Raw genomic sequence first — 117891 nt, 5'->3', positions numbered from 1 at the left:
CCCTCTGGTGAACCGTTCAAGGTAATATAACCTGTCACTGTCACTGTCAGTTTTGTCATGAATTGTATGGTCAAAGGCTCTTATAAATGGTATGAACTCAAGTGGATCACCACTAAAGATGGGAATGTCTCTTTGAGTGACAGTCTATGTTGTTTGACTAACATCTCAGTGATATCATTTTGTTTCAACATGACTTCACATAGATTTATTGGAATAATACTGGCATCAGCTTGGTGTAAGTCATCTTCTTGTGACCATTTACCTTTGACTGCCCATCATGTTCACCGTGTACCTTTGGCTCTTGGAAGCTGAACTGTTTAGCAGCTGATTCACACTGTTCCACATCATTTTTACAGCTCTCATATTCACAGTCCTCTAACACTTTTATTTTGCCTGTAGAAGCAGCAATAGCTGTCTCAATCTCAAGCTGTTCTCTCCTTGCCTTTAACTTACATTCTTCAATGTCCAAGGATGCGGCTCGTGCGAGCAGAGCGCGCTGCTCTGCTTCCTCTTTCTACCGTACAGTTGATACCGTGGAAACTCTGGACGACCTCGATGAACGGCTACTAACTGAGCTTCTTCCAACGCTGGTACCTGATTTCTTTGCAGTTGGTCTAGCAGTCACTGACACGCTGTCATCTGGGCTCACGTCATCTTGATGCTGGTGTCTTCCTACGATGATCCATTTTTCAACTTCAGTCATAAACGCACTGAACTGCTCCTTTTTTTTTGATTGAACCAGAGCATCTGGTCCACATTCCTTTCATCTTCTGGCAACAGCGACAGTGCATCATCATTTGCCCATAAGAATTCTTCATGTAGCTTTGAAAGTTACTTAAATGTTCATCAGCAATGTCAAGGCGTTCATTCTCTTTCATTAGTCCGCTAATTTTATTTATTTTCAAAGTTAATTGTGACAGCTTGGACTTTCTTGCGTTTATGTGCCTGCCAAGCTGTTCTTCCAAACCTCTTTCGGTGTACTTTTGTGCCCTCTTGTGGCCAGTCCCGCTACTCCAGCTTTGTGCCCTGGGCTCTCTGCTCCTTTTACACAACTTCTTATTCAACAAGTATTCATGAAACAAATGGTCTATGACACAAAGCTGAGGCTTTCGTAGTGAACGTCATCTTTCTTAAGACCACAACACTGTCACTGACTTATTTGTAAGAAGTTGAGTACTGCAATTGTTAAATTTTGGCACGACTTGTAGCTTGGCAGCATATCATAGTCCAAAACTTTATCCATGGAAGCTTATTTCTTCTCTTCTTAGATTCTTCATGCACACAGCTCTGTACACTTAACTGACTTGCTGTATCGAACTCTGTACGATGCAGAGCCGAGCGAGACGACCTTTTGAGGCTTTTCAAAATAAAAGATTGAATAACTAGAAATGACGCCAACAAAGACATTTGTCTCATGTGGACACAGAGGCAGGTGTAACAGTGAAGTGTCGTGAGGTGGAGGAGTTGAAATACCTGTGGTCAACAATCCAAGATAATGGACAGTGCACAAGACAGGTGAGTGCAGAATGAGAAGAGAGTGCAGGCAGGGTGGAGTAGGCTGGAGACGAGTGTCAGGGGTGATTTGTGACAGAAGAATAGCAGCAAGAGAGAAAGTAGTTTACAAGGTGGTAGTGATACCTGCTGCCATGTATGGTTTACAGACGGTGATACTGAGAAAAGAACTGAAGGCGGAGCTGAAGATGAGATAAGATTTTTACTAGGAGTGACCATAATGGACAGGATTGGAAATGAGAACATCAGAGCTCAGGTTGAGCAGTCTGGAAACAAAGTCAGAGACGGGGATTGTGGATGTACTGGACAAAGGATGTTGACTGTGAAGCTGCCAGGGAAGAAAATCAGAATCAGAATCAGAATCAGAATGCTTTATTGATCCCTAGGGGAAATTATTTTGGTTACAGGGCTCCAGTATAAACAGTAACAAAGACAGACAATACACTAAGTAAGAAATAGACACAATATATACAATATATACATGCATATATATATATATACATATAAGTCACTTATTGATAAATAGCTGAATAAGAAAGAAGAGCGTGTGCAAAAAGGGTGTAGCTATTGCAGTATACAGTGTGTTAAGTGGATGAGCCGTACAGAGAGATGGCCACAGGCAGGAATGATTTCCTGTGTCGTTCAGTGGTGCTTTTTGGTCATCTCAGTCTCTCACTGAACGTGCTCCTGTGACCGACCAGCATGTCATGGAGTGGGTGGGAGGTATAATCCAACATTGTCTTTATTTTGGACAACATCCGCCTCTCAGACACCACCTTAAGGAAGTCCAGCTCCATTCCCACAACATTACTGGCCTTACGGATCAGTTTATTGAGTCTGTTGGCATCTGCGACCCTCAGCCTGCTCCCCCAGCATGCAACGGCATAGAGGATCGCACTGGCCACAACAGACTCGTAGAAAATCCTTAGCATTGTCTGGCAGATGTTGAAGGACCTCAGTCGCCTCAAAAAATAGAGATGACTCTGGCCCTTCCTGTAAAGTGCTGTGGTGTTTTTAGCCCAGTTCAGTTTATTGTCAATGTATACTCCGAGGTATTTATGGTTCTCCACAATGTCAATATTGAACCCCTGGATTGAAACAGGGGTCAAGTGTTTCCTGGTCTTCCTGAAGTCCACGATCAATTCCTTGGTCTTTGCTACGTTGAGCTGAAGATGATTCTGCTCACACCACATGACAAAGGAGTCGACCACAGCCCGGTACTCTGTCTCATCATCCCTGCTGATGCATCCAACCACTGCAGAGTCATCAGAAAACTTCTGAAGATGGCAGGTCTCTGTGCAGTGGCTGAAGTCTGTGGTGTAGAGGGTGAAGAGGAAGGGGGAGAGGATGACAGCAAAACAAAGACAGCAAAGATTCATGGATGTGGAGAAGAGCTGGTGTGACAAAGGAAAATGCCTGGTTGAAATGCAGGCAGAGCAGCTGCTGTGAAATCAGCCAACAGAAGAAGAAGAAGATGTACGTATGTGGCAATGAAGCCTATCAGTAAGACCCGCTCCCAGCTGATGAGACAAATCATTCAGAAAATGGGTTTATTCATAATACAGCAGGATTTTGGTTTCTTACATCACATACAGATGTCTCCATGCATTCAGCATTGAAACATGGTCTTCAACATTTTTTTAAATCTACTTGTGTAACTATAACGATACAGAATGAATCATCAGAATCATTTTTTTCTCTGCACTGATTGTTTCACAGATACAGTCTACATCAAAGTTTCTTTAAACCCTAAAGAGAACTGAAGAAATCTACCACCAAATATGAATCAAGTATACGGGCAAAAATCAAAAGAAGACATTATACGACGAAATCTTTGCCTTACCATAGTGAGCTGTGGTGCGAAACCTGCCGTTAGAGGGCATAAAGGAATAAATCATTCTTTACTGGTAAATATGAAACCAAACCCGGTGAGAGGAAATCAATGGGAATATAAGGCCACAAAAACCAAAGGATCTAACTCATGGTTACGGCAGATGCTGGATACGTGCTGATAAGTTGGTAGGGCGGATGCACAGCGTGTTGCACTATGACTGGTGTATGAGTGGCAGCAGTACCCATGTATGGCACAAAGGAATCGTTTCATTGACAGAAATCTGCAGATTCTGCTGGTATCAGTGGCGACGCCGCAATCCCATCTGCTGTTCGGAAAGTTGGTGGTTTGTGAATTTCTGCAAACTACAACATCAACGTACAGTTTAAAGTTCAGTTTAAAGAAGCAAATCGCGTGTGTCTAACTACATCATTCCGCTTGTACTTACCTCTAGATACAGTTGTTGTGGCAAGGTTTACAGTTGCCCCCGCTTGTCTGGATATTTAAAGATGGTTCCCTCCTGCCTCCCTAACACCCTCAGGACACATGGAGACACAGTGTGGGCCATCCTTCAGGCTGGCACAAGCTAGACATTTATTTGCTCCCTGCAGACAAAAAAAGGGATGAATAAAAGCAGAAAGGTTTTTGCAAGAGTTGAAGGTGAGTGGTATTATGGTGTACAGCCATTTTTTGTAAGGCCGCTAGGTGGCAGCAGAAGCCCTATGCCAGTTCTTTTCTTCTTCTTTTTTTCCTTCTAGAAGTTTTAAGTCAAACATACCGGGCCTGTGCACGTCTCCTTCCCTTCCTGGACCTTACACTCAGGGTGACAGGGCAGACACTCCCCTGACTTAGTAGCAAACTCCCTCTGCTTCCTGCAATCAAGGCATAAACCCAGTTTCTATTCAAGTTCAAAGACTTACAGCAGACATTAGTCACATCTTAGGGCCAATGCTCAGGATTTTCCTTAACAATGTATAGACCTATACACAGTAATCCCTCTTAGTCTTCACTTATAACCAATGTTCCCTCTAATTTTTCATGTGTCTGAGCGAACACACAGACTCCCTGAGCGATCCCTTGGACCACTGTGAGCAACAGCAGACGTGTGCACTGTGGTCACGCCAGCATCGAATCCATCCAAGTTACATGGTTTATTAAAATAATCAAATTACAGCATTTACATTTATGTTAGACTACTTTTAATTAACTACTTTAGCCCACTTACAATGAAAATGTAAAAATAATCTAGCCATAGGCCTGTGTAGTATGTTAACACTATTGGAAGTAAAAAATAACTTGAACTCCAATTTTGAAAACAAACTTTATTTCTTTTTTTTTTCTTTTTTTTTTATAAAGCTCTGACTTGTATTATGAGTATGAGTCTGTGGTCTGAGAGAGAGTCCTGTAACTCTCTGTCTGCAAAATACACCATATAATGACCAATGTTGGGCAATTAATTATATAGTTACTTCTTCAAAAAAGTAACTGAGTTATGCAAACAAGTTTTTTGCAGCTGTTTACCTAAAAATGCAGCCAGGGCGTTTTTTAAAAATAAACATTTCAAACTATTTACAGAACAATCAGGTGTTCTGCATCAAATTTGATGCCACACAAATTAAATTTCTGTCCACTATGAGATAAAGGAGAACAACAGCCTGATACCTGCAGGCCTGACAACAGGAGATGTATCACTCCTGTAACACCTGTAACATTCAGCAGTCGCTTCATTGTTCTGACACACACAAACCAAAACTATTGACTACACTACACACTAACTACACAAGATTTGCGCTAAACGTCGCAAACCTCTCACATCTCAAAACACCACCGTCACTCCTAAAACTTCCCACCTCCCTAAACAACTAAATGCCATGTTGCAATATCATTTTTTGATTGGTCGACACGGTACATTTTCCACCAATAGGAAAGGGTGGGGTGTTTTGGGGGTGTTTTGGCTCACAAGCGGAGAGTGCTTTTGAGCGGTTTCCTTATAAAACGCCGTTTTTACCGTTTCTTCCCGCAGTAAACATAAACAACGATAGTATTCAGGAAGAAAACCAAAAATTGCATATATTTTTATCATAACTCTGGTTTTACATGGCCTATCAACACAATTTAAAAACTGGTATAAAGTCCACACTTTTTCCGTCAATTGTTCCGTCTGCCCTGCTAACATCTCTTGGTCATACGTTGTCATTAAGTGGCTTCACTCGACATCAGCCACACTGCTTTGCTAGCTAAAACACCGGTGTCGGCACATAAGGACGCTGTCATAGCCTGTCGATGACGTTGATTGGCTGCGTATATACGAATGTGAATCGCATTATTGGCTGGACTATGGGATAAGGTGGCATCGTTCTAATCCCATACGGGAGCAGCCAGTCACTTACTGACTAACACGGCAAAACAGAATTGTTAAAGTTTTAATTTTAATTTCAATTCAGGTTAGATTTTTTTTTTTGTGCGCAATGCAGATTTTCTGTGCGCAGAGACCGTGCCAGCAGTGCGCAATTGCGCACGCGCGCAGTTTAGAGGGAACATTGCTCATAACCCACTAGAAGTGGGCGGCAATGCATTTGATTCAGTTACTCGATTTGTCTCCCCTGCTGATCTGTGCACAGAGAGCACGGTGGATACGATTAAGCATGTACTTTATCTGTATTTGCATATAATCCAGCAATGTGGCACTTCGAACAGGGTGCGCGTATTTGTGCTTTAAAATGTAAATTCTTTTTGAAACTATCAGAAAATATAAATTCTCTAAATCACTGCTTGTTTCTTTAACACCACTCCTTCTTGTCATTCACTCTCTAACAACCTGCATACATGTTACACCGTTAAAGCTTTATATTAATAAGCGCTTTATACGTCATTTTGTGAATACTGACCCAGTTAAGAACATGCAGTCTGGTACACAGGTTCCTCCCCTGCTGTATTTCTTACAGCTGACACACTGGTCTGGGCCCGGACCCCAGCAGCCATCAGAGGAGCACAGCGGGTGACACACATGATTTTCTTTAACTAAGGACGCAACCAAAACAGAAACGATGTTATGAGCACAGCCATTGTTCACAATCACGTCTTGCAAGTTTTAAATGGTCCGCCCCCACTCACCACATTCATCCTTCTTTTGGTTGTTGGTGATGGCTAAGAGCTTTGAATGTTTCTGTGGACGGGAGCCTAAGAGCCGTGTCCAGTTGACAGTATCATGATAGCAGAGATTCTTGTTTCCTTTAATGTACACGGCACCATTATTTATGTTTTGCAGCGAGCGCAACCCCAGCGAGGTCAGAGAATTGATCTTAACCACCAGGAGTGCATAGCTCCTGTAGAACAGCAGGAAGTAAATAAAGGTCAGAAAGTGGATGAAAATGTTCCAATTTTGTTTAAAATACCACAAAATCAAAGTGAACATTGAAAGCCATATTTCTTTTAGGTTTAGCAATTTTCAAGAACATGATATCAGACATTATTTTTTAAGGTTTACAAACACAATTAAGCATGCACTTTAGCCGTATTTGCATAAATCCAGCAGTGTGGCACTTTGTGTTTCTTGTTGTTCTTCCTGATCACATTTAATGATGTAATATAATCTTTCACAGTGTGTTTTCTTCAAGAGGTTTATCACCATCTATTCATTTTGATACCTTTTAGACACAATATGAATTCAGTGATTAAGTGTCTGAATGTCATGTTTTTCAAATTGCATAACCCGTGTACTTACAAAGACAAACAGCCAACAAACATATTCGTGTTTAATATTCAGTATTTCCATGCACCATGTAGTATGGTGCATGGAAATACTACAACAAAACTGATACTGCGGTATCAATTTTGTAGAATCTACTTTGGTAAATTCTTTAGTTATATGTGAACTCATTAAAGCTGAGAAGGCTGAACAGGTTTGTTTTTAATGCTTTAGTGCTTTTGGTTTCAGACGGGATTTAAACCCAGGTAAAAGTACTCTGATATACCCCATCTTGCTTTCCTTTCATTTACTGAAGCTTGAGACCAGCCTGAAAAGCTTTTTCTTTGTCAAATTGATGTCAAAACCATGCTGCCTCTCCCAGCTTTAAAAAGTTGTGCCCACGGCCAGCTTAACCAAACAACCCCAGTGCTGAATTATCCCTGAAAAAATCATAGTGAAAAATACCAACACCACTGATTCGGACAGAACATTCGTAGGCTCTAAGAGGAGATAGAGAGATGTGAGCATGTGAAATCTTTACTGTACCTTTTACTAATCACTCCTCTAAACAGGATAACAAGATAGGATAACAATTAGAAATAACAAAGAAAATAAAAAACAAAATTACATTTATATTCCAGCAAATACTCTGTCTGCATAACAATGCAGAAAAGACAAAAGCAAAAAAGCAGTTTCTCACTTGTAACGTTTTCTTCCCCGAATTGTTTGGAGGTTGGAGAAGACTGACAGGTCAGACATGCTTGCAGGCCACGACTGGATATTGAGGAAGTCTGAAAACAGAGAGATTGTTTTTCAGAAGCCTCAACCAGACTGCAAATGGCATTAAATAACATAAAGAGATCAAAGCAATTTAAGTGACAGTCTAAAAAAAAGAAGCACAACTCTCTCCACACACACACATACACACACCTGTAATCTCCTCCACCGTGTTGAAGATTTTCAGTTTTTCTGGATCAAGGGGTGGTACGCTGTTGAAGGGATCACTGAGCAAAAATGAAATAAATAAGTAAAAGGAAAAACCATGTTGCAAAAACGTCAAATATTACAATTTAAATCTTTGCTGCGTTTTATGAAAGAAAGATTTTTTTTACCCTTCTATTCCCGTCACCAGGAAGTTAAGACTTCCCTGGATCTTAGTGCAGTTTATGAAACTTTCTATGTTGCGAGCATCGACCGTTTCCCTGTTTGAATCAGTCCAGCTTGTGCCATGGCAAACTGGGAAAAAACCCCAAAAGATAAGAAGGAAACAGTTAATAACAGTAAAGCTGTAAGGTATCTGTAGAGAGCTTGAACTAGTAGTAGTTCGATCTGCATGAAATACCTTTAGGGCAGAGGCCTTTGCAGGGCTCACATGTTTTCACACCATTTTTCTCCACTTCCATTTTATTAGATGGGCAGTTGCTCACACATGAACTGCCATCCACCACAAAGTTTTCTACTAAAAAAACAGAGAACACATAAGAATAAATTCATAAATGATTGTCAGCGACTGCGTTAAGCCTTCAGTAAACACTGTGAAGAAAGCTGAACAGCTCAGTTATAACAATGATTAAAAATATATAAAAACAGCACTCTTATAGGAAGAAACTATGTATAAACTCTGAGTTTATGTGAATATTGTCATGTGTGGGACTCACTGGGGCATTGGGTCACACAAATAGAGCCGTACTGGTACTTGGCATTGGGGTTGGGCTCCATTCTGTATGTAAGCTTGTTGTAGATCACAGTCTGTGGGCACTGAGGCACGCAGGAGCCCGAGTTGTTGAAGTTCCTGCAGGCCTGCAAAATGCAATTTATAACAGAGGAACATTTTATTTTTACATCTGCGTTTTCTGTACTGCAACATGTGAAAATATGTTATCATTAAAGCCTGTGGAAGGTTTGGACTCACAAAGCAGTCTGTATCCTTGGGCCCAGTGCAACCTCCAGCACACTCAACGTGGCAGCACTCGCTCGGGTTTCTACCAAAGCAGCGGCCACTACACTGAGGGGCGCACACGCTCTTTGTCACTGTAAGAGAGTCGAGGCTTGTAAAAATCTGGCGTGAAACTAAAACTGTACCGTAGATGCATATTAAACTTTTAACTTTGAAGTTACGTATATTATTAACAATGTGCAATAAAAGATGTAAATGAACAACTCTGGCAGCAGCCATGACTCATGTGTGAGACATCTCAAAGGCATCACAAGGTAACCAGTGCTTGGAAAATAAAGACATTAAAGATAAAGGTGTTTGATATCACTCACAGATCTGGCATGTGTCATTTCCTGGGCCCCAGCATGGCACGTCTCCACAGGCATTGTGACAAGGCTCTGAGATAAAAACTTTATTAGTTTCTGCATTTTAACGCAAAATCAGAACAAAAGTCTTAAATTAAAGGAAAAGTTCAGATTTTGTTATTGTTTTTAATCCAAAGTTCAGCAGAAGCAAAAAATGAAACCTCACAAGTTACAAGATGCAACTTGCAGCACTGAAAAATGAAGCCTGCAGTTCCTCTAATGGCCAGTTGAGGGTGAATCCAAGTGCGAGTTAACCCCAATAAGACGTTCATATTAAAATGTTTCGCCAGCGTAAACATGTTTACAGGCTTAAACAAAAGGTGGTTTCTGTCTTTAGAACTAATTTGGCCTTTTGTGCTTTTTTTTAAATGACTCACATGTTTAAATTGTTTTAAGGCTTTGAAGTTTGAGATCAGGGGCTTCTAGACCACCATGTGCCTGCTAGGTGTCACCTTTAGGGTTTTTTTGGGGTGGTTTCTGTGTGGTTAATTGCATCAATTTGTGGAGTGAAATTCTGCTATTTTATTTGTATGTTAGTACAATTAGCAAGTATTTGTGTCTGGGTGATGCAATGCATTAGTCTATGGATGCACATTAACATTGAGCTTGCTAGTATTGGCTTAAGATTCCAACCTGTGGGCTCAAACTGATTCACTTCTGGCTCCCAAAAACAAGATGCAGATATATCTATGTGTGTAGTTACAACCCTGTGCACTCACTTTCAGGCCCATTGTCCTTTATCATAATTTGGGCTGTTTCATCCTTCACTATGTCCAGCCAGTTCACCTGCGGGGCGTAGCTCAGATACTTATTCTGGATGATCTTCACTCCTCCCCTGAAGATCTCTGTAGAAGGTACACATAGGTGTAAATGGGGCAGTACAATTAGGAAAGCAAGCCTGAACAGGCCTGTGACTCATCCTATCAAACTCTGCCATTCTCTGTTTACTACACAGCAAACGTATCATGTGCTGGAGCTCATGTTACACTGGCAGTTGAGCGGTTGAACACATGGTACATTCCAGGGACTTCACATCACTCCTGCACACACAACCACACACGGGCACAAACACACACACGGGCACAAACACACACACTGCTGCGTTTCAACAACCGGTATTCTAAAGGTGTGGCTCAACTGTGTAGGTGCGGGAGCTCCAACAGTAAGAGTACCACATCCAACTTGACCTCTTATCTGCTCCAATCCAGCCTCCCACATGTTAAACACACTCTATACATCAATGAGTGACTCTCTGTGTACCTGTGAGGTGAGTCAGGCCCAGTTCTTGAAGGCCATGCTCTCCATCCCTCTGATAGTTGGCCATGACAGCCAAGGCATACTGGTCCTCATACAGTGTGCTGCCTCTGATGATGCGCAGGTGGTCCAGTGGGAGGCGGCTGAACTCATTGACAGCAAAAAGGATGTACCCTGTCACCTCCTTGATAGACTGCGAGGCAAAAAAAAAGAACAAGGAAGAGAAAAATGTAGTTTGTCAATTCTTCTGGTCAATCAAATTGTTATCAGGGTCACAAATCAGCAGGGGCGTGTTTGCTTACTGAGTTAGTCACTGTGACTCCAGTGGCATGACTAGCACAATAGGAGTGGGGGCATAAATGAGCTCATTCTGGATTTGAGACAAAATCCATTACAGAGAGCGATCAAACACAACATGTTTTGACTTTCTGTGTTCTCCTGGGTGAATGAAAATGGTTGATTCACATCCTTACTCGTCTTGTCAGTGACACATTTGTAGTGAAAGGAATAACGGTAATCTAACTCTCTCTTGGCTTGTTGTTCGTAATGTTTGCAACCTCACCTCCAGAAAGCTCAAGTCTCTGGTGTGGTCCATCATGGTGATCTCGAGGTTGCCCATCACAATGTCGCAGTTATTGTACCTCGTCTTCATCAAGTTGTACTGGATCTCTGAATTTCCAGTCGTGCTCAGAAAGTTCTTGGTGCCATCACAAACGGTCACTGCGAAAAGCAAAGGTTGTTAGATTTTTAAAAAAGTGAATTCATTAATCATCTGATTTTTAAAAGGCTATCCACGTCAGTATACAGCAGGTCATTTTCCACAACCTTCAGCACACTGCGTTACCTAGTTTATCATGTTCAGTTTCAACAGTTTAATTGATGAACTAAAAATAATTTCCATTCACGTTAGCAATGCAGAGAGATGTTCTGTCAATTAAAGAAACATATTTAGAAATGTGGCTGTTTGTGTGGCTGTGGAGTCTTAAAATAATCCCAAAAAACTGACTTATGAAACAGTAGTGCCAGCGCTGCGTGCCACTACCTTCAGATAGACCAAACTGGCTCCTATCAGAAAAGAAAGTGGAGGCCTTCAGTTTGACAAACAGACACCACACAGCTACTTGGTTACTTGGATATCTATATCTATGCATCTGTTCACATTTTTCTGGCTTGATTTTAAAAGATCAACTTGCAAGTTTAAGAGCCGTTTTTAAACTATAAAAAGCCCCCACAGAAAGTAGGGGTTTTTGATAAGGGTGACATGGGCAGTTGCCCAGGGCGGCATCGTGGTGGGGGCAGCATCACGGGCATTGGCAAAAAAAAAACAAAAACAAAAAAAAAGGAAAAAAAAGAAAAGAAAAGACAAAAAAACATCATGCCAGCACATTTTGGGGATGTCATAGGCACCGATCGGTTTTCTATCACCCATTTGCTGGGAGTAAGGGCGCCCTCCGTTTGCGAGGTGCGCCTGCTGCTTGCGGCACAGGGAGGAGAGGGCGGGGCGACGGGGGATTCTCTGGCTGGCTGGAGCGGCATCTAATAACCAACTCGCAAAATAAAACAAAATAAAAACAAACCAACAAACACGAAAACACCAGACTTTATGATACAGACTTATAATTTGCAAGTGAGCGCGAAAGCCCTCGGTGCGCCTGGTTGCTGCTGTGCTGAAGTCAAAGTAAACTTTATTGTCATCTCCGCTTTATACAGTCCAGTATATAGAGAGACGAGACGACGAGGCCCCAGTTACAGCAGTGCAAGTAAACAAACAATAAATATAAGAAGATTAAGAAAATAAATATACACTTTCGGACTAGGGGTAAAGGGATCAATAACAATTTAAAATTTATAATTTACAGTTTGATGATTTAAAGTCTCACACAACCTGTCGACAGGGGAGGGGGCCGGTTGCTTCCAAATAGAGCACATTTCATTCATAATGTTGTAATGTCCAACCCCATTATGTATTCATGATTTGAATCCTGGGTTGTGTGAAATCCCAGAAATAAACCCTTGACAAAGCAAATCTGTGAACTAAGGTGTAGGTCTATAGGTTATGTTGTGGTGAACCTTGGGTTAGGGGATGGGTGTTCATACTGGAGTGCAAAATTAATACCAATGGAAGATGGACAAGAAAAGTTCAAAGCCATCAGGTGCTCAGTTTAGAAAAAAGAGAAAAGAAGAGGAGGAGAAACGAGCAAAAGATACAGGTAAGCAGATGTGTCATTGGATAACAGCAGGTCATCCTGAAACAATCAGAATCAGAATCAGAACACTTTATTAATCCCTAAGGAAATTATGTGGGTTACAGCTGGTCCAAGAAGAAATTGTAAAAATAGTAACAGTAACAGACTAAACTCCAAACAATAATTATGTTACAGATTTTACACATTTAAGAAATCGCACTAATAAATACAGATCACTCAGTTATAAATATCAAGGATTAACAGCGGTGATTATAAATAAATATCAAAAAAATTGACAAGAACATTACAGAGTAGAAAAGAGCGTGTATAAAAAGGGTGTAACTACTGCAGGGTTCACAGTGTATTAGATGGAGGAGTTGTACAGGGAGATGGCCATGGGCAGGATTGATTTCATGTCGTTCAGTGGTGCTTTTTGGTAAACTCAGTCTCTCACTGAGCGTGCTCCTGTGAGTAGCCAGGACGTCATGGAATGGGTGGGAGGTATTATCCGTATCTTGGACAACATCTGCCTCTCAGACACCACCCTAATGGAGTCCAGCTCCATCCCCACAACATTACTGGCCTTGTGGATCAGTTTATTTAGTCTGTTGGCATCTGTGACCCTCAACCTGGTGCCCCAGCATGCAACAGCATAGAGGATAGCACTGGCCACAACAGGGATACAACAAGATAACATTAATTAGTAGGGATAGTGAAAACTTCTGTTTACGTTTGTGAGCCACTTGGCTTTGATAGTAAACAGTAGACACTGATGTAGCTTACTGAATCTTTTGGACTGTGTTCAGCACAATATTAATTAGTTAGCATCAATTGTTGATTTGCCCTATTCTCATTGTATTATGAATTATGATGGCTGTTTGTTAGTCGTTTGCTGGGTTTTTTTTTTGGGGGCAGAGGGAGCTCCAAAAAGCCTAGGACCGCCACTGTATTCATCGTCCCTCTCCCAGGGTGATGATAAAAACAAACGTGTGTGAATATGTGTGTGCGGGTGTTTATGCCCACCTCCTTGAGTCTGAGCGCAGCAGAGCTGGAGTACACACGGCAGCAGGATGGAGAGCAACTGCTGCACCTTCTTCACAAGGACCGTCATTCTTATTCAAATCTTCAGGCTGGCCTCGAATCAAACAAACATCACCATCGTATTTATAGAGAAGAAATGTGTCCTTGTATCGTCCCAAATCCCCTCGTTGCTGTCGTTTTCTTAATCCTCTGCTTCACCTTGTTCTAGTCCTCACGAACAGAAGGAGTGCATCCAATTAGAAAAAACAAAACCAAACAAAACCTGTTTGTGTTTTCTCTACATTTGTAACAACGTTATGAGTTGACCGCTCGGGTTTGTGTGGAGAAGAGTCACTACATCGCGGTGATTGGAGCGCACCGCGGAGCCAATCAGTAGCGGGAGCGGCTGTTTTCCTCTGGCACTGATTTTTGTGGGCGGGAGCCAAACGTGCAACACACAATAGCATAAAAGAAAGCCAGCAGAAACATCGAAAACAACTTGAAAAATGCGTTCACACCTTTGCTCCTATGTCCAGTTGGAAACCGTGTTAAAAACGCGTGTTGCCTTCACAAAACAGTTCCCCTCTCTGTAAGTGAGGCCGATTGATCCACAGTTCTGTTGTCTACAGTTCAGTAATAATAATATTGGTGTGAATTAAATGACAATAAAATAGTAACAAAAGTATGCCACAATAGTAACATAAAGAGTAAGATATTATATCAGTAAAAACAACACCTTCCAGCTCTTATGTGGGAGGATGACATTGCAAAGCTGTGCCATGCATTTCTGCCATGTGAGTGCATTAAAAACTGCTGTTTGCATGGCTGCACTGGTTCTGGGCCATTTTCTTCCTGCTGTTTGTCAATATGTGATGAATATTTCATGAAGACAACGTTTTTTGTTGATCGTGTGTGCATGTATCTGCTGTTATCATAATTTGTGAAATGATTAAATGTAGTTAGACTTTGAGTGAGTAAATCCCCCAACATTATTCAGGCAAACAAGTCTGTGTTGTTGTTTTTATCATTCGTTAAATCATCATGTAAAATTCAGCCCTCATTTATCTGTCTTGTTTTCCTGCGCGTGTAAATAGCTTTATTATTACAGTCAGCGCATGCAAGTCACTCCCTCCCATTATTGTCCTTTGCTGCAGAAAACAACAACAAACGCTTAGATTGATCTCTTCAGTTTTCTCTGCTTCTTTGCATGTTCCACATATGATCTGATGGCATGTTTCTTACATCTGCTTTCTTGATAACAGGACTTTGACCTCCTCAAAGTCTGAAAATGTACGATTGCTTTTTTTATTGCTGCATCATATCATTGCTCCTGCATGATTTTACAGTTGTACTTGGGACTGCTGGCAATGTTTGTTAATTGCTTGTATAACAAAGGCAGTTCTTGAATAGTTTGGGTACAGGGGAGTAAGTCGAACTGCATGTTTAAACCAGACTAATGTGAGGTTTTGTAAGAAAAACATATCTGTTGTCATCTTGTTTATCTTCATGCAAACACCTTCTGCCAGTTACAGTGGACGAGCGAGCTGAACAGCTCTGTGGAAACTGGCTCTGCCTGAACCTCCAGTTAATCTCACGCACACACGTAACTTCAGTGGAAAACAAAGACTGACACACAAACTTTCACTGATTGCATAAATCTGATTGATGTAAGTTTGCTTTTTCTTTATATGTATAACCTCTCTCTCCCCCCCCTGCCTAAAGGTAAGAAGGAAACTCAAAAACAAATGGTTAATGTTTTACCAATGACAGGAATCATTATCAAAAGCATTTCTTTCCTTTTTGAGCCACGATCGCCCCCAATCGTGGCTCAAGAGTTGGGAGTTCGCCTTGTAATCGGAAGGTTGCCGGTTCGAGCTCCGGCTTGGACAGTCTCTCGGTCGTTGTGTCCTTGGGCAAGACACTTCACCCGTTGCCTACTGGTGGTGGTCAGAGGGCCCGGTGGCACCAGTGTTCGGCAGCCTCGCCTCTGTCAGTGCGCCCCAGGGTGGCTGTGGCTACAATGTAGCTTGCCATCACCAGTGTGTGAATGTGTGTGTGAATGGGTGGATGACTGGATATGTAAAGCGCTATATAAATACAGGCCATTTACCATTTTACCATTTCTCCTCACAGAAGCTGCCGGCTTAGGAACAGAAGTTCAGAGAAACATTAAAAGACTTTAAGATCTTTAATGGAACCTGATGCTCAATTTAACACTCTGCTCTCAGGCTGTTTTACCAAAGAAAAACCTCACAGAAAACCGTTGAAGCGTAACTGAAGTATGTTGGTGCTTCAGGGTAAAGCTGAGAGTAGTGAAAGTAAATGGACTCGTTTTGCACCTGATGCAAACCATGAAAAAGTGCATTAAACTGTTTCGTACACACCACTAAAAAGTTCAGCTCCTAAATATTCACTTTTTCCATATGTTGATATTTGTCTTTATCTTCCTTTTGCTAAACTGTCGAATTCAATCAAACCTGGTCTGTTAAACATTTAAATCTCTTTACTCCCTCATGTGTCATGTGAAAAAGAAAGGCTTCACAGGACTCTTCTGTAGGAAATAAGAGCAATCAGACACTCTTGATTATTGGCTAGTGTGATCACATCTTGTAAAAGCAGGAGGTTTGGCAGCAAATTCAACCCAAGGTCAGACTGTGCAATGTTCAGACAAGTCAAGTTGAGTCAGTTTATTTATAAGCACATTTAAAACCAACACAGGTTGACCAAAGTGCTGTAAACTTATACGGAATAAACTAGAGCAGGAAAATACAGAAGAATAGACGAACAAGAAATACAACAAAAAGAAAAGTGTCTAAACGCAGTCACATTTAAATGGTCTCCTCTTGTGCTTTACTCTGCTTCCTTGAGCAACCAGAAGCTGACCTTTAAGATCTATTTAGGAATATGCATAGTTAAAAGTTCAGAAAGGTAAGACTGTGCAAGGAACCCAAGAGTTACGTCTCAAACTCTACAAGACTCAGCTAGCATGTTAGATATTAAAATTCATGAAACTACAGTTAGAAACAGGCTGAGGGGTTGTTTGGAAAGGTTGCTAGGATAAAGAACATGGCAGCAGGGCTCAGGTTAGCATCAAGTTGCATCTAAATAAACCACAAGACTTCTCAAACAACACCCCTTTGAAGTGAAGATGTTTGGGCATAATACACAATGCTCTGTTTGGCAAAACCCACAGAGGATCTGCACAAACACCTCATACCAAGTGTCAAGCACAGTGGTGGAGGGGTGATGATTTGGGCTTGTTTTGCAGCCACAGGACCTGGAGACTTTGCAGTCATTGAGTCCACCATGAACTTCATGAACTCTGTGTACCAAAGTATTTTAGTCCAGTGAGGCTGTCTAACATGTAAATCACACAACAGGAGAATGATTCCAAGGACAGCAATAAATCTACAACAGAATGCCTGAAAATAAGGGAGCTGTGCATGGACTGAAAATTTTAATTTAAATAAAAAAAAAAAAGAAGAGTGGGCTGAAATTCCTCTACGACAAAACGAGACCCTGATTACAGAAAACAGCTGCAGCACACTTGACAAGCGTTAATCTAAGTAGCTCTTGCTGGCTCAAGCATGTGTATAAAGAGTAGCAATAGTCTGATTTAGAGGAAATGAACGCACTTATGACCATCGCTAGATTTCTTTTGGATAAGATTGAACTGATCTTGCTGAGTTGCCAGAGATGTCAGCTACAGCATGATGTTCAGCAGGGGTGTCTCAGAGGACAAATAAACCTTTAATTTTTTAATGAATTTGATTAATGCTTCAGGACCTCTTTCACCAAACAGATATCGCTGTGGAACAGTGTCCTCTCCTGGTTGGAGCCTGTCACAGCAAGACATTTGTCACATGTGAACACAGAGGCAGGTGTAACAGTGAAGTGTCGTGAGGTGGAGGAGTTGAAATACCTGTGGTCAACAATCCAAGATAATGGACAGTGCACAAGACAGGTGAGTGCAGAATGAGAAGAGAGTGCAGGCAGGGTGGAGTAGGCTGGAGACGAGTGTCAGGGGTGATTTGTGACAGAAGAATAGCAGCAAGAGAGAAAGTAGTTTACAAGGTGGTAGTGATACCTGTTGCCATGTACGATTTACAGACGGTGATACTGAGAAAAGAACTGAAGGCGGAGCTGAAGATGAGATAAGATTTTTACTAGGAGTGACCATAATGGACAGGATTGGAAATGAGAACATCAGAGCTCAGGTTGAGCAGTCTGGAAACAAAGTCAGAGACGGGGATTGTGGATGTACTGGACAAAGGATGTTGACTGTGAAGCTGCCAGGGAAGAAAAACAAAGACATCAGAGATTCATGGATGTGGAGAAGAGCTGGTGTGACAAAGGAAAATGCCAGGGTGAAATGGAGGCAGATGAGCTGCTGTAAAATCAGCCAACAGAAGAAGAAGAAGATGTACGTATGTGGCAATGAAGCCTATCAGTAAGACCCGCTCCCAGCTGATGAGACAGATTATTCAGAAAATGGGTTTATTCGTAATACAGCAGGATTTTGGTTTCTTACATCACATACAGATGTCTCCATGCATTCAGCATTGAAACATGGTCTTCAACATTTTTTTTTAAATCTACTTGTGTAACTATAACGGTACAGAATGAATCATCAGAATCATTTTTTTCTCTGCACTGATTGTTTCACAGACACAGTCTACATCAAAGTTTCTTTAAACCCCAAAGAGAACTGAAGAAATCTACCACCAAATATGAATCAAGTATACAGGCAAAAATCAAAAGAAGACATTATACGACGAAATCTTTGCCTTACCATAGTGAGCTGTGGTGCGAAACCTGCCGTTAGAGGGCATAAAGGAATAAATCATTCTTTACTGGTAAATATGAAACCAAACTCGGTGAGAGGAAATCAATGGGAATATAAGGCCACAAAAACCAAAGGATCTAACTCATGGTTACGACAGATGCTGGATATGTGCTGATAAGTTGGTAGGGCGGATGCACAGCGTGTTGCACTGTTACTGGTGTATGAGTGGCAGCAGTACCCATGTATGGCACAAAGGAATCGTTTCATTGACAGAAATCTGCGGATTCTGCTGGTATCAGTGGCGACGCCGCAATCCCATCTGCTGTTCGGAAAGTTGGTGGTTTGTGAATTTCTGCAAACTACAACATCAACGTACCGATCCGGTTACCCTGCTTCGTTTTGCATGACTTATGCAGATACATCACTGAAATGACGGCATGTCAGATAAACATCATTACAGCCACTTATAGATTCATCAACAATATTCACATTCAGTAATACAGAGTTATCAGTTACAGCATCGTCCCCATCCCCACCCCCACCCCCACCCCCCGATATGCAAATTCGACACAAAAATTAAAAAATTAAAAAAACTCCACATAACCGAGAGCAACCTGATGCAGTTTGAGTACTCGAATAGACAAGCAGCAGCTGTACAGGCCATCTGTGCCGAGTTAATGTGCTATATGCTGTTTTCACATCTAAAAAGACCATAAAGCTGACTAGCCGCTTTTTTTGTTGGTTTTTTTTGTCGTTGTTTTGAACAAATGTTGCCACCTACTGCACTAAAAGTGGTGATTTTTTTTTTATTTAAAAAAAAAAAAAAAAAAAGTGGTGATTTCAGATAGTTTTGTGCATCCTACTGTAAACGGCGCAAGAACACGATGAGAGGAGAAAACCTACAAATAACATCTATGCAGTTCTCTGGATGAAGAAGTACTCAACAGCGGCGACAGGATGCATGCAGGTGAGGCAACTGAGAAAGAGTGTTGTGCGTTTTAAAATATTTAAAAAGGGTGGCTTCGATGCTTCGGGTTGCCACACGGGGAGTAGAAACACGGCACAGATATCAAAAGACGTCAGAGAGCTGCTTGGGATAATACTGTCTAGGCTGCGGAGTTCAAGTACACGCTCGCACGTCAAAATGAAAAGCAAAGCAATCAAATTAGTTATTGTGACATGAATCCGCCAGATGTGACTGTTCTCAAACATGGCTCTGGAACTCTGCAGGAAAAGACGAAAAAACAACAAAAACAAGAAAATAAAACAGGACGTGGAACAGTTCCTTTCATGGACCACCGACAACGGGAAAACATACATCAACAAAGTCAGATCGGACTCAGTGCTGGAGTCCCGTGTGACTCGACACAGCACCTAGAGACTAACATACAGTACATTATATACCTAAAGACGATTGGTGGACGAGAGGTGGACGGAGGAAAAGTGAGTGCCTGCTGTGATTGCTTATTGTTAGTGTGCATATGTGTGTCTCTGTGTGTGTGTCTGTGAGTGAGTGGTTAGATACGAACATGAGAATGTGTTTTTTTATAACCACAGAAAACTAGAAGGACCAGACCAAAAATCTAAATCTGACACCCCGCCCCCCCCACCCAAGACCCAGAATCTTTTATCAATCAAAAACCTCGGTGCTCAACCCGCACCCTCATCCCTAAAAAGAAATAAAAAGTAGGTATGGGTGTGGTCGCTGGATGCTTTCTTCCAGTTTTCTTCTTACTTCTTGTTCTTGAGTTGATTGGCCAGCCAATCGAGGCCCTCGTAGAGGCCGTCGCCGCTGGTGGCGCAGGTGGCCTGGATGTACCAGTTGCGATGACGCAGAGAGTGCAAGCCCAACTTGTCTGTGATCTCCGCGGCGTTCATGGCGTTTGGTAAGTCCTGTCAAAGAGCAGAGGGGTCAGCGAGGGGAGAAAATTGTGCTTCCATCTCTGCGTGGATGAATTTCCTGCATGTTTTCTTTTGACTGGAGTATTATTATTACTACTTTGTAATACTCCAGTGTTTTCACAGGAGCTTTAGAGAGTAGTATTAGGGATAGTTATTCTCTAAGTCTTCTTCTTTCATAGGAGTATTAGAGAATAACTACTCTGTAGTAGAATCTAAGACTAGTCCTGTGAAAACACAGGAATATTAGAACTCTTTAACAGAACATAACAATAGTATTATAACATAATAATAGTAGTATTACAGAGTAACTACTCTCTAAACTGCTCTATAATATTCCTGCTTCGTTAGAGAGTAGTCTTAAGACTACTCTTTACTTTACTTTACTTTACTTTATTTATATAGCACATTTAATAACAACAAAGCGTTGGCCAAAGTGCTGTACAAAGATAAAAAATAAATAAATAAATAAATAAAAATAAATAAAGATAAAAATAAATAAACTCTCTAACATTAGAGCTTAGAAAGTAACTACTCTCTAATACTCCTGTGAAAACCTTTCTTTATAGCAGTCAATGTGATATGTCACATGATGTTAATGATAAGTCTGCACCTAAATATCACTGACCTCACTAATGTGACTAGTAACATCTGTGATTACCCATTAGTTCATGTCACAACGACTAGTTTACTACCTTTTTACTACCCTCGTAATGATTACAACTCACACTATAATTTAATGCCACCTAATTTCCAGAACTGCTTTAAAATTACACAGATAAGGAAGCTGGTATTTGGGGGTTCACCCTCTGCTATGAGCCTGCTTGCTATGTGTATGAATATACATAACACTAGAGTCTCTTGCCTGTTTATTAGCAAACACGAGAAGCACAGCATCCCTCAGCTCGTCCTCAGCCAGCATCCTCATCAGCTCCTCTCGTGCTTCGTTCACACGCTCTCTGTCATTACTGTCCACCACAAAAATTAGGCCTGCAGCGGCAAGTGTAAGAAACAAAATAAACCATTTGCATTAGAAGAAGAGAAATGTGAGCGCTTACATTGCTGTGACCCTCTGATTAACTCCGCTCACCCTGCGTGTTTTGAAAGTAGTGTCTCCAGAGAGGACGGATCTTGTCCTGCCCACCCACGTCCCACACAGTGAAGCTGATGTTCTTGTATTCCACTGTCTCCACGTTGAACCCTGAAATAAGAGGTCACACAGCGCGTGAAGCAAAACATCATATCCACCGTTGGCTGGTGCGAGTAGAAAGCTGCTTCCACATACCGATTGTTGGGATTGTGGTGACTATTTCCCCCAGTTTGAGCTTATAGAGGATCGTTGTTTTTCCAGCAGCATCAAGCCCCACCATCAAGATCCTCATCTCTTTCTTCCCTATGAGGCTCTTCAGCAAATTCCCAAAAATGTTCCCCATGATTCAGACGATGTTCCTAAACGCCAGTTTAAGTGCTGGAGGCCTTTCTGCAAAGTGTCAGTTGTCCAGCGGGGATTGATTTTTTTTTTAGGAGGGCTGAAAAGAAACAGACATTGAGAAGCAATCATGCTGGTCTTAATTATTAACATGCTGAAATAAGACAGAATGATTAACGAGCCAAACTGTCAAGTCTGTTAAATTACAATGCAGTAAATACTCTGGCTCACTCCTCCTCTCACCTCTCAAACACTAAAATGACAAAATCAAGCCAGAGAAATCTCACTTCTACATGCACGCAGCAAGACAGGTGCAGAGCTGTGTTACTCGCCCACAGTCATTATCACAGAGCGGGTGATGGAGATGCCATGACTCCAGGCTTCAGCACAATCTGTTCAGACCCTTTCTGGTGCTTTTTTCTCTCCTTCAAATGTTAGCCTGTAATGGCGCCAAGCCCTTAAAGCACATGAAAAATGTCCTATATTACAGAGCGTGGCTTGAACACATCTATAACAAAGCCATCTGGTCATAAGCAGGGACAAAAGACTAAAATTCTCCCTTTAGATTACTTTTACACCGAGTCATATCAGGCACAACAAAAAAAAATAACAAAAAAAACGTGCCCTTGGTGGGTGTAAAATCTGTACAGCATGAAGGGGAAAGGAGGGATAACCTCAGGGAAAGCAGCAAGAGGAAGTACATTTCTTTCAGGGTAGACACAGCAAGTAGAAATAGTCAAATGACAACTCAAGGGGCAAAAATAACTAAAAACACTCAACACGGGTGTGATTTCTTTTCTAAGGCTGCAAAACATGCTCTGCACACTCCACCTAAGTATTCATGTAAGGTCACACAAACCAAAGACGAACAAATCAAATGAAACTATACTGTGTACTCAAACACTGTTGAGTGTATGTTTATTTTTAATGTGGACAAGAGCTGCCCAATGCCAAGCTTTTAATATGTTTTAAGTGCAGTAATTAAACAGTCCTATGCTGGCAGCTATTCAGGAAGCGAGTAAACAGGCTCAGTAAGGTGAAATTTAAGACTAGAAAATATAAATAAATGAGGACTTCCTGCAGCCCTGTCCATGGTGCTGAACACGATCGGCACCCTGCTGCTGTTTCTGACACCAGCTCCTCTCCTCATCCAGCTACCGCAGGTTCAGACACGGCATATTTCATTAAATGGTGATCTTAGGTGGGCGCAGGGCCCCGATGTGCCGGTCTGATAGCATTCATTCAGCTGCCAGTGACTCAGGTTAGCCCGGGATGCTACGTTAGGTAACCCTTACACGGGGCTCCTGTAAAATCTCTCGTCTTTACCCAAGCTTAGTTATCGCACAAAGTCGCGCCTTTCCCCCCCAATTATCGCTTTCATAATAACTTCATTTATCAGTCTAGTTTGCTTCAATCGCGGAATCGATTAGACGTGACGGTAGCTAGCGTGCTGATCCGCCCCATTCATCCATCCGTCCGCTCATCACCTCAGCGGGCATCAGGCTGCTAGCGAGCCGTCACTCGTTGTTACCCGGACCGAGTGTCGGGGTAACAACGAGCCTAACACATCCCCCACCGGACAGACATCTGCTCCACTGTAGTTTGATCACCTGCCGGGAACTACGTGGATTTTTGTCGCGCTGATGGTGGAGCCAGTATCCTCACTTACCTTAGCTGAGCAGTCCTCTACTATCAACGTCTCACGACACTTTCCGGGAGAAACGACTCAGCAGCAAGCGGGATCTCGCGAGAGCAGGTGTCAATCCAACAATACAATACGACCAAAAGGTTGTAAAGACTGTTCTCTCTGTTTTTCTTTTCTTTTAAAAACAAAGCCAAGTTGTCTGTAAGATTATTATAGTTAACTAAAACTTCACGTAAAAGAGCAAACCGTGAATTTTGCTTAACTAAAATAATAAAAATAGAAACTAGACCGAAACACAAAAAACGGGAACTCTGTGAAAGGATGCTGAGCAAGCTACTCAACACAAATAAACGTTTAAAAAAATGTATAGGGAAGCTTTATTTCACTCTTTAGCAGATGTGTTGTCTGTGACTGAGATTCAACTCGATTCAGTAAATTCTTTAATAGGTTATCTATTCTAAACTACTGAAATCTTGCCTCTGGCAAGCCTCTAATAATTAAAAAAGCTAAAACTAACATCAAAAGCGAGCTAAATGAGGAAAGAAGTAAAGGAAGTAAAGAAGATAAAAAAAGGAAGTGAGGAGTGAAAATAGATAGATACAGACTTTATTAATGCCACACTGGGGAAATTCACTTGCTACAGCAGTACAAGGGTCAGAAAGAAAAAGTGAATAAGATATATTTTAGAAACAATAAAAACCTTGGGTCTTGAGCATTATTGGGTGGGCTGTAGACAGCCAGGGTCTTCTGTGTGTTTCTCTGTCCACCTCTGGCTCTCGGTTGGGGGAGTTTTTGCAGTCTCTCAACCTCATTTGAAGTATGTTTCATGACAAGCACTCATTGACACTCCCCTTCTCTCTCTCACACACACATACACACACACTGTAACAGCATGCTGCTTAAGGAGCTGCTCGGAGCCGCCAGTCTTTTCCAGGGGGTGAAATAAAATAGGAATCCTTATTACACATAGCATTCTTGGTCACCTTACCTCCTGCTTGGTTGAGTTGGTCAAATGAGGTCACTCATTTAAATGAGCCAGCTTATGGGAAAACAACTGTATAGATATGCAGGGCTTTTAAATCACTGGGCAATCTTTCGGATCTTTAAAATCTTAAGTCATGTAAGTAGTATGAAACACGAATGAGTCATACATATTCACACTGCACACCATGGAAAAGCAACTAGCTGTTCCATGTATGAAAAAATCTAAAAGTTGGGGTCCTTATTAGGATTAAATACAAAATTCTGACATGTCATAGCAGGAAAACTGCATTAACACCAACAGCAGTTACAGTCAATTTAGGTTTAACATTTAACAGAAAAGAGGCTTCGTCAGTGTTATTAATTACACCTGTGCTCTTCATTTTATCACCAGTGCCTCGAGGGCCTATCAGCTGCCCAGTTTCTTAGACACCCACATCACAATGTGCTGTAACACATGGGAATTTCTAAACATTTCCCACATGCCACAAAACCCACCAGCCCTAGCTCAGGGAATACTCTTTTAAAGTGGCTTAGTTCGTGGAGATCCTATTAAGCACAAATGCATTCAATGATATAAACTATGGATGTCTAATCTTAACTGAAATAACAAACCTGTTTAAAAAATTGCTGAATTAAAAAAAAAATTGATTGGGATGTTCTGTTCTTACTATTTTAGTTTACGTTGATTTTGCAAAGTACAATATGAAAACAAATCAGTTCCTGAACAGTGAAATGCAGTATGGTCTGATGAATAAAACACAAACTAAGTATAATAATAACTTCTTGTGTTTTTCTAATACTTTATTATATTTCTTTAATACATAATACATTCTATTTAACTGCACCTTTCATGACATTCATCTTACATCTAATAGAACAAGAGAAATCAGCTAATGCTTTCAATGTGAATAAGCTTGCTTAAAAAGGTTTTGAAAGAAGTTTTGACTCTGAGTTTACTGCACATATGTGAGAAGGTAGAGTTCGAAAGTTTTGTTGTAGCATAAGAGGACAACCTAGCACCTAGAGACAACAGGGAGTGGGGGAGGAGTGCAAGTCTGGAGGAGATCAGTGAAATATGCAGGGCAAAGACAAGGAAGAGCTTCAAATGTTATCATTAATATTTCATAGTTAATTTGTTGTGGTAAAGGCAGCCAGTGTGGTTGATTAAGCAGACATGTGGCATTTTCTGCTGACTTTGGGAGTTCAATGATCAGTTGAATTCAATAAATAAGTTTGCATGAATAAGTTTATAGTATATTTATGGGCCTCCACCGTTGTGTTGTTGAGACCAGAGTTCATGATGTTGGGACTGTCTGTTGCAGAACTCATGGTTCTTTTTTCATGAAGACAACTTTTTACAACAGGCTGTGTGCTGAAGGTCACTGACATTCTATAGAAAAAATTTGTGACCAATCAGACTGCTCCCTGATGGTACTACATAACACATAAAAGTATTCTTGCTTATGACACCACTGAAACTGTGAATAATCCGTTGCATTACACTAATGCGCAAGCAAAAAATTAAACATGTAATGTAGCACATGCAATTGCTTTAATGGAGCTAGAGCATTTGTAGGACAGGTTCACACAACAGTCACAATAACAAGTGCTGAGAAACCAACTTATCAAACCAGCCCAGCAGGTTCACCCAGAGACAACTAAAAGCTACAGATTTACTTCAATTATTTTGAATGAGTTAATCACCATCAGCTTCAGCATGGGTGCAACTGTAAATGAAAGAAATCCAAGTGCCACTGTGCCCGATACAATGTTACATAAAACTTCTGTTATGTGCAAAGTTATTTGGTTTTCAGGAAATGGTTGAAATTGTTTTTCAGCACTTAGTAACACTTGTGCAATACTTCCCTGCACAGATGGGGAACAAAGTAAAGCATTTGTTGCGTAACAGTAATGTGGCAAATGATCATTCTGGACTGCATAAATGAGAGAAAGTAGTTTAGCATAAATCAACCTGATTTATCAAGTAGATACGAACTGTACCACGACTCATAATGACAAATTAGAATATGTGTTTTCACCACCATTGCAGTTCACAGTCAAATAATTAGATTTTTTAAAAAGCGGCAATTAAACTGAAGAAAGTACTCTTTATCTTTGGTTTGCACAAAAATTTGTCTGGTTTTTATTTAGGTTTTCAGGGTAGCACTTTTAATTATGTACTTATTTTAAAATAGAGCTTCACTTTAAATGTTTAAATTCTTTCTGGTTTGTAAGATACACACATTTGCTTTGAGACATATACGATGGTTATGGTCTCCGGATATGACTAAGGGACACGGTGCTTCATCCCGGCAAGCGGTGTTGCAAGAATCACATAGCAAGCAAGGGTAGATGTTTGTTTTAGTTAACACCAGAGCTAAATACTATAATTAACTCCTCTGCACGAAAAACTATCCTTTGTCTAACACATGAGCATGTGGCACAAATCTGCAATCTGGGACAGTGTTCTTGCAGAGAACCTGAATTAAATGTGTATAGACTGAAGGCCATTTCTTTAAAATTTGCTTTGAGAATTGGCAGTACTTAAGGAAGAAGTAAAAATACTAATGAAATAAAACACAACAGATTTGCATTACAAATAATCAATTTGGCATGCATGACTGTGACTATATGGGGTGACACAGAGAGACTGACATACTTAAAATGTTGGATGTTTTGACTAGTTGTACCTGAATTTATATCATTTCACATTTTCTTTATGTTAAAAATGTCATTATGTTTCACAGCCCAGTACAACATTTCTGGATATTTGTCTATTCATTCATTTGTATTTTACTGCACATTATTTTCTGTCCCCTTTAAAGTTACAGTGTGTAGAATCCCACCAGTAGATGTCAGTAGACTGCAGACTGCAGTCAAATAATTTTGGTTTTCTTGCCCCTCCCAGTTCAAGTGCATGATCGTAGCTACACTAGCTGCTGTACTACAAATAACCCTGGTGACTCTATATTGCCAGCCTGCTGTTTACCTCAGCTGTCAATACGCCAGAGGAGAAGTGTCCACATCTTTTTACGCTGGAGGCTGTAAAACTTTATGAAAGAAGTTTAACATGATTGATCAGTAAAGTCAGTAAAGCTCACTTCTGTCTGATGACAGTGATACTGAGGTGAATTGTTAAGGATATGCTGAACTTTTTTTTTTTTTATCAGAAAGTGTTCCTGTTAGCTGCTGTTAGCCAGCATTAGTGAAACTTATTCTGAAATGGAGATAACATTGTTGGACTCTGAAACACCAAATAAACTCTCATACAATGTGATTATGTAATGAAACTGTTTATCAGAAAGAAAGTGTGATTCTTAGGACACTTGATTCTAGCATTTGTTGGCATAATTTTATCTTATATGCAACTATTGCTGTTGAGTGGTCGGCTCATTGTCAGCTGTCCTGGGAGGGTGGGGCTCACATGTCTAATCTGCTGACAAGCATGTTCGTACACATTTTCAGGAAATGAGGCTTGAGGAGGATGTGGAGATGAGGGAGGAGAGACACAATAAAAAAGAGATTATGAAAATACACGTGTACAAATGTTAAATAGTTATATATAGCTTGAAAGAGCAATTTATGATCTTTAAATAACAAGTAACCTATAAGATGTCTTAATACATGCTCAATCATCCACGGAAATCTGAAAAAGGTGATTCTGTTCATCTGGATGTGGCTGCCGGCAGAGTTTTCGTGGATGTTTCAGGAGTATCGGAACATTTGAGACGCATTTTTTTGTTTTCAAACCCCAAAACACGCTGCGCCAAAAATTGGTCCACCCCAAGGATCGGATCCCCCAGCAGGAGGGACAGGAGGACCCTGATGAAGGCCACAAGCCAAAACGCGTTGGTCAATTATTAAAGTTGTTCATCTTCCCCTAAGTGTTGCTGGAGTTCCTGCATTGTGAATTCTTTCATCCTCTCCATGCACCTTGGAAGTAGGTGAAGTTGTGCCAGAAGTTTTTGCAGTGCCAGGAGGACTGTCATGATTTATACATTGGGAAAACGGAACAACCTCTAGCTAAGCAGATGGCACAACACAGAAGAGCTAACTTGTCAGGCCAAGACTCCGCAGTCTATTTACAACTACAGGCCAGTGGACGTACACATCCTGGACAGGGAGGAATGCTGGTTTGAATGGGGAGTCAAGGAGGCCATTTATGTGAAATGTGCAGTCAGCTGAGACTGAAGAAGTCACTTGGATGTTGACCTAACACCTCTTCTCCCACTAAAAACACTACGTCCAGATGAACAGAATGAACTACGTACATGACCAGTCTTTAGCCACGTACATAAAACACGATTAGGCAGAACATGGATGTCCATCTTGTCCATCAAGATGGCAAAGCAACATGGCGGCTTTCACAACCCAGTGCCCGCTCCCATGTGTAATTTCAATTTGCTGGAAGACGTAATTACACACTAATCAGTGTGTATTTATGAGTACAACATTGATTTCTTTTTTATTAAATAACCTAAAAATTACTTTCTGTACCTTTAAAGCGTGGCATCTTAGAAAAAAAGAAAAAACAAACAAGACTTTCGAGAAAATTTCTATTACGATACATTATTTAACATCACTTCCGGACTAAAGCTGGGTACTACCCATCACCCTCACGTTTCCTGCAGTTTAAACCGGAGGGCAGAGGGAGACTACCATCGACGTGGCGTCTGTAGCGGAGGGGTGTTTGCTCTTCAGCACGCCGACTCTCTCCAGCATGGAGCAGCCACACAACAGTGAAGGAGGAGAGCCGTGCCGAAGTTGCGCAACACCGCCCCCCAGCGCCTCTGCAGAGTTTCCGCTTGACACCCACGGCAGCCTGATGGGATGCATGCGGAATGTTTGAGGCGGGCTCTTTTGGAAGACCCAGGTGTTGGGACGGCGTCCAGCAGCTATTAGAGCTTATCGCTACAGTATTACAACACATCAGCATTACCTGGCGCTGAGCCACTTTGGACGCAGAGGTCGACGGGCACGGCTTTCTCACTCTCTTTAGCTCTGCTGCTGAGTGGAGAAGACTCCTACACGGAAGTTGCTGTTGTCGGATGGCATCTCTTTCCCAGAAGTTCACAATGAGGACGGGAGTTTTTCTGCTCCTTCTCGCGGTCTTCACCTGTGGACTCGCGCAGGTAGAAGACGATGACGCGCCCGAGGAGCTGCAGGTGGAGACCTTGGTGAGTATTACAATGCAATAGCAGCAGCTCTAAAACAACTGCAGCCACATAGATGCATGAGTGTTAACAGCCAACTCTTCTGACCAAAGGTGAAACCCGAAACTTGCTCCATGCTTTCCAGAATAGGAGACACGCTGCAGATCCACTACACGGTGAGTCCACGGCTGCTGATGTGTATCGCTTCACTGAGATTTGCAGGGAGAAAAGCTGAGTGCGTGCGCGGTTCTTGTATATGTGGCACCGTCTGCGTGAACCATGTGGACCTGCGCGGTGTTTGTGTATTTTCGTACACACGTGAATAAAACAAAGGTTTTGCGCGAGCTGAACGGCTTTGACCGTCAGCTAATGCTTGTCTGTGTGGCTTAAATGTGGTTTTATGTGTAGATTCACTCTGATTTTATTGTGGAACGATGGGGCGGTGCAACACGTCAGCAGTAGCAGTACCAAGACCACAGCTCATAGTTTTGCCACTCAACACGAATACAGAAACTTAATGATTAATTATGTAGATTTAAAGTGGATCAAAAATATGTAAAATCGACTTTTTAATTTTAATTTTCCTATTACAACCCAGAAGTCCAAACTTAACTGCTGCAGTTCTATTTTTCATCCAGAATAATAATTAATATAAAAATTAGTTTGCTGATGCCTCACAGGGAATTCTGGGTACACATCCAGTGTGTGTGGCATTTGCATGTTCTCTCTGTGTACTCAAACTTCCTCCCACAGTCCACAGACAAACATGTTAATTAGTGCTGACCAGTGCTGATGCATAATATCCGCATGGCTGCAAGAAACTTTACATGGTCTTGACCTTGTGTTAGTTTATCAGAATCCCATTACTTCCATCTCTGAGATCACTGTCCTCTGCCAAGTGGTCTTGGGCCTCCAACACGGGTCCATGTTAAGGCAGCAGTTGGTCAAGTAGTGACTTTGAACTGGCCCCTAGGTGTGGATGTGAATGGTCATCTGTCTCTCTGTATTAGCTCTGTGATAGACTGCCGACCTATCCAAGGTGCACCCTGCCTCTCGTCCTATAACACCTGATATAGACTCATCTTGAATTAGATAAGTGGAAGAAATAGATGAATAGATAATAAAAATATAGATAATAAGAAAAAATATCATTTATATAGAACTTAAAAAAAAATCTTGTGCTTCAAAGGTGTCAACAAATTAAAACAAACATGGAAAAAGACAAATAATAAAAGCACAAAAACTAGAAACTGTAAGCATCAGTGTTATACCCATAAAATAAAACTGTATACAACAAGAATTTAGGCAATTTGAATAGAGAATAAAACATTTGCTACTATGTTACACCCTGATTACTCAGTTTAGGCACCTGTAGACGAAAAACATGTTTATTTGTTATGAATCTTTAAATTTACATGTTGTTTTGGGGCTTTTATTAATTTTGATAAAAGCTGCAGCTCTCTAGTTCACCTGGTGTTAAAACGACATTCATTAAGAGATCAATTAGACTCTGAGTGCTTTTTAATTGTTAATTAACACTTCATGATTTAGCTCTTTGTGGATTCAAGTGACACAGATGGGACAGGATTGCTTAAATGAAAATGTGTTCAAAGGTTTCTGCTGCAGGGAAATATTTAATTCTTCCATGTTAAGTAGCTTTTATCTCTTTTTCCAGCTAAGCTAACCTGGCTCCAACTTCTTATCTAATGGACCTATGGAGCTTTTATGCAATTTTCTGCCCCACTGATTGCTAATATCGTACACTCCTCTCTTATATCTGGTTCTGTTCCTTCTTCTCTTAAAACTGCAATAATAACTCCAATAATGAAAAAGAATGGTTCAGATCCCTCCAATCTAAATAATTTCAGGCCAATTTCAAATCTCCCTTTCCTAGCAAAAATTCTTGAAAAGATAGTGGCTGCACAGGTTCATCATCATCTCATTGGAAATAACTTGTACGAACAGTTTCAGTCCGGCTTCCGTTCATGTCACAGTACAGAAACAGGCCTAGTAAAAATCACCAATGATCTTCTGCTTGCAGCTGATTCTGGACTTATATCCATCCTCATTCTCCTTGACCTTACAGCAGCTTTCGATACTATCTCCCACTGCATCCTCCCTCACAGATTAGCATCTATTGGCATCAATGGTACAGTACTCGCCTGGTTTACTTCTTATCTCTCTGGCCACTCACAGTTTGTTCAATTATTCCCTCACAGATCAGTATCTACTCCAGTTAATTCCGGTGTACCCCAAGGCTCTGTCCTGGGTCCTTTACTTTTTATCATCTATCTCCTACCCCTAGGTAATATTTTTAGGAAGCATAACATCCAGTTTCACTGCTACGCAGATGACACCCAGCTCTACCTATCCTCCAAACCCACAGCTACTCTCCCACCCACATCCATTTCTGACTGTTTAAGTGAAATCAAGGTCTGGTTTACTCACAACTTTCTTAAACTTAATAGCAACAAAGCAGAATTCATTTTAATAGGCACCAGATCAAAACTGACTACAGTTCCAACCAGTCTTTCGTTATCCATTGATAACTCTGTTGTCACACCCTCCCCTCAGGTTAAGAGTCTTGGTGTCATTCTCGATAGCACTCTGTCCTTCACAGCACATATAAATAATATCACTCGGTCTTCCTACTTTCATCTCCGTAATATTAACCGTCTTCGTCCCTCACTCACACCACACAATACCGCCATACTTGTCAATGCTCTTGTCACATCTCGTCTGGATTACTGTAACTCTCTTCTCTATGGTTTACCTCATAAATCCCTCCATAAACTGCAGTTGGTTCAAAATACAGCTGCTCGTATTATTTCCAGAACTAGATCCACTGAACATATAACACCTGTTCTTAAACAGCTCCATTGGCTCCCAATTCACCTCCGTGTCAATTTCAAGATCCTGCTTCTCACTTTCAAAGCGCTTCATAACCTCGCTCCTCCATATCTATCCGATCTTCTCCATACATACTCACCCCTTCGTACACTCCGCTCTTCTTCAGCTTCCCTTCTGTCAGTTCCACCTGCTCGCCTGACTACCGTGGGACTCAGAGCCTTTAGTTGTTCTGCCCCGAGACTTTGGAATGCACTTCCACTTGCTTTACGGACCACACACTGTCTCACCACTTTTAAATCACTACTCAAAACCCATCTGTTTAGAATTGCATACACCTGATCTGTCTTAAGCCATTTTTACCTTGCTCAGTTTTTATATTTGCTTTTATACTTTTATGACTGTTTATGTCTAAATTTTATCTACCATGTTTGCTATATATACATTTTTTTTTAATGTTTTTTATGGTATTGTTTATGTGCTACTGTAAGGTGACCTTGAGGGTCTGAAAGGCGCCTATAAATAAAATGTATTATTATTATTATTATTGTTATTATTAAAAATCAAAATATTTCAAATCCTGTAATATAAATGTGTCTTACTTTGCTCATATCTGACTCATATTTGGTCATTCCTTTTACGAGTTAACATTATAGAAATTGATATATGGTGATTTTTTTGCAGAAAGTTGCATAAAAGCTTTATATATTCCTTAGATAACCAGCTGAATAAACAGGAATAAGAGCTAGTTTGTTTTTTCAGAAGTAACAAAATTTGCTTCTAACATCTGTAAGTGATGTGTTGTGGATGTGTAGAAAGCTGGAAGGCAGATTTTGTTACGTTAGCTTCCTCCTGTTTTCCCTCTAGTGCTAAAGTAATCTAACCACAGACATGCCTGGCAATCAGTCTTTTCATCTAACTCTTAGCAAGACAGTGAATTACAAAACTGTCACGACCTTCCTTTAAGGTGTAAGCGCCATGGCTTATATTCCCAGACATGGATTAAGACGAGTCCCATACGAAGAACCTTTTGCAATAGAGAAGTCAATTAGACATCTTTTTAGGTTTGGCATAGACTTAATCCACATCTGGGAAACTCACCAAATGAGTTTGTCTTCTTATTGCATCAATAACACTCAAACACACATATATACTTCAGGTTTTCCACAAATTTTGAATGACTTCTTGTATTTATCTTCAAAGCTATAAATCTGTTTTGCGGTTAAAAAGACAGTGTCTCAGACTTTTTTCACGCTTCTTTAAACTCAAACCCACCTCTGTAAAATATGCACCCACTGTACGTTTGACTCAGAAATGTAAACACAGCGGTGAAATCTCTCAGCATTTTAAAAAAAAATTTTTTTAATTGAATGTTGAATGTTTTCAGGGTAAACTGATGGATGGAAAGGTGATTGACACATCTTTATCCCGGGATCCTCTTGTTGTTGAGCTGGGGAAGAGGACAGTCATTGCTGGTAAGTTAACAAATGATGATCCTTAGGAGCAGCTCTGTCAGACTGATTAGCCTATATTTGATAATTAGTGGTGGGCGTGTTTTCTAAACTGACCGAATGTTTCTGTACAAATTTCATATAAGGTCTGGAGCAAAGCTTGGTTGGCGTCTGTGAAGGGTAAGTGAATAGCAAACCAGTTAATTCACCATGCATGCCGTCACAAATCAGAAATACCAAAGTGGATAGTTTTGAAGTGAATCTGAGGAATGCTTCATGTATGTTTCTGTTTTCTCATTCAGGCAGAAAATCAAAGCCACTATTCCCTCTCACCTCGCATATGGAAAGAAAGGTTACCCTCCAACAATTCCAGGTACTAGACTAGAAATATCCTAGAGCACATGGCAGTATGATAAATATAACACCAATATCATATTGCCATATGTATATAATATAAAGACAAATTTGGAAAATCCTATTGAAAAATCTTATGGGTGTCGAATCCAGAGAAATCTCTTCCAGGACTACAGCTTTAGGTGATCTGTTAAAAAAATGCTGAATGGGTGACAGATGAATGACAAAACAGCAAAGGCAACTGTTTCCATGACGGAGATTCAAGACGCTTTACTATAATTATGCAAGCATAACAATATGAAGACAATACTCCCTCATGTGGTGCAAAAACCTAAATAACATAAATACTCTGACAGAAATATAAATACAAAAGAAATATATAATACGGGATAGTATATATAAATATATACTATCACGTATTAAAAAGTAAAAAGTTTATACACGGTGATGACGACAAGATGACGGGTCAAACAAAGTTTGATTAAAGAATTAATGATTTACAGGAATCACATTTGTGTCCACGCTCTCTGGCACCGTCATCCAAACACCATAAAAAGAGATCATTTGTCCAGTAAAATATATGTAGATAAACAGCTGATAAATTAAAGGAAAAAAAATATAGGAGGCATCTTAGTAAGCTGCTGTGCAACCACACATCTGAATACCAGGTTTCTAAGATGTACTTGTATTACCCATCAGCCGTAATAGGCTGTCACCCTGTTGGGCGGGTAGCATGGACACTATATTTGTGAATGTCATAACTCATGAACTGACCATCGGTGGTCAGTTTCAGTGAGGTGCAGTAACTGAAGGCCTTCACTCTGGGCTTGACTTGCTGAGACAGTCTGATCATGCCCTGAGGATGAGCTGCACCCCCTGTCTAAGCCTTTCTGCTACATGTGGGAAACGATATCTTCTGATGTGTCCTGATTTGATTCTTCCAAGTTCATTTCTGAAAACATATGCATAGAAGCACTGCGTTGCGTGGAAACATTTCATTGCATTGTTTTTGTTTCTCCAGTTAACTTTTTCATGGTTTTTTTCCCTATATTTTCTGAGTCATGTAACATATAATCATAAACACGCAGATATAACCTTTAAGAGCTTAAAGTTTTGCAGAATAGTGACTGTGATGTGGATCTGTCCCAGGTAATGCTGCTCTCGAGTTCGAGGTGGAGGTGATTTCACTCTCACAGCAGACGCAGTGGCAGAGGATGGTCAACGATGTGTTGCCCCTGGTGTGTCTGGCCCTGGTGCCCACTCTGCTGGGCTTGGTAGGACTTTACCTCTACAAAAAGGCCAGTGCCCAGAAGGCTAGCAAAAAGAAGGCCAAGGATAAGAAGAGCAAGAAGAAATAAGGACAAATCACTGAACTATTTAAATAAATGTTTTTTTAATTGAACTTGTTCTTTATGTTTGTGTTGAATTGAGATGAGATGAATTTAGAGTAGGTCCTTGTTCATTGGCAGTATGCCAAGACTTTACAGGCTGGTATGTGCTGAGTGTCCTCTCAGGACAAACAGAAAATTACAGGTGAAGAACCTGAAACTGACAGTGCTTGTATCTGAACAGGCTGTTTTTAGGTGGTTAGGCTCACACTGTATTCAGATCTCAAATCAAATGTATATGTAGTCCATACAGCTCTAAACATACATACAGAAGCACTGCCCTGCATTGATCTGACAGGTGGAAATCATCATGGGGGCAATTGAAAGCAGAGAGCAGCAATTACAGTGAAATAGAAAAGTGGAGTGTGTGGGTAGGATTTTTTTTTTTATTTTTTTTTTTAAAGGAGGATATTTTAGTTATGAAGTACAAAAGCAAAGACTCACAGGTCAAATGTTAGTATCTAGTGAATATGTCCAGATACACATCATATCACCATCCCAGGTGTTGACTGTCATAATCCTGATAAATTTCCTAATAAATTTGTAAACCTACAGTTCGGTCACTGAAAAGAAAGATCACATTTACTTTACAGCAATACTAATTTGGACAACTGGTAAGCTGTAAACCAATGAGACAGCAGACTTTTAGATGTTTATTTATTACAAAAAAACCTAATTTGTTAAAAGTTATTTCACCAGAACAAGTATAAAGGGATGGTTTAGAAGCACCTGCTTCACATCCTCATGTAAGAACAGCGAGTTTAAATCACCCTTATTTAGTGTTTAGTGTTTTTTTTATTTAGGCCTTTTGTATGAAAATGTTTTAAATAGTCTCTTTTGCAAGGACCTGCTCATTTGTGTACAGAGAAAGGACAGGAAGCTTTGAAAGGTGTCCACTGAATAGGCTTATGTATAAAGAAACATTAATTAAAAGCTAAATTGTGGTGTGCCACTAAGAGATATTCTCTGCAGTACTGATCATCATCTAATAAGTCCGTAAATAAATTTGGACCATTTCTACTTTTTGAAGATAACTCACATGAAACCCCAAGAAGAAGTTGTAAAAAGAGTCATGCGGACCTCAATCAGAATACAGTCTTGGAAAATTATTCTGTGGTTTTGTGGTTATGTGGTATTATCAGCATTTCCCCTGGTTTTCTTTTGAGCACTACACTGTCCTTTAAGCACAGTGACTCATAATGTCGTGTAGCTTTATTGCAACTACACAGCCCATTTTGGTCCAGCTGAACACAGTTTCCTGGAAATGAAAGAGTTTTGTGCCAGTATAATAATACAATACAATATAATCATGATGTAATATAGTAATTTAATACAATCTTGCTGTCAGATTAAGTAAATCTCTTCAAGTACTGGTGTTATTATCCATACTGATATTTATATAGTGAACTTAAAGGCCAATTTGCTGTGAACCCCAAGTTTTATATATTCATACATGTGTATATGTAGAGATATATATATAGAGAGAGATAATGTGATTAATTAATTTGACTCTCATTTCAATAACAATTTGAACCTGTTGTTTTGTCAGACAAATCCAGTTTTTAACGGGGTTTAGTTGCAGGTGAGCTTGTGTTATGAACCGGCTAGGCCGATGACACCGCCTTTCCCGTTCCAGCATTGCCTTAACTGTTAACTCCGTTCACTCGGGAGACGCGCGGAGTTTATTCGCGTTTTGATATCCCTCCGCGAATTTAATGTTGTTGTTTTTGTTATTTTTCAGGAAAAAAAATCTATATTTTTCCTTTTGTTTCTGCCTAGTGCACAATAGCCACATTTCTTTTGCAAATATTGAAAAGTAAAGCAAGACATCAATGGACTTCGTCATTTTGTTCATAACATTTAGAGGGCGGAGCATCCGCACTACTTCTCACGGTGCAACCTCTTCCGGTCCTCTTTCCAGCTTCCCGTGCAACATGGTGAGTGTGTTTCACTGATAGCCGAATCGTGAAAACAGAATAAACCTATGTTTTAGTCGACTAGTGGCACATAATTACATTTCTTTGAGTATTTTAATCCCACGTGTAAGTCACAAAACTGAGAATTGATATTAAATGTCATCCTGGAAGATTTAAAATTAGTTTGGGCCTAATGCTAGCCGTTAGCACGCTAGCCATTTTGTGCATGTGTTCCGTGTGCTAGCAAAGGATAACGACGGTGCAGGTTTGGGCTGTAACATAGCTAACAGATGCGGCGAAAAAAAAGCCACATCACAGTGATTGACAAAGCAATCGATAAAATATAACGGTTCATGGTTTAAAATGTGTTTTTCAGTAAGCGCCAACCGTGACCTGAGTCAGTCGTAGCGTGTAATAGTGATAGATTGATACATGATTGTACATAACTCAGTAATGATTAAATGGCTCGTGATTGATAGCATTAGTTCATACGTGTGTGTGGAACTAGATTGCACGTGCATCAGTTTAATGATGCGCTTTAATTGGCGTCACACAAACGTCGAGACGTTATAGTAATTGTGAACGTCAAATAATACGCCGAGATATCATCAGTGAGCTGCTGTTTATAATTTAATACAGATTTCATTCAGAATAGACTGCCAGTTTGAAGCAACTGCTTTGTGGCCAGCGTTAATAACTGGTGTGGCTGGGTGGTGGTGAAAAGTTTTGAAACCAGTGCTGATGTGGGTTTTTAAGGGGACACCCGATATATTCTTCTGATTGTTAATTGTTTCCACCTTAACACACAGCGGAAGTTTTGAGACTGCCTAACGTCGCCCTCTGTTATAACATTTGACTCAGGTTTATTGTACTTTGTCATCGGTAACCCTGATTATTCTGTTTTTTGCAGACCAAGAAGAGGAGGAACAACGGTCGTGCTAAGAAGGGCCGTGGGCACGTGCAGCCCATCCGCTGCACCAACTGTGCCCGTTGTGTCCCCAAGGACAAGGCCATCAAGAAGTTTGTGATCAGGAATATCGTGGAGGCAGCAGCCGTGAGAGACATCTCGGAGGCCAGCGTCTTCGACTGTGAGTGTATTAACTGTACTTAATTTCATAAAACCCCCTTTTCATCTCGATGATTTGACTCATCTGTACCTTTGTCCACTCTGCAGCATATATTCTGCCCAAGCTCTATGTGAAGCTGCACTACTGTGTCAGCTGTGCCATCCACAGCAAGGTGGTGAGGAACCGCTCCTGTGAGGCCAGGAAGGACCGCACCCCACCACCCAGATTCAGGCCGGCTGTAAGTACTATTTAAACACAATTCTTACCTCCTGTTGTGTAGCTCCATTAAGTGTTTAGAATTATTTTTGTATAGCACCTTTTATTAGGTGGATAATCTCACTACTAATAACAGGAACACAGAAATATAACGTCATTATATAAGTGTATAAAAGTGGGTGGGCAAAGTTCCATCTGTTGTTACACCTGTTTAATCTAAGAATGTTTCTCTTTTACAGGCTGGTGCACCAAGAGCTCCTCCGAAGCCCATGTAAAGCAGAAATTGAAAATGCTGTAAACCTGACAAATAAATGGAGAAAAATCTTTACAAAAACATGAATGTGTGAAGCTCATTAATTGAACCATGTTTACTCGTAGGAAAGACAGACTGCTCAAATATTTTATTTGGAATAGACTTTTTTTACAGTACAAAACTAACAGTAGCTTAAGATCAAATTACGCAAATGCAAAATTACATATGATACATTTAAAAACGCTCTGCGGTTACTTAAAGCAATATCAAACTACTTAGAGAGCAGAGAAATGCAGGTCAGAAAAACTGAAAGGAACAAAGTGCAACAAGGAAAGTTTAAAAACACAAAATACCACAAAGCTGGAGTTTATTTTTGTAAGTATAGGCTTAAACTGGAGTAGAGTTTATTTGGTTGTCTTTAAGACTAAAATATAAAAGTGGCTGGGTGTCAGCTTAGGAGCAAACAGCATTGGTACCACATGCATCAGGTTTAAAAGCACATTACCTTTGTAGCACACATGAATTAATGGTGAATTTGCTCCACTAATAATGCAGAACTTGTTACTTAAATATACAAATTCTGTCAAAGAACTGAACCATTGAATAGAGTAAAACCTTTTTACTTTTAATGTTTTTGTGCAATATTTCACATAAGGTCAACAAAACTGTATACATCAAATACGTTATTTCAGTATTTTTCTTTGGCTCCTTAGTAGCATTGCCAAAGTCCTTTTGATGAATTAGTATTTAACGGATTGTTGGGGGGGGGGGAGGCTGGTTTTGGGCAGGGTCACTGAGTGGTGGGTCGAGGTATACTCAAAACATGAGCCTCTTGCACTAACACAGCATAAAGTTTCACACTGAAAATTTAAACCGTTCAGACACAAATCACATTTAAGACCTCCAGCTGAAGGCACAGCAGCAACAACCCAATTCACACAAGTCACACCAACTGGAGAAGAGTCACGTGGGCCCAAATGAGAATATACACAGTGTAAGATGATAGGAAAAGTGTCACTGCTAGCTTTGGTGTTACTGCAAATGTTTTTTAGATTTTTAGTCTTCCAAGAAACTTTCAGATTCTGTGATTTGCAAACTAACAGCAGTCCCAACTTAGTTTAACAGTCTGCTCTCAAATTAAGGCAAGATGATTAGAATATTAAAGTAACCTGATGAGAAACAAAATTTAAAATGTGTTTAGGTTGTGTTACTAGAGTGGCAACCAGATCAGCTTACTGCACTTTGACAACAAAGGACTGAAATAATAACCAAACAAATGTAGATCCACTTGTAACAATTATTCCACTATCAAATGAAACAAGCTGAACATTTATGTCATGTATTTTCAAAGATCTTCTGCAAAGAGATGAGAACATTTGAATATATCAAGGCTTTAATAACAGCGTTATTAAAAGAACAAGAACATCTTGGAGCTTTCTTGTAATTTATACTTTATGTACAAATATATTGTTTACTTAAATTTAAGTTTTCATTTTTTTTGCCACTGTAGTAGCGAAAAGTGCTTAACAGTAGGAAACAGTGGTTCTTTGGCTCAGCCTTGGGGAAATTATTTGGTGCTTATAGAGAACCACGGTACTGCTGATCTTAAAAACAGTATAAAAACAAGTACTACTGTTTTATTTCTCTTTGTAGAACAAAACATCCAGAAAGCTGTTTAACCTCCTAAGACCTGGCATCCACATATGTGGACATCACATTTTGGGTTATTTAGACCAAAATACTCAATTTTGCTCTACAAGGGCCTGATATCCACTTACGAGGACATTATACTGCTACTGTTCTATCGAAATCTTAAACGAATATCCTCATATGTGGCTCTCATTTTTCTTAGAAACAAAAATCAGGTAAAAAACAAAATCTGGTAATTCTTTGTTTTTACATTCATCAGGTGCCAATCAGCCCAAATAGCAAAGAGAAATTAAAAATGCATGCCGTGGAAGAGTTCGGGTCTTAGGAGGTTAAATATGAGTCAAGATAAAGTTCAGTATATGACAGAAATCAAAGAACCCATTCACAAACACTGACATGACCCAAAATATGCTTTTAGATCTGACTGAAGGTTTTACAGGAAGTCATATTTCTTGGGCATCGGTTATGAAAATAGGAAATACCAGTTATAACTACAAGGGAAACTACTCAATAAGACACTGTCTGAACTAAAAAAACAAACAAAAAAAAAACAACTAATGGGATCAAGTCAGCTGATGAATTTGACTAGAGTCACTGTTTTTTCCAGTCTTCTTTGCAAATTTCGGTGTATCTTTGGTAAATCTGTCACCGTGTCCCAGATTGGTCTTTGTTGTTGTTGAGGACGTGAAAAGAAACCCTAGCTACAATCAACATCAATTAAGTTTTAATTTTTGTGCACAAGTCTGCGATTTAGAAATTTCAAAGCATCCTTCTCAACAATAAACGTATTGTGCTTGTGTTAAACTAATTACTCACGGAGACTGACTACAACAACCATCTCCGCTGTTTTAACATGAAAATAAATAGAACCAAAAGCTGACACATTTCTCTTCACATTTCATTTCCACACAAATGACCAAGACAGGATTTTTTTTTCCTTTTCTTTTTTCTTTTTATATAAATCCCAAGCGATATGAAAAACTCCCATTTCATTCTATTGTAACACAAGTGACTGGTTTGAAATGTCCTAACAGGAAAAAAATGTAAATAAAAGTCTTTGTTTCTAACCCATGAGGACGGTAGTGAAGTGCTACTGCTTTACTGCACACCCATGTCATAGCAGCATGTTTCAAAAGCCATGCACATTTCATCATCATCATTGCTCAGGCATCATAATTGATCTTTGCTGATAAAACTGTCGGGGGTGGTGGGGGGAGCCAGACTTCTGTTAGACAGATTAAAAAGCTACAGTCAAACTACAAGCCAGAAATGATTTTATATCTCACATCCTTCAGTCTGGTCAGAAACATGTAGAAAGGCACAGGACAATGACGCAACACCAAAATCATGTTTAAATACAGCATAAGCAGATTTGTTGATTATTATTGTTGGTTTGCAGTATGAGGGAGTTTTTGTACTGGGAGAAAACAAACAACTTAACCTCCTTCAGTAATCTCTCAAGTTGTGGCAGTGATGCTCGAATCCCGTTCCTAGTGAGAAAAACATTCCACCTGTTTTTTCTCACATTTTCAGAGAAATGTGCAGGTCTTTAATGTATCTATAAAATAGTTTAATATAATCATTGTATTCTGGCAGGTATCAGTGCAACAAAAGCAATCATAGAAAAGGAAAACAATTCACACACTTCAACACAGCATTCACTCACAGAAATAAAGGCCTTCATTTTCCATTTTACGTGTTGAATTTACTTTCAAAAACAAACACACAATCTCACAGCTTTCCACACACACACACACACACACACACACACACTCCATTCCCACTGAAACCAAAGTGCATTTCTATTCCAATGACAACCCATCAAACATTAAAGTCTAGATGACTTGGACTTGGTTTTTAAGTTTGGTCTGCACTTTACTTTGCATTATAAAAACTTGTACAGAATCAACCTCGGGCTAGGAAAAAACCTGGCCGAACCTAAAGTCTGTTTGAGAATCATTTAATTGGAAAAAGTGCTTTTTAGAAGGTGTCAAAAAATTCTGTAGGGACTGCAAGCCTACAAACTTTATATTTAGCATTTTCTTTCATCTCTGCTAAAGTGCCCAAGGGGTCAAAGGTTTCAGCAACAAAAGTCAGATTTGTCTACAATAATGTGTGCAGCAGAGCTGAAATTCTGAATTTTGGAGCAAGGCACATCTGTGGATGAAAAAGTGTTGGCTCTTCATCTACTTTAATAATTTAATATAGATTTGTTGTTAAAAGTGGACTGAAAGCAATAATGAGCACTACTCTAATTCTTTAAACATATACATGAGCTTTCCACTAATGCTAACTGTGTTGGTGTCGTTAGGAACATCAGTTTCACACCATCACAGATGCCTTTCACTCTTGTGCAGACCAAACTCAACCAGATCCCATTTTCAGTGTTAAAAAACAACAACAACAACAACAACAACAAAAAACCCTCTAAGGGCAGCAGGCTGTCCTTTTATCCTCAGTCAAAGATGTGCTCTCCACGGACAATGTGCGAAGAAAATTCATAGCGATCCTGGCTGCGATGGCCACAGATGTTGCACTCAAAAGGCTGCCGAAAACCATGGCAGCCCATGTGGATTGTAAACATAACATGGTCCAGGAAAAGCACACGGCAGTGCTCGCAGCGGAAAGAACGCACAGCTCGCCCCTCCCCGTCTACAACCCGAAAAGTCTCCCTGGAGGTAGAAGAGGGTGCCGTAGGTGAGCTCGGTGTTGGAGCATGTGTAGGAGGAGGGAGAGCAGAATGGCCTCCATCCTCTCTTTTCACCTCCTGGTCTTTGGCATGACTGGGGCTGTGTCGGCCCCGACTCCTGTGGTGTGTGATGGGTGGAGGTGCTGGGTTATGGTTGTTAGAGTGGAGGAGGTGATGGCCGTTGTTACTGTGCAAAGTCGGAGTCGGAGCACAGCTGTTGCAAGGCTCATCTGCCATGCTTTCTGTGTCTGTAGAATCCTGGCAGCCATTGCTAGGAGAAGGGGCGTGATTTCGACCCGGAGGCAGGTCTTCGTGACCCTCTGCTGCCTCCCTGCTCCCAACACCCACAGCTCCCAGGCCAGCTCCTGCCCCTGTGCAATCTAACCTTGGCCCAAGGGGAACAGGAGCATGACTGGAGCTGTGAATCGGCCTGAGTTCTGATAAACATGAAGAGTGACTGGTGGGAAGGTGTAAGGGTCTGAGCGTGTCTGATACCCCTCCTCTTCCAGTACCTGCAACACCTACATATTCTCCTCCCAGACCAGTAAAGTGCGGGGCATCAAGGTCCACTGGGTGCATGTCTCCATCTTTATCCAAACTAGCAGTGAGCTCGTAAGGTGTATCTGCAAGGTTGAGGCGTATGTGCTTCTGACCTGCAACACAGAATGACGTGACTTTATAATACAGTACAATGACAGTCAGCATTTTGGATACATTCTCTATTTTACGATGATGCTGGTTATTTTCCTAATTTTACAAAATGCTCAAAACTTAGTTGTTTTTTTGCGTTTCTTTTTTCAGTTAGATTACTATACTGAAAGCAGCTTTCAGACCTTTCCTAACCAAATAACTACTGTGTCAGAAGCTACTTCAATATCTAAAATTATAGCGGCTGGTAATATAAGCACAACAAAAGATTTCTGTCTTACTTCATGCTGTATTCCAATTCAAGTAATGATTATTGCTTTCTGAGTTTCCTGAAACCGTCCACACTGAGACCAAATGCTCACCTACAAATTTTTGTGGCGTGGATCTCTTGCGTTTGGTGATGCTGTTGGCGAGCCGATCGATAAATGCCATCTTGTCTGAGGATGGCTGCAGTAGAGGATCTGGTATAAACTCTAGCTCTCTCATTTCCTCTCCTGTACAGAGTATAAACAGACTATTATTACTGTTATTTTAGGATTTTCTATTTGTGTTTCCCTAAATTCCGGTTTGGATAAAGTGGGTTCTAAGCGTTAACTTGCTAAGCTGGCAAACTACATGTCTACATTAGATGCTACTACACTCCTTTTAGGAGGCTGGTATTTCTTTAACACCATACTGTGCAAGTTAAATCTATGAACACATACCTGAATTTGGTGCACTGGTCGGCTGCTGTGAATCCAGACTCTGTAAGTAGCTATGACAGCGCTCACGGTGCTCCTCCAGAGTGCTTTGCTGCTTGTAACTACGGCCACAATAGCTGCACTTATATGGCTTCCCAACAGTTGGAGAAGACACTGGTAAGACAAGTGGAAATACAGCATTTTCACTGTTATTGTACACTACAATGGAAAAAAAAAACTGAAGCAAAAAACACACAAACACCTATCGGGCTTGAATCTGTCCTACCTGCATGAGTGCGAAGATGGCCAGTAAGTGCATCCCGTCTTCGACAGGCATAGCTGCAGAAGGGACATTTAAAGGGCTTCTCCCCTGAGTGCAGCTTGATGTGGCGGAGTAGGTTTCCCTTTTGAGTGAAGGACGCGCCACACTGATTACACTGAAATGGTCGCTCACCTGTAGAAAACTTAAACTTGTTAACTCAACCTCTTGAGCATAATTTCTATTTCAAAATATTTGAGTCAGTTGCAACTATACCTCAACAAACGTTTTTTTTTAAGTCAATATAGTACATCAATTGTATAAAATGCTGATTTTCTATAAAATTCCAAGATGTTTTTTTTTTTCTCATCTGACCTAGTTTCATTAATAACAAGCAAAGATATTGTCTCTATATTTATCCAAACTCAACTGACTGATCACCTGTGTGGCTGCGTTTGTGCACCATAAGCACATTAGGCCCAATGCAGATCATTCCACAGATGTCACACTTGAGCTTTCCATTTGGCAGTCTGGTGGCTCCACTTGGCATGGTTTCAGAATTGGTGAGCTCTCTATAGCTTGTGACAGCCTCAGAACCTTGCTCTGGACCTCCTTCCTCTACCCGTTCTCCTCGCTCATCTTCAGTACTGCGACCTGGATCTTCATCACTATACAGCTCCACTTTAATGGAGTTGGCTACAGAAGTACAAGCGCATTTGTGTTATACAGCAAAACAATAATCGGAAATGCACCAACAAGCCTACTTCAGACTGGCTAAAAAATAAAAAAAGATTTTTGGAGTGGCCTAGTCAGTATCCGGACTTAAATCAGATTGAGATGCTTTGGCATGAGCTTAAACAGGTCAATTATGTTTGAAAACCCCACAGTGTTTTCAAAACAATTTGAAAACAATTCTGCAAAGATGTGTGAGCCAAAATTCCTCCACAGCAATGTGAAAGACTCACTGCTAGTTATCGCAAATGCTTGATTGCAGTTCTAGCTGATCTAGTTGCCAAGAGTTGCACAACCAGTTTAGTGGGCACTTACTTTTTCCACACAGGGCCAAAAAATAGAGCTCTGGAAAGCCCTATTCCCTTAATTAATGAAATCATCATTTTGTATTGTATTTTGTTTGGTGATCTGAAACATGTAAGTGGGAAATCATGGGATGTAGTTCGCAATGCTGTAAAATACTTTTCCCAACACTGTAGGGCGAGCAGTGCTGCTCCAGTAAGTTAATTTAAAATTCCATCCATCCATTCGCTTCCGCTTATCCTTTTCAGGGTCGCGGGGGGCGCTGGAGCCTATCCCAGCTGTCATAGGGCGAGAGGCGGGGTACACCCTGGACAGGTCGCCAGTCTGTCGCAGGGCCAACACACAGGGACAGACAATCATTTACACTCACATTCACTCGCACATTCACACCTAGTGACAATTTCGATTATCCAATTAACCTATCCCCACAAGCTGCATGTCTTTGGACGGTGGGAGGAAGCCGGAGTGCCCGGAGGGAACCCACGCAAACACGGGGAGAACATGCAAACTCCACACAGAAAGACCCTGGCCTGATGGTGGAATTGAACTCAGGACCTTCTTGCTGTGCGGCAACAGTGCTAACCACCGTGCCACCGTGCTGCCTAATTTAAAATTCATATCATTAATGTATAAACATAATCTGATTATGACAAGAAGATTATAAAAATATTTATCTACATTAGAAAATATGACAAATTTGACAATCACACTGAGAGAATAAAAAGCTTCATATAGATGGAACTAATAAAGATGCTGTAAGTTCTCACTGACCACTGAGGGAGCGACTAGGAGAGTTTTCCTTGCTGTTTGGAGTGCTCACTGTTGGACCTCCAAGAGCTCCAGAAAACTCTCTTTCCAATGAAGAGTCTCCACTACCTGCTGCCAAAAACAGAACCAAAATAAGATATATCATAAAAAAAAAAAAAAAAAAAAAAAACATGCCTAATTTAGAAGGTAAGTATATATGGGTGACTAAATAAATCAGAGCTGCACCTGATATGTAAGACCGTCCATTGCAGTCATCAACATCCATACTAGTTCAGACTGAATACTGAAATGACATTTGTGACAAACATAAATTCTCTTTCACGCACACAAACCTAACCATTTGTCTACAATCGCTTAATTCTTTAGCAGAAAACATGAATTATCGCAGGTTGAGGTCGGAACGTGACATTTTCTGAACTCAAGTAATTGTGGCGTGACTTAGTAAACAGCACGTTAGATTACACCCCTTTCAATTAACAAAAGGATAAAAAACTAAAAAGAAAATTAAATGTTAGCGTTTAACTAAGAAGTACTACCATGAATTTGTTCTTGCCGTGCAAGAACGGCCATTCATTTATAACAATAACAATTTAAAAAATAAAATAAAATCCGTGTCTGTTGCTATCAATAAGATTAATCGTGCAAGAAAAATAATTAACTAGCAGCTAATCTCAGCATCGAGTCTAACCTTACCAACCCCAGATAACACTCCCTAACAATTGGGGTGAGCCATGACAACGCTGCTAAAGTGACTTAAAGTTGCGCTAATCTAACATGAGAAAGATTAAATCGGAAATTGAGAAAATAAACGACAAAAAACGGTGCAAACGTTTACATAACGGTGGCGTTGAGGTAACCTAAGTTTACGGCCTTGGCGGCTAACGTTAGCCTACTGCATGTGATGGAAATTACCGTTGGCCAAGTTAGCTAAACTTAACACTTTAACGTTACGGCGGTGTGCCATCACCGACAGCTTCCTAGAAAGCACGGAGCAAAGTTAGAATTAAGTAACATGCGCGGCGATGCGAGTAGATAGCGCTGACTTGTGACAATAATTAACTAGGGCTGACTTGGACACTCCTCGGCGTCGTGTTTAACGCTAGCATAACAAACCAACGCTAGCCTAACGAGCTAGCCACTGCTGCCAGTGTTTCCTAGACGGTTGCTATGGCACCCACAGCCAGCCACAATGCTACAGCTAGCCCGCTAGCAGTTGGCCTGCTCCCCTAGCAGCTTTAAAGCCGACTTGTATAAAACAACACCACAGAAGCAGTAGTTTTAAAGCTGCCCAGTTGTCCAGTAACTATTAAATTACCTTTCCCTGTAAGGGCCGTTTCAGTGAGGTTATTCCGTATTTTCATCTGCTTGATTATGACAGCAGCATCTCCCGGCAGGGTTTACCTCCAGCTTCAAATCATTTCCGGGTTACATCTCCAACGTAGCAACAGCTACCCGTTACTCAGAGCTCTGGTTAATTACACAACCATCACCCGGCTCATAAAGCAAGCGTGCAAATTAATTTGTAATATTTATAAAAATATTTTCAACACAACAACTTTTTGTTACAAATAGCCCAAGATTTCTTTGTTAAACTTTATTTTTGTTATTTACCTGTAAGAAAAGATGCGATCAAAAAAGATAGATAGATAGATAGATAGATAGATAGATAGATAGATAGATAGATAGATAGATAGATAGATAGATAGATAGATAGATAGATAGATACTAGCAGTGCTTTATCACAAATCACAAATTAGGCTAACTATTGCCTACTAAAGAAATTGGTTCACTATAGTCATGTGAAAAAGAAAGTCTTTACATGACTCTGCAGTGCTGTGTAAAAAACTAAGCACTAAGCACACCCCATCATTCGATAGCTTTCATAGCCATCTACAGCGTTGTTTCAGTTCATTGAGCTTTGCAGGCGTTCATTTATGCACAGCTCTCTTAATGTCTGCTGCTGCATTTCAATAAAGTTGGACTTTGGACTTTGACTAGGTCATTCAAGAGGCATAGCTGCAATTTGAGTCTTTTCTTTTTCAACCATTCAGTTTGCTGCTGTGCTTGAGATCGTTGATCTGCTGAATGATCCAGCTTTGGTCAAGGTTTAGCTGTCGGACAGATGGCCTCACATTTGACTCTAGAATACTTTGTTATACAGAGGAGGTTAATGGTTGATTCAGTGACTGCAAGGTGCACAGGTCCTGTGGCTGCAAAATAAACCCAAATCAACACCCCTCCACCACTGTGCTTTACAGTTGGTATGAGGTGTTTGTGCTGAAATGTTGTGTTTGGTTTTCTCCAGCTGTGGTATTTTGCATTCAGAATCAGAATACTTTATTAATCCCCGAGGAAATTATGTGGCCACAGTTGCTCCAAGACAGTAAGATCAGTAATTAACTAACTAAACTAAATTAAATAATATAATATTTATATATTATATATATTTATAAGTTACAAAATAAAACAAAATAGCTCTAATAGGTATGATTAGCTCTAATTATAAATATCCCAGTATATGACACAAACTAAATATATGTGGTTGACACTGAGGGGTCCCTCTTATCATACTGTAACATTATGGCCAAACATTTCCACTTTGGTATCATCTGTCTAAAATAACTTTTTTTCCAGTAGCCTCGTGGTTTCTTCAGAAGTAACTTTGCAAACCTAAGCCGTGCTGCTTTATTCTTTTAAGAGAGAAGAGGGTTTCTCATGCCAACCCTTTAAAAACAAGTCATACTTGTTCAGTCATTTTCTAATCCTACTGTCATGAACTTTATCATTTAACATGCTAACTGAGGAATATGGAGTCCAAGATGTGAGTCTTAGGTTTTGTGGGGGTTTTTTTGCATTTTTTCTGAGCACTGCATGGTTTGACCTTGGTGTGAATTTGCTAGCACATCCACTCCTGGGAAGATTATGGCATTGTGTTAACACACACCAGATGCTAAGATCCCAAGCCTGTGGGTTCTATGCACTATGTTTACTGCTCCTAGGACTGCATTCTTCTGGAGAGAGATTTCTTCTAGTTTACAGCTCCTGATGGTTTATACCATCAATTCCCAGTCCTTGTCTATGTGTGTCGTGTCTTGTCTTAGAGAATATGTTTTTTTAAACATGATTATAACTTCAGCTGAACAGATAAACAAGTCACTCAAATAAATGTATTCCGCTGCGGCACTGTGTAACCCAGCCTAAATAAATAATTAAATACGTTTCTTTTTATTTCAGTTTTATTACATGGTTGTGGCAGTTGGCACTGGCACTAATTTTTTGTACAAAATATTTCCCAGAGTATTTTCCCGGTGGTGCTCATACAGGTTTTAAAGACCTGGGCAAAGGTTTTAGTCACTGTCCCAGCAATGAGTGATTCCTCTGCCCATCAGACTGTTTTTAAATGTGCTTTACATTAATATACAGATAACTGCACTCAGCAAGGAATCATAATACTTTTCCCACCACTGCTGTGGATCAGAGCTGGGTACTTTTATCTTCCTACCACATACTCTACTGTGTTTACAAAAAGTAAATTGTGTGGTTTTCTCCAGTGTATTTATATGATATCCTTTAGTGGTTATCTTTGAGATTCATACTTTGAATAAATACATTATAAGCTGATGAAATACATTTTGAAAAGATTAAAAAAATTAAAAGTAACTGAAATTATTTTGTGAAAAAACCAAAAGGAAATAAAACATTTAGAGGAAATGTTGTTTCAGTATTTGTTGGTTTGGTAAAATTTGTTATTACAACTTGTGTGGTGATATAAAGGCTTGTTTCTGCCACTGAAGAAAAAAACAACAAAAAGAAGTAAGTGAAAAATTTCAAGTTATTATCTCTAAATTTCACATTAGATAGACTGATCAACTTACAGAAAAAAAAAAATCAGTGGTGGAAACAATCTTCCTTATGATGACACTTTGGTGGATGTGTTTATTGAGACCTTGGATTTCTACAAGACTGAAATTGCTTTCAAAAAGTTTGCTATTTGAACGTTATACTAGTTTTCCTAAATCGTGCCTCTCACGTATTACCTCCAAACAATACTTACAAAGACTGAAACTGACTAACTAAATAAATAAATAAAAAATCTGAACATTTTCAAACAACAAAAACTGAACTCAAATGATCAAACCTGCTATGAAACTAACTGAAACTAAACTGAATTAAGAATCAAATTTTTTTTTTAAAGTTAAAAAAAAAAACAACCCTCCCTAAAAACTAATTAAATAGTACAAACCTATAACTCCCCCTCTCTCATCCCAACTTCTTGGTAACCATGTCAAATATAACAGTTAAAATAATATATAAATCAAATCAATTTCTGTTCATCCATATATGTCCCTTATATTTTTTAAACCATTTATTCAACATCAACATATTTTAAAGAACAACAATTATATTCTGCAAATTGTTTCCCACAGCGTGTGTGCAACCAACTTCCCGAAACCTACTTGGCCTGGAAAAGGAAGAGCAACATGACAAAAAGGAACTGACATGTGCTAATACCATGGCTAGACCAAAAGTCAGTACTCTTTGGCATATTTTGTATTTTCCCCAATCTTTTCTGAGTGTCATTTTAACCTGTTACCCATCAATTCTCGACTTTCACACTACATCACATTCTACAGCTGACATCTTTTGCCAAGAAAACACTAAAACTAGCACTGATATGCAACCCTGGTACCATATATATACACAACAAACATTACAAACATTTATTAAAAACATATGAAATATTATTAAACAGTCCTGAGTATGTATTTGCCACAGATATAGTAATTTCTTTTAGACTTCAGCCAGTCCAAAATTACTTACAAATCTCTCTCCACACAATCTCTTTAAAATTGCATAGCACACAACAAATAATATATCTCATAAAAAGTTTACCTTTAATTTATTGCTTATTAATTTTTTTTTAACTAAATTGTCCCCCAACTGTAGAACGACCAGTGAATCTAAAAATTCATGTCTGCACTGAAACTTGGGAAATCAACACTGCTTTATCTGACATTTCTCCGTATACTGTGCATTGAAGGTCGGTCTGGAAAAGTCTAAAAAAAAAAGTATGGTGGTCACGCACACGCTGGGACGTACAAAGAGTGACCTCTGCTGTGCAAACGGCCCGTGTCCGCTCTGACGTGTGGGCTGATTTTACGACGGTGTGCTTACACAATGACAGTTTCCGTCAGTTTGACTTGCAGATAGCAGCAACCGCGTTGAACCAGCTTTTTTTCCTCCCCCCTCCCCGTTTCCACTTTGGGCTGAAACGACAGTTACATCCTTTCAGAATACCCACCAGAATCGATGACTGTACTGGATGAAGGCAGGGGCTTAGTTTTATACGACTATAAGCTGTATTTACGGTAGCTAAACTCTGCAGTTCCAGTTTGAGGCCCAGCGGAGAACTCGAGCGGCGGCTCGAAAAAGTTTGTTGTTGTCACGTGACGCGAGACGAATGTGGCAATAAAAGTTTGCTTAGATAGTAAATATAGGTGGCGTACTACATTTTTCAAGACCTACTCAACACCGTTTTTCACTACAATGCCTCAACCAAAATACAGAAAGATCGCCGTTATAGGTTACCGGTCTGTAGGTGAGTACAGGTTTCGAGCTCTTGCACAGCTAGCTTGGGTAACAGGCTAACGTCCTGGCTTTGTTTTCCTTGTGAGCGTATCCGAAGTACAACAGTAACGCTAGCTTACCTTTGTTTCTCAGGGCTCTTTTTTTCTCTGCTACATTAACTACTAAAGCACCTTCAAGTCAACCATTGTTGCTGTACAGTTGTATCCACACGTTTCTAGATGAAAGGTGACCGGTGAAAATAAACTTAGCCGGGGATACCCTGGTGGAGTGCCAAGTGATGTGTGCTCCAAACTTATAGTTTAGCAGGTCAATCATAACGTCCAGAGTTTAAGAAACTCAATCTGCAACAAGATTAAACCTCTTATTATATTATTTAAATTAGTTTAAATTATGAAACCTCATTGTGTGACCAATGAAGCGCCATAATTTGTTGTTCATCTATATTTGTGGCCTAGTGACTTTTTGTTGACTGTTTATACAAGTGTCGGCGTCTATATTAAAAAGGAGAGTGTAAAGTGTTTCCTTTAAAAATGTGTTGTTTTAAAAAACAAAACTCTTTCTAAAGGTCCACAAATAAATCAACTACAGTTTTGACTCAGTATCGGTATAGTAATAGGTACATGTGTTTTGCAGAGAAATATCAGTATTTGTCACAGAAACTAAAAATGAAACTAAAAATAAACTAAACGTTTGCAAATAATAAAAACCAAACTGAAATGAACAAATCCACTAACTGAAAACTAAACCGAATGTAAAAAAAAAAAAAAAAAAAAACCTCATTAGAAAATAAAAAAACTAACAATTCTGGTGTGTAAAGAAATATACATGTAATTTTAAGTAATTGTTAGTAACTTTAAGATTTAAGACTTTGTACAGTACTTCCTTTAAAACTGTGTTCTTTTGAAATAGCACTTACAAACGTTTCTCTTTCTGTATGTCCATAATTAAATAATCTACAGTTCTGATTCAGAAACTGTACTATAATATGTGCATGTGTTTTACAGAGAAATATCAGTTTTTTTGTCACTGTGAAAATTTGTATCGCATCATTACTTAGATAAATTCTAATTATAAATTCATTTACATGCCTCCATAAAATTTGTATATACTCATAAAATGTTTATAGCTGAAACAAAGCATAACCCCATAGGAATGCTACATGTAAGCATTTTGTGGTAGTATAGTGGATACGTCTACAGGGGTAGGCAACTCCAGACCTCGAGTGCCGGTGTCCTGCAGGTTTTAGATGTGTTCAAATGGCTAAATTACCTCCCCAACATGTGTTGAAGTTCTCCAGAGGCCTGGTAATGAACTAATCATTTGATTCAGGTATGTTGACAAAGGGTGATATCTAAAACCTGCAGGACACTGGCACTCGAGGCCTGGAGTTGCCTATCAGAAGAACAGTCCTCCACCTTTTGCGAGCCATCCTTTGCTTTCATTACCTACCTTTAAAACATGTGAGACACCACAGGGGGACTATAATTGGTAACATTAAAATAACTATGTGAAACATTTACTGTGGCAATAAATCTTAAGTTCCTGACCAGGTTACAGAATTTGTAGGATTTGTAGTGCGTTAAAATTACTCATCTACAGTATAAAGGCTTAAAACGATCAAGAAGTCAACAACGAGCACGAGGTGTTTAAATCATGTCTCAAAATAATTGTAATTAACTTCATAATGTTTATTAATGTTTTTATTTTATTTTATTTTTTTCACGCTCAGGAAAGTCATCCCTTACAATACAGTTTGTGGAAGGGCAGTTTGTTGATTCCTATGACCCCACCATTGAAAACAGTAAGTTTTTTTGTACAGTGTTACAGCAAAGACATTTTTTCCAGTTTGATTGCATGTAGTGAATTGTAAAACTAGTTCACCTTTCTTTCCATTAACAAAGCCTTTAACAAAATGGTCAGTGTGAACGGTCAAGACTTCAATCTTCAGCTAGTTGATACAGCTGGACAAGTAAGTAGTTTATGTTAATATGTAAACTAACACTGAGCGCTTGTTTTTCAGTCGATAATTTGCCCATGTCATAACATGTGCTCAGATGTCTTATTTGCCCTTGTCTGTAGGATGAGTACTCAATTTTTCCACAATCCCACTCAATGGACATCCATGGCTATGTCCTTGTCTATTCAGTGACTTCCATGAAGAGGTGAGTTGATGATTGGGACTAATTTTGGATACACTAGCACAGGTTTCCAGACTCTTTGTACTACAACTGCCATGCTTTACGTTTCTAGAAAATCATGCCAACACTGTGACTTGACATATTTTCAGATATAGCCTCCGAGGGAAGCTGATAATACACTAATCAGAAAACACAAGTGTAGTCTTTTTTTTAATGTTATTTTTTGCAGTCATGTTATATTCTCTTTTTTCTTACTGTCATAAAGTGTTTTTCAATCAAATCCACTTTATTATAATTTTCCAGGCTGTAGTTTCTTTTTGTTTTAGGTTTTTTTTTTTTTTTTGTACAAAATGTTTATCATGATAAATTATAGATACATAGGATGTATGTTAAATCTACTGTCTGATCAGTGTCTAACATGCTGAAATATCTTTCTGTTCAGTTTTGAAGTTGTGCAGGTTCTACATGATAAACTGCTAGACATGGTTGGGAAGATTCAGTAAGTTTAGCTGGTTCTTTAAATGTCAGTATTTTCTATGTTGTCTTTTGTTTCCCTTTTCTTTTTTTTCCTTTAAGTTATGTTTAATACATTCAGGTTTTTGTCTTTTTAGGGTCCCAACTGTTCTTGTAGGGAACAAAAAAGATCTCCATATGGAAAGGTAATCCAGATTTCGGAAAGTGTAAAAATATGTCTTAGTAGAATGGTAACTGTACCATAGCAGTTCAAGTAAAAAAAAAATCGAATATTTATTTATTTATTTATTTTTGTTTTTGTTTTTTTGCTTGTTTTTTTTCCTTTCAGGGTTATCAAGCCAGAGGAGGGAAAAAAACTTGCTGATTCCTGGGGTGCTGCATTCATGGAGTCCTCTGCCAAGGAAAACGAGGTAGTGAGAAATACCTTATTGAATGCTAACTCTGAATGCTAGCCGAGTCCACATTAATTTCTGAGAACATTCACACTCTAATGGCAACATTCTTGCGATGCAGACTGCTGTGGAGGTTTTCAAGCGGATCATTTTGGAGATGGAGAAAGCTGATGGCAATGCTCCCCCAGAGGAGAAGAAGTGCATTGTGATGTGAAAGTGTATCCAACACATCAGTAAGCTAACTTACTGAAGACAGGAGGCACAACTTCACCAGCTTGCCAATCGTGACCTCACCGACACCAAGACACGGCGGTGGAACTTTTCTGCTCCATTGTGATGTTAGATTAATTTACATAGCAAAGCAACTGCTCAGACAGTTGAGAAACTGAGACAGAGAAGTTTCTAAGATAAGGATTAAACTGTGTTTTAAAGAAAGCAGCATCTTCGATGAACACCACCTTCCAATATTGAAATGTAAGCTACGTCTGGGCATAATCTTGATATTTTTTTTGTTTTGTTTTGTTTTTTTGTTGTTTTTTTTTTTGAGTTGAACAAAATCCTCGGAAAACAAAATTAGACATTCAGATTTGTTGCTTCATGTTGATTGCATCATTTTCCCCCTAATCTTTGAGAAATCACTGGCATATGCCTTATTACTCTCCAGTGATGGCTGGTTAATGGTCTTTCCGAGGACTGGTGTATTACTTCAGCTGGTCTTTTTTGGCATCGATGCAGAGTCGCAGTTCACATTGCTCTAAATGTGGTGTTAAAGTGTCATTGTTTCTTACAAATGGTGGGTTTCCTTGGATAGCCTATACTGACATTGTACATTAGATATCCCACTGTGGTTTCACAGTCCTCACTGTAATAACTTTGTCTCCTCATCTTCAGGTACCTTTCACTAATGAACTGTGGAGCTGTGTCTTTATGACAAGAGAAGTCTGTTATATATTGAAATATTTGACAACTCACATCTTAGGTTCTGATAAACAGACTGTCATTGTTTCTACATTTTAATTTCTGATTAACTGTAATAAAGATGTTATGGACAGCACTCAGAGAGATTTAGGATAGATTTGAGTAGATCTTTGCTATTTTCCACTTATGGCCTTTTTTTAAAAAAAATAAATAAATAAATAAAAATTTCATCTTAGGAATTGGTTTTTGGTATCATTGGTTATCTCTTGAGTGATGCAGTTTTGCTCTCTTAAATATCCTAAGTAGAGTTTATGCATATATGTGCATTGTCAATTATGAACATTGAGGGGTTTTTTTTAAATACTTTTTAACATTGTGTAAGGTTAAGTGGCAAAATGCCTGAGTTAGCTTAGAATTTATTATCATTATTTTTTTTGATCTGGTGGTTTTGATTTGATGGTTCCTGTGGGTTCGATAAAGCCAAGTCAGTATGGTATGCAGTCCGCTCAATTCAAACTGTGGACTTGCATGGTCGCAGTCAGATACTTGAGATCCTTAATGATGATGTGTTTTTTTGTTTTTCCACATAGAATCTGTAGCCTTATGAATACATGACAAACTGTGGAGTTTCTCCCCATAATCCCGATGATGTACCTTTAGTGGTTAATTGTAACTTTTTATCAAGTGCTGTGCTGAATGAATAGCTGCAGATTGATGATGATGGTTGAACAGAAGCTGGTGATGCTGTGTCTTGTGCCTTACTGTTGTTCAAACTCCCTCATCTGCTTCCTTTCATGACTCAAGGTGCTCTTAAAAGTATTTTTCCCCCCTTCTGTCTGTTAACTTGACACCTTGGGTGCAGGTGTTGTACACCTGAACACCAATATTTCCCTATGGGTCAATGTTGATTCAGAAATCTTGCTGTAAACAGTTTTGTATATAAATAAATCTGTTACTCATCTGATGTGTCTGATGATTTTGCCATCTTTTTGGAACTTAGCTTGTGAAATTAGTTTTATTAAATCAGCTTTTTGTACAAGGAAAAAAAAATTAATATTTTTTAAACATGTAAGTTTTTATTGCCCTTTACTACAAGATTTGAGTACTTTACCCATTCAAATTTGATGTTACTCAATAGAAAAACCATAACTGCTGACATCAGTCCATCTAGTATTATTTAACAGGCTGATGACAGTCAACAGGACAATTATATGCAGATACCAATATATTGGAGCATCCTTATATTGTGAATATTGATTATATTGGTGATATATGTGATGAAAAAATGTTGCTGTTAGCAGATGATTCAAATTGGGGGTTTTTTCGTTGTTCTATAGTGATTCCCAAAGCTACTTAAAATAAATGCATAAAAAGGGATTCTTTTTCAGTTTTGAAATCATGTTAAATATTCATATTGACATACTTTCTTTTAAAAAAAAAATCACAAATAATAATAAAGCTATGGGATTTAAGTTGTGTGTAGTTCTTTGTTTATGTGATACAGATGATGCAGATACAGTGCACAAGTCTCACCAGATAAAAGTTCAGCTATTAATGAGGAAGAACAAGTAAATCACTGTGGAAAATACTAAGAGAAGGAAGTAAGGAAATTTATTTAGTTCAGCGTAGTAAAGTTTTTTTCTTTTTTAGAAAGTTAGAGGTGTGATTTGGGTTTTCATTGTCCTGTAAAAGAGGCATATTTACATTATTTGAAAATAAATGGTACTGGTAGTTAGTACTGGCATTATATTTGAGTCAAAGCAAAATTGTATTTTTCCAAAAACTGCAATTAAGTCACAATGTTTTTGCCTTATAAAAGAGATACTGGTGGTACGGTTTCTGATAATATTCATAATGGGAGATGCTTCTACTGCTCTGCAAAACAGTTATCAGATGTAAAATATTTTACAACTCTTGTGCATTGCACAATGCAATACTATCTGTATTAACTGTATTTCCTTTCAGCTGCTGTCAGACTCTACAATGAACAACAGCAGCAGACCACATGTGTACATAGACAAGCACACAGTGGGGACTGATAAATCACAATGTGCAGTAATTTTCAACCAGTCTGTGCAATGGCCAAGACTCCATCTCCACTCATATTAACATTCAACCGCTACACAATGAAACACACACACACACACACACACACACACACATATATATATATGTGTGTGTGTGTGTGTGTGTGTGTGTGTGTGAGTGAGAGAGAGAGAGAGAGAGAGAGAGATGCTTGTGACGTGTATAGTGTACTTTCTTCTTTTATTATATAGTATTATTGTTATATGTTAGAGGTTATGCTGCTTCTAATTATTCTGCTCTGCCCAGAAAATACTGGACATGAAACTGAAAAGACTCATGCCCAGTATTTTCTCAGCCAGTTTTTTCAATATTTACCTATTTCCCATCTTCATACTGCTCAATAGTGGCTGAGTCCCACATATTACTGTATATACCTGAATATACCTTATCGATACAATATACTGAATATACCCCCTTATTAAGAAGTTGTCTGAGCAAAAAAGCACTACAAAAGATTTTCTTAAGCGTTAACTTTTTTTTGTTCAACCACACTTTATTATACATAGATGTAGCATCTGAATGCAAGAGTTCCAAGACAACAGAGTAAATGTAAATAGTTGGGGGATTTTTCAGTTTTCCTTAAAAGTAATATTCCACAGAACTCCTAAACGCTCCCTTATTTACAGAATAATAAAACAAACCACAAATTCTTTACTCCTGAGCGCTACCTGCTTCAGAGCTAAAATGACATCCCTGGAGTGAGGCAATATTACGGCAGTTACGGCAGAGACAGCACAACCATTCATGCTGATCGTTGTTAGTTAGTTAGCGGAAGACCTTCGAGGTTTGGAGAGCTGCACACGAAGCCGGCTACAGGGAGGAGAACCAGCGAATGGAACATGGAGTGTGTAAGTTAGTAGCTTGTATATACAGTGTGGTTTTACACCCGCTTTCTCACGTTTAAACCAAATGAACTTACCCGACTTTTTGAAGCATGCTAACGGTACAAGCTAGCTAGCGAGCAAATTCTTGGTGGAGTGGTTGTTGGGGCCAACCCGCTTATTATTGCGCTTAGTCAGTTGTCAGGAAAACGCATATAATTATCAGTCCCGGTACCTGTGTACAATTACCACTAAAATATAACAATACACGACATAATGACGCAGCTTAAGAGCCTTAGCGTAAATAGAAAGTCACCTCGACAGGCTCAGTAATGTCAACTGACTGACAGGCTAGGAAATACTCCGCTAACCTTTCTGTTATAGTATTTATTTTCCAAAGTTTCGTTACTTGTCAGTGTAACAGAGTCTTTTTTGACACCCAGAAATCACTAAATGATCTCACCAATTACAGCGGATCTTATTTGACTGCAAAGTTATACTGTTTGATGTTTAACCAGCTGCTCAAGTGCAGTCTATGGCTCGGTGTTAAAGTACAGTTACTCACGTCTCAGAGTCAAGTCATAAACAATGAAACCGTTCACATTTTCGTGGTTTTCATCACTCCTCTGGAAACGGCGGACCTGTCAGTGACACTTCCAGTGAATACATGTTTATCAGAGGCCTCCTTGGGCTGTACTTCTCACGGGCTAAACTTTTTTTCCGACAGCCACGATAAGGTTCTTTAAAACAAAAATAAACTTCAGATCTGCCTTTGCCGTGCATGTCAAAAACATCCACTCCCACATTGTTATCTTACCAAATATATCAGGTTGCGAAATTTTACATAAACACAACCATGTTTCTAGAAATAACCATTTCTAGAAATATCAGGTTATTTCTAGAAATGCTTTGTATGGATGTATCCCTTTTTGTGTCAAAAAAAAAAAAATGTATATATTAAAATGTACAATATAAAGTGTTGTAGTCAGTGCAATATTGGTGTGATATAATAAATAGAACGCAACCAAAAAAATATCACTTCATTTGGTGATATAAACGTTATCTTTCAGATTCCAGTAACTATTGATGATCTTGAGGGCAAGAAGGACCCAGTCATTGAAGGTAAGGGGCTTGCAATACAGTCTGTCATGCTGGGAAACAGTTATTCATAGAAAATGGTGACAGCTGAGTCTCATTTCTGTAGATCCAGAACACAATGTGTACACCAGGTTTATGAAGTCCCATCGTTGTTATGACCTTGTGCCCACCAGCTCCAAATTAGTTGTGTTTGATACATCACTTCAGGTAAAACAAAAGCCTTAAATTAAATAAATATATTTTTCATGATCTAGTATAGCTTTAATCTGTTGTGCAATTCATCCTCAGGTGAAAAAGGCATTTTTTGCTCTTGTTTCTAACGGGGTGCGTGCTGCGCCTTTATGGGATAGCAAGAAGCAGTGTTTCGTTGGTAAGAGTAACTTCCATTTGGCTCTGTTTCACTAAAAAGTAAAAAAAAAAGTTGAATAATAATGGACTCCTGTTTCTGCTCTGCAGGTATGCTAACCATCACAGACTTCATTAACATTCTTCATCGGTATTACAAATCTCCATTGGTAAGATGTAGACACGGAATAGATGTAACCAATTAAATCTCAAACTTAAACTCCATCCAAGGTTGTTTTAGTTATGTATATTTTACCTTATTTTTGGTCAAACATGCACTTTCTCTTCCTTTCTGCATTACTTGATCCCTCCATTCACTTATGGTAAATTTTCAGGTTCAGATATATGAGTTGGAAGAGCACAAAATTGAAACCTGGAGAGGTGAAAATCCTTTATTAATATGTAACATAATGTACTTGTAATATCTTAAAGGGAAAGTTCATATTTGTCTTTTCTTATTTCCAATAGAGGTGTACCTTCAAGACTCTTTCAAGCCCCTGGTTAGCATATCTCCTAATGCAAGGTAAGTAACAGAATGTGCTATGTTAAGTTTGTGAATGCTTATTTGCACTATAATATTAAACTCTGAAAAGTCCCTTTGGATGTTAGTTTGTTGACCAGAACCACTTTGCATAGATATACTATTGGGAAATTAGGAAAGGCTCTCCGTGAATCGCTACCTTATCGTGGTGGAGGGGTTTGTGTGTCCCAGGGATCCCAGGGGCTATGTTGTCTGGGGGCTTTTGCCCCCTGGTAGGGTCTCCCATGGCAAATTGGTCCTGGGTGAGGGACCAGACAAAGAGCGATTCAGAAGACCCTTATGAAGAAAACATCGAGGGAACAGTTTACCCTGCCCGGATAGGGTTACAGGGCCCCGCGCCTGGAGCCAGGCCCGGGAGGGTGCCCGAGCGGCGTCTGGTGGCCGGGCCTTAGTCCATGGGGCCCGGCCGGGCACAGCCCGAAGAGGAGACATGGGCCCATCCTCCCGCAGGCCCACCACCCGCAGGAGGTGCCATAGGGGTCGGGTGCATTGTGTGCTGGGCGGCGGCCAGGAGCAGAGGCCCTGGCGGACTGATCGCCGGCTGCCAAGACTGGCAATAGGGACATGGAATGTCACCTCTCTGGTGGGGAAGGAGCCTATGTTAGTGCGTGAGGTTGAGAGGTACCGGCTAGATATAGTCGGGCTCACCTCTACGCATGGCTTGGGCTCTGGAACCAGTCTCCTAGAGAGGGGCTGGACTCTGTCTCAGTCTGGAGTTGCCCCTGGTGAGAGGCGGCGGGCTGGGGTGGGTATTTTAATATCCCCTCGGCTTGCTGCCGGTACGTTGGGGTTTGTTCCCTGCGCCTTAGGGTCGGGGAAAGGGTCCTGACTGTCATCTGCGCTTATGCGCCGAGTGGCAGTTCAGAGTACCCAGCCTTCTTAGAGTCCCTCGGGGGGGTGCTGGAAGGTGCCCCACCGGGAGACTCTGTTGTCCTGCTGGGAGACTTCAATGCTCACGTGGGTAACAACAGCGAGACCTGGAGGGGCGTGATTGGGAGGAACGGCCTCCTGATCTGAATCCGGCGGTGTTTTGTTATTGGACTTCTGTGCAAATCACAGTTTGGCCATAACGAACACCTTGTTCGAACATAAGAGTGTCCATAAGTGCACGTGGCACCAGGACGCTCTAGGCCGCCGGTCGATGATCGATTTTGTAATCGTATCACCAGACCTGCGACCATATGTTCTGGACACTCGGGTAAAGAGAGGGGCTGAGCTGTCAACTGATCACCACCTGGTGGTGAGTTGGATCAGGTGGCGGGGGAGGACGCTGGACAGACCCGGTGCACCTAAACGCGTAGTGAGGGTGTGCTGGGAACGTCTAGCAGTGGCCCCGGTCTGCGAGATCTTCAACTCACACCTCTGGCAGAGCTTCAACAGCATTCCGAGGGAGACTGGGGACATTGAGTCCGAATGGACCATGTTCAGCGTCTCCATTGCCGAAGCTGCTGCATTGAGCTGTGGCCGCAAGGTGGTTGGTGCCTGCCGTGGTGGTAATCCCCGAACCAAATGGTGGACACCAGAGGTGAAGGGAGCCACCAAGCTGAAGAAGGAGTCCTATCGGGCTTGGTTAGCCTGTGGGACTCCGGAGGCAGCCGACAGGTATCGACAGGCCAAGCGGAATGCGGCTCGGGCAGTGGCTGAAGCAAAAACTTCGGGTGTGGGAGGAGTTCGGAGAGGCCATGGAAAAAGACTTTCGGACTGCCTCGAAGAGATTCTGGCAAACCGTCAGGCGTCTCAGGAGGGGAAAGCGGTGCTCTACCTGCACTGTGTATAGTGCTGGCGGAGCGCTACTGACGTCGACTGAGAAAATTGTCAGGCGGTGGAAGGAATACTGAGGACCTCCTTAATCCCACTGACACGCCTTCCGAGGAGGAAGCAGAGTCTGGGGATGAGGGAATGACCCGCCAATTTCCGGGCGAGGTCACTGAGGCAGTTAAACAACTCCTTGGTGGCAGAGCCCTGGTGTTGATGAGGTCCGCCCAGTTCCTGAAGGCTCTGGATGTTGTAGGGCTGTCCTGGTTGACACGCCTCTACAATGTTGCGTGGAGATCAGGGGCAGTACCCCTGGACTGGCAGACCGGGGTGGTGGTCCCCATCTTTAAGAAGGGAGACCGGAGGGTGTGTTCCAACTACAGGGGATCACACTCCTCAGCCTCCCTGGGAAAGTCTATGCCAGGGTGCTGGAAAGGAGAGTTCGTCCGTTAGTCGAACCTCGGATACAGGAGGAACAATGCGGTTTTTCGTCCTGGTCGCGGAACACTGGACCAGCTCTTTATCCTCTCGAGGATACTTGAGGGTGCATGGGAGTTTGCCCAACCAGTCTACATGTGTTTTGTGGACTTGGAGAAGGCATTCGACCGTGTCCCTCGGGTGTCCTGTGGGAGGTGTTGCGGGAGTATGGGGTGTCTGGCCCATTGCTACGGGCCATTCGATCCCTATACAACCGTTGCAAGAGTTTGGTTCGCATTGCCGGCAATAAGTCGGACTCGTTCCTCGTGGGTGATGGGCTCCGCCAGGGCTGCCCTTTGTCACCGGTTCTGTTCATAATTTTATGGACAAGATTTCTAGGTGCAGCCAAGTGGCGGAGGGCTTTCACTTGGTGGCCTCAGAATCTCATCTCTGCTTTTTATGGATGATGTGGTTCTGTTGGCTTCATCGGGTGGAGGCCTCCAGCTCGCACTGGAGCGGTTCGCAGCCGAGTGTGAAGCAGCGGGGAATGAGGATCAGCACCTCCAAATCTGAGGCCATGGTTCTCAGCCGGAAAAGGGTGGAGTGCCCACTCCGGGTCGGGATGAGTTCCTGCCCCAAGTGGAGGAGTTCAAGTATCTCGGGGTCTTGTTCGCGAGTGATGGGAGAAGGGAGCCGGAGATCGACAGGCGGATTGGTGCTGCGGCTGCAGTGATGCGGACGCTGCACCGGTCCGTCGTGGTGAAGAGGGAGCTGAGTGTAAAAGCGAAGCTCTCAATTTACCGGTCGATCTACATCCCTACCCTCACCTATGGCCACGAGCTGTGGGTAGTGACCGAAAGAACGAGATCGCGGATACAAGCGGCAGAAATGAGCTTCCTCCGAAGGGTGGCTGGCCTCTCCCTTAGAGATAGGGTGAGAAGTTCGGCCATCCGGGAGGGGCTCAGAGTAGAGCCGCTGCTCCTCCACATCGAAAGGAGCCAGTTGAGGTGGTTCGGGCATCTGACAAGGATGCCTCCTGGGCGCCTCCTGGGCGCCTCCTGGGTGAGGTGTTCCGGGCATGTCCCACCGGGAGGAGGCCCCGGGGCAGACCCAGGATACGCTGGAGAGATTATATCTCTCGGCTGGCCTGGGAACGCCTTGGTATTCCCCCGGATAAGCTGGAGGAGGTGGCTGGGGAGAGGGAGGTCTGGGCTTCTCTGCTTAGGCTGCTGCCCCCGCGACCCGGCCTCGGATAAAGCGGATGAAGATGGATGGATGGATGGATGGATGGATAGAGTATACAACCTCGATTCCCCCAAACCTTGGGATCCTGTGTTGAAATCTAAATAAAATCAGAATGCAATGTGTGTTTGCCAAACATGGCAAACCCACCCACAATAATTTTGAATTTGATGTCAACAACACGTCTCAAATGTTGGGACTGGGCCATATCAGGGCTATGTGTAGCGTCCTCTTTTTTTTTTTTTTTTTTTTTTTTTTTTTAAGTGTGTTTTTTCTTCTTTGTATTCATATTTTGCACAAATAATCAAATAAACACCACACTCACATACAAATCAAATAACTAAAAAGTAAAGTAAAAAAACAACCCCCCTCCACCCCCCAAAAAACCGACAACAACAAAAAATAGGGCAAGTGGTGATGAGCTGAGATTCACAGTAAAACACACGATTAGTGGTTTAAAGGGCTAAATAACAGCATTGTTGCATCATTGCCTCTCATTTTCACAACAGTTTGGAAATGTTTGGAAACAGAGGAGACAAGCTGCTGGAATTTTAGAAGAGGAATGTTGTCTCATTCTTGTCTGATATTGGATTCTAGCTGTTCAGCAGTCGTGGATCTTCTTTGTTATATTTTTCATCTCTTGATGCTCCAGATGTTTTCAATGCTTTCTGCTTTAAGGTTCAGTGTGTTGTGTGTTCAGGGATTTTCTTCTGCATACCTTGGTTTGTATGCAGAAAGTGTTTGTTTGAGTTACTCTTACCTTCCTATCAGGTTGAGGCAGTCTGGCCATTCTCCTCTGACCTCGGGCATCAATGAGGCATTTTCACCCAGTACACTGTCACTCACTGGATATTTTCAGCTCTTTTTATTTTTTTTTTTTTTTTTTTTAATTATTAATAAACCCTAGATATGTCTGTGCAGGAAAATCCCATTAGATAACCAGTTTCTGAAATGCCAACAAACATGCAGTGTTCAGAGTGAAATCAGTCTACATGCATTGGGCTGCTGCCATGTGATTGGCTGACTAGATAATTGCATTAATGAGCAGCTGAACAGGTGTAACTAATAAAGTTGCTCATCAATGTGTCTCTTCATAACGTTTTATTCAGTCGTTTTCTGTCACATATAGCAGACTAAATAACTTTATTAACTTGCTTTCTGTGTTACAGTTTGTACGATGCTGTGTCATCTCTGCTGAAGAACAAGATTCACAGATTGCCTGTAATTGACCCGCTGACGGGGAACACGCTCTATATTCTCACACACAAGAGAATTCTCAAGTTCTTGAAGCTTTTTGTAAGTCCCCCCGGGCTCCTCACCACACTGCAGCTGCATTAAGTACTTTAAATCATCTGTCATCTTCATTTTTGTTTTGAATAGAGAAGAGTCTGCAGTTAAGTAATCTGGGAATATCTAATTTCCTTAACTAAAACACCCATTCCCTTACAGTTTTTATTCAGTTATCTAAAATGCTTGTTATGTTTTCAGATAGCAGAGATGCCAAAACCCTCGTTCTTGAGGCAAACTTTAGAAGAACTGAATATCGGGACCTTCAAGAACATAGCAGTGGTCCGTGCAGACACACCGCTCTACACAGCTCTGGGTATTTTTGTTGAGCAGAGAGTGTCAGCGCTCCCTGTTGTTGATGACAAAGGTATGAGGACTGACTGAAATGATGTCCCTGTTGGTTTTCCATTAACCATCTCAGAAATCTTGAATTTTATGCTCCATTGTGCTGTGTCTCGCAGGTCGAGTGGTGGACATTTACTCAAAATTTGATGTTATAGTAAGTTATTATCACTCACTGCATGCTGTTTAGGTGTCTCACCACCATCTGACAGGGCACATTGTGCTGTCTGTGACACCATAAATGCACTCTTATGATGACAGTAAATCATGAACAATGCATTACAAGCGTCATATAAGAGCATGGCTTTTTACAGAATCTAGCAGCAGAGAAGACGTACAACAACCTGGATGTGACGGTGACCAAAGCCTTGCAGCACCGCTCACAGTACTTTGAAGGAGTGCTGACATGCAACAGGCATGAGACCCTCGAGGCCATTATCAACAGACTGGTGGAGGCTGAGGTGAGAAGAGGATGCACACACTATTTGTTCACATTATCTACTGCATGTGTCAATCATCCACTATTTAAGCTCCTTATCATGCATAATCTGAATAGCAGATTTTGAGCTTTAACTTTCAGTGTTTTGTCACTGCAGTGGTTGGAAAAAAAATTAAATATTCATTAAAAGGGGACTTATTATGCCTTTCCTTATGTTCTCTTTCCATCTATATAATATAAGTAATAATATAAGTTTAAAATATTGAGGCCAGTTTAGGTAAAAGTATTCTCTCATGCTCTGTTTCAGAGTTTTTTTCCCCCCATTGTTAGGTCTGTATGATTTGAGTGAGAGGTGATATCCCTGTGATGGTCATTGTAGGCACACAGCTCTGCCTGTGACTATAGAAGCCTCACCACCTGCTGTTCAAACATTCTGTTTGAGAGGGGCAGCAAATCAGGAGAAGGCTGGCTAAAGGGAGGGTGGCCTTAAAGCAGGGGTGTCGAACTCCAGGCCTCGAGGGCCGGAGTCCTGCAGGTTTTAGGTAACACACTGGGTCAACACACCTGAATCAAATGATTAGTTCATTACCAGGCCTCTGGAGAACTTCAAGACATGTTGAGGAGGTAATTTAGCCATTTGAATCAGCTGTGTTGGATCAAGGACACATCTAAAACCTGCAGGACACCGGCACTCGAGGCCTGGAGATCGACACCTGTGCCTTAAAGGGAAAGATGCTAAAGCTGTTTGTTTCAGGCAGAGGAGAAATTCAGAGGCTGTATCAAGGCCCACTATGATATAAATGAGGATTAGGATTATAATCAGTATTAGCACATGTCTAATTGGCATATTGCTACATTGTTTCAAAAAGAGGATAAACTGAGGGTTTGCAGCAAGGCCATGTAGATGGACAAAATAGGCATTGTTAAATTTGAACTGTGATTTATTCTAAACTACTCAGTTAAAGAACTAAGTATACATTAAAAAATTCAGCACCATAATAAATAAAAGCACACCCCCGTTTGCCTCACAGCAGGAACATCCTGCATTTGAATCCATGCCGGGGCCTTTTTGTGTGGTATTTGTATGCACATCTCCTCTTGTCATAATTGCTTCAAAACATAATTTGAAATCATATTAAAAAAACAACAACACACTGTTACTTCTGCCATCAAAGCTGCTGTCTGTGTACAGTTTGTCTTACACCAGTTTCTCCCCACGTTCCTTAGGTAAAAATGGTACCTTGCTGAGATAAGTGTAACACCAACAATGTTTTTGTGTTCCCTGCAGGTGCACAGGCTGGTGGTAGTGGACGAGCACGAGGTGGTGAAGGGAATCGTCTCCCTTTCGGATATCCTCCAAGCCTTAGTGCTTACAGATAGAGAATAGAGTAAGTACACTTCTGTACTGAAGCCTACCTATATTTTTTTTTTAATATACAAGGGGCATTCACTGAACATAAACTTGAAGTGATTATTTGATTTTTGTGCCTACAGGGACAAATTGGAAAAGTTGCTCAAAAAATGAAAGGCTGCACATTTTAAAGATGACACCGGAGCATAAGAGAGGAGATAACCAAGCCTATAAGAGGGGAATTATGACAGCAAATGGAAGTTCTATCAATAATTTTTGCTTGTTTTTTTTGTAATTCACCCATGAATAATTCTATTTGTCTACAGAAACAAAAAGATTGTGAATTTTAAACCATATAAAAATATTTTTTTTGGTACTACAGCTTATACAGAACCTCCTGTAAATTGAGCCAAATTTTGAGTCACTGGAAAACCAAGAAAGACGCAGAAGCACAAGAATCCTCTGGAGGGGAGCTGTAGCTGCTCAGGAATACCCAGCAATATATAGGACAGACGACTCCCAAATACGTTTCCAATAATAAAATAGTCAGTAACCTTACAGGAAAACTGATTTGCCTGTTTTGCCTTTTGCTGGCATCACTTCACTTCTGATCTAAGCTGAAATCTACACACACATAAAGCCTGCCAATAGGGTGATTTTGAACTGTGCAGCTTGGACTGATCAGCACTCTCTTAACACATCAGAGCCTTTTCTGAGCCTTGTTCTCTGTTTAAGTAAGTAGTAGTAGTAGTAGTATGATGTTATTGATATTACTCCTCATTCAGTTAACTTGATTATATAAATGCTGGTAAAATACATACATACAAACTACCATATTCAATTTGAACCACTTCACCCTTCCAATTTGCAAAGACTTATTGAGTAGTTACCTCCACCAAGGAGGTTTTGTGACTCGTTCCCCTGTACCAGATATACAACTGGGGCCAACATAAGAAACTGACCTTTCAAGCTCATTTGGTTTTTAAAAAAATGATCTGGATGAAAGCTTTGGTGGAGGTGTGCAGCCTTAGACTGCCCTTTCTACTCGAGTATCAGCATCATGCAATGGATACAATATTCTACAGCCACTCAGTACCTTTCTGTTAAGAATGAACCATTATTTGGCCTGATAAGTTTCCCCCAAAACACCTGAATGAGGTTTCTGCAAAGAATCCAAGGGCTCAGAGTTCAATCTGTTGTGTAGCCTGACAGCCACGAAGCAAACCATGAAGAGCACTTAGAGTGAAGTCTAAAATGAATTTGCTGTTGGAGACAACCATTAACTGTGCTTTATTCTCTTTGAGTGCTTGTCTCTGGATATTTATAGGTGTTAGGTATATTCCCCCCCCCCCTACCGTGCCGGTTCTGGCGTCATTATTAGTCGTAAAGGGATCTGCTTATGGCTTCAGTGCTCCAAAATCTCATTTTGTTGAAAATCAGTCCTGCTTTGTTAATTTGACCATTACTTTCAATTATTTTATTTTTGTTTTCTTTGTTCTATCTGTGTTGTGTTGATGTGATTTATTTACTGTGTCAGAACATCAGCTGTTATAAGTTTATGTAGTTTTTATGTTTTGTTTGCGTTTAGAGGACTGACTTTATCGAAATCACTACATACCAGCGTTTTCTATTTTCTAAAGAGGAAAAAGTGAGGAACATGCCACATTTACTGTTTTAGGATATGTGAAATGGATTGTGTACAACTCTATGTAACTGCACAGTTTTTGTACTAATCTACAGTGATATTATAATTTAAACAATGAGCAATAAAGGTTCTTTAAGAGTGTTTGTATTTATTTTTTCAGTGGCTAATTACTGATAAATATATTTGACCTTAATATCTAGCTGGTTGGGACTGTGGCTTTTGTATTTCCTGTTAACCCTTTCTTAAATGGATTGTTATTTAATAGCTTACAGCTAAACCCAGACAAAACAGAAACTTTGATTATTGCACCCCACAGTGCAATACCTGCTATTAAACAGCGACGGGGTGATTTTAGGTTCCTCACAGAAGCATAACCTTAGAAATCTAGGTGTTATTTTTGATTAAGCTTTTGCTTTGGAGGGACATTTAAATCAGATAGTAAGAACCTGCTTTTTTCACTTGAGGAACATTTCAAAACTTAGATCCATCCATCGAACTCGAGATGATAATCCATGCTTTTGTCTCTACAAGACTCGACTACTGTAACAGCCTGTTTACTTGTCTAAACAAGAAAGAGATAGCTCGTCTACAGGTTGTTCAAAACTCTGCAGCGAGGCTACTGACCTGCTCGAACAAGGGAGTTCATATGACCCCTGTTTTAAAGTCGCTGCACTGGCTACCAATCAGATTTAGGTTCCATTTTAAAATTCTAGTTTTACCTTTTAGAGCATTAGAGACAGGCCCCTCCCTATATTGCTGATTTGACTCGTACACATACCTCTTCTTGTAACCTGAGGTCATCAACTCAAAACCTTTTAGTGGTCCCCCACACTCATTTTTAGAACTCGAGGGGACCGATCTTTCCAAGCTGTCGCACCCAGACTGTGGAATGCACTTCCTCTATTTCTACGGTGTCTGGACTCGATGGAGACCTTCAAAAAAGCAGCTAAAGACATTTTTATTTTAAAAAGCTTTTAATTAGACCAGGGTTTTTATGATGTATTTATGATTGTATTGTTTTCTTTCTTGTAAAGCACTTTGTGACACATGTCTGTGAAAGGTGCTATAGAAATAAACTTTACTTACTTACTTGCTTAATTTTTTAGATGTTTTCTAACACCACATGGGCAAAACTAATCTGAAGCAATGAGCTGAAAAATAATATTAACTTGGGAAGAATTGCAGGATCAAAACGTAGGTTTACTCACATGAATACAATACTTGACCTCTTTTGAGTATAAAAATATTTCTTCGAGTGGGGAGGGTGACAAAAATGACATAGGACACCACATAGGAAAATGAATGCATTTATTACATTTGTGTTGAATGTTACATGATTATTGTCCTGAAGGATTTTTTTTTAAGTAGAATAATTTCAATAACATAAACAGAGTTTTACAACATGTAATATAATACCTATACTTTTTTTTTTTTTGTTTGTTTTGATTTTACTCTCACTCCAGCGTTCCTCCAAAGGGATACAGACACCAAAGTATTAAAAACACTGAACGCAATATTCACTTTTAAACTGTAAGGCAAACAAAGAAAGTATAAATATGCTTCACATTCAGTAGAGCTCCCCGGTCTTTTTAAAAAAACAACACAGGTTGGAAAAAAATGTGAGCTAACACAAAGGCATTTCAGCAGTATTTAGTTTCAACACTTCTTTCTCCCAGAGATTAAAGAAAAGCAAAATTATCTTTACAATTTCCAGTCAGAAAGGTAGCTCATCTGACTGGCATGATTTGTGTAAACATTCTCGTTTTCAGTGGCGTGATTTTAAACACTGGAGGCCGTGGCCGGAGATGATTCTGAGAAAAGGTTGGTTTTAATGCAGCGAGGTCAGTAGTAGTGCACAATTGGTCTGTCAGGCTTCACACGAATACATGCAAACGGTACCTGCAGAATCTGCATACAGCTCAAGACAGAAAGTGCACATTTTTCCTGAATACATAAAAAAAATGCAGTGATTTCTGACAATGTTAAGAGTGAAGGGATATACATAAGGCAAAATATGCACATTAAGGAGGTATAGCATGGTGGGGGTAGGGGGGCATAGAGAGAAATATGAATTTAACTTATACTGCTTGGCAGTAATAAAGTACTATGAGCAGGTCGTCTGACAACTACAATGATGTTACTTCACAGGTCACAAAGTAATTTGGTAAATATTTGTCTTTACAAAAAACCCCCAAAAGACTAAAAAAGTCATCTGAAAACACACTCAGACCTAAACTGAAGTATCACCTTAAAAGGCTAATGTATGTGCAGTGCAGTAAATATACTTGATCAGGAAGAAAGTGCCCTGAGGGGAAAAAAACCTCTGACATGCTGTAAGAGTAAAAAATATGAGCTTAAACATGGATTCTGAACTGCACTGAAGGGGCAGTGTAATATCTGAATGTTGTGTATACAAGCTTATCTGAGGTTATGCATTCATAACAGGAGACTATGATACTAACATACAACACATGGATCTGCATGCATCTTGTTGTATTTTACGTGAGTGGTCTGAAGCTCATGAAGTCAGCAGTAGCTGCTGCCCTCCATCCTAGTGATGTTTAATAATTCCTAAATATGTACTAAATATGAACAGACTAAAATCAGGTGAATTATTTGTGCTAAAGGATTTCGAAGCAATGCCATATGTCAGGAATCAGGAAATGTAAATATTACTCCCAGCTTATCTGTTCCTCTTAGCAATCATTTCAATCTCATAACAAATTCACAAAGGAGTTCCCCACAGTCTTTTTTCTATTTGTTTCTGCACTGTGTTCAGACTCAGAGTGAATGAAACAGTGAAAACTGTGCAGGCCTCATTTCTCCTGGACTGAACGGTTACCAGGAGTCCTGATCTCTATGAGACTGGTATCAATAAAATCTTCCTTTGAATGCTGCAGGCATGGCAGGAATTAACCTACACAGATGGCCCACAAGCTCCCGCACAGTATTCAATTACTGATATAACAGAATCAGTATAAATTAGTTAATGCTCTTCTGCTGAGACAAAAGAAGCGAATGCTGTTTACTAATTAATAATTACTGTCAACACACTTTGAAACAATAAAACACCAGCAGATTTTTAAAATGTAACTTGGTTAAGTACGTGTGCTGTTAATGACTGCATACACAGGAAATTCAGGAAACTGTGTTAGTGCAGCGTGCAGGGTGAAGAAAGAGGGCGAGGTTTGGCAGCGGGAGCTAAGGATGAGACAGGGAAGGTGTTCCTGTATGTTTTGGCTGGGTAAAGCGAGGTAGGGTTTGTCAGAAATAAAGTGGTTTCAAACCTGACAGAAGTGTCTGTGCGGTAAAATTTTACAAAGTGCCACTCTTCATTGTGCCATCTCTTTAGAAGGCCCGACCCCTTCCTCTCAGTCTGGATGGAGGGGCCGGGTCCTCTTCAGTGCTCTTTCTCAGTGCTCTGCTGTCTCACACATGCTCAGATTTTAATGTCCTCCTGAATGCTGAGCTGGGACAGCGTCTTTTTTATGCGCAAGGCCGTCAGGCGTGCAGCTCCGTTAGCATACCAACACTCCCTCATGATTTTACCCATGATCCGCAAGGCCTGATAAGGACAAGGAAAACACAATTAAGGCTTAAGAGCTTGTATTACAGACACTCTATGAACAGCATTTGAGTGCTATTTTATATTGAAGAATACAAGTATCAGATTACCTTAATTAATTTACATAAAACAGTAATAAGAATCCAGACAATGTAGAAAAGCAGTTTTAATAATAACCCAGTTTATTTCATTCTGGGTCTTATTTTTGTAGTTTGGGCTATCAGATTCAGCATGAATGAAGATCACCAATATTCTGTACACATTACGGAAAAGGCAACACGAGAAATATATATAACAAACTGAAACAAAAACATAAGATCATTGAGAATAATATAATTTAAACTTAAAAAGTTTCCATGATTGGCTTAAAAAAATCTCAACAAATGTGGATTTTTTGGGAACTGTGATCAAGATTTGCAATGTATGCAAACAAAAATACCGGAGTGCCTCCACATGTACTGCTTAGCCATGGAAACCCACGCCACGAAGCCCCTAATGCACAGTTTTTGTGCTGAAGAGCTCTTGGTGACCCTGCTCTGTAGCTTTACATGGTCTACCACTCTGTGGCTGAGCTGCTGTAGTTCCTAAATGCATCCACTTTGCTATGATACCACTTACAGCTGATTTCATGAACTGACTTGTTGCAATGTTAGCATCCTGTTACAGTACCATACTGGAATTTAGTGAGCTCTCCTACCTCTTTCACAAATGTGTGTATTTAAAGATAAAGAGGTGTGGCCTCCGTCTAACAAACTAAAGTAATCATTGCTCTCTGGTGGGGGAAACTATGCTTTATCACGCTACACATGGAGCTGCACAGAAATTACTAAAAGACTCAGAAACTAGTGAAACTTGGAAATGAATGAACTCTATTATGTGTTGTCCTAGCTGTAACAAAGCCAAGAGTGTAGTTCAGAAACACCACGAGCAAAGAACCTAAGAGGAAGTTACACTGTTAGTTTAAGATGATGAATGCAATGCTATGATTAGAAATATAAATAATGGCCCAAACTGCAAAAGTAAGACCTTTCTGATGTAAGTGCAGATTTTAGTTCGATTTGAACTTAATTTTTATACCTCGTAATTCTGCCACCAATTTGGAATATTGGGTCGAAGCTTTTGGTCACACGCCACTTTTCTCATCTCCTCTATGGACGGGTCAGACGGTACCAGATCATAGTAGGGCAGCTGGTATTCTTGATGGATACCTGATAACACAGAACAGTGTGAGGTCAGATCAGTGCCGTCTCTGGTGTATCCAACGAGAGGAAAAAACAACAACAAACAAGGCAGTTCAAGTATCCGAAGAGAAAACAAATAGAGTCCAACCTCCACTGTTACAGCGGCGCGCAATTTCCCAGTAGACCAGGCCTAAAGCGTAGATGTCAGCACATTTGAATGATTCGAAGTGTCTCGTGTTTATGGTCTCATCGAGAACCTCTGGGGCCATGTACCTGGGGAACATAAACACAGTCCTGGTTTGTGCTGGCATAAAGGATAAAGGGATATTCTGGGAAAGATGTCAGAAGATATCTGTGAGAAACGATGGTCAGCGTTAAGTCAGCAGGTGAGAAAGACCTGTTGGTTCCCACTCTCTGATTGGGCGCGATGTCGATCGTATCCGTGGCAGAGTCGTGACGGACAGCCAAGCCCAGGTCGGCAATGGCACAGGTGCAGTTCTTCTTCACCAGGATGTTCTTGGACTTCAAGTCTCTATGGGCGATGCCTGGCTTTCCTATCATGACATGAAGGAAAACAGTCACTTGTTGATACTTTCTTCTAAATCCAATTGTTTTGTCAACATGAAAATAGAGCGTGTTCGTGCAAGTACCATTTTTTTAACTTACTTTTTAAAACTTTTATTTACTACAGTTTGATTACGAGAAATAGAATTATTCCTCCACTTTTGCAACACTTTATGATCAAGCAGACTCAACAGAGAAAAACGTTCAAAGATAAGTATAGGTGAGACCAAGCCTTAAAGAAATGAAACAAATCACTGAAAAGCAGCTGTTTTGTAACTTAACACGGCTTACACGCCGCCCATTCAACAACAGAAATATTGTTCTCTGATTAACCAAAATATGCAAAACAAAATATACTACAAAATATCACGGTGGCCTTTGTCAGTGCACAATCTCTGTGAGTAACATTTAAATATCAGGTTGTGACATAGTCTGTTGACTCAGGCCAGTTACGTCAGTCTTGCAATAAACGGAAAAGTTCAGCTGTCAACGCCTGATGCCGTTTTCCTGTCTGTGGGTGGGGGAGGCAAACTTAAAACTACTGTGGAAGTGACAAAAGGTGTTGATCAAGGCACTTTTTGATAACGCAGATATGCACAGAGTGTAAGGGAGGTGCACACAAGCAATGCTAAAAGTCACTGGATTATGAAACTGAATTATAGCATGTCAGTTTAAACACAAGTCACAAAACTGATGTTTTGAACTGCCGGTAGTTTCTGCATGAATACATTTACCAGACAAATTATTAGGTACACCTTCCTAGTCCTGGGTTGGCCCTTTTGCTTTGAGAACTTCCTTAATTCTTTGTGTCACAGATTCAACAAGGTGCGGTAAAACACTCCTCAGAAATGTTTGTCCATACTGATATGACAGATCACATGATCACACAGTTGCTGAACATTCATGAAATTAATCTCCTGTTTTTCTATTGTGCAATTTTGTTGAGCCAGTGTGTTATGTGGCCTCAGTTTCCTGTTCTTATTTGATGGGAGTGGTGCCCTGTGTGATCTTTTACTGCTGTAGCCTTAATGTCTGATGCGTTGTGCATTGAAAGTTGCACACATTGGCTGTAATACATGATTATTTGAATTACTTTTTCCTTCCTATTAGCTGAGAGCAGTCTGGCCATTCTCCTCTGTCCTCTAGCATCAACCAGACATGTTCTTCCAAATGTCTTCCAATTTTTCTTTCAGAGAACTGGTGCTCACTGCATTGTTTCTCTTTTTTCACACCATTCTCTGTAAACTCTAGAGATGCTTGTGTGGGAAAACCCCAGCAGGTCAGCAGTTTCTGAAATACTCAGACCAGCCCATCTGACCATGCCATGTTAAAAGGCTTTGAACTTCAGCATACCTACATGCCTAAATGCATGTAGTTGAGTCATGTAATTGGCTGATTAGATATGGAGATATGGACTTGAACGGGTATGCCTGGCTGGTGAGTATAAATGAGAAAGTAGACTTGACCTGCCTCTGTATTACTGCGTCATTACTGTGACTGTGGCTGTACAGGAAAGAGACTCTTTAACTAAAACAATACCATCAGGGAGGTGTCTTGATTGTCTGATGACAAAGACTCCAAACACAGCCACAGTATCTGTACTGTGGCTGTGTTTGAACAAGGAAGGCTATTTACTCAAGGCAGAAGTTTTCAAAGAATTTCCCAGTTTACATGTAGTACCTGAAACATATGTAAAATACTGCATATTTACTGAAAGTGTAATCTAGGACATTTAAATACAATCAACATGATTACACAATAGTACAAACACTACCTTGCGTTCCAAGAATCTCCATGTGCAGATGTGCGAGGCCGTTCGCAGCTGATAGTGCCAGTTTGATCGTTTCCTCGGTAGTGACAGAGTAGCGGTTTAGGTAGTCAAACAGAGAGCCGTACTCGTGGTAATCTGACACCAACCACAGCTGAGTCCACGTCCCGTTGTCTAAGGGAGAGACATACAAATGAAGATACTCGAGAAGTGATAATTTTACTTTAGAATAACTAGTTGTTATACAGCACAGTGAAACAAAAATGCATAATAAGGTCTCGTAAACTGCTGAAAAGATGAACTGTGCTTTCTTTGACTAAATAAATTAAATATTGCATATGACTGGGTTTCACCTTTGTTGTCAGCAGCGATAAAGCCCAGGATGTTTTCATGGCGAAGCATGATTGTCTGGTAGATTTCAGCCTCACGGAACCAGGAGCGCTCTTCCCTGGATGAGAAAATCTTGACCGCCACGTCACCACCCCTCCAGCGTCCTCGCCACACCTCCCCGAAACGCCCCTTACCAATGATCTCCTGCAGGACGATTGTTCTGGCTACGGTCCGCTGGACAAAGAGAGGGAGACCTGCCCAGAAAAAAAATGACAATAGAAAAAAATTACTAGATACCAGCTGATGAAGATCCACAACATGACTGTCAGGCTGCAGTTCCACCACCAAACTGTGTACTGACCAGAGCCTGAACCAGACGTGGATAGATTGCAAAGGAGGTCCTCCAGGGATCTGTCTTTGGCCAGGTAGAGATGGTCACAGGACGGATCCTCCACCTCCAGCCTTTGCCTGTGGTTGTAGCCTCTCCGGTGATAATGATATATGAACGCACCCACCAACAGCAGCAGACACAGCAGGAACAGCGGCCCTGCGATCACAGCAACCAGTTCCACGAGCCTCCATGTCCCACCCGGGCCGTAGCCTCCCCCGATTTCTGATGGCGTCACAATGAAATGAAAAAAAAAAAAGCATTACAAAAATATTGAATTAGATTAATTGCAAATTAATCCTGTAAAGGCTCATTTTTTTTAAATATCCAAATTATTCTGTTGTGTTTTGGCTTTGTGATGATTTCACCCTTGAAGCCACAAGCTGTAAAAAGTATCCCAATCTTCTAACTAGCAGACCCTCGCACACAGCAGATAAACAGCCAAAACTTCAGTGAACTCATCCGCACAGCTGAGAAAAATATACACACTATATTTTAACTCCAGACACCAACTCCAAGACACCAGAATAATTAAACCTCTGTAGAGATACATGTGAGCAAATGAGTTGCATTCATTGCAACTACAAAGTCTTTTAAGACAGTCAAGAAATACAATAAGGCTATATGCAAACAGCTGACTAGAACCTGTCCCCCTACTTCCCACAGCTTTGATTTAAATTTTACTGGTGATTCCCAATGTGGAATATTAGGTGGATTTCTTTGGAGGGATCACTGAACAGGCAGGACATTTAACACTATATAATTTTAATTTAGCACAGCAGACTTTCACGGACATTGGTGATATAAACAGCACAGGCAACTAAATGTGAATCTCACCAGTGGGTACTCTGAGGTCAATGCTGTTGCAGTAGTCGGTGTAGCAGCACTGCGTGTATAGGTAGCCTTCTACACCGAGGCAGTAGATCGGTTTCCCAGGGGGCTCGAGATTTTCCTGTGGGATACAGCCGCGGCTGTGCTGCTGTTTTCCATTGCTGAAGAAGGTGGAAGCCCTGCAGGCCCCATCAGTCTCACACTGGAAGCCAGACTTCTGACACAGAGAAGTGGTGCAGTTACACCACAGAGCTGCAGAGACATAGCAAAACATTTGCAAGACTATTAGCTTGCATGAAGTCAAACGAGCTGTGATCCGCTGGCACAAAACTGTTTCAGTACTGAAGAGTTACAGAGAATTTTACAGCTCCTATAATACACAGCAGGGGGCAGCAACAGCCTGAAGACTTACCGCTGTGTCCCAAAACCTCACACAACTATGTGAGGATTGTAGGCTGGTTTTTGTATGTCAGGAGACATTAAAACACCTCAAAGGAGGTACTGTGCCCTGTAAATAAGGTTTATTTTCCAAGCACACTCTTCTCCTACAATACATTGCATGATGGAAATGTGCTTTGAGAGGGTGGTGAGGCAGCTTCAGAAAAATCTCAGAAAACATACATACTACTTTAAATCATTCAAAAAAAAGGTCTGTTTTTCACATTTTTAAAGCTGCAGTTTGATTGACAGCACATGTTACTGTGTGGTTATATTTCCTGTGAGCTGAAAGTGATGACGTTTTTTGATAATTTGGTACATGTAGTGCACCTGTGAAGAATTGGTATTGGCATTGCTAATTTGGCATACAGCTTTACTATCCACTACAACTTATAAAGCCATAAATAGAGCCTAACTATTTTTAAACGATCAGCTTCGTTCTTTAACATGCAGCTATTTCCCTTTTTGGCTTCTTAAGAATACAGCAAAGAGGTTCCACCGGTTTGTGGGGGGATCTGTTTAAGGCTACTTCCTGCCAAGGATGGCGAACCAAGATATATCGCATAACTAAATATCTCAATGCAAAGTGCTAAAAAAATGAAGCAGAGGAAGTGTTTAAAGTGCAGTCGTTGCATTAGGTGCAGGAGAGTGTGTTTTCTTTTGTTAATAACTCACTTAGTATAATTAGGCAACCAAGAGACTGGGTTCCTCTGAAATTGAGTAATGCTATTTAGGCAAGAATGGGATGTGGCATTCCAGTTATACTCAAAGAGCTGCCAGGGAATTCTCAGTGGAAAAATGACCTTTCAACAGCCTGTGTGCCGGATGGGATTGTAAAAAAAACAACAAGAAAGCCACACATCCAGGAGATAAAGGGGGAAATATAATGGGCTACAATGTATTTTGTAGTGCTGACTCACACAATGCCCACACATACTGGGAGCAAGAAATAAAAGAACCACAGAAAAAAAAGGAAGATAAATGCTGACTAAACATGAAACAAGACTGACATTTCAGATTTTCCATAGCTAGAAATGTCACAATTTTAATATACATTGTTGTGTTTGAAGCCACAAAGATGTCAAGCGGCACAAAGCTACCGTGTGTGACAAAAAATTAAATCAAATAGAAAGCAAAAATGACTACCTATAAAACTTGTGGGTAAAGTAATTCACAATGGAAGCATACTTCTTCGCTTTTTTCAGTGACACAAGCCTTCATATCAGCACAGGAATTTGGCAGGCTGGGCGACCGACTTTGTTCACTTCAATTTTCCTGTTTTCAACCACAATGAAAGCTTTCAACAAGTCAAAGAAGAGAACAAGAAAAAATGTCCGCCAAGTTTTTGGAACTATTTTCTAATGTAATAACATCAGTGTAATAATGTAATAACAGCATTAGTTTGCTGTCTAGGGCATTTCAATATACTACAAACTAATAAGTTAAAAATAAACATTTGCAGACACACAATATGTGAAGGAAATATGTAGAAAGAAAAAAAAATATATTATGAACACCAGACTTCATCGTGAAGCAGCATTTTCTAAAGAATGCACTAAATAAAACCAAAGCAGACATGCCCCATGTGACCATCTCATCTAAGGACAATTAAATGCCAGTTGCACTATATCATATTATGATACACATCATCAATAGCGCCATATAAAGTAATTGCAAAATCGCTCCCACGATCATGATTTAATCCCTACTGTCCAGCATTACTCCAATTAGGAAGAAAGAAGAGGCTATAATACACACATTACTACCTTTGTAGCTAGAAGATTAGCAGAGTTTCATCAACGCATCCCTTCATCCCTTTTTTAATTTCATTAAATCGATTCTACATCAACCTTTTAAGCCATTTTTTAAGACTCAAGGGTCTCTGATACCTAGATGCTTTTAAAGGACGCATACAGGATCTGGTGTTTAAGGTAGCTAGTCTCCTCTCAGTATAAACAGACTGCTACCTGAGCTCCTATTTTACCTGCTGTTTCAGACTCACCTAACAAACCTCGACATGGACGAGATAACAAAGATAGATAACATAACATGATTTATAACATAACATGCAGTGAAAGGCTCCCCGTATCGACAGCAGGAGGTTTGACCTGTTTTTTACTGGTTAATGATGGTTAGTTTAGCGCTAGCTAGCAGCTAACTCCGCGGAGCGTCGGCTCCACAGCGGTAGCGACAGTCCTCAGACAAAACAAACAGTAAGTTACTCACCCTGGCAGGCTGTGTATAGGACAGTGTGAACAACCAGGACAGCAAGTGACATCCGTAGGTCAGCCATAATCAATGCATCCCAAGTTCATCGCATTAACACGTTGTTAACCAAGGATCTGGTGAGCCGTCATGTAGACAGTGAGACAGCGCAAGTAGTGTAGAGGCTCCACCAGCAGCAGGCAGTGACACACGCAGACAGTGAGGAGGTAACATCTATCTAACTATAGATTAACTATAGATAGATGTTTAATGAAGACACGCAGACTGCGCAGTTACATCCTGTGCCTTCAATACTCTGGTACAATATTTACAAATTGCTATATTTACAAATTGGTTGATATAAAATTACTAACCACTGTGCTTTTAAGACCCAACAAATCTACTAATATATCTTCACTGTCCTTTGTTTATTTATTTATTTTTATAATTTCAAACAGCTGAAATCCATCTACAGTCATGTGAAAAAGGAAGTTTTCACTGGACTTGATGAAGTCCTGCATAAAGAGCCACCTTTAGCAGCAATGATTTGACCCAGTCGTCTGCATTAGAACTTTATCAGTCTTTCACATCTTAACAGCCTACTCTTCTCTCAAGCAATGCTTCATTTTATTGAGGTTTGCAGGCATTCATTTATGGTTCCTCCACAACATTTAAGTCAGGTTAAGGTCCGGACTTTGACTGGGTCATTGCAACACGTTGATTCTTTTTCTTTTTCAGACATGCGTTTGCAGATTTGCTGCTGAGTTTGAGATTGTTGCACTGATGCATGACCCAGTTTCAGCCAAGCTTTCGCAGATGGCCTCACCACCGTGCTAGACAGTTGGTATGAGGTGTTTGTGCTGATATGCTGTGTTTGGTTTTCACCAAATGTGGCGCCACCAGACATCTCCATTTTGGTCTAATTTGTCCAAAGGATCTATGTTCCAAAAGTCTTGTGGTCTGTTCAAATGCAACTTTTGCAAAGATAAGCAAACAAGCCTCACTTTTCTAATTGCCCTCTAACTTATTTTAACATTTAACATGCTAGCTGAGGCCTGTAGAGTCTCAGATGTAGCTCTTGGGGGTTATTTTGCAGCTTATTTTGAGGATTGCACGCTCTGAGCTAGGGCTGAATCTGCTGGGACATCCTCTCCTGGGAAGATTGTGGCATTGTGTTTACAGACACCTGAATGCTCCAGATCAGCAAACTGCCAAAACCTCCGCATTTGTAGAGAAACTCACACCTGCTCATGATCAGTTAATCAAGTGCATTTGATCGGCTACCCTTCAGTAAGGGTGTACTTGATTTTTTACATAACTGTACGGAGTCATGTGCAAACTTTCTTTTTCACGACTGTGTGCACGGTATTCAAGGATTACATGAACATTACTGGCAATATCACAAAGTGGCAATAAACCTAGAGGATTAAACAGATCCTGAGTTTTGATGCTTGTTGTCTAAACACTATACAGTATTTACAGTTCATGTTTTCATCCATAAACTCTTCTTATGTATAAATATTATACATACTACTTAATAATACAAATTAGCTGTAGCATATATACTTCTAGATTTACATCTCATGTTATAAATGGATGCAGGTCTACTCGTACAGTGGCTGTGATTTATTTGAATAATGAGGTAGACATCATGGATGCTTTAGCACCGGTAAGAATGAGCCAGTAAATATGGATTTTGTGCACTGTGCCAAATATGGGTACTGCTTTTAGCGTAGATGCTTCAAACCTTCCCTGAAGAGTCTTTCCAGTTCTCTTCCTCTGTCACTCCCTTTCAGATTTAAGTTTAGTATTCACTTGAATGCTCTTTGGTTTGAACATTTTAAGTCCTGAGTTGAACAGACATGCTTTTCTCACAAAGGATATTTTGTACAGCTCTTTCTTTTATAAAATCTTATTTTTTGGCCTTCTTGCCGTCCTTTTCTTTCTTCTTTTTCTCCTTTTCTTCCTTTTCTTTTTCAGTCTTCTTCTTGTCCTTTTTTTTCTCATCCTTGATCTCCTTGTACTTCCACTTGGGTGGTTCCAGATAGCCCTTTTCCCTCTTCTTCTTCTTTTCTTTCTTTGGCGTTGCTTCTGTTGGCCTGTCTACATTGATCTTTGGGATGCAGCCAGAGGGGAACACGCTGTTCCGCCGCCCCATACTCCGGGAAATAAAAGTTGCGGCAGCTTTGGTGGAGAGCATACTGCCTCGCCGCTCGGTGTCAGCACAGCATGTCGTAGCAATCGACTCCGCAGAGTGGATTGTGGGGATAATGTGTGACACTGAGCCATTACTGTGGCACACTGAGCTTTCCTCGAGGTCCTTTTTTGTGTGTTTGCTGACCAGCTCTTGTACGGCCAGACGCTTCTTGCCAATCTCTGGAGGGCTCGTGGGGCAGAGTGGGCGACATGCAGTTGAAATCAGAGGACTGTAGACGCTGGTGGTCATGCGCACCATGTGGTCCAACACCCCGTTGTCCACGGGGTCACGAGGTAATCTGAATCCAAAGGTGTCTTTGATCTGCTGGGCAATTTTTTCCCTGGGAGTTTTCTGAGATATGGCCTTGGCTACTCTCTCCTTGAGCTCAGGCCACTCAGGGACATAACCCTCGCAGAACTGCTCAGCTCTTGGACGCATATTGAGGCGGCGGAGACGGTGCAAGGTCTCGTAGCGACCTGTCTTAAAAGCCCAGTCCCGAGCACATCTTCCTCTGGTGGAATCTACTGCATGTATGTCAGCCCCTGAAAAGAAATACCAGGAGGAAAAAACAAACACAAGAACTGATTAATAATAACTCATTAATAATAAGTTCATATTAATAACTTGTTAAAGTGCTGTTTTGGGCTGCCCTACAAAAAAATGTTAAACATCAAAGTGTTTGATTTGTGTCCACGGTATTAGTGAATCTTATTGCGTACAGCCTACACACGTCAGACTTGATGCCAAACCTGAGTTCTCTAGGTTCATGAGGTGCATGGTGGCTTTCAATAAACGTATCGCTGTCTCACAGTTTGTAGATAACTAAGCAACAGCATAGCCCTGAGCCGTTTTGCACAGTTAAAATTATCTACAACTGTGGTTGTCATACTGTGAAATGTGAACATGACTTGTATGCCAATGCCTGTTTAGGCCTCTTACTAATGTTTTATTTGTCTTACTAACTTTTTCTGATACAGTGATATGCTGTCTAAATGCGGTAGAATAAAGCAGGCAGGGGTTTGTTAAGTTCAGCTGACTTTCCCACAGTCTGCTTCAGAAATCCATCTTTATGGATTTCATTATGAGGACAGTTTATTGTAAGATATTAATGTTGGACTAAGTGTGATTCCTGGCAGAGATCTGAGGAAACGTGCAGTCCAAAAATAAGGAAATGGCTAATCTGCGACCAGCCCGCAAGTCTAGTAAGGTAAAGATTACCGAGTCAGTATCTGTTAAGATGTGATAATGTCCTCAGAGTGATCCTTTAAACCAGTCTCACGTCACCGACACGTTGACATATGCGCAGAGTTAGCTGGGTTCAAATATGGTCAGATAAACCATGTGGTCAGCCGTTCTCACCAGCAGTGCTCTAAGTCTTTATTTAGAGCAGTGAAAGTCAGAGTTAAAGAGCTGATGTTAGAGTTTCAGAAACGACCCAATGATATCAGTTGGGGGTAGCTTTTGTATGTTCAACACTGTAAAAAGTTGTTTTAATGGAGCATCAGTATAGTTTGAATTGTAGCAAAAAGCTGTGCTAAGTGCAATCTGAGGAATAAAAATTAATGTACCAATCTAATTTGAGAGCTAGCTGAGTAGCTCATATGTGTAAGTGACTAATCTGTTGTTTTTTTAATATATATGTATTTCTATAAGAGTCTAATCTCGATTATTGATTGATATTTATTCATATTTGCTATTTCCCAAAGCCTTAAGAAACAGAGAATATACCATACCTTTGTTTTTATATCAGTAGCTGAAATGTATAGGTAATGATCCAGTGAAATAAAGTGTGTTTTTGCACTATACTCTTCCATACCAGCCATAACAAGTGCTGCCACAACGTCAGTGCGGCCAGTCATTGCAGCCTTGATGAGAGCTGTGAAACCTCTACAGTCCCTTATTTCTGTGTCTATTCCAGGATAATAGTTCAGGAGATACGACACTGTCATGATGTGACCTGTAAAAACACAGAATTTATACAACAGTGTGTCAGAAAACATGAGTTGAGTGCATATTTGCAACTGGTTAAATCTCAGATTAAATCAAGCTCAAGCTATCTGCAATCCCAATCCCAAAAAAGTTCTCAGGAATCTGTGTAAAATATAAAAACAAAACGGAATAATAACAAACCTAATAAACCCAGATTTTGTTCACAATAGAACACAGAAACCATATCAAAGGTTCAAACAAAAAAAATACATACAAAAATATTAGCTCACTTTGAGATTACTGGCACTGATAACTCTCAGTTGGGGCAGTGTCATGTTTGCCACTGTCTAGCATCCCCTCTTCTTTAACAACAGTCCATAAAAGTCTGGAAACTGGGGAGACCACCTGCTGGACTTTTGGGAGAAGACTGTTTTCCTGTTCTTGTCTGATACAGGATTCTAGCTGCTCAACACTCCTGGATCTCCTGTGACATATTTTTAATTTCACATTGTTCCAGATGTTTTCAGCTGGTGAAAGAAAACGGTCAGTTGGAAGGACACAGCTTCCATGTTTTCCAAAAAGAATGTCAAATTTTTTGATACGCCTGACCACAGAACTGTTTTCTACTTTGTCTCAGTCCATTTTGAGCTTTGGTCCATTTACATGGCTTCTTCTTTGCTTGATAAAGCTTTAACCTGCATTTAAGGAATGCATTTAGTTATCCCTTTCCTGAACTGTTTGTCCACGCAGTCAGAGTGAGTGTGGAACCCATCCCCACCTTTACTGAAACAGATTTCATAGCAAACATGTCACTTGCATCAAATTAACTTTTTCTTGAGCACCCCAGTTGTAATAAGTTGGTAAAACATACCTGCTTGGGATGCAATCATCAGTGCTGTGTTGCCTTCATTGTCCTGGTGATTTATGTCAATATATGGACAGATATGAAGTCCATATACGATCTCTAGGAAACCTTTACAGCACGCCACCATTAAACCATTCTGTTGGTTTAAAGTCAACAGTTAAGATCAGCGATGTTGCAATATGTTGCTCACTGCAAGTCTTAGAGTTCATGAGTTCATTATGGATGAGACTCTCACCCAGCCATTGTTGTCCAGCTCCATCACCTCTTCTTTTGTGACTCCCCTCTCAAGCACTGTCTGCAGAGAGACCGGCTCATTACGGGCGCACGCTTGATACAGTGTTGATGCTGCACTCCCATTTCTTGTCTCTGGCGTGTAGTCTGGAAGCACCGAGTCGTCCGAAAGAATGCTATCTGAGTCTGACTCGCTCCCGGATGGAGACGCTTCGCTATTGTCAGGGCCCGATCCCAGGTGGGGGTCCTCCGCTGCAGTGGCCATCTTCCAGCAGAACAGGTGAAATGGGTCCAAATGCCTTTACATCTAAAACAATATCAAAAACAGAAACTGGTCAGGCAGAAACTTCCTGTCAGATGCATGTTTTTTGGCTTCCTGGAAAGCAAGCTATTGTTTTAAAATCTGTTCTCTTGTTCTAAGCATAAAGCTGTTGTTTTATCACAACATGCTATATATCAGGCTTCAGGAAGCTCAAAGGTTCACTTGGTGACAGATTATGTGTGACATGAGTCCGTAAATCAGGGATTAAGTGTGAGGTATCTGTGTAGCGTGGCGCTGTGGCACTATGAGCTCAGCGCTGCCTCACTGTTAACTGGATAAGAATCTAAATGCCCTGCTGAACACACAACAGGGCTAAATGAGGAACAACCCACCTCAGAGTAATCTTGGTCACATGTGAACCTGCTTGCTTCAATCTGAAGCCAACATAGGTATTGAAAGTAATCACTTCTGCTTTTTGACTTGTATAATTTTTACTTCACACAGCAAAAAGTTAAGTTTACAATTTTTTACGCTGAAATCAAAACTGCAAATATATGATTTAAAGATCTATCTATAAAGAACATCACTGACAGATGTTTTGATGGTACAGCCATGACCTGTTATTCATCATTATGTAATAAATAATAATACCATGACTGTCAAACTATGAGACACTCATAGACATGAACAGAAAATACATACACTTACCATAAGTAGCATGAACCTGTCAGCATTTATCTGTGACTCGTGCTAAATGACTTCTGATTTCAGCCCTCCTGCTGTGTTGGGAGAGGAGCTGTTTCCTCTCAGGCCTGTGAACAGAGATACTTTACCCATTTCCATCCCACATGTTGTCATCATGACATAAAACTAAGAGGAGGAGTCTTCGTTGAGTCTTCACTGAGGCACTGTGCGCTCATCTCCTATGCTTAGCTCATCCCACTTGTAACAGCTTTATAGAGGGGATTACCTGTTGCTCTCTTCATCTTTTAACAGCAGTTAAAAGCTAAACATGTCTTAGCTGGATGAACTAAGTTTTCTCCTTCTACAAATTATTCAAGGATTTTTACTTTTCATAAATAATACCTTTGTTTAATAAAATAGCTTTTACAACTTTGCCTCTTTTGGGATGTGCCGCTCTATGAATATGCAAATTGACGCACCGACCCCTCTGTTGCAGTGGACTGTTCTTAAACAGTTTAAAAAGGCCTTATGCTAAGCTACAAAGTGGCAGGTTTAGACTAATATTCAGCCATACAATTCTGAATTTTGAGGAAGTTTTTTATCTATTTATCCATGCAGTTGTTATAATTACTATTGAAGTATTTATTCAAACACAAAGTCTCGCTGAGATTGAAATCTCTTTTTCACAAGAGACCTGTGTACAGAAGAAACTGAGACAGACATTGACATATTCAAATCACACATTTTACATGGTAAATGAAATCGTTCTTATATAGTGTTCTTCTACTCGACTTGAGTAGAAGAACACTATATACAGCATGACTCATTCATCCATTTTCTATGCCTTAGTGCTTTCTGTCTCACATCCACACACATTGACACTTGAATGATTGCATTGGAAGCAACTCGGGGTTCAGTATGTTTCCCAAACATATTTGGTATGCAGTCCGGAGCTGCGAGGGATTGAACCACCAGCCTTCCCATTAGCAGATGACCTGCTTTACCCCTGATCGGTCATAAGAATGAAGATAAACATGTGCAAGAGTAGCTGTGGACAAACAAATATAACCCTTCATAACGTTTCTGTGAAATAAAAGATTATAGCTTTCTTCTCCTTCATATTTCAAGTTATGAAGGAGAAGAAAAAGAGTCTAGATCTCTACAGGGTCTCCTAGAGGTTGATGTAGCTTACAGTAACAAATAACATCAGTCTTCTTTTTGATTACCTTATAAAAATCTGGAAATTAGTAGCTATTACCATATAAACTTTTTTTTCAGTCTTCAAGATTATTTTTATTGGTGGACATCTTTAATTCAATTTCACGAGTATAAAATGTTAACAGTAAGCTGCTTTAATCCAAGGAATCTAATTAATTTGTTAAGACTAACTAGCAGACAGTCAAATCCCATTAGACATGACCAGTGTGCTCGGAACAGATGGGAGAGACTCCAGAACAAAGAAATTCCAAAACAGCTGCAGTTCAGGGATGGTATTTCTCAAATTTACCTCAGGATGGGGACTCACACTCAGTCTTTTTGGTTGGTCACAGCAGAGTGAAACTGATGACATCCTACATCTGTGGTAGAAGTGTATGGGATATACAAACTTCATTGGTATGATTTAAATCTGTGGATTGTTTACATTCTAGGAATTACCTCACAGCAAAAGAGTTAAAAAAAAGTGTTAAATCAAATCTGGTTTAAAAGAAAAGGCAGTAAGTCGGTGTTTCTTTACCATAATAATAATTATAATAATAAGACAGTTGAGGTTTTTAATAAACTATTCTGAGCAACTTTTTTTTTGTTCTGGGAATGCAGTAACAGTCTGAAATTAGCCCAAGGAATCTGTTGGACATGGCAGGACCTGTCTGGATGGCTTGACCCTCTCTAATCCAGAGCGGCCTAAGGAGAAATCCCACTGAAATTGACCAGCTGTCCTCATCTGCCCGCAGGAGACCCGCTGCAAAGTTTAAGCTGTCTGCTTTTGTCTTTTCGTCAGGCAGGATGAGTCGGATGTTTCTCTGAAGCCTAAGCTTAACTTGTTTTCTACCTTTGATTAAAGTCCAAAACTTGGCGCACGGATGATTTAATGAGGGGAAAGAGTACAGCACCAAGTGAAGAAAGATGATGCAATGATAGAAGAAGCTCAAGAGGAAGAAAAATGAAGACTTTGGCAAAAGGGAGGAAGGAAGAACTTCTGGAATACAAGCTTGATAAAGTGAGTACCTGTGTGACATAAAAGGAAATGATCTCACATAAAATCTTATGTATATATCAATGTTTAATTAGGTATTAATTTATGTCAAATATTATCCAGTGTAATGGATGTTGAATTACATAACACAAGAAGACATCTGAATATAGGAAAATAAGTGATTTTTTAAAAACTGTGCAACTATTATTTGGTTCAAATTATATATTTTTTGTTTTCAAATCTTGTTCTCTTTGCCATGTAGTCTTTAGATTTCTTATGCAAAGAATCACAAAAATGTAATTTCTTCCAAAATCCATTAAAAGTGATTCCATTCTTGTAAATATGAGTGCAAACAAATTAACATTATTATTAAAATTATTATTATTATTTTGCCCTAAAATAGGGCTCATTTCAGTTTAATTTAATTCATCATCTGTTATGGAAAACCAAATCCTGAGCCTTAGTCATTTAGCCAACATGCAGACACGCGCTTCTTGCTGGTTTTATGGCCATGCGTTCGAATTTCTCATAAATGCAAAGATAACAAAATGCAGACCAGTGTGGTTTCCTTAAAAAAATCAATTCAAATGAAATAAGCTGCCGATCTTTCTCACATGTCATGCAGTAGGACTTTTTGGGGTGGTGATCAGCAAATCTAGCTGCATTCTGCATTTTTGTTTTGTAGCCTAGAAGCTGACTATTAAGATTCAATTACCCTGGCTTAACTTCAGTAGACATCATTGACCCCCAGGCTTTGATGCTATCCACTCCCCTGATCGTTTTTGTTCTCTAAGAGAAATTCCACAGATAAGACAAGAACCCACTTAAGCTGAAGCAAAAATAAGAGAGACAGAGGGGTGGAGGAGAGGTGAAACAGAGTGTTAGACTGGTATAATTAGCTCTGTCTGTGAGGATCTACCTACCCCCCTAATCTATCACATATATATATGTATCAATATACAAATCCAATTCCCTTCACTGATCACTCGCTTGTCTTTTCCATGTATAAGATTTCAGACACCAGCAGGGAGAAAATGTTGTTGCATGGTCATAGCCGGGACATCAGGACTCGGGTGAAGTGGGCCGGGAAGTCACGTGTGACCGCAGGTTGCAAAGGTACTGCAGTGAGTGTATGCATCGATTCGTATCCCAGGATGCCATGCCACCTGTTTGACAAATCTCACTAGCATTTCCATATTACACACATGTTATCCTGCGCTGTTTGTTTCACAATCCACCACCTGCATCATTACTGTACACCTAGTGATAATGGTCCTCTTTTAAAGTGCTGCAGAGTCTGGAGTAACTCAGAGTTTGTCAGCCAGGAAAGCAGGCTATGTTTTACTTAGTTTTTACTGACTGATTCATTTCATCTTCACTTGCTCTTTACTTTAAAGTTTACTGGCTGGTTTGGTTTTGGCACCAAATACAACTTGTTTTGGCTTAAGATAGGTTCACGGTTTGGACCAGTGATAATCATTCACTCATGCATGACTCCCTGCTCCATATTTAGTGAGTTCAATGAATAATTTTCGCTGCATCATAAAATGCACCGTTGCTGTTACATAGTCAGAAGGTGGCAAAAGAAAAAAGGTTAAATAATGAAATAAATACTGACACACAGCATTGTGTTAAACACAGAAAATATTTTTCCAAAATTAATACACAAAGTTAGTCGTGTCATATGCTGCTCTCTTTGCTCTCATCTGTCTGCCATTTTTGATCCATGCTACTATACAGGGGTCGGGGAGTGACCACTGGTTGTACACGACATTTAACGAGGCATTGTGGGATACTTTGAATTCAGTCAGGTGTAGTGAAAGCACTATAAAATCTCTATATAGTACTCAATACTCGCTATAAAGTGAGTAGTGAGTGATTTGCACACAGCCTCTGTTGTTTGCTGCTGGGTGCAACTCTTACATCACCCATAGTGGGGAGCTGTTTGACAGAAAAGCAACGCATGCACAAGAGTTAGAATTAACACACCAAAATAAACACCGAATGCAACCCCACATTATGTTATTCTGGTGATTAGTTATTGACTGATTAGGCATGCGCAAGCTGACATACACATGCACGCACGGACTGTAATCCTAAATTGTGGCGGGATCAGTGCAGTTCAGCTCAGAGGGATCATCATCTCAGCAGAGTTTTTAAAAGCTTAACTCGACGGCCAGCAGAACAAGAGCATTTTGACATTTTTGCAGCCATGATTTTCCCCTCTGTGGACTGAGATGCCATCATTTGTACTGGTCATGTGTGAACGTTGGCTTGCATGTGTGTGTGAAACTGTGCAGTCTGCATGTAGTAAAAAATGAAGCTGTATCAAATTCTTTTATTCCTTTTTTTCTCCCCCTTCTTCATTGACTTTGTCCATATTTGGGATCATACGAGTTTACCCGTAAATCTTCTTGAGTCACCGCTGCGAGCACGGACAGCTGTGCTCGTAAGATCATCTCGTCAAGAATACTTAATCTTGGCTTTGAGATTAAATCGCTCTGCCTCCATCCTGCTACCTCAGTGGGCTGTGTGCAGGACATTTCCACATGTTGGCTTTTCCACAGCAGTGCTTTGGTATCGACGGGTGGCAAGTGGGGAGGAGTAGGCTGTCATACTGATTTGAGAGAATGGTTTAGTTAAAAGTTTTGAAAACATAAATCGTAGATTAAGCTGAGAGTTCCGGCCCATTTGAGTAACTGGGGTTGCTTTTATTTTATAGACTTTAGGTGAAATTATGACTGCATGTCATATTTCTTTTCCCACTTTCTCACTTTTTTTCCTCTAGTCCTGAAATACACAAATGTGGGTCCTTGATGTGTTTCCAAATCTGCGGCTTGTTGTCTCTTAGTAAGTTGTGATGGCACACAATGTGTTCTCAGCTTTTATTACTTTAGCTGAGTGCATGGTGGTAAGGAAACTGGGCAGCGGGCATTGCACATTTGTTTTAACTATGAGTCCAAGGTCTGCAACCTTTGGAGTCAAGTGGTGTTGAATAGTAAAGGTAGAATAGTTTCTGCAGTCTGGAAGTGGGGAACACCTGAGATTAATTTGTGACAAATTTGTAGCAAATAGTTGTCAACATCAAAATTATTCAAATAAGCACTTCATCCTTTGAAAAACATGATTTATAGTGTATTTTCTTTCTTGCTAACCCTGCCCAGACCAAATGTGGAACAGTCAACAGGCAGGCGTTGCCTAATGAAAATGACTGTTTGCCTGTTCAGTGGAAAAGTTCATGCTCGTTGTTATTCATGCCTGCTAATGGTAACTAGAGAGCAAACACTGATAATAGAAGCTGATGAAGGAGGTGTGAAGCGAGAGGGGATCAGGAGGGGAGGGGAGAGGATGAGAGGAGGGACTGGAAAACAGATGCTGGTGCAGCAGCAGCGCAGCATGCTCGCTATCATCCCTCCCTCATCAGGGCCCCTCCCCTTCCCTGCCTCTCTGTCGCTCCCTCACTTACTTTTGGTCCCTCTCATAATCTTTGCACACTATCTCCCAGCGCAGAGAGGCTCGTAAGCCGAAGCCCTCAACAGCCTCTCTGGTTTTCCTGCGATTTGCCATCATATCATGGGATAGTGGTGGAGTTTTTTTCCCCATCAGGTGTTGTTGCTCGAATTTGGAATATGGCTGTGAAGCTCTGTGTACACTTTTCCTCTCTCCTGCGGGGATTACCACAGGAATAGTGTGTGTGCATGTGTGCATGTGCTTCTGTGTGTGCGTGTGTGCTCAGCACTATGCCTATTTCTGATGGTGTTGAATGGACCGGCAGAAGTGCATCACCATGAGAGGGAGTCACCATCACCGAGGGTGTGGGTGTCAGCACCTGTTTAGAAAACTACTCAGCAAATGTGGCTGCTGCTTTGTCAAAGCCGGAGGTATGTAGAAGTTTTACTGCAGGTTGATTCATCTGTTGTTGCGGCACTTGCAAGATATTGCAGAGTGTTCATATTTTGTAATATGAAGAGATGCATTCAGACTCTGAAGTTTCAGTGCAAAGTAAGAGCTTTTATTCAGTTATACAATATAATACAGACCATCCATACTTCCTCTTTAAATTTTGATTTATACTCTTTTCATTTTTTGCATGTGTCTTTCATCTGTTCGGTTTTGGGTAATTTTTCATATTTTTCATTTTTTTATATGGGAGAACAGGAAACTGGAAAGTTTCAGGTGAAAAGTTATGCAGGTGCCTAGGAGGCACCCTAGCCAGATGCCCAAACCTTAACTGGCTCATTTTGATTGAGTTGAGCCCTTCCAGAATGATTGAGCTCCTAACCTATCTCCTGACCTTGGAAGAGCCCAGATGCCCTTCGAAGGATACTTGTTTCTGCCACTGTCTTATTATTTTGGTGACTACCAACAGTTTGTTATCCAAAGGTCAGGGTCAGACTGTGAATAAGCAGCCTTAACTTCACACTCAGCTGTCTCTTCACCACAACGATTCCCTCACTTGTGTCACAAGATACTTTAACTCCTCCACTGGGGGTAGCAACTCATTCTGACTGAGAACCATGCCCTCAGTCTTGGAAGTCCTAATTCCCATCCCAGCCTCTTCACACATACAGTACATACACCCCAGTGTGAGCTGGAGATCACTGGTCAGTGAAGCTAACGTGACCACAGGGTAAATCCTTTGCCCCTAAAATGTCATGTCCATAAAAATAATGAACAGAATCTGTGACAAAGGGAAGGTATTTAAAGTCCTACACCAACTGGGAGCTAGTCTTAATCCTGGGAATCTGGACCAAGCTCTCACGACAGTTATTCATGGACCAAATAGCACAGAGATATGCCTTCTCCCAATCCACACCATACATGTAAACTTTAAACCTTCGGACTCAGAGATTCAATTAACAGATTCCTCTATCCAGTAACGTGGTAAAAACCTTCCTACGTAGGCTGAGGACTGTGATCCCCTGAAGCTGGAACATACTCTGCAGTACCCTCGCTTAAAAAGGGGGACCACCTCTAGAGTCTGCTAGTCCATTGGCACTGTTTCAGAACTCCATGCAATATTGCAGCAGATACATTCAGACGTTTGAGGATGTCAGGGCACATCTTATCCGGTTTTTTGTACTGTGACCATGCGCTGTCCTAGAAAATTTAGGAAGTCTTTAAAACTACTACCACTATAACTATTACGACTACTACTGCTACTAATAACAGTTGTTTAAATATTCTCTTAAATATCGTCTGAGTGCACTGTTAGTAAATGACGTCTGCTGGGCCCAGCCTTGCTGTGGTGTGAGGTGTGAGCTCCTGGATCAGGGCCTCTTCCACATGTTCTCAGAATACCCCCACTATGCCATTTACTAGTCCATGGCTTGATTTAGGCATGAAAGTGACTTAGTTAGATTTAAGAAAGCATTGTGGTTTGTGTTAAAATATGGCCCTTTGCATCATTGCAACATTTGCAACATTAACCTTGCACACTGAACAATAACACGTAAGGGTACTCGATGCATTTGATGCCAAGGGGTTCTGACTAAGTCCATATTTCATTATGACATACCTATGTTGAGTGCGTTGCTGTAGAAATTCCCCTGTTTTCTCGTTGGCAAAAAATAATGAATCACTTCCACAAAAAGCCTTTGACAAACAAACTGCATTTCACTGGATTTCCTTATTTGTTTGATTAAGGTTTAGTTTACTGAGATTAGGTGGATATGTCCATAGGCATGGCTAGAAAAGATTTTTTCACTTTTGGTTTTGTGCGCCACAAACTTTAAATACTAAAAGCATTATGTTAGTAAAAATTCTCATCTGGTTGTTTCTCATGTTGGATGCATTTTTGAGTGCTGTTCTATGTAGAAAAAATCATTTCCCTAATACTGTGACACTGCCTCATAGCTAATGCGGCTGTAAACACACACATATTAAGACATGCACACACAAAGGCACATGCATAGACACACAGCCATGTCCCACAACTGCAACCCTTAAATCCTCTGTTGTTCCAGTTGTTTCAGGAAGTGATTACAGGGCAGCTCTCCGCACTGAGCTGTGCTGCTGTGGCAGACCCTGCAAACAGACATGTAAAATGTGAAAATGAAAGCAGCGTTGCATTGCCTCGCTTTCTCACCTCCTGGTTTCCATTGGGATACTCAACTCATCTTCTTAGTGATTTGACACCCCCCCCCAGACATTTCTAAAAATATCTGTTTTCTATTTGTGGATCAGTCATAGATAACACTAACTGCTTTTTAACGTCTTTTGCTCATGCCTTTTATTTATTCTGTATTTCTTTTTTTCTTTTCATTTTATAGTGTTTATCTTGTTTGGTATGGAGATTTCTCCTTTGTTTTACAAGACCTCCTTCTTCTCCTTCCCTCTGTGATCCTACTCATTGATTGCTCATTTCATTTGGCACAATGTCCAAGTGCTATTTATACAGACAGAGAAACAATTCCAGTTAAAGTATTTTTGGGTAACTTGCTTGGAAATTTACAGTTTTCGGTGTGTCACCAGACATTCTTTCTCCGTGGCTCAGAAAATGCCTTGATTAATAGCCAATTAGCCAGTGTGTGTGACATCATCCTTGCCAGCATGTGTAGAAGTAAACCCGATGACTAACAAGCATGAAAGTGTCTAGTTTCACAGATCACCTCCATATACAGGAGTTTACACACTCACTTAGCCATCTTACACTTTTTTGGGTAATGGTATGATTCCTGCTGAACTAAATGTCTGATTTTAACCAGATTTACATTACAGCATAAAGTTAAACAGGGTTGTACCTGCAGTTTTATTTATGGTGCATATTTTACACAAACAATGACCTAAAATCATGGAACAGGAAACACGGTTGTGATATTTCTACATCAGTGTTTGTTGGGAACCATTAGCTACACGATGCAAACAATAATGCATGCTTTTGAGATGTGCTCAATGGTCATTGTGATGCTTACTTTTTGTCTTTTCACTTTAAACTCTGACCTTCACCTTAACTACAATGAGGCAAGACAGAGTCCACTGTGAGGGTATTTTAGCACAGCAGCAGCAGGAGAAACTGATCACTGAGTGCTGGTGTTGTTAGCAATAAATGTTAGCAGGAACAGTATGTGTAAGTACCTAGTATGAGTAAAAGTGGGGTGATTCAAGGTTATTTTTTATTCTTAGGTAATGCACTGAGGAGAACCCATAGTCTGTGTCTTAAATCATCACTTATTGTACTTCATGTGTACAATAAGTTAATATCTTGCTGTGAGATTTTATGCAGGAAGTTGTGTACATGCTGTTGACACACTGTTTTGTTTCACTGTGGCTCTTTCATGGTGTGATATTGTAGTGAACTTCCCCCACAGTATTCATTTTACACTGATATAAAATTAATGTAATTCACCATTCAATTCAATTCACATTTATTTTTATAGTAATTCATGAGGTGCTTTTTACTGTAAGGCAAAGACCCTACAGTGTTACCAACAATCAGACCACCCTTTATGAGCAAGTACGTGGTGACAGTGGGAAGGAAAATCTCCCTTTTAAGAGACTTCTGGCAGACTCAGGGAGGGGCAGCTTTTGCTGTGGTGAGAGGAAAGAGAACAGCAGAGAGAGAGCAGAGGGAGACAGGACAAAACAAACCTTGTGGGGGAGAAAAGAAAAACATGTAGTGACTCGCTGCAGTGGTGTATTAACACATAGGGAGGGAAAAATGGTGAGAGGAGAAGAAGTGCTAGGAGGACCTGCAGCAGTCTGAGCCTATAGGAGCAGCATAACTAAAGGATGGCCTATGGTCACCTGATCCTGTCCTAACTATAAGCTTTATTGAAAAAGGAAGGTTTTAAATCTAATCCCAAAAGTAGAGAGGATGTCTGTTTCCTGAATCCAAACTGGGAGCTGGTTCCACAGGAGAGGGTCCTGATCGCTGAAGGCTCCGGCTCCCATCAACTTTTAGAAACTCTAGGAACCACAAGTAAACCCGCAGTCTGAGAGCAAAGTGATCAGTTTATATAATATGGTACTATGAGGTCTCTATGATATGATGGAGCCATGAAATAAACAGGGTTTTAAGTTGCGGCTCATGTCTAAACAGGTGTGTATTTTGTGCAAAGGTAGGTCTGATCAGATCCTGTTTAAATCCATTTTACTGGAACAATTATAACTTTTTACCTACATGATAAGTCCTCTTAGTGGTTAAGGAGTAAAAACACTCATTGGCATATAAACAGACATATTCCTCTCTGTGTGTATTGCACTGGATATATACTTCTGTAGGTGTACACAGAAAATTTACACCTTGCTTGATTTGTATTTTTAATGACAGAAGAAGTATAAACTGAGACTGCAGTGATGATCATTTCTTCCATCAGCAGGAAGATAATGTGACGCACAGATGAATAATCAGCTCCCTCACATGACGCCTAATGAAATGAAAACACTGAAATAAATGAACTAAATGAAAGGTTGGCATCTGATTATTAAGAAAGATTATCTATCAAATTATACAATCAATTGAATTTCCTGGATGGATAATACTTTATGATGTAAACTGTAACTTTAACTGTAATTAAGTGTTCAGTTATGTTGCAAAATGTTTAACATAACTTTTAAAGCATTAGAAAATTAGAATTAGATAATACGTACCGATTAGTTATATCTTTCTGTGCACACATCAAGGAAATGTAGTCAGTGCTGACACTGGTCAGGAGACTAACTATAAAACCAGAGAATGGGAGGACCTAGACTTCTTTAAAGTGGAAAAATATCAAAGTAGCAAGTTAAATGCTCAAAAAAAGGTCAAGTGGCCTCATTTTCCTTAATAACTGACTCTGAATGACTCTGGATGTGATTCCAACTGGGGTAAGGTCTGCTGACTCACTAGAAGCTTTAGAAATAATCCACAACTACCCAGATGGTCTACTCCAGTTCAGTGAGTGAGTTTCTGCGCTCACATATTAAACTCCATACTGTAGTAAAATATGCTGGCAGAGATCAGTGCACCAGAAAGGATTACTGTTGGAGTGAGTGACCCCTCCTTAATGTTATGGTCTCATTTACTGTCATCTCCTTCCATCTGGGCATGGATGCAGAGAAAATTATCCTCTTCCAAACTCTAATCTATCCGTCAATCTGTATGTCGTTGAGCATTTATGTTGTGAAACCACCTGAAAATAGTTGCTAATGTTACAGTTTAAATCGACAGGGTTGCAGAATATAAAACTATGTATTTAAAATACAAATCTTATGTCTGTAATGTCTGAATGTGTGGATGCATTAGCAGCATGCATCCTTGCATGCACTTCCAACACTCCCTTAAGTCCTGATGGTGGTCCAGCTGTTGCTCTGTTGGAAAATGACACCTTACATAACAATTTCAAACAAACATGTCAAGCTGAGTTGCTCAGCTCAGCGCTGATCTGGATGTCAGAAAAGCCACTATGAATACTAAGAGTCATTTCAGGGTAAATGTTAGTGTATTTGCAGAAAATTTACAGTGATTTGTAACAGATTTTAACAGATGTTGAGGTGGTTGACAGCATTCATGAATGACCTGACCTTGATAGTTGTTTTTTTTAAAAAAAAGGAGACCAGATGGTAGTCTCTGCTCGGGGTTGTTTGTAGTGACTCGTTTGAATTTGTTCTGTACTTATTTGGATCACATAGTTGATGAGATGCTGATAAAAACCGCTGCAGTCACTTAACTGATTGAAACGTCTGCTTTGAAAATAAAAGAATAAACTGAAAAAAACATCATTTTATACTGTGCGTGATTTTGGCTGTAGCACTTACCAGTGATGTGACTCTGCTGTGGTCCAAAGATCTAATATATGCATTTGTTATCCTAACTTGTCATCTTAGTAGTTTCCAGCTGACAGTGGGTAACATGCATTCTACACTCGGACAGGGTCGACATCTGTGACAGTACAGATGAGAAAGGGACACAGAAAAGCATCCAACCCATGAAGGCACAGTGAAAATATGCAAGCGTCAGTCAGATTTGAACCCTGAACTTGCTCGCTTACCACTGTTCCACAGTTTGTTTGTTTTTTTAACCTAAAGAGAAGAAAGTTATAAACCTCCTCTTTAGTACTGGATAATGTCTTCTAGCTGTTTTACGTCTTTTTCTCACCTTCTAATGCATCTATTTTCTGTGTCCTTCATCCTCTAAATTCATCTTGTTTTGGATTCACCCTTATTTCTTTTACATTTCCAGACTCTTCCATTATTTTTGGTCAGCATATTCATTTAGAAGATAAGCAAGCTGTTGACAAGTTCATCTCTGAACATGTCAACAATCCCAAACTCTAAACAGACACAAACACCTCCCCTCTGTCTAAATCATCCCATTACAGAAATCGGCTTGTGTTGTTCACTGCATGAATAAAGCAGCAGACAATTGTTTTAGTATATAATCTTACCTGAATGCAGCCTGCATTAAATGTATTGTTTTGTTTTGTAGGATGTCTTCATGCCAGCTAAAAGCATCAGTCGGTATCACTAATCATGCAAATATCATGAATAGTGCATTTAATATTTGTCTGTTTTTGTATACAGGGAGCAGTTTTTTCCAGTCTTTTTAAAATAAAAGGAGTTAAAATGGAACAGGAAAAAAAAATACCACATGATTTAGTATTTTATTGTCAGTATGGTGTCTTGTTTAATGGCTGCATCAGGCAGTTTTGGCAAATGGCTGACCCAGTTTTCCACTGGCTTCTAGAAAGCTTGTTATTATGATTACAGCTTACATAAATGTGCTGACAGGGAAGAGTGGCTTCTGGGAAGAGTCCAAAATGACAAAATGGGGCTCCTGAAAGATTTCATTTTGCTACGATCAGCAAAACAGAGTGAAATGTTAAGGTTGCAGCTCTTGATTAAAACCATGTGGTTCACGATTTGATACCAGTTTCCACAGTGGAGAGACTTAAAGCTGGAAACAAGATCCAGCTGTGGTGTTAAACAGTGTCATCTCTGGTACTGGTCCAGGCTGAGCTGCCGACTGAGAACATTCAGTGCAAACATGATGATCTCAGCTGTGACTATTTTAAAATCCTTTAATTTGTGTTATCAGAAAGGTTTGATCCTATGAACATGATATATATCCGGGGGTCACTAGCTATATTTACCAGAAGAATTCTGACATAGTTGCACATTTCAGAGGAAAATGCTGTATCCTACATTTAACTGTGGTAAGCATATTAAACTGATGACATACAGGATATCTTGCTTTTACTCTCTAGTGAGCCACTAGCCACTTTTTTTTAAAAAGAAAATGCTCTACAATGACAAGATAAAACATTAGTTTTCCATGAAAATATTTAACTAACAATAAATAATATAACACGATATATAAACCTAAATGATGTGAATACTACACTGGTACAACCCCAGTTCCCCAAATTTGAAAAAAATGCAATAATTTGTAAATCTCATAAATGTATATTTTATTCACAATAAAACATTTTTTTCGAATTTGATGGCAGCAGCGCATCTCAAAGAAGTTAGGGCAGGAGCAAAAAAAGGCTGGAAATGTTAGTGGTACTCAAAAGAAACAGCTCACAACAACTGGCAACAGATCAGTTTTGGAGCTGGGTGTAAAAAGAGCATCTTAGAGAGGCACAGTTCCTCGGAAGTAAAGATGGGCAGAGGTTCACCAATCTGCAAAAAACTCATCATCTATAGTACGTAATATCATTAAAAGATTCAGAGGGTCTGGAGAAATCTTTGTGTGCAAGGGACAAGGCAGAATATCAGTATTGGGTGTTGTGATATTTTGGTCTTGGGCAGCACTGCTTTAAAAACAGGCATGATTGTGTCATGGAAATCACTGCATGGGCTCAGGAACACTTCCACAAATCACCGTGCCATCCACAAATGCAGATTAAAGCTCTGTGATGCAAAGAAAAAGTCACATGTGAACATGATCCAGGAACATTGCTGGCTTTTCTGGGCCAAAGCTCGCTTAAAATTGCCTGAGGCTACAAGGTGGAAACTGTTCTGTGGTCAGACAAATCAAAATGTGAAATTCTGCTTGGAAAACATGAAACAGAAGAGAGCAAGACCATCAAAAGCTTCTGATAGTATCCATGGTTTGGCAGCTTACTTTTATTTGACATTTTACACAGTGCTCCAACTGTTTTTTGGTGCTGGGTTTGTATTTTCTTTAATGCGTAACCAAATAAATCAAATTATTTAGTGTTGAGTAAAAGAATGTTAAAACAGGAGAGATCTTTTTAAAAAAATATTATTATTATTTTACAAAAGTGTTGCATTAACTACATTTTCCTGTGAATTTGCACAACAAATGCATGCAAGTTAACTTTTACTATAACATTTCCAGTTGAATTTATTTAGCCTTTCCTTCTGAGAACAGACCAGCTCTGGTATTTAAAATGATTTAGTGCCCGTAGGTACAGTAGCTGCAGCTACTGAAGTTACAGTGTGGGCTAAAGACAGGAAATTGAACATTTTTGTGCAGAATTCTGTCTGCAACATTTGACCTATGAGGATATACCCTGCAATTAGCTTCTGGACTTTATTCCTGTTCTCTTCCCCCCCTTCTTTCTTGCTCTCTTTGCCGCAGAGTCGTACTCTGTGGCAGGCAGTGATGGCAGTATCACTCCCTCAGTGGGCTCTGTGCCTAACCAGGCCTCAGGCGGCTCCAGCCCCTGCTCGCGCTCCTCGTCTGGAGGTTCACGGCACCCTGTCACCACTCTGAAGAAATGGCTCACCAATCCTGTCCGCAAGCTGAGCTCTGATGCCAGAAGTGGAACGGGGAAAGGCGAGAAGCAGATGTTTGGGTCAGATGGGAGGCAACCAACTCTGATCCTTTCCCACAATGAAACTCAGCAAAGGCCTATGGAAATACAGAATAACTACACCATCCTTACCTCTGGAGACACAGTGAGTATTTAAGACAGACATATAAACTTCATTTATGGTACTGAGATATGCTATATTAGTATAATGAGATGTTTATTCCTAATTACAGTTTATTTTTGTTGCCAGGAGTGGAAAGATGGCCTGCTGAATCCAGCAGTTCATTCTCCTTTACGTCCAGCTTCTCCGAGCTACTTATCGGACCTCCTGCAAGGCAGAGACGCACAGAGTCTAGTAATGATGTTACTCCTAACCTGTCTTACCTTTACACACACATAAATGCAACTGATTCAAAGCCTCTTTCTATCTCAGCAGTTAAACACCATAAATAGGTCTCATAGGAGTCATAAAAGTAGAAAGTGTGCTAGCAGCACACATTTAAAATTCATCCATATCAGATACAGGCTGTAAACGTTTCTTTTGCATGCCGTGAATACAACCTGGTACACTGATGCACATGAAGAAAAAACAGCTAACTAAAATAACAATTTTGTTGTGTATTTGTGCAATAAATACTTGAAAGGGTAGTTATGATGGGTCTCATAAGAAGCAAGACCCAAACATAGGACACACAAGACACAGGGAAAACTCCAAATCCAAGAAAAAAAATCCTGAAATGGGCAGAAAAAAAGGAAAAAATCCCAAAAGTCATACACTGAGAAATCTAGGAACATGACAAATGCACAAAAGCTTGACTATTATCCAGACAAGTAAATCTGGCAAGTGAAACGTGGACAGCCGATGGCATATATTCTCAGGGGACTGACTGACTAATTGAATGCAGGTTGTCCAGAAAAAACAGAGGGAAACAGAACAAAGGTTGGAAGTACAACTGAGAGGTTGTAACCAAGGATAACAAAATAAAACAGGAAATAACTCACACAGTAAACACAGCAGGGATGCCAAAACATGACAATACTAATTAATTTATTGTTCCATGAGTTATCAGCCCATCAAACTCATCATCATCTAAATGATCTGTGTCACTTGTGGGCAGTTAAGGACTGGACATTGATCCACAACAGAACACATTAAATGATGACTGCATTAGGGGAATAATTGAATTCATCCACAAACAATCATGTGTGCATGAAGAGCTTGTATTCCAACCATTATTTGGTGATTTTCTGACTCTCATTCTAACTTACAAATAATTTTTCAAAATATAATCTTCACATGCTTCATCCAAAGCACACTCTCTTCTTGATTAAGCTGCTAATTATATTCACAGTATTCACTCACTATTTCTTTAGGGATTCGCTAACTTAACTTAGCTTGTAGCCGACTTGGTAGCAGCATGGCCCTCCTGCATTTCCTGCTCTGTGTCAGATGTTTAGTTACTCCTCTGTGTCCTTCATTAATAATGATATTCGTAACAAATGTAGCCTGTTTGCAGTTTTTTTGCAGGTAGTTGTTTTGCAGGAGCTTAGGTCTCGTTAGCTGTCAGAGCACGCTGTAGGTATTACAGGTATTGTAATGGTTTGTATCTTATCTGTCTAATACACTCCAATTCGTTCATGTAAATGGAGAGTCCTCTTCACACACTAAGGTTAATTACAGAGTTCCACAGGGTTTAGTGCTAGGAACAGTTCTGTTTACATTTTGCATGCCTCCCTTAGGCAGTATCATCAGAAGGCATAGCATATGTTTTTTCACTGCTATGCAGATGACACCCAACTTTATCTATCCATGAAGCCAGATAACACACACCAATTAGTTAAACTGCAAAAATATCTTAAAGAAATAAAGACCTGGATGGCCTCAAATTTTCTGCTTCTAAATTCAGATAAAACTGAGGTTATCGTACTCGGCCCTGAAAATCCTAGTAATGCTGTTTCTACTCAGATACTTCCTCTGGATGGCATTAGCCTGGCTTTCAGCAACATTGTGGGGAATCTTGGAGTCATTTCTGACCAGGATATCTCCGACAGACTGCAGGTTTACTTGTGACTCCTAAATTATTTAACAGCAGAATGGGAGACAGAGCCTTCAGTTTTTGGCCCTCTCTTCTGTGGAAGCAGCTTCCAGTTTGGATTCAGGAGACAGACACTATCTCTACTTTTAAGATTAGGCTTAAAACTTTGCTTTTTAATAAAGCATATAGTTAGGACTGGATCCTGAATCCTTCCTTAGTTACGCTGCAATAGGTCTAGGCTGCTGGGGGATTCCTATGAGGCATTTTGAGTGTTTCTTCTTCAGTCACCTTTTTCACTCACTATGTGTTTATACACCTCTCTTCATCTATTTATTTGTTATTATTCATCGCTGCCTCTCTTCTAAAGCATGTCTTTTTTCCCGTCTTCCTCCTCTCACCCTAACCGGTTGCCTCAGATGGCTGCCCCTTTCTGAGCCTGGTTCTTCTGGAGGTTTCTTCCTGTTAAAAGGGAGTTTTTCCTTCCCACTGTCGCCAAAGTGCTTGCCCATAGGGGGTCATATGATTGTTGGGGTTTTCTCTGATTTCTTTGTTTTACTGTAGGGTCTTTACCTTACAATCTAAAATGCCTTGAAGCAACTGTTGTTGTGATTTGGTGCTATAAAAAAAAAGTTAAATTGAAATGACATTAAAAGCTGGGGTACACCCTTGACGTGCCACCAGTCTGTAGTAGGGTGCTAGACATAGCTCTATAGAGTATCATTCAGATTGATCTTATGTTAGCTCCCTGATTAAAATGTAAGTCCTTAAAGTAATGGTTCTCCTCTGTTAGAGACTCCGCATGTGCCTCTCTTTCCTGGTTTCAGGCTGTGTGTCAGACTGTTGTGAAAGCCTAACAGAAAACAGCTTTTAGCCAGAATATGAGAACTGAACAACAGGAGTACACCTGCCAAGTGTTAGGAAAATCAGATCAACGACTCTTGAGAAACACACACTCATATGCACACACCAAGAGCCCTTCGTTTATTATACAAGTTTTTTCCTCGGTGTATGTTACTAATTCAAATATTTTAACTCTCTGACTGCAATTTGACAATCAAGAGAAATAAACAACCAAACAAAAAAAGCTACCTAGATAAAGCAGCAACAGACCTGTAACATAATTGGGTATAAAAAGAGCACCTTAAAGATGCAGTGGGTCACCAATTTGCAAAAAAACTATGGAACAATTTCAGAATAATGTTCCTCAATGCAAAATTGTAAAGAGATGAAATATCTCATCGTCTGCAGTCCATAATATCATCAAGGGGACAAATTAGTATTGTGTGTACTCTATGAAAGATAGGCATGATTCTGTCATGGAAATGACTGCATGGGTCAGGAACACTTCCAGAAAACTTTGTCTTTGAACACAATCTGCTTTGCCATGGATGGATGCAGTTTAAAGCTCTATCATACAAAATCATATCAATAGAAACTCCACTGCCTCTTCTGGGCCAATAAAAGAGATTTTAACTCAATTTTAAGTCAAATGTTTGATTTGCCATTAAACAATTAATTGGGTAATTTATGTGTTAAGAATATATACTAAAAATTTGTTGAGGAAAAACACAAAAGACAGTAAAGTCCTCTGCACTTTCCTCTCAGATTTTCCATGGAGTGTCTCTTGTTATTAAATCTTCTGATAATGTAATGCGGAGCTTGTAGCAGATAATAAATAACTTAAAGCATAATTACACTTACAATCTCCATCTACATCCTGCCCAATTGATTTACCACATAAAAGCACTCCCATTCATATACACCGCCAGACCTTTGTGTATTACGACACAATTTTGCTGCATTTTTCATGTGCATGCTCACACACAAATAAACATACAAATGCGCAGACAATATTTGTCAGAAACCCTACACTGTACTGAGTAATCTTTGAGAGGGAGTGGAGTAGATTGAATCCTGTGGGCTTTCGGCGATCGCATCTGGAAGTAATCAAGTAGAGAAAACAGCCTTTAACAGGGTTAGGGTTGAGGGCTGAGTGCATGCCAAAATTAGAAGAAGAGCCTGAAAGGCAAGGTGAGAAACAGGTCTGTGGATGTTGGACAGTTCTCCAAAGATGACAGAGTAAAGTTTTGTAAGCTTTACAAAGGTAATAAGAGGAATTTTTAAATGATTAAAATAACCCTTTAACTCATAAAGCACATTGTTTTTCTTAATAAATGATTGCTCTCACTTTTAGCCTTTTTTAACTCACGGCCCTGCAGAAAAATATTATTGCTTAGATACCTGTAGCTTCATATTTATTTTCAGTTATTAACTGTTTACTCTGCTGCTGCCTGGGTTACTATAAACAGTCTTACTGTCCCTTTAAAAGAGTAGTTTGATAGTTTGGAAAATATATTGGATACATGGTTTGTATGGTCAATATAACAAACATCCAAAAGGCAGTTAGCCTGGCACAGAGACGAGTAACAACCACTAATCACCAGCATGTATGAGCAGCTTCATAAATTTGTTTGCACACAAAAAGTCTGGACACTGTCAGGTGAATCAGGCCAGGATACTATGGAAAGTTGGGATGTTGTGTAATACATTGTCTAAAGTAGTAGCGCTTTTTTACATGTGCTACTTGTACTTGCTGCCTTTTCTTTCAGTAATTTGGATAATTTAGAAAATTAAACTGTTAGCTGGAGAAGCTGCTGAGCTGCTCCCTGACCTCAGACCATCACCAGTTATCTGACAGCACAGCAGCAAGTCATTGCAGAACAGAGCATCCCTGCAAACTAGTTGAGCTCCACACATTTGAATCATTCTCCAAATATAAAATGTACATTTGATCTGCTTGACAACAGGTTCTGATTCTACAATAGGCTCTTGTGCACCGAGGCAAAAGATAAAAATTAGGATTCCAGTTAAATTCACATTAGATTACAGTGCTTTTAGGTGAAGAATGATGTTTGTTATTGAACAACTTTCCGTGCATTGGTGAGTTAGCAGGCTCTCAGTTACAGTATATGACTTGACAAACTGCTCATTATTAACCTTGCTGTCTGCCCAACCCTCTCCTCAGCAGCCCAGAAAATGTGCTTATTATTCTCAGGTTACTCAAAATTGCCCTACTGATGTGTTTCCCGTGGCGATTACTGACTGGATGTGCCGTGCATGAAGCCTAATGATTTTAGTGTGTGTGGATGGATTGCTCTACAGCACTGTATCGTAGTGGGGGAGGAAGTATCCAGAATATTTAACTAGCATGCAGATTACTGGGAGTTACCTTTCTACTCTTTATTTCACAGTCATCCAGAGCACTTTAACTAACTGACCTCTCTGATTGAATGTAATACTGTATGTTACAGAAATACTGAAAGATGTAATGTTTTCCTTTTGCATTTTAGAGTCAAAGCATCAACACTCTGCAACGGGAGGACAGCTGTACTGTAACCGATGACTCAACCAGCCAGTGTTCTGGTACAGTGGACAGTGAAGAAGAGAGAAACATCGCTTTAGAGAAGAGCATGTAAGTCTAAAACATTATACCAATGACTGTAACTTCTTTAACTTCTCTATCCCCTCAGGATTGCTGAGGTCCATAGACCAGCTGCTCCTGGCAGTCCCAAAAACCCCTCTGAAAACCACAGGCAATCGTCCAATTTCAATTATTTACTGTTGTGGAATGATCCCCCTGCTCTTTTATCGTTTTTCCCTTTTATAGATAAAGGCTATGTGTTTGCCCTTGTTTCATGCCTTTATGCTGAGAGAACTGTGACTATCTGTGATTGATATTTGGTACACAGCCCTGAGATCATCATCGATTGAACTCTCAGAACTTGCACATGCTTCTAATACAGTAGTCCTGTTTTTTAATGTTTGTCTTTCAGATACGTGTTAACGGAACTGATAGAGACAGAAAGGCTGTATGTTGAAGATCTTGGACTTATAGTGCAGGTATGCCTCACCTCAAATGAGCTACTTATTGGTATTTATATAAGAAACACCTGACATTCCTTAATTTGTACCAAAAGCAAAGGAATTTTTTGGTCAAATAGAAATAAGCAACTTAGATACATATTTGTGTTTATACAGGGTTACATGGCCACCATGGGTAATCAGGGTGTTCCTGAGGACTTGAGAGGAAAGGACAGGATTGTGTTTGGAAATATCCACCAGATCTATGACTGGCATAAGGAGTGAGTCAGAAAGTCTCCCCCCTGAGTTCCTCTGAATATGAACATCTCTTATGTTTAACAAGTTTTTCCCCCAAAATTTCTCATGTTTCATAACTGTTGAGCATGTGTCATACCCCCTGTTGCTGTTTGTTTCCTGCCTCTGAGTACGTGTGTGTGTGTGTTTGGCTGGTTGGCTGCTTTTGCCTGACCTTCTGTGCTTCGTGTCACACAGTTATTTCCTGGGAGAGCTGGAGAAATGTGTGGGTGATCCAGACAGCCTGGCCCGGCTCTTCATCAAACATGTGAGCCTAAAGATCAGTGAGAGACAAGTGTCCTTTTTTTTTCTCAGTCTGAACATTTGGCTGAACATTTAGTCATCACAGCCCCCAGTGGTGTAATGCCTCGGCCTGCTGCTGTGCAGATGTGTTTTCTTTTTGTAGATCAGCTGACTGCAGGTGCAGCTGGTAAATAACAGGATTATAATCACTCTGGTTTCGCTAAAGAGCTCTCACAGCCAGCAATCAGTGTCAAAGATGCTTCCACTGAGACCCTGCTGTTTGTAAAAAGGAGCTGAATCTACATCTCTCTGAGCTCTATTAAAAGTTTTGTTTTTTTTACTCTAAACTTCAGAAGATTTGACGATCATTTGATGTCAAAGTGAAAACAGATTTCATGCAAACGGTAACATTAAACACAAAACAAAGCAACTTTTATTTTGTGTTGTAAAACATCAAAACGTGGAGAAACTCGAAGGGTGTGGAAAACAATTATTGGCACTTTACAGCCGAGCATCCGTATCACTGTGCTACAGCAGGAATATAAACAGAATAAACTCATAACTTTGATTTGTTACAAATTTTCAGGCCAAACGTCTTTATTTCTTTAAGTTACTGCAGCATGGCTAATTCAGCTTTGGACACTAAGGTGTAATTCTTACCCTGCCCATTGCTCCACACTTATTTGTAATAATTTCCATTATCCCTCGTCCACTTCCAGGAGCGGCGTCTTCACATGTATGTGGTTTACTGTCAGAACAAACCCAAGTCCGAGCACATTGTCTCTGAATACATCGAGACCTACTTTGAGGTGAGAGCCCAACGGTCTCTGTCCCCAGAGATGACTTTTTCAGCCTAAAAAACCCTTGTTTTTCACATTTCTTTCCTTTTTCGTCTCCTGACAGGATCTCAGACAACAGCTGGGTCACAGGCTGCAGCTCAATGACCTGCTTATCAAACCTGTTCAGAGGATCATGAAGTATCAGCTACTGCTGAAGGTTTGCCACTTCAAAAGATGACCTATTCACTTGCATGGCACCTGCTATATGTTGATATTCAAATAATCTGTCATTCGTTTGATTCAGGAAACATCAAAATGATCAAAATATTAAATAATAAAAGGGTTAATTTACTTAAATTAAAACATTCACAACTGAAAGTTGTGAGTAGGCGCTCAGCAACCTTGCATACAACTAGTGGGTAACCATTTGAGGCAAGTTCTCTATTGCAGAAAGATGTCTTGCGAACGATTTGCACTCAGGCTCTGAGTAAGTTGCTGATTGCAATTTACTGGAAATCCGTTTGCTTTTATAAATTAGAAGGCAGCTATTTAAAAATCTTCTCCAATCTGTCTGAGAGTGGTTGCAGAGTGAGATTAACATTATTTTGAGACAGTTTCATTCAATCCAGGTGACCTGTGCAATCACTTTGGACCTGTGCAAAGGCAACCGGTTCGGCAACCGGTTGCAAACAGCTGTCACCCAGTTGCTTGCAACCGGTTGCCAAATATGAAAAAATTCAATACAGCCACTGCTTTTGATCCTAGTCACAAGGAGGTTGTCATTATACTGAGCCATTATAAGCCATTATAAGTCCTTATTTCCTTACTTTATGTTACATTTTTTATTCAAGTTGTTTCAGTTTATTTTATGAAAATTAAAATAAATCTCTTATTGACTGGCACCTTCAGGACTTCTTGAAGTATTACAGCAAAGCTGGGAAGAATGTGGAAGAGCTGCAGGTACGAGCTCATTATGAAATGGAAACTCCAATAAAATGCTTTATCATTTCAATCGCACACTAAAATCATGTTTTCACTGCTGTCCATCTGACTCAGAGAGCAGTGGAGGTGATGTGTTTTGTGCCAAAACGATGTAATGATATGATGAATGTGGGAAGGCTCCAAGGTTTTGAGGTAAGATCCCAGCTGCGCTGAATTATTAGCAGTTTTTTAATGTGTTCTTAAAAAATAAGACGCATATCCAGGATGGCTTGTGTTCTTTGACAATGGCTGATAAATGTACTGCTCAGGGGAAAATCACCGCTCAGGGGAAGCTGCTCCAGCAGGATACCTTCTCCGTCAGCGAGCAGGAAAGTGGCTTCCTGTCCAAAGCGAGGGAGAGGCGGGTCTTCCTGTTTGAGCTGCTGGTCGTCTTCAGTGAGCCAATTGATAAGAAAAAGGGTTTCCCTTTGCCGGGGTACACCTTTAAAAACAGCATCAAGGTGAGATTATATTTCCATAAATCTTTGGCTGAGTGCTTTTGTTAATGTTCAAAATGAGCATGTTATGTTTTGCAGGTAAGCTGCCTTGGTGTGGAGGAGCACTCTGAAGAAGATCCTTGCTGTCTGGTCCTGACTTGCCGAGGCACTGACGGCAGTGTGACGCGCTTCATCATGCATGCATCATCTCCGGATATACAGCAGGCTTGGCACAGTGATGTGGTCCAGATATTAGAGACTCAGAGGAACTTCCTTAATGGTACCGGAGCTCAGTCTTTCTTCTATACGACTGTTGATTTAAGAGTTTGGTCTGTCTGAATAATCCAACATATCTTCCTGTCTGCTGCAGCTCTTCAATCTCCAATAGAATACCAACGGAGGGAAAGTAAGTCAAACAGCCTGGGCAGGAACATGAAGTCTCCACCTACACCAGCATCTGGCCTGTGGCCTCACTCCTCAGCATCCGTGGACAGGCGTCAGCAGCCCTGCTTGCTGTCTTATAACACCTCCTTGCCCTCTATGCATTCACCCCAGCACAGCCCGGCCTCGCAAACGGTGCGTGTGAAACAGCAGTGCTCACCATCATATTTACATACAAACATGCATCTGTATTTTTCTCACAATTTAACTTTGACTTCTTTGTGTCTTTAAGGTGTCTAACCCTTGTGTGGTAACACTTTGTGCAGCTCACCCCTCGCTTTCCTCCCCCATGCAGCTCAGTCTGTGCTCAGAGGTGAGACGTGACTGTGGCACATCCAATGGCCTGGCTCCCTGCAGCTATCACAGCCTGCAGGTAAATTATACACAAAGCTGACTGACCTCAGTTATTTAACAGATGAGGCATCCGCCATGCTGGTAGTTTATTCTCCCTGAAAGAAAATACGGTAAAAGTTGTTTACGGTCTATAGTTATTTACTGGTGTCATCAGTGAACATTTAAAGTGTCTATTTGAACCCAAACTATCTGTATAGGTAGAAATTCACATTTAACTATTACATTTGCAGGCAGCCAATTCAGTCGGGTCCCTTTGAGCTGTGGTCATTGGTCAAAGACTCAATCAGACTTAGACTTTGTTGGTTAATTTAATTGAAGTAGACCACGTCTAAATGATGGGCCTAGCCACTGTGATGTTACTCATTAGTTTGTGGAAGCTTCAGTACAGGTGTAGTGCACAGTCATAGAAACATGCTAACCAGACCTAAAAAACAGTCAAATAAAATACTACACTGTCAAAAAAACAGAAGCATAAACTTCTTAGACTATCAACACTTCACATTATTTGTCAGATAATTCAAGATGGTCATGTTGAAATGTGAATCTGTGGGGTTTGACTCACATTTGCTTCACCCGCTTCCCAAGAGCATTTTTTGTCTTAGTTATGTTTAATGCCTGGAGGCTGCCTCATGGTGGAAATACTCCACTATGACTTTCCAGGAACCCTTGTAGTGTTATTTAAGACACAGGAACAGCAGACGTGACTGATGAGTTGGAGAATGTATTTTATTTGCACCATTTAGTCACTGCCCCACTGCAATTCTGGTGAGTCTTGTTTTATTGTGGTGCTTAAAACAATAAAAATTAAATATATTTGAGAGAATCTTGCTATTCCACGCAACCAGACACCATTTCAGTGCTTCTGTATGGAGAGCTTAACAGTTTCATTTTGTTTAGTTTTTCTATTTGATTAAATCTGAAGAGCATATTAGCACTTTCTGGAAATTCTAGCCTTGCTGACCTCAGCTGGTGAAACCTCTCGGTTACGTTTCTAAATAAAATAAAATGATGCAGATCAGCTCTGTGGAACTGGTCTGTGTGCGTGGACTGAGGCTGTTTGTTGTGGTGATCATTGATGGTGATGGGAAATGACTCTGAATGCCTTTGTGAAAATATCCTGTTGTTGTTTCTGCATGGATTTACAAACCTGGTTGACCTAACCTGCAGCCAGTTTATGGAAAACCCGTTGACCTGCTCTTTTATCTCATTCATTCAGACTTCCACCGAGAGGAGGAAGCAGTTTGATCACAATACTTATTAGACGTGCTGATCTGGCCTGATTCCACAAAGTTGTTCTCGTCCTCTTGGCTCGCTCTTTGTGTTTTTGGATCAGCTGTGTTTCTATTGTGCTTTAAATGCACAAGAAAAGAAAAGAAATGCTTCCTATCTACCTTTTCACACAGCCTTTGTCACACATGTTATGCATGACTCCTGACTACGTGCCATTTTTATGTAACAACCTCTTAATTACATTTACGTCAAGAAAGTCCAGTTCATTTTTCATTACTGATAAAGTAACTGCACTTAACTTTTGCAGCCCTATTCTCCTAGATCCAGGCTAAAAGAGTAAAAGAGAGGTGACAGGGCTTTCATAATCGGTGCAACAATTGACCTTTTCACATAAGATCTACCTAATGACTAAAAAACCCATTTAATCTTGCTTGCTTTGAGTTCTACTTGAGCAGGGTTTCCTGGCTTTTTATTGTGCAAGCATAGCCTTATTTACTTGTAGTATTGCTTTAATTGATTAAAGTTTCTATTTTTAAAATGTATGTTTATAGTTTTATTGTGCATACTGTGTTAAATAATTTAACAATTTTGTTTAAATTACCTCAAATTTATCTCAAGTGGTGAAAACAAATCACTTTATTCTGCAAATGTTAATATTAGAGCCTTAACAGCACAATTCTTTTATCTGCGTGTTATTTTTAAAGTTTGCCTTTTGTGCTTCAGTCTTATTTTGCAATTGTGAATTACGAATTACGTTGATGCCAGAATCAATCACCTGATTAACAGGAAGCCTTTGAAAATCTGCAGTGTGTCTTCGCTTCAAATGCCAGTGTAAAAATTGCCTATTTCCTCTCAGGGTGTGCCTGCCAGTTTCCAGACGATCACATTTAAGGACGCTGGGACTTATTCAGCGCATCAACTAAATAACTTGGATCAGCTCAAGGAGAGCGAGCAATAATGCGCTGCAGTGTCACATGAACTCAGTTTACCCTTCTGGAGCTGGAGTACCTCGACTAGGTCTGACTGCCAGGACACTTTGTTCCACTCATGTACACAAGCTGTCTGAGTCTGCGTGTCTCTGTTTTCACATATTGTCTCATATTTCCTTTAGGCTTGTAATGTGGGGACTATTCTAGTGAAGTTACAGTGGTGTGACTGTATTCATTTGAGTGCATCTGCATATACATTACCAATCAGCTATAACATTAAAAACAAGATGAACCTAACAAGTCCGATCATCTCTTGCAAGGCAAAAATCTGCTGCAAAGCCTTAGGTGCTGCCATTCATCTGGATGTTACGCTGATATTCACAGACCATCTAAACAGTGTTTTGACAGAGACTTCCACCTTATTAGCGAAGGCACTCCTCGAGGGCAGCAGCCTCTTCCAGCTGGACAGTGCACAATACGCGCTGCAAAAACCGGTCTGGAAAAACTGGAGGAACATGATGGTAAATGGTCTGTATTTGTATAGCGCTTTACTAGTCCCTAAGGACCCCAAAGCGCTTTACACATCCAGTCACCCACACATTCACACACTGGTGATGGCAAGCTACATTGTAGCCACAGCCACCCTGGGGCGCACTGACAGAGGCGAGGCTGCCGGACACTGGCGCCACCGGGCCCTCTGACCACCACCAGTAGGCAACGGGTGAAGTGTCCAAGGACACAACGACCAAGAATCGGCAGCCTTCCGATTACAAGGCAAACGCCCAACTCGTGAGCCACGGTCGCCCCACCGTGATATAAAGCCAGATTTGTTGACTTGGCCTCCAAACTTTACCCATTCTGACTGAGGATCTGCACGAAGGCACGAGAAAGCCCCGTCTACAGAGGCTCCACCCTCCATTCCAGACTCAGTGAACCTGCATCCATGCCTCCAAATCAGGGATGTCAAATTCATTTTACATTAGGGGCCAATTTACATTGATCACATACAGCCCACTTTGATTTCAAGTGGGTTAGGTTTAATGCCTGTGATTTCTTAATATAAGAAAAAAAGTGCAATTTCAACATTTTGTCTCAGTTTTTCTGCCTGATTAAAAAAAAATGTTGCCATAAGACATGAAATAATTTTATCAGGATGACTTTGGGGTTAAATTGTAAGAAATAAATGTGTAAAATTACAGAAAAAGTTTTGGTATCTCATTTCCTTGACTGTCTTGTAATTATAAAACAGAAGATTGTTGTTAATTCACATTTTTAATTATTTTTTTTATTATTATTATTTTTAATGTTGACCCATTATGAAACAAACAAACAAGAAATGTTTTAAGAGTAGATGGTAAAAAACAAAAATGAGAACAACAAAAATTCATTTTTTTTCTAATTGTTAATACTTTAGTGTAGCATAATGCCCAGGGGGAGGTCCTTATCAGCAGAAAAAGCTGTTAAATATACCAAAATAGAGTTAAAATTCAAGAATACGCCCTCTTTCACATTTTCCAGTAGACCAGATTGGTGTCTGTGTCAGGAAGATTCTGGCCCCCGGGCCTTATGTTTGACGCCCTTACTCTAAAGAGGTTTTTTTTGGAGGCACTAAGCAGATTATTTTAATGTTTTGGCTGATTGGTGTAAATGCAGGCCTATAAATACATGAGGTGTATATATCTGTGTCACCACAGAGACTGTGCTTATGTATTCATTTCTTCCTGTTTCCTTTGAAAATTCTTTGACGGATCTTTGTGTAATGCCTAATATTTTCACAAGGGACCAATTCCACTTTATTCCCACAGATAACTGAGATCTTAAATCCCTCCTCAAATAACTGTATCCATGAAATTGCCAAGTGACTGTAAATCCCAGTTATAGTCCAGGATCTCAATCCACACGAGTTACGTGTATCCCCGCAGTCCCCCGGAGATTAGCGAATAGCTGTGCTTTCTGTCTGGTGGCCTGTTTTAACCCTGCCATTGTCAGTCTTATCTGGACTCAACATATCTGTGGACTTACACAAAGCACGTGTCATAACCAAGCAGAGAGAGGAAAAAGGGAACACAGATAAAACCGAGGTGCTCATTTGTCATTGTCGTCTTGAATGTAAATAATTTTGTGTTGGATCATATCGGTGAAACTCGTGCTGTCCTGATACACTCGTGGAATTAAAGAAGCTGTTCAGATATTTGTTATCATCATTTTTACTTTTTCACTTCATGTGTCTCTTTTAGCGTCTCCTGATTGTTGTGTGTCTCTTGTTATTTGGTCAAGTTCCCAGTGAGTAACTTGTTCTTGATATTTGCTTTGGCCCTTGTGCCTACGAGGTCTCAAGGCTGATAGGGCAGTTCATTTATCCTTCCATGTTTCCCGTCTATTTTAAATATCAATGACCCATTAAAGCACAGTTGCTGGGAAATATGAATTCTCTCCATCTTAAACCAACAGTCTGTAATCGATCAGTCAGAGTGTAAGTCAGCAGCTATTTCCTATCATTTATTGTCTTTTCCATGAATTTGTTTTCCTAATACAGGCCAGAGGACCCCTTCCTAGCCTCATTATAATGTGCAGTGTATAACTTAATGGATGCCTTTGACTCATTTTGTCGCTATCCAGAAGATTTATGTTCCCAAATGTGTAATAATCAGCTTGTTTTGTCTTGTTTTTATAAGATTATTTAAAAAGAATATCCAAAAGAAACATCGAAGCAGCACAAAATCTGATCTCTGGTCTACAAAGCAGGGAACCGATGGTGCTTAGCACCCTCTAGTGGAGGGAAATGCTCATCATTATGAATTAAAGAGTGAGTCACAATGTGAGCTCTTTAATTTACCAGTTTACAAGTCAAATATTTTATATTATGATGAATTGTATGGTCTAACTAATTAATTATGATATTTTTATATTAAAAATAGCTGCTGGGTTTATACACATACAAATAAACAGAATTTTTATACAGTTTACAGTAAGCAAAATCATGAAAAGGCATAAACTTGTGCTGCTGGCATCTGCTCTACACTTCTGAACATAAAACATTTCAGTGCTCCAAGTGAAAGACTGCCTGAAATTTCTGCATCACACAGAGGCCATTTGTCCTTCAGTCATCTGACTATGACACACAACATCCTGAAGTGGTCTCATTGTTCATTTGCACTGCACAGACTCACACTGTCTCATCTTTAACATGTTTGTCTCCTCGTTTAACATCTTAATATTGCTACTGAAAATGAAGACAAAACCTTGTAATTAAGGGTTTGGTTTTTTTTGTAAATTATTGTGCTTCGTGGCATTTTAAGGAAACATCCATTCAGTTTCTCTGGGTGAAACTGACCAGACTGCTTTGAGCTGATAGGAAGGCAACGGTAACTTAAGTAAACACCAAGGTGTAAAGAAGCAGAACCTTGAAGCAGCTGGGCTACAGCAGCAGAAGACCACACAGAGGGTCACTCCTGTCCACTAAGAACAGGAATCCGAGGGTTAAATTGAATTTCTGTTATCACAATCTGGTGGTAGGGTGGGAATTTTGCATTAGCAGTAAAGCACAGATCCAAGCTGCCTTGTATGTTGATGGTGTGAGGGTGTAGAGGATATTTTCTTGGCACAGATTGGGTCCCTAAATACCAACAGAGAATTGTTTAAATGCCACAGCCTATCCGAGTACTCTTGCACACCATGTCCAACCCTTTATCACCACATCGAACTGGTCTTTCAATGACTGCTTCCAGCAAGATAATGCACAACGTCACAAAGTTCAAATGGATCTCAGACTGGTTTCTTGAGCATGACAATGAGTTCCCTGTACTCAAATGGCCTCCACAGTCACCAGCTCTCAATCTAATAGACCAGACTAGGGATGTGGTGGAACGGCAGATTCTCATCACAGATGTGCAGCAGACAAATCTGCAGCAACTGTGTGACGCTGATTTGGACCAAAATCTCTGAGGAATGTTTCTAACAACTTGTTGAATCTTTGCCACAAATAATTAAAGCTGTTTTGAAAGAAAGACAACCTGGCAAGAGCAACGTGAAGCTTACCTGCAAGTTCCTTCATGCTCATGGCCCTCAGTACCTCTCTGATCTCCTTCAGCTCTACACCCCCCAGCCCTACCTTCTTCACTCCTGTGCTGACAGGTGGTTGTTATACATTCCTCTCTCCAAGTTTCAGATCCTCAGGGATAG

The 117891-nt window shown here is 40.3% G+C and overlaps 10 protein-coding genes across 22 annotated transcripts; 5 read left to right on the top strand and 5 right to left on the bottom strand.

Annotated features, from left to right (window-relative positions):
• Positions 1-3045: 3045 nt before the first annotated feature.
• LOC120440246 (receptor tyrosine-protein kinase erbB-3-like) lies at positions 3046-14142 on the bottom strand. 2 transcript variants are annotated; one of them, XM_039612329.1, is made up of 17 exons: positions 13796-14142; positions 11149-11306; positions 10593-10779; positions 10052-10177; positions 9300-9365; positions 8944-9062; positions 8690-8831; positions 8374-8490; positions 8144-8267; positions 7962-8035; positions 7732-7822; positions 7578-7595; positions 6458-6669; positions 6232-6364; positions 4122-4215; positions 3792-3948; positions 3046-3708 (listed from the first exon to the last, which is right to left on the bottom strand). In XM_039612329.1, exons 1-16 carry the CDS (start codon positions 13881-13883, stop codon positions 3847-3849), a joined length of 1851 nt encoding a protein of 616 aa, XP_039468263.1. In that variant the 5' UTR covers positions 13884-14142; the 3' UTR covers positions 3046-3708; positions 3792-3846. The 2 variants fall into 2 exon arrangements, with proteins under 2 accessions (XP_039468263.1, XP_039468264.1); XM_039612330.1 differs by having other exon boundaries at positions 8374-8487.
• Positions 14143-18274: 4132 nt separating this feature from the next.
• On the bottom strand, positions 18275-24404 carry arf3b (ADP-ribosylation factor 3b). 4 transcript variants are annotated; one of them, XM_039612331.1, is made up of 5 exons: positions 24252-24403; positions 21763-22006; positions 21568-21678; positions 21343-21467; positions 18275-20471 (listed from the first exon to the last, which is right to left on the bottom strand). In XM_039612331.1, exons 2-5 carry the CDS (start codon positions 21908-21910, stop codon positions 20310-20312), a joined length of 546 nt encoding a protein of 181 aa, XP_039468265.1. In that variant the 5' UTR covers positions 21911-22006; positions 24252-24403; the 3' UTR covers positions 18275-20309. The 4 variants fall into 4 exon arrangements, with proteins under 4 accessions (XP_039468265.1, XP_031613043.1, XP_039468266.1 ...); XM_031757183.2 differs by lacking the exon at positions 24252-24403 and adding an exon at positions 23576-23798; XM_039612332.1 differs by lacking the exon at positions 24252-24403 and adding an exon at positions 22194-22215.
• A 4919-nt stretch (positions 24405-29323) lies between these two features.
• Positions 29324-35742, top strand: fkbp11 (FKBP prolyl isomerase 11). Its single transcript, XM_031757114.2, has 6 exons — positions 29324-29712; positions 29802-29864; positions 33923-34010; positions 34133-34166; positions 34289-34359; positions 35490-35742. The coding sequence occupies exons 1-6, from the start codon at positions 29584-29586 to the stop codon at positions 35696-35698; spliced, it is 594 nt and encodes a 197-aa protein (XP_031612974.1). The 5' UTR covers positions 29324-29583; the 3' UTR covers positions 35699-35742.
• A 2794-nt stretch (positions 35743-38536) lies between these two features.
• On the top strand, positions 38537-39263 carry LOC116333836 (40S ribosomal protein S26; the record flags this gene model as incomplete). Its single annotated transcript, XM_031757108.2, has 3 exons — positions 38537-38732; positions 38819-38949; positions 39167-39263. Coding segments are annotated over 3 exons (363 nt in total), but the record flags the coding sequence as incomplete, so codon positions are not given.
• A 2749-nt stretch (positions 39264-42012) lies between these two features.
• LOC116333900 (zinc finger protein Eos) lies at positions 42013-53767 on the bottom strand. Of its 9 annotated transcripts, none has more exons than XM_031757191.2 (8): positions 52618-53767; positions 47135-47192; positions 46913-47017; positions 45548-45802; positions 45134-45301; positions 44872-45021; positions 44530-44661; positions 42013-44172 (listed from the first exon to the last, which is right to left on the bottom strand). In XM_031757191.2, the coding sequence occupies exons 2-8, from the start codon at positions 47172-47174 to the stop codon at positions 43286-43288; spliced, it is 1737 nt and encodes a 578-aa protein (XP_031613051.1). In that variant the 5' UTR covers positions 47175-47192; positions 52618-53767; the 3' UTR covers positions 42013-43285. The 9 variants fall into 9 exon arrangements, with proteins under 9 accessions (XP_031613051.1, XP_031613049.1, XP_031613047.1 ...); XM_031757189.2 differs by having other exon boundaries at positions 46913-47020; positions 52618-53766; XM_031757187.2 differs by lacking the exon at positions 52618-53767 and adding an exon at positions 48225-48341 and having other exon boundaries at positions 46913-47020.
• Positions 52069-57381, top strand: rhebl1 (Ras homolog, mTORC1 binding like 1). Its single transcript, XM_031757194.2, has 8 exons — positions 52069-52508; positions 54228-54299; positions 54400-54467; positions 54578-54660; positions 55079-55135; positions 55248-55295; positions 55439-55520; positions 55624-57381. The coding sequence occupies exons 1-8, from the start codon at positions 52457-52459 to the stop codon at positions 55714-55716; spliced, it is 555 nt and encodes a 184-aa protein (XP_031613054.1). The 5' UTR covers positions 52069-52456; the 3' UTR covers positions 55717-57381.
• Positions 57382-59062: 1681 nt separating this feature from the next.
• prkag1 (protein kinase, AMP-activated, gamma 1 non-catalytic subunit) lies at positions 59063-69929 on the top strand. Its single transcript, XM_031757098.2, has 13 exons — positions 59063-59353; positions 60397-60448; positions 60531-60631; positions 60713-60794; positions 60881-60939; positions 61105-61150; positions 61238-61292; positions 65894-66020; positions 66213-66378; positions 66473-66510; positions 66668-66814; positions 68081-68180; positions 68287-69929. The coding sequence occupies exons 1-12, from the start codon at positions 59345-59347 to the stop codon at positions 68177-68179; spliced, it is 981 nt and encodes a 326-aa protein (XP_031612958.1). The 5' UTR covers positions 59063-59344; the 3' UTR covers position 68180; positions 68287-69929.
• A 1150-nt stretch (positions 69930-71079) lies between these two features.
• LOC116333869 (activin receptor type-1B-like) lies at positions 71080-81246 on the bottom strand. The gene is made up of 9 exons (XM_031757145.2): positions 81080-81246; positions 78422-78667; positions 77558-77809; positions 77220-77450; positions 76873-77040; positions 74932-75088; positions 74683-74807; positions 74431-74561; positions 71080-73353 (listed from the first exon to the last, which is right to left on the bottom strand). The coding sequence occupies exons 1-9, from the start codon at positions 81144-81146 to the stop codon at positions 73228-73230; spliced, it is 1503 nt and encodes a 500-aa protein (XP_031613005.1). The 5' UTR covers positions 81147-81246; the 3' UTR covers positions 71080-73227.
• Positions 81247-82688: 1442 nt separating this feature from the next.
• On the bottom strand, positions 82689-87362 carry ankrd33ab (ankyrin repeat domain 33Ab). The gene is made up of 5 exons (XM_039612756.1): positions 87251-87362; positions 86285-86587; positions 86056-86185; positions 85072-85212; positions 82689-83797 (listed from the first exon to the last, which is right to left on the bottom strand). Exons 2-5 carry the CDS (start codon positions 86543-86545, stop codon positions 82971-82973), a joined length of 1359 nt encoding a protein of 452 aa, XP_039468690.1. The 5' UTR covers positions 86546-86587; positions 87251-87362; the 3' UTR covers positions 82689-82970.
• Positions 87363-92934: 5572 nt separating this feature from the next.
• On the top strand, positions 92935-114351 carry arhgef25b (Rho guanine nucleotide exchange factor (GEF) 25b). Its single transcript, XM_031757055.2, has 16 exons — positions 92935-93301; positions 101950-102269; positions 102375-102479; positions 107511-107632; positions 107994-108060; positions 108199-108302; positions 108514-108583; positions 109278-109367; positions 109462-109554; positions 110247-110297; positions 110394-110471; positions 110588-110779; positions 110855-111035; positions 111126-111331; positions 111429-111569; positions 113637-114351. The coding sequence occupies exons 1-16, from the start codon at positions 93184-93186 to the stop codon at positions 113736-113738; spliced, it is 2040 nt and encodes a 679-aa protein (XP_031612915.1). The 5' UTR covers positions 92935-93183; the 3' UTR covers positions 113739-114351.
• Positions 114352-117891: the final 3540 nt, after the last annotated feature.

The sequence above is a fragment of the Oreochromis aureus genome, linkage group 5 (assembly GCF_013358895.1).
Source record: "Oreochromis aureus strain Israel breed Guangdong linkage group 5, ZZ_aureus, whole genome shotgun sequence".
Taxonomy (NCBI): Eukaryota; Metazoa; Chordata; class Actinopteri; order Cichliformes; family Cichlidae; genus Oreochromis; species Oreochromis aureus.
Note: the sequence above shows the minus strand (reverse complement) of the source record. Positions and strands in the feature narration are given on the sequence as shown.

Excerpts from the sequence above, each read along its gene's own strand:
- LOC120440246 (XM_039612329.1), bottom strand. The coding sequence starts at position 13,883 with ATGACGGTCCTTGTGAAGAAGGTGCAGCAGTTGCTCTCCATCCTGCTG. Across the intron at positions 10,178-10,592 it reads GGGCCTGACTCACCTCACAG|AGATCTTCAGGGGAGGAGTG; the intron begins GTACACAGAGAG and ends TACCTTCTACAG. Across the intron at positions 8,036-8,143 it reads CTGGTGACGGGAATAGAAGG|TGATCCCTTCAACAGCGTAC; the intron begins GTAAAAAAAATC and ends ATTTTTGCTCAG.
- arf3b (XM_039612331.1), bottom strand. The coding sequence starts at position 21,910 with ATGGGGAACATTTTTGGGAATTTGCTGAAGAGCCTCATAGGGAAGAAA. Across the intron at positions 21,679-21,762 it reads CACCACAATCCCAACAATCG|GGTTCAACGTGGAGACAGTG; the intron begins GTATGTGGAAGC and ends CTCTTATTTCAG. Across the intron at positions 21,468-21,567 it reads CTACTTTCAAAACACGCAGG|GCCTAATTTTTGTGGTGGAC; the intron begins GTGAGCGGAGTT and ends TTGCCGCTGCAG.
- fkbp11 (XM_031757114.2), top strand. The coding sequence starts at position 29,584 with ATGGCATCTCTTTCCCAGAAGTTCACAATGAGGACGGGAGTTTTTCTG. Across the intron at positions 29,865-33,922 it reads CGCTGCAGATCCACTACACG|GGTAAACTGATGGATGGAAA; the intron begins GTGAGTCCACGG and ends GAATGTTTTCAG. Across the intron at positions 34,360-35,489 it reads TTACCCTCCAACAATTCCAG|GTAATGCTGCTCTCGAGTTC; the intron begins GTACTAGACTAG and ends GATCTGTCCCAG.
- LOC116333900 (XM_039612063.1), bottom strand. The coding sequence starts at position 48,270 with ATGAAAATACGGAATAACCTCACTGAAACGGCCCTTACAGGGAAAG. Across the intron at positions 47,021-48,224 it reads AACGGCCCTTACAGGGAAAG|CAGGTAGTGGAGACTCTTCA; the intron begins GTAATTTAATAG and ends TGTTTTTGGCAG. Across the intron at positions 45,022-45,133 it reads CCATCTTCGCACTCATGCAG|TGTCTTCTCCAACTGTTGGG; the intron begins GTAGGACAGATT and ends TTGTCTTACCAG.
- rhebl1 (XM_031757194.2), top strand. The coding sequence starts at position 52,457 with ATGCCTCAACCAAAATACAGAAAGATCGCCGTTATAGGTTACCGGTCT. Across the intron at positions 52,509-54,227 it reads TATAGGTTACCGGTCTGTAG|GAAAGTCATCCCTTACAATA; the intron begins GTGAGTACAGGT and ends TTTCACGCTCAG. Across the intron at positions 54,468-54,577 it reads TAGTTGATACAGCTGGACAA|GATGAGTACTCAATTTTTCC; the intron begins GTAAGTAGTTTA and ends CCTTGTCTGTAG.
- prkag1 (XM_031757098.2), top strand. Across the intron at positions 60,632-60,712 it reads TGTTTGATACATCACTTCAG|GTGAAAAAGGCATTTTTTGC; the intron begins GTAAAACAAAAG and ends ATTCATCCTCAG. Across the intron at positions 66,815-68,080 it reads ACAGACTGGTGGAGGCTGAG|GTGCACAGGCTGGTGGTAGT; the intron begins GTGAGAAGAGGA and ends TGTTCCCTGCAG.
- LOC116333869 (XM_031757145.2), bottom strand. The coding sequence starts at position 81,146 with ATGGCTGACCTACGGATGTCACTTGCTGTCCTGGTTGTTCACACTGTC. Across the intron at positions 77,041-77,219 it reads TATCGCTGCTGACAACAAAG|ACAACGGGACGTGGACTCAG; the intron begins GTGAAACCCAGT and ends TCTCTCCCTTAG. Across the intron at positions 73,354-74,430 it reads ATTGGTGGCAGAATTACGAG|GCCTTGCGGATCATGGGTAA; the intron begins GTATAAAAATTA and ends TGTCCTTATCAG.
- ankrd33ab (XM_039612756.1), bottom strand. The coding sequence starts at position 86,545 with ATGGCCACTGCAGCGGAGGACCCCCACCTGGGATCGGGCCCTGACAAT. Across the intron at positions 85,213-86,055 it reads GATGATTGCATCCCAAGCAG|GTCACATCATGACAGTGTCG; the intron begins GTATGTTTTACC and ends GTGTTTTTACAG. Across the intron at positions 83,798-85,071 it reads GGCAGCACTTGTTATGGCTG|GGGCTGACATACATGCAGTA; the intron begins GTATGGAAGAGT and ends ATTTCTTTTCAG.
- arhgef25b (XM_031757055.2), top strand. The coding sequence starts at position 93,184 with ATGGACCGGCAGAAGTGCATCACCATGAGAGGGAGTCACCATCACCGA. Across the intron at positions 107,633-107,993 it reads ATCGCTTTAGAGAAGAGCAT|ATACGTGTTAACGGAACTGA; the intron begins GTAAGTCTAAAA and ends TTTGTCTTTCAG. Across the intron at positions 110,472-110,587 it reads GAAGGCTCCAAGGTTTTGAG|GGGAAAATCACCGCTCAGGG; the intron begins GTAAGATCCCAG and ends TGTACTGCTCAG.